The sequence below is a fragment of the Artibeus jamaicensis genome, unplaced genomic scaffold, assembly GCF_021234435.1.
Source record: "Artibeus jamaicensis isolate MK-2021 breed Jamaican fruit bat unplaced genomic scaffold, CSHL_Jam_final scaffold_847, whole genome shotgun sequence".
In the NCBI taxonomy this organism is placed as follows: domain Eukaryota; kingdom Metazoa; phylum Chordata; class Mammalia; order Chiroptera; family Phyllostomidae; genus Artibeus; species Artibeus jamaicensis.
Window position 1 is genome coordinate 11,982,793 of NW_026522057.1, and position 121,319 is coordinate 12,104,111.

Consider the following 121,319-nt stretch of genomic DNA (forward strand, 5'->3'; position numbering starts at 1 on the left):
GAGGTGGTCACCCCTGACTCCTCCGCACTTAGCGCAGAGCCTCTGCCCAGCGCATCGGGGTTGAAGGATGAATGACTGCATAAAGAAACAAAGTCACCTCGCCTCTCTGAGCCCCTTCACCGCCTGTAAGGTTAGGATACCTGCCTCGCAGGGCTGTTACAACACAGAGCAGATGCTTGACAGATGTGAGCTCCCCGTCGCTCCGGTTTCATCCTAGACCCTGGCCCTGCACACTTCCAGCTGCCCTCCCCTCCGTCCACCTGTTCAGCAAGCTCTGCTGACCCTTTGCAGCCGCGAGCCGCACGTGCGCCCCACAGCCGCCCTGTTCAGTGGCTGGTCCTCCGCAGGACGCCCAAACCCTGGCCCCCAGCTGAGAAGGTCAGAAAGGGCGAGTGGGTCACATTCCTGGCAGACCGGCCAGTCCCGAGAAACAGGCGGCAGAGACCCAGAAACGCGTGCTGTAATTAATTACTCGAGGCTCGCCCTCCAGCCCTCTCGTCCTTCGACTCCACACAAGATAATGACAGGAGAGGAAATCTGGACTCTGCACAGATGGGCCCAGGACTGGAGATCTGGGGACGCCAGGCTTAGCCATTAACTGCGCCAGGGCTCCCCTCCCCCAGTGCGTGCCCATGTGATGCCTCCTTGGGAAAGTTCTGTTCCGCCTTCTCCCCCGTCTGCCCTCTGAAGCTTTGCTCACACATCCCGCATCTTCCCGGTGAAGAAAACCACCACCATGGCCTCCAAAACCCTCTCTGGCCCCATGAGGAATGAACATTCCTCCCACTTCCCCGAGTTTCCGCAACATGAGCCTCCGTGATGGCCTCACAAGACACGCAAGTTACCGCAAAGCCTCATCACGCACCAAACTTTCACCGACAGGGTCCCACTCCGGCCCCAAGGTAGCCCTGGAAGTAGGTTCATTGCCCATCTGACTCCAGTTTACAGGTGAGGAAACCGGGGCCCCAGGAAGCGCAGCAGCACACCTGTGCGCCAGCCAAGCGCTGGGCGAACATCGCCTGCAATGCTGTCATTGTCATGTGGCCGCTGAAGGCCACACAACTCAGACGGCCAGAGCTCGAAGACGGCCGGCCTGCATCATCACACACCCGAGGCCTGTCCCCAACACCTCACTGCCTGGCTTGCAAAACGGAGGTGACAATATCCAGTCCATCTCTTTTTCTGTCCAATGACACGTGCGGCCCTTCCCTGGTCCGAGGCCCTTTGGAGACTCCGAGCTCCCCAGGATCCGTCGGGTTCACCTCTGACACTGAGGCGGTAAATGTTTGCTGAATGAATGAATGTCTGAACTTTTACCTCAAGCCCAGTTTCCTCATCCCGCCGGGACTGACCGACCCAAAAACAGCCCCTACAAGGTCTCCTTTCCCCTAGCAGTCTTCTGTGCCTGGAATGCTACCAAGCAGGCTTCTCACGGCCTCGCCCCAGAGTCAACTCCTTCTGACACTTCTGTCCTAAGGGCCGACTTTCCGTCCCTCTGCCCCTCCTTCCCCATGAGCTGGTCGAGTAGAAAGCACCCGAGACCAAAGCAGGGTAGCACCAGAGACCCCTGTTCCCCCACAGCCTCTCCCACCCTCCGGCGTCCTGGGGGCCACTTCACCGCCTTGTACCTCCACCTCCTCCCCGGCACGGGGTAGTCACCCTGCTTACCCTCGCAGAGCAGCGGTGAGCCCTGAGAAAGCGTCCTAAGAAAGAGGCAGTTCTCTGAAACGGGCAAGGGGCCGACTGCAAGTGTAGAGAAGACGGCCCTCTCTGGTTTCAGATGGAAACTTTCCAGAGCAGGGCGACGGATGCCACGGCCCTGGCCCCACCCTGCCCAGGACAAGGTGACAGAGACTCTCACCCCCCCACTTTGCGTCACCCTAGATGAAGGGGCCAGCCTGCTCTGCAGATACTCACTTTGCGGCCTTGTCCCCGCGACTCCCCCTCTTTCAGCCTCATGCTTCTCATCTGTGAAATGGAAATAATCACTGTTGCTCTGGGCATGTCGGGGGACTTTTGAGATGAAATGAGGTGCTAGGTAAAGAAGCTTCATTTCTCTGCGTTCTGACCAGGCTTTCTCCGGACTTGAACCTCCTGCCTGGGGCGGCGATGGCTGCCTCTCACAACTCCGAAGGCAAGATCGTCATCAGGAACTGTGTCCTTGGAAAGTCGCCCAACCTCTCTGAGCCTCACTGAGGGTTGAGACTCACCCCAGCTATTCCAGCCGCGCATCGCCTTGCAAACTATGTTCATTGGGAGCAACATGCAGGGGGCCCTCGGCCCATCCCCCGGTGCCTATTGTCCAGCCCAGACAGGTGCTCAGCTCTCCAGGACCCAAAGGAAGCAGGCTCTGGCTTCTTAGGCCAGTCACTCCAAGGGTTCTCTATTTAATCTGCTCGCACTGGGCCTCGGTTTTCAAATCTGAAATATGGGACAATCCCCTCCCTCTGGCCCCCAGTGACCCTCAATAGTCCCAATCCACTCTTGCCCCGTCCCTCCTCACCATCCTCCCATCCATGGGGACTCAGATGGACTCTGGCTTCGAGGCTCCTGTCCGCTGGGCTCCACTCTGAGCACTGGCCTCCACTTCCCACTTCTGACGCATTAACAGAGCAGAGCTGAAATTATCCCTTATGAATATGCATGTGGGATAATGAGGGTTTGGGATTGGGGGAGGATCTGGGAGAGGCGGTCACAGAAGCACCACCCGCCCCCACCCACTCTCTCCATACACAACCCCCACACCAAGTCTGCCCTCCCTCCGAAAGGGTGCGTGGGACTTTGGGGCAAAGATGATAAGATATCCACAGAAACCATTTTTCAGTGCATACAACGTGCCAGGCACAGGCTTCTGAGGACTCTGGATGCTTCCCTCACAGATGTCGAAGGTCTGCCATGATGCACGGGTGGGCACCGTGCGTGACCATGTGCACATGTGCATGGGTGAGCCCGCGTGGTGCTTGCATATGGCTGTGTGAGGGGAGTGGACGTGTGTGAACTGGGGGACATGGGTGAGTCATACATGGTGTGCACCTCTGGGGTTTGGCATGTAGGCGTGCATGTGAGTGTGTCAGCGGGGTTTGTCATGCAGGGGAGAAGGCTGAGGGGAGGGAGTATCACACGGCCCAAGCCTCACATCCATAAGCCTCCGAAATGCATCAAAAATGAGATGGATGGACAGAGAGACAGATGAATTGATGGATGGATGGGTTGGAGGGACCGATGGATGGAAGGAAAGAAGGACGGGTAGAGGACGGGCAGGCGATGACGTAAACCCTGTACTGCAAGGTGTTCACTGTAGGTACCAGGGGTGAGGTGTGGGTGTTCACGGGACAACTTTTCAACCTTTCTGGATTCGTGAAATTTTCCATAGTATGATGTTAAGCAACAATGTAAACTCAAGGGCGGCTAGGCGTCTAGACCCAAAATCATGCACCAGACAGGAAGAATAGAAAGGTCTTCACACAATTGTAAACATCTACCCCATCACTGACCACACAGCACTATGAATTCACGTCTTTTATCATTCCTGAAATCATCCTTTGAAGCTCTGAACTGCATTGCTTTTGTTTTCGAGTGTGTGTGTTAAAAGACATTCATTTTTAAATAAAAACATGTAAAAATACCACGATTGTGACATTTCTTCATTGTTAACCACTGGGAGCCTCTAAAGCCAGAACTGGCTGTGCCTCTCTGGGCCTATGAGAGGCCCTGCTGTGTGAGGTACGTGTGTGGGTGTGCACACACCCGTGCGGGCGGGCGAGGCTGACACCCACGTGTGAGCCACACCAGGGGCTCAGCCTCTTCCAAGCGCCCAGCAGCCATCGCTGGGATGAGAGGATGTCTTAGGGCTGAAGAAGGGTGGCCACCAGCCCCAGGGCAGCCTCGGGGACCAAGAACTCTGTTATCTGAGGCGTGGACGCGCTCAATCAGCCAAGCAGCGTCCCCGCGTCCCTGGGCCGGCAGCGGGAGTGTGGGTGGCTGACACTGAGGTGTTTCCTGGAGGGAGGGGGGCAAAGGCAGGATGTCCAGGGCCCTCCTGCCGCCCGGCGGCTCCTCCCTTCCCTCCCGCACGTGCATCACCACCTGTCTGGCCATTCCTCCCCCTCGTTGTACAGATGGGGAAACTGAAGTCTAGAGAGAATGGAGCTGCCCAAGCCACACGCAAGTCAGCAGCAGAGTCACCACTGAGACCCAGCCCAGGTTCTATTCTCCATCCCCACTGCCTGCCACGTCTGGCCCTCCCCGCTTCAGTCACTGCAGGGCAGGTGTCCACGCCCAGCAGGCTTGGAGGTGAGGCCCTGGGCTGCTCTCCTGCCCATGTGGGTTACACACCAGGCCCAGGGGGCCATGTGGGGACCAGAAACAGCCCATGGCTCTCGGGCAGGACCTGGCTTCTACTCCTGCCTCTGCCCTGGATCCTGTCCGACGGACCCTGGACAGCTCCCTACCCTGCTCAGGGCCTCGGTTTCTCCATCTATAAAACATGAGGTGCCTTTCACATCTTTTGAGGCAGAACCCTCCAAGCAACTACAAGAACTGCCGCCCTGGTCGATGTAGGAGAGGCAGGTAATCTCTGCCCACTGCCCCCCTCATCTGCTGTCCACCAAGAAGCTCCCCGAAGAGACTCGCACCCAACTGCAGAGCAGTGGGTAAGTACCAGGCTTCAGAACCAGGGCCCACATCTGGCTGCATAGTCCCAGGCAAGGCTCTCCGAGCCTCAGTTTACTCCCCTGGAAAATGGGGGTAATAATACCAACCTCACAGGGCTGCGAGAGGTTAAATGAGAGAATTCACGTTCGATGCTTGTCTATTAAAGACAAGCGATAAGTCTATTAAAACTTCAAGGAGCAGTGGCTCTTATAGCCTCAGAGAAGAACCACCCATGGGCCCGCTGGCTTCACCATGACTCACATCTGCTATCTCAGACCCCAAAGCCAAAGCGTTTCGGCAGCTGCTACCCCAGGTTCCTCGTCCGCCTCAGCAGAGGCTCTAGAACAGCCGGGTGTGTGGAGGCTGCTTCCAGGCCAGTTCGGGCAGTGAAGGGCAGGGCTCCCTGTCATCAGAGCAGGCCCCCCGCAGGCCCCCGGAGGCCATCATTAGCTCCCCACACCTGCCCCACCCCGGGCCTGGCCTGGCTGCTGAAGCCCCAGGGAGAAGGCAGCAGGTATTTAGCCAAAACCTTTCATTTCCTGGGCTGCTGGCTTTGGGGTGACATGAGAGGAGGGAAAGTCTGCGGAAGCCAGGGCCGCACCCCCACACCAGGCAGCAATCAGCCCCACAGAAGAAAGAGATGTGGGCACTGAGACTCCTACATGTTGGAGCTGAAGGAAGCCCAAAAAGCACCTAACGTGTATCCGCACAGTGGGATATTATTCAGTCTTTAAAAAGAAAGTGATTCTGGCACCTGCCGCAACATGGTCGACAGCAAGCGCATGCAGGGAAATTAGCCAGACACGAAAAAGACAAACACTTCGACAGACAGGGGGCGTGTGAGAGGCAGCCACACATCACTGTTCCCCTCCCTTCCCTTCTCTCTTAAAATGAATAAATAAAATCTTTTTTAAAAGATTTTAATGATTTACTTTTAAAAGAGGAAGAGAAACATCAATTAGTTGCCTCTTGCACACTCCCAACTGGGGACCTGGCCCACAACCCAGGCATGTGCCCTGACTGGGAATTGAACCAACAACCTTTCAGTTCACAGGCTGGCGCTCAAGCACTAAGCCACACCAGCCAGGGCAAACCCACCTATTTTAAAGGGTACCATCCAGTGGTTTCAGACACTCACAGGGCTGGGCCATCACCGCCACTAATTCCAGACCATTTTCAGCTCTCTCCAAAGAAACCTTGTACCCGTTAAGCAGTCACTCTTCATTCATCTCCCTCCACAGCCTGGCAACCACTAATCTACTTTCTGTCTCTATGAATTAGCCTGTTCTGCACATTTCATATAATGTAACTATACAGTGTGACATTTTGTGCCACCTTTCACTTAACATGTTTTTAAGGCTCATCCACATCATGGCAGGTATTGGTGTTTCATTCCTTTTTATTGTCAAGTAATATTTTATTATATTATATAAATATAGCACATTTTGCTTTTTCGTTCACCGGTTGATAGACATTCAGTTCAGGTTGGCAGTGTGTGGACATCACCTCCTCCTGGGTGCCTCCCGGGCTCACCCGCCACCACACAGGTCTGACGGAATCGCTTGTTTACAGGGACAGTGTCCTGGGCATCCGACCTCTGCAGAAGGGCCCCAGTACTAAGGAAGTGCCCTTGATTGGTATGATCCTCTGATATTGCTCTGTTGTTTTGAAATTCTTAATAATTTTTAATAGGTGTTTTGCATTTTTATTTTGCACTGGGACTCGCCAGTTATGAAGTTCATCCTGCTTGTTTACTTTCTGCCTCTCACACAGGGTCTGACCCAGGGTCTGACTGCCCCTCACCCCTCTCCTGCGCTCCCAGTGCCTGGCAGAAGCCAAATGAATGAATGACCAAAATGTATGAATGAAATGAATGCATAGGTAAAAAGGAAGAAAGGGACGGACGGAGGAAGAAAGAAAGGAAGGAAGAGAAAAAGAAAAATGAAAAGAAATCAATCTGCTCTACCTTGAAGAATACGGTAGGAGGAATTTCCAACATTAACGAAAGTTGGAAGGACAACCCAAGCCAAGGGAGCGGCGTGGGCAAAGGCATCCATCTGTGCAAATTCCTCACAGGCAAGACCAGGAAGCCCACGGGCACTGCGGCTGCACTGGCGTCCGCTGAACCCCTGGGATCTGACGGAAGGGTAGGCTGGGGGCAGGGAGAAAGCCCTGGAATCCAGAAGTGGGGGGTGCTCATTAGTGCCCTCAGAGGGGCCTTTCCCGTCAAATGTCCTGAGAGGTTAGGCCAGGAAGTTAAGGGGAGCAATGGGACAGCTTGGCTCGGAGCCAGGCCATCAAGGTTGGGTGACCTTAATGACGCCAATCAAAGTGCCTTTGCCACCGCTGGGCCAGGTCTCAGGACCTGTGAGTCAGGGGTCAGCCCTTCCGGTCTTCCACCCGGCCCACAGGTGGCCCCCTTTTTCCCTGGAAGCTGGATGGTCATTGGGGCCCCAGGCACAATGAGAGGTTGGAAGAGGCCCAGCAGTGGGCACCCCAGCTGCCCGCAGGGGCGAGAGATAATGACCACTTCGGGTTTACGGGCATAGGGCTCCGCCCTACCCAGCTCAAGGAAAGAGGCCCAGAGGTCTGCCAGCCGCCACGGAGTCTGACATTGACAGTCGGGGTCCTTTGCTCACCTCCTACCACTCCCCCTCCTTCATTTCCTGCCTCCTACCCACAGCAGCTTGCTTTCCAGTCCTGGGAGAATCGAATCCACTCTTATCTCGGGGACTTCCCATCGCTGGCCTCTGTGCCTGCTCTGCTCATCCCGCAGAACTGGGCACCGCGCCTTCTGCTCGTTGGTCATGTCTGCGCTCACTCACCGCTGCCGCCCGCTGCCTCCTCCAGGAAACGCGCTGTGCTCCTCAGCCGGACAGACGCAGGGCCTGCCCTTCTCTACCTGATGACCATGTTTAATGTTCCGACTTCCAGGGTCAGAATCCTACCCCTATTATCTACTCGCTTGGGCAAGTCGCCGCACCTCTCTATGCCTTTACTTCCTCACCTATAAAATGGAGATAATAGCAGCACTCACATCATTGTGTTGTTGGAAGACGTGAATGAAATGACCCAGGACCCGGCGCAGACTAGAGCTCCGTCGACGCCAGTGATTACAAACAGCCCATCTGCCCCTCCAGCTCCCCCCGAGAGAAGCGACTGCATCTGCTTGTTCACAGCTGCAACCCGAAGGCCCAGAGCGGTGCTTGGTACGCAAAAGGCACCCTGAGATATGTACTGATGTAACTGATCTGCTTGTGTCTCTCTGGTGTTTGGACCTTTTCCTTCTCTTCCCCCTCCCAATACAAGCAGATGGTCTGTGGGCAGACCAGAGGCCTCCCCAGGCTGGGAGGGGAAGAGGGATGGACCCAGTGGTGAGGGTCCTGTGGACAGCAGTCAGAGCCCAGAGGGGGGGCCTGTTAGAATGACTCCAAACCACAGTGGGATCCCCCCCAGTTCCACAGAAAGGTACTTGGTCCTCCAGGGTAACCCAGAACTGGAGAACAATGGCCCACGAGGGCCATTCAAAGCAAAAGGAACAGGGGAGGGGGTGGGTGGAAGTGGAAGAGGATACAGGGGATAAATGGTAATGGAAAAAATACAATAAAAAATGAACTATTAAAAAAGCAAAAGGAACAACAGTGTCACCAAGGTGACCCATATGGCCACATATGGGAAAAACACGGGCCCACCCAAGCCTCAACGCTACATAAAACCACCTGCTACCCCAACTTGCACACAGCCCTGGACTGGAGAAAAAGAAGGTTCTGCTTGTCACCCCGTGAGTTGCGACACGGCGGCACACACGGGTCCTGCTCACCTGAGTGAGACCTCTCTGAGCCTTGGGTCTGTCACCTGTTTCACCTCTCTCCCGCGAGGCTAGCTCAGGCTTCCATCCTAATAAAAAGGTCCCGGCGACTTGATTTGCTGCCTCATATAACCCTCTCAACAACCCTGAGAGAAGGTTGGCCTTACAGGTAAGGAGAGGAGGCACGAAGGGACATGAACCAGGGCTGAGGTTGAGCAGCTGACTGGAGCCCCCTCGTCTAACCCCAGGCCCACCCTCTTCTCCACACAAACAAAGCAGGTAGGCAGACAGCACCGAAATGTTCCCTAAACCTCAAAGACCTGTGATGACAGGGGGCAGCAGGGAAGGCGGGTGCTGCTCCGCACTGTTGGGTGTCCCAGGCCGAGGTGCAATGCTGCCCTAGTCAGGGTGTACGGGTCAAGTGCCAGATCTGTCTCTGGCTCGCAGGCTGATCTCGGCGAGTCCCCCTCCTCCCAGTGCCTGGCCTTCCCTGTCTGGCCCAAGTATAGCTAACCAAGGCTGGGCTGCTCAGTGAGCTGCGTGGGCTCTCCTGTGTGGGCTCTGAAGTGCCCCCTCGTGGACAAATTGGTGCATTCCTCCATCAGTTCTGAGACAGAGGACCTGTGGAGTCGCCCCTCCTGAGTCTTGACCCCTGACCCTGAGTGCAAGTCCCATTTCCAGGCCCCAAGAGGAAAGGGAAGGTCCTGAGGAGGTCCGGGTTTGCCAGGAGAATCCCCAGATGCCTCACTGGCTGAGTTTGTGCTCACCTACCTCTTCAGGCCTGCTTCCCTGTCTCTAATAATGGAGTTTATCAACTTTGGGAGTTTATTTGTATAGCTTGGTTTCCATCCTATTCATAAGCTGCTCGAGCTTAGGCAAGGCCCCGCCCTTCCCTGGGCCTCAATTTGCACCTGATGGGACCGAATGGCCTCAGACCCCCTGGCTCTGATCGTCAGGGGTCCCGGTGGGAACTGCATCTTCTGGGAGATTAAGAGGAGAAGTTAGGGGCCTTGAGGGAAGGACTGGGTCAAAAATCATCTCATGGAGTTGAACATATATTTGGGATTTTTAATCTGACATAATTATTGAGAAAATACTTGGTGCCAGGAGGTGACCTGTGAGGAGGATGAAAAAGAGTATAAAGGGTGCTGCATTTTTTAAAAATTTTATTTAGTTATTTTTCAAGTACAGTTTTCTATTTCTCCCATCCCAGCCTCCCCCGCCCCTTGCTCCCCACCTCCCTCCCATTTCCACCCCCCTTAGTTCTCGTCCCTGTGTCCTTCCTATTTGTTCCTCCAAATCCCTCCCACTTGGGTGCTGCATTTTTTAAAAACTGAGCGGTTTTTTCCTATCACACTGACTTATGCAAACATGTTGATCCTGGTGACAATGCTACCTCTCCCTGGAAAAGAGGACAAGCAAATTGTAGTGTGGATAGAAAAACTTAGCGAATGAGAAGGGCTGCTCCTTGCTTGGGTGCCTGAGGTGAACACAGGTACCTAGTGGTCGTGATGAGCGGGGTGAGTCTCGGACACAGAGGGAGGCCGAGGGCCAGGATGTGCGCTGAGTGCGTAGTAATAAAAGACAACAATCTCACACTTGATGTGGAGGAATCAACACGGCCATGCCAAAATACTGTGTGGAGGTGTCCTGACCTTGAATTTGATAGAGTCGCTGCTTCAGGTTTCTTCCTTTGCTCCCAGGCACAAACCAGCTCAAACTTTTCCAGAGCGAATGGCTCCGCCACTGTCTTTCCAGTCGAGGGGCTTCTTGCTGAAAAGGGGTTGACGAGGCGCCTCGGGGCGGGGACATGTCCAGCAGTGCACAGAGCCAGCTCACACCAGCTCACGGAAGCCCGCTGCTGAAGTTTCAGAAACGTTGCACCAGTCGTTGGATAGTCATTCTTAAAAATGAAATTGCGTTAGTTCACAATTAAACAAATTGTACTAACATAAAGATGATACTCAAAACTCCCCACTTCCTGGAGGTTTTACTACTCCCGATCCCTTCGAGGTCACGTCCGTCTATTGCGTCTGCACAGTGAAACCTGGACATGCGGCAGGTTCTGCACGTGTCCTCCCAACTTGTGTTCAGAACTTGGTTTGTGCGGTGGGCTTTGTAGACTAAAGAAAGTGGTGGATAAAAAAATACATAAAAACGAAAAAAGAAAGCGATGGACGGAATGTGAGCAGTGCAGACGGAACTGACAGGCTGAGGCTGAAAGCGGCTGCCGGTTAAGGAGCACGGGGGGAGGAAAGCGAGAAACCGTGACGGGGCCGCGCAGCGGACGGGATGCCGATGAGGGTGCCGCGTGTGCCGGGGAAGAGCCGGCAGACCAGAACGCGGCTCCTTCGCAGGCCGCTGTGGAATTACAACCAGAGGTTGACTGCAGACACAGGAATCTGGCAGGTTCTGTGCTCCACATCCTTTGACTGTGTCAGTGAAGTTTGCGGGGCACGTATGCACACCTGTAATTTGTGCATTTGGATTCTGAACAACTGGTGGTCAGACATCTGCCAGCATTACCATGGGGCAAGTGAAAGGGTTCTGGGGTTTTTTAAAGATTCTTTTTTTTTTTTTTTTTTAGAAAGAAGGGAAGGGAGGGAGAAAGAGAGGGAGAGAAACATTGATATACGAGAGATACATTGACTGGTTGCCTCTCGCAGGCCCCAGCTGGGGACCCAGCCCAAAACCCAGGCATGTACCCTGACTGGGAATCAAACCAGTGACCTTTTGGTTCAGGCCGGTGCTCAATCCACTGAGCTGCACCAGCCAGGGCTGAAAGTTTAATAAAGTCCTTATCAAAGCAAATTTTTTTCTTGGAAAAGCCTTCTTCCCTGGGTGAAGTATTTTCAGAATAAAGTGACAGATGACTTCAAGCTTCCATTGGGGACATTCCCAGGACACAGCTCTGTGCTTTGGGATACATCACTTTCGACAATGCCAATAAAACCAACACATTCAGGGGCTTCGTGGTATTTTCTTTCCTTTGACGTTTTTCAGTGTGAGTGCGTTACAGAGGCTATTGGTCTACAAGCAGTGGCAGCGTAACAGAAGCAGGACTTATCATGAAGGATATCTAGGGAAGAGCAATCATGACCTTAGCCCGGAGTGCAAGCAGCTCCCCACTCCCTCTGCTGTGCAAACAGCAATGAAAGTGAAGGCAGCTGCTTACAGTCAACAAGTCGACCTGGACCTTAGGGACCAGCCGGATCCACAATCCCAGGACAGAGGTTCTGGCTGGCCCGCTTGGATCAGGTGGGCACTCCTGGACCAAATATCGCGGTTTCCCTCATTTCTCCCTGCCCCAGCCTCCTACTCCAAGCTCTGCTAAGCACCCAGAGGCCCTGGGATCTGGAGACCTGGGGTGGGACCTCTGTGTCTTCATGGGGAGGGGCTGGTGCCCCTTCCTAGGAGTAGAAGGGCACCTGGAGAGGGACTCTGCCTGCTCCTTGCCAAAGCTGCTTGGACACCCAGGCCCCCAGCACCTTGTCCCTGCCCCCAGGCTGCAGAAAGACCAGGCAGGGGCTGGGCAGGCAGGGGCAGGGCCGGCAGGGCTGGTAGGGCAGAGCCTGGCCCAGAAAGCCAGCCACTCACGCCCCAGGACCACACAGGTAGGTTCCAGGCCTGGCTTCCATTACTACAGCTCCCTTTTATTTGTCTTATCTCCTGGACTTTCACCTAAGAATTTGTTTGAAGACAGAATTCTCTGGTGCAAAAAATAGTTCTCAAACCACAGCCTCCCACCCCCACCCCACCCCCCACACACAACACTTCAATGGGGAGGCCGCTCCGGAGGGCAGGTGGTTTGCCCCAGGTCACAGAGCAAGGCAGTGAGAGAGGCCTTCCTGGGGCCCGGTCTCCGGCAGCCCAGATGCAGTCCCTTTTCCCCAAAGCTGCCTTTCAGATCTTCCCCTAAGCAGGGCCTGGGTGGGGAGCTTCAGGAAGGCCCAGGCAGCGGGCAACCCTGGGGTTCAACCCACAAACTCCGACAGCCCACCTGGGGGCCTATGCTGTGCCCTGGGAAGGGGATGAAGGGGTGAGTGATACACAGCACCTGCCCTCAGCCAGCTCCGCACCTGTGCCTAAATATGAGAAAAATGGGTTCCTCCAAATCTAACTCTAAACACCTCCTTTCTCACTTTAACTTTTATTTTCCTTATACCTGAGCCCTCTGTCTTACAGCTCTGCCTTTTTCCTGAAGTTGCTCTATCTTCCTCCCCACTCCTCCCTCCCACTCTAGTCCTCTGGGCCCTTCCCCTCTCCTTCCCACATTAGCTCTCTTATCACACCCTGTTTCAAAGCCAGTAGGCTGGGAAAAAGCCCAACAAAGAAGATAGGACAGGGCAAGTCGCTTAGCAGGACGGAGCTGCGATGCTCCCCCTTCCCAGGAGGGGGCGCGCTATCATCTGCTGAGAACAAGCTCTCCCCTGCGCCCAGCCCAGCGCGCCCAGCCCAGCGCGCCCAGCCCAGCGCGCCCAGCCCAGCAGGCCCAACCCAATTCCGGGGCCCAGCCTGACTAACATCTAATCTTTGCAATCACGTCTCGGAAGGCAGGATAAATGATCCTCAGCTTCCAGATAGGAAGGCCCACGTTGAGAGATGGGCAGTAGTGGCTGGAGGCCTGGGGTCACACAGCAGCCAGTTTGAGCCTGGCTTCAAGTGCCTTTGACTCAAAACTGACCTCCTGACCTCCTCCTGGTCCTGGGAGACGGGTTGTCCTGTGAGAGGAGGGGCTGTGTATGGGCTGGGCTGCCTCTGAAACGCTAGGCCCAGGGATATCTTTTCTTGGGCCGATTATTTTTGAATTCCTTTCAAAATGGACCTTTCTTCTCCTAGGCCCACCCTCCCCCAGCAACCCCCTATTCCCTACACCCAGTGTCCTTTGCCTCAGCTAAACCCTTGGTTTAAGGGATGGGGCTAAAGAACCCTGGCTGCCAGAGCTGCACCCAGCCCTCACACGGACACCTCAGCTCCCCCGGGGACTCAGGTAGAAACTGTCCCCGGAACAGCCCCTTCTCTCAGGAAACACAGCCCCGAGCCTCAGTACGTGCCAGGCCCTCCCCTAGATCTTGGTGTGCTAGCTCACTGTGCGGTCAGATGAGGCACCGAGGACAGAGAGAGGAAGTGATCTGCCCACACAGCTGGTGAGTGGTGAGGCAGGACTTCAACTCGGGAAATCTGATTTCAGAGAGACTTTTAAGGACTGTGTTAGGGATTTCCATTCTCTCCTGTTTTTCTAGGCTAACAGCCAGTCCAGAATAATGACCATGTTTTCCAATCTCGCTTGTAGCTAGATGCGACCGTGCACCTAATTTCTGGCCAGGAGAAAGACCTGTGCAGCTGCCAGGTCATGCCTTTAATTAGGACAGGTGTGCCCCTCCCCGCTCGCGTCCCCGCCGGCTGCAGGCATGGGCGAGCGGACTGGGAGAGCTGCCACAGCCTCCTAACCAGCCTCCTCCTCTCAACAGCCAGAGAGCTCCTACCATAACGCGAGTCAGATCACATCGCTGCCCTGCCCCCTGCCCTCAGTGACCACACTGCCTCCAGAGACGGGCAAGCTCCTTTCCTGCCTGATCTTACACTGTCTTCCCAGTCTCATCCCTTGCCACTCTTATCCTCTGCCTTCCTCCCAGGTCAATCATCAGGAAAATCTCTTCCGCCCTGGAGGTTGTGGCTCAGTGAGTAGAGTGCTGGCCTGCGAACCCGAACGTCGCTGGTTCAATTGCTAGTCAGGCACATGCCTGGGTCAGGTCCCCAGGTCCCCAGTCTGGAGCGTGTGAAAGGCAACCGATCTACTGATATTTCCCTCTTTCTAACCCCCTCCCCCACTTCCTTAAAAATAATAAAATCTAAAAAGAAAGTTAGAAAATTTCTTCTTTCCTTAACAATGCTTTTCTCCTCTGCCTTCCCAATTTCTTTCCCAAATTGGGTCGACTGGTGCGTGTCCTTGAAGTCCCAGCCCCAAAGCGTGTCTCCTGTGTGAAGTCTTTTCTGACTCTTTTTGCAGACCCTGCAGCGCCCTCCTCTGGTCTCCCACGGTCTGTACCCCGCCCTCTGGGGTAGTGATAGACTTTCTCTGTATTGTCGTGGTCTGGAGACACACCCACCTCTCCCATCTCTGTAAGGGTGGGAACCAAGTCTGGGTCATCTGTGGGCTATCAGTCCCCTGTACGGGGCCAGGCACCAAGCCAGTGGCGTCAAGTTCAGTGAGTGATAGGAAGAGAATGTGTATGTATGTGTGTACGCGTGTGCATGTTTCCTGACTTGGCTAGAGTTTCAGGCCAAGGAGACAGAGAGGACATCTAGAAATAGCCTCATTCCGGGCCCTAGACCAGGCCTGCTGCCCAGGCAAACCGACCCTGAGCGAGGGGGTAGGAGCCCAGGATGGGCGGGTAGAGACCAAGAGGTGTGGCCAGGCGGGCTGTGACCCTGCGCCCTCCGGGGTCCGCAAGCCAGACTGTTGGCGGTCAGGCCTGGCACTCAAACCTCAGACTCAGTGACCTCAAGGACCAGCGAGTATTTCAGGCCGGGGCTGAGAGTCACCTGTTCCCTTGGCCTCACAGCTTATAGGGCAAAGGGGAGGCTGCCAGTCCACCCACTGAGGAGGGGGCAGGGCTGGGGCAGGGGCACTGGAAAGTTTGTTCTTTCTCCGTTCTGGCCCCACCTCACCCTCTTCCCCACTTGGAAGTTCTCTCCCTGAACCACCAACTGCCAAAGCTTAAAGGATTAAAGAGACTACCTATCTGGCCAACCGTCTACCAGGGAGCTGGGAACACTGAACTGAAGAGACTTGCCTAAGGTCACGAGCAGGGCAGGGTGAGGACCATCACAGGGAGAGGCGGTGTGGAAGGGTGGTAAAGCCACACAAGGTCTAGAGCCCGTCCTCCCGGGTCTAAAGCCCGGCTCTCATCTATCCACTGGGGATGGGGACAAGAGTACCTACCTCACTGCATTATTTTCACGGTTAAGTAAGGACGATGAGACGGAAAGCTGCCGAGTCCAGCCTGGCACTTGAAAAGTGCTGTACCGATGTTGGCAATCATTTCTGTACCACGCTCCTCAGCACACAAAGCTTCTCAACACCCGCCGTGTCTTTTGGTCCCTCTGGCAACCCTGAGCGGTAGACATCACTGTCCCCTTCACATAGAGGAGGAAACGGGCTCGACTGGCCAAGTTCGCACAGCTGGCATCGTGTCTCTCAACTGCCCTGCCAGTGGTCTCCCCACCCCCTCTTCTTTGGTTCATCAAACGGAGAGGAGGCCAGAGAGCACATGGAGAGCCAGCCCTTGGGTCCTGAGGCCCCGCTGATCTTCTTACCTCTGCACTGCATGACCCCATTGCCAGGAGGGTAGTTTTATCCAGCTGCTATCACCCCCTCTTGACTCTGATTCCACTCTTCAATATCTTCCACCCCTAGAAGGCCAGATCTCTCAGCGTTGGCTCCTGCCTCGGTCTGCCTCCAGCCCACCCAGTCCGTCCTGCAGACGACTCCTTCCTTTTCCTGTCTAGTGTCCGTTTACAACAGAGCCCAGGGCTGCTGTTCCCAACCAACCCCCAGGCAACCCCCAGACCCCAAGCTCTTAAAACAGATCAAGCCAGGCTAACAGCATTGGCTCTGGACCTGCTTCCTGGAACACCCCTGGCCCCAGACTCCTGAGGTCAAGATCCTGTCCCTGCCAGGCCCCCTGCCAGCGTGGCTCGCCAACTTTCCTCACCTAAGGACCCAGAGTGGTCACCTGTCCACACCAACCTGGCTTGTCAGGTCTCCTGGAAACCTGCCCAGAATCTTCAGCAGACTGTTCCTGAATGGAGTGTACTCTGGGGAGTGACCATTGAATCATTGGCTCTAATTATACTTCACTTAATCTAATATTATTTGTATTCTGGCACAGGCGAGTTTCTCGTTTGATAGAGCAGTGGTTTGGGGAATGCGCCAGAGGCAGACCCCGTCTGGGATCTGTTCTGACTACTTCCTGGGAAACAGCCGGGTCCCCAAAGGGACCTGCCCTGGAGAGCTTGTTGGGAGGTTCTAGCGGGAGAGTGTGGCCACTCATATACCTTTGACTGAAGAATAGTCCTCTCCTCTGTCCTGGAAGGTCATCCTCTTCACACACGGAGCGGAGGGAAGAAGGGGACACCCACATGGCCAGGCGGACCAGCCGAATGAACCCTGGCCATCGGTGGGGTGACAGGTGTCTCAGCCGATCGCCCTCGCACCCTGAGAGCTCCCACTGAGACTCACACTGCTCCTGTGCACCGGGGAAGCCGCTGCACCTGGCCTACTTGGGCCCCACCACACACCGGAAACGGCCCGTCCGTAACCCCCGAGAATGGAGTGAAAAGGAGGCCACGAGACAGGCTGCTCCAGCAGAAGGACAGCTGAGAGTAGGAGGTAGAATTTTCCAACAGAGAGAACACTGGAGAGGACAGGTGGCTTTCTTTGCTCCAGAGAGACTGTCTGTGCACTCCCCCGAGCCGTGCCAGGCCCTGCGGATGCAGCACGGAGCCGCAGGGAATGGGTCCCGGTGTGGTAGGACGGACAGACTCTGAAACAAAAGGACCCCGAGAGAGCAGAGTGAGCACCATGATAAGGAAGGTGGGGGTCCCCGAGGAGGGGGTAGGGGCCAGGGAGGAAGCGCATTCTAAGCAAACAGCAAGTGGGAAGTACGGGGCTCCTCCCTGGCACTTAGAGAGGCGAGCGGGGCCAGAACCGGGGGGCCTCAAGGCAAGGGATGAGGGTCTTGTGCTGAGGACCATGGGCGGCCAGGCCAGGAGGCTGAGAAGAGAAACAATTAACCGCTGTACTGCACTCCTGGGCTTATCCTGCCTTATTTTCTCAGAGTCCTTGGGCAGCTGGCTGGGTTTTTTGCAGAAAAAGAAACCGAGATCCACCCTGGCTGGTGTGGGTCAGTGGACTGAGTGCCAGCCTGCAAACCAAAAGGTCGCAGGTTCAATTCCCAGTCAGGGCACGTGGCTGGGTTGCGGGCCAAGCCCCCAGCAGGGGGCATGTGAAAAGCAACCACACTGATGTTTCTCTCCCTCTTTTTCTCCCTCCCTTACTCTCTCTCTAAAAATAAATAAATAAAATTTTTACAGGAAAAAAAAAGAAATTGAGATCCAGAGAGGTCCTGACTTGCCCCAACACACCACTGGTGTACAAGTAACAGAGGCAGGATTGGAACCAGGTGCGTCTCGTTCCAGAGGCCCTAACGCTACAGATGTGGAGAGATTCACTCATTCATTCATTCAACATTCATTCACGCCCACTATCTGCCGGGCACTCTTCTTGGAGTCAGATTCCGGTAATAAAGTAGACCGATACAACAGATAAGCCAAGGCTGAAGAGTTTGGGCTTTATTCTGTCAGCAACAGGTAGGACAGCTGGTTTCTGGAAGGCAGAAGGGACTGCCCCTCCGCTCCCAGCCGCACCCCGCCTCCGGTCTGGGGAGCGTTCTGTTCCCCCACCATCAGCAGCTTCTTGGAAGCAAAGGGGTGTTGAGTACGCCTCAGTCTTTTGCCATCTTTTGTTCTCTCAGACCCACAGTATCCTAGAACTCATGGGGAACAAGGAAGCGGTTTCCTAGTGGCAGAAAGAACACTCCATTCCATCACTGTGGCCGCAGCCTCTGGCATCGTGAGCTCAGGGGGGTTCTGACGGAAAAGGGGTTCTCTGGAAAGTCATCTCACAGGGCGATCCAGGCGTAAATTGCAAACCGGCCAAGTCACATGGGCGTTCAGGCCCCAGGCCCAAACCTTCTTCAGTAAAAGGTTTATCTGTGCCTTAAGCAAGCCTTATCCTTTGCTGCGGCATCTGGGTCAGTGAATGCCTCTTTGAAATGCCCCCTTTCAGGCCCTCGCTCGAATGCAGGACCACCCTCCAGACCCCAACTTCTACCGCAAGACAACCTTCAAAAATCACATAATCTGCCCTGGCTGGTGCAGCTCAGGGGATTGAGCGTGGGCCTGTGCAGCAGAGGGTCGCCGGTTTGGTTCCCAGCCAGGGCTCAGGCCTGCTCCCCAGTGGGGGACACATGGGAGGCAACCGCACACTGATGTTTCTCCCCCTCTTTCTCCCTCCCTTCCTCTCTCTTTGAAAATAAATAAATAAAATATTTTTTAAAAGAAGTCACATAATCTTTTAAAAAAGATTTTATTTATCTATTTTTAGAAAGAGGAGAAGGGAGGGAGAGAAGAAGAGAAACATCAGTGTGTGGTTGCCTCTCACGTGGGCCCCACTGGGAAACTTTGGGAACGAAAGGCAACCCCACATGCAACACAGGCACGCGCCCTGACTGGGAATCGAACTGGACACCCTTTGGTTCACAGCCAGCACTCAATCCACTGAGCTACACCAGCCAGGGCAGAAATCACATAATCTTAACTATTCTGCAATCCCATCCCCACCTTGGTTTCTCCCACCTTCGTGTAAATCTTCCTTTTGGTCCCTCCTTAACCTCAAACACACAGAAGAAACTGCCAACTGATTCTCGAAAGCATTTATCTCGGTCTGTCAAAATCTCGCTCCCAGGTAATAGGACGTACGCCCCTTTTGCAGGCCCTCTCCCTCAGGGCTATAAAGCATGACTGACCCTGTTTTATCCTCAGAACTAGAAAATCACTGGAAAATTCCCTGAAGGTGCAGAGGCTCTGGGAACTTCTGAAACAGGACACACCAGACCACAATGACCACTGACCACCGGACCCTGCACCCAAAGGTAACATCAATGACACTCAGCCCAACTGAAACATCCTGTTCCACGACCACCCCATTAACTCATTAAAAACCCAGCCCCGACCCCTCAGTGCCGGTGCTGCTGCACATCTCCGCACTGGGCCTTTTTTCCTTCCTTGGGAAAGTGAAAATAAAAAAAAAAACTTTGCTCTCTGCACTCTCTTCTCCTTGTGAATTCTTTCACAGCCCGTGTCACCGACCACCCTAACACCAGGCGTATCCTCTATTCGGCTCAGATAAATGTTTGTAAAAATTCTCTACTGGTTTGGGCGTTTCTCCCGTTGAGAGAGGGCGGGGCCACAGCTCTCCTGTTCATACCAGATCCCCACTGAGCCCAGTACAGTGCCTGGGCACAGGGGGCGCTCTGCTGAGACTGGCGGTGGGAGCGAAGCATGATTTACCGGCAGAGGAAGGGGGCGATGAGGACGCTTGTCTGCCGTATCTGAAGGCACTCAGTGAGGAGGGAGAACACGTGGCTCATTCTCGTGCACCTCTGGGACAAATGCCCTGGGAAGGAGACCCAAAAGGGAGAAGGAGACTCGCCATTCATGGAGCTTTAGTGTATGTTAGGCTTTCCATGTTATCGCGCTTCACCCTCATACCAGCCCGGGGAAGAAGATGGCCTTCCTCCACCTGGGAGGAGACTCAGAAGGGGGAAGGGACTTGCTCGGGTCTCTAGCTAGTAAGTGGGAGGCTCTGGATTTAGAACCAGGCCTCTTTTCGAAGATACTGCTTCTGACTACGCTATGAACCAAGGGGAGGGTTTAAATGGTGTGGAGAAAGCTGAGGATTCCATGGGAGGCAGAGACACAGAGCCCCAGCCACCATTACCAGACAAAGAGAAGAATTCCCGCTTTCAGGTACTTGGGGGTAGGGTGCAGGTGGCCAACATGCACAGACTGCGGCCCTGAAGGGGCAAAGGTGTCTCCATGTCCCTGGGTCAGAGGAGCCTCCAGCTCGGCTTCTTCGGCCTTTACCTCTGGCATCTCTCCCTGTGCCCGCAGCACCATTCACAGCGGAGGTGTCCGGACGGCAGGGAGGATCCAGGAAACAGCTGAAGATGCTGAGTAGGCCTCCCTCCCACGCCTGCTATGGCCCCATGGATCACCCGGTGCTGCCAGCCCTTCTCATTGGCTCTCTCCTGGCTACTCATCTCTCCTCTTCTCCATTTTCCCAGCCTGTGGTTGCTACGGAAACAGAGAACAGTGACATCACCATAGGGTGAGGGCCGGGGAAACGCTCCTCTTGTCAGGTATTGGTCCTGCTACCTGCCAGATGTTATATACCCGTTTGGACCTGTCAGGGCAAGAGAGAGGAGCAGGAAATGGAACAGGGCTCGTGTGTCCTCTCTTTGCCCCTCCCTCCTCAGATGCAGGGCAAGGAGGATACAGGTAATCAGAGGGATGAGTAAAAGACTGCACATACAGTCTTTTTAAAAAGGAAGATGAGAACCAAGTGGAAAGGAGAGAGGGTGCAGCTGAGGAGTCAATGACTCAGGTCTGAGCATGGTGGGGAGACGGGTGTCGGGCAGCGAGAACAGTGGGTCCCAGGTTTGTCCAGAGTTCCTCGAAGCACCGTGCCCTTCCACACAGGCAGGCCCAAAAGAGGGAGCTGAGGAACTTTCTGGCAGTATCCCCCTCAACCCCTCCCGAAGACCTCTACCGCCCCTTCCTCCCAGCTGCAGCATTTTCTAACCCTGACTCAGAAATAAGAAAATTGAGGATTAGAGAAGCAAAGCAATCTGCCTCGGGCGGTGCAGCAGGTGAGGGAAAGAGCTGTGACCAGGTCCGAGGACTCCTGTACTATCCATGAAGATAATAATAACGGCAGCAGCCCTGGCTGGCCTGGCTCAGTGGATCGAGCACCGGCCTGCGGACCAAAGGGTCTCTGGTCTGCAGCCCAGTCAGGGTGCACGCCTGCACTGCGTGCTGGCCAGATCCCCATGGGGGGCGGTGAGAGAGACAACCGCACATTGATGTTTCTCTCCCTCTTTCTCCTTCCCTTTCTCTAAAAATAAATCAATGAAATCTTTAAAAAAATAATAACAGCAGCAGCAGTAGGAGCAGCAGCAGGAGTGAACATAATTTAGGAAGCTTACCATGCCCAGCATTTGAAATGCTTTATCTCGTGTGATCCCCAAATACCTTTGTGGGGTAAATACTGTCACCACCTCCATTTTCAAGGTGAAACAAAGACTCAGAGTGGCCTAAGTGAATTGCCCGCAGCCACACGGCCAGGGCCCAGTGCAATCAGAGTTGGAACACAAATCTGCCCGCCTGCCCTAGACTGTCACCTCTGCATTAGAAAGACCTTGTAGGGAGGCAGCTCTGGGCCCCAGGCTCCAGCCACCCAGTCTTGGAAAGAGGAGGCCCTGTGTCTAAAGGCTGCGACCTTGAGTTAGAAACCATCCAACATCCCCACCCACCCACCCCAACTACTGCTCTAGCAGTTAAGTCACCAGGGCTCCACGCCCAGCCCTGAGGCCTGTTCCTGCAGTTTTGGCAGAAATGGGCCTCTCAGTCTTCTGGCAAGTGGACTTATCCAAAATAACCAAGACCTTGGGGGAGAGAGGGCTCTTCCTCCATGGCCTCCTTCCCAGACAGGGAAAAGGAGGTAAGGGCAGATGCTGTCTATTTCCACATGGAGAAATAGAGGCCCTGTGTGTGTGTTGGGGGGGGGGGGGGCGCTGCCGCACTGTAAGTGTGTGGCAGAGGGGGCAGGAGCCCAGGGCTGCTGGGCCTGCAGCTCCTGCCTGTGCCCCTGGGTGGACTTCTAGTGGCTGAAGTTCAGCTGGGCGCCACTCCCTTGCACAGGGCTGCCCATGGGGGATTTGCCTACACTCACTTCCTCTGGGAAGTCTCCCCTGAGCCCCTGGATCAGACTAGGCCTCCCCTTAAAGCCACCGCGGTAGTTTTGTGTCTGCCCACCAGAAGGTGAGCTATGTGGGTGTGTCTTATTCATAGTTTTCTCCCCAGAGCCTAGCCCAGGGCCGGGCACAAAGTGGGTGCTTTAATAATAGAAATGAATGGCTCCCCTAAGCTTTGGTTTGCAAATCTGTAAAGCAGGGTTAATGATAACTACATCATGGATTTTGTTGTAAAAGTTCAAGACAATGTAGTTAATGCCTTCACCATGCAGTAAACGTCAGTTACAAGGTGGGCGTTTTTAATGACAGTGCTTTGTGAAAATAACGAGTCAAACACTGAGCTGTCTCCTTAAAGAAGGTGACTGACCACTTGCTAGTGTGAAGAAGTAAGAGAAAGGGCAGCGGATGGGGGCTGCAGCAGCCAGGCAGGTGAGGGACAGAATTTCTGAAAGACAATGTGTGTGGGGGGGGAGGGGGTGGGGGGGGGGGGACCGCAGCAAATGCCCAGATCAGAGAAGCCTGAGCACTGGCAGGGTGTGCGGGGCGTTGGATTGCTGGGCAGACAGGCGCGCAGCAGACATTCCTCCGGGAGGGGCCAGCACGTGGGGGGAGGGTGTGCTGGGTAGGGTCACACTTTTGTGGGAGCAGACAGAGAGCACAGGGGCAGCTTAGCCACCAAGAGAGTCCCTGGTGACTCTCCCGGCCACCGGGGAGTGGCCAAAGAGCCCACTGGACCAGGTTTGCAATCTCGGTTCTGATTCACCCTCTCTCTTCGGGCGACCTTGTCAGTTCCCCCTCGTAGCTCCTCGCCTGTAAAAGGGGGATCGAGACGCCTGCTGTGCAAAGAGTCGGCCAGAGTTTTGCCGGCGTGGTCATGAGACTAAGGGCAAATTTCCCTTCTGCTCTAGTGTCTCTCATCTCTGCTCTAACCCCAAGCTAGGGAGAAACCGGGGGCTGGAAGACGTCCGTGGCGTGTGCCACAGCTCGCAGGCACAGTGCCCCCAGCTGCTTGCTTCCTCCTCGGGTTCCGAAGAAGTCCTTGAGGCCAAGGAAGGGAGCCGTTCCTGCCAGCCCGGAGCACGGGCCTCGAAGGCCAGGCACCGCGCTGACGCAGGCCAGCCTGGCACCACTTGCCGTCCCTTCCACTTTGGCGGGCTGGGGGATGGGCGGCCACCCCTTGGAGGGTGAGTGGCGGGCTTGGGGCTTCCTATTTCGGAAGCAGAAGGCGGGGAGGTGTGGGCCACGCCTCCTCACGTGATGCGTGGGCTATTTAAAGCGGCAGCGCGGGCTGGGAGCCGCGGATCGCGGAGTGTTCCCTTGCTAGCTTAGTCGGTTCTTCTTTCTTAGCTTAGCCCAGCCTCATCATGGTGGACGCCTTTGCAGGCACCTGGAAGCTAGTGGACAGCAAGAATTTCGATGACTACATGAAGTCCCTCGGTGAGCAGGGCTCGGGATGCTAGGCGGCGGAGGGGCTGGCCGCGTGCCCAGCCGGCGCCGCGCTCCCTCTCTGGCTGGTACCCTGCACGCCTGCAGCATCCCTCCGATCAAGGTTGGGGATAAGGGTTGCGGGGAAGGTGGCAGCCTGGGCTAGGCATCTGCGGTCTGTTGGGAGGGGTCTTTCATGGCCTGAATCTGCAAGAAGGATTCCCAGGTGGGGAGGCTTAAGGCGGTAGATGTGCTGATCTTGTGGGGGTTGAGAGGTTCTTTCCAGGAAGAGGGGTTTATGTTCTGGAGGTTTGGGTAAAAAGAGAGCATTGATCCAGAAGGTGGGAGGCTGGCTAAGGGAGGATGAGAGCAGCAGCATCGGCGGTTTAGGAACTGAAAATGGTGAGCACAGAAAGGGAATCGTCTGTATGGGGCGTGTACTCTGGCCTACAGAATTGGGGGATTCCCAGGAGGAGAGATGGAAGAGTGGGTAACTCCGGTAATGGGATATTCTGAGAAGGAGGTGAATTAGGAGTCCACACAGTTAGCTACAACCTCTGCTTTTCCATGTTGGATTAGGGAAGGGATTTCCCCTGGATGACACCCTTTCTCACCAGCCAGTCTCTGAGCTTTGTCCTGCAGTGGTTTGTAATGAGCCTTTAATCACAGTGGTAAGGTGGGACAAGAGGCCCCAACATCAGCTGCAGCCCAGGGCTTTGCTACTCTTTAGGGAAGGGTGCGGTGGAAATTGGGCATCCAGGATGCAACAGAGGGACCTAGAGCAAGGCCAAGACTTGTTAAGGGCAGGAAGGGTCTTTGGTCTAAGAGGGTGTGGTGTTGGGATGCAGAAGGATAAAAACTGGAAGAACCTAATAAGGCGAAGTCCTTGGAGATTCCCATACCTTGCTTAGTTCAACAGATGTGCAAACTGAGACCCAAAGAAAGTAGAAACTTGTCATAAAAATTCCACAGCAGAGCAGAAAGCCTAGATTTCTAGATCTGCAACCCAGATCAGTTTCCATACGGGCGCTGTGGGTGGGAACAGTTGGAACTGCTTATCTAATGAGCACCCTCAGCCCTTCCCCTCTCGGTAGTGTTTTGTGCTTGGATGGAGACAGCCTGGCTGGAAACCCCAGCCCCACCCAGGCTTACCCTAGATCTCCCGGCTGGGACAGGGAGAGCCTGGGACAGGGAGAGGCTGGGACAGGGAGAGCCTTCCATGCCTTCCTCCCAGGGAAGGCGGGCTGGGTTATGGCAGATATTCCAAAGGAGGTGGGGGAAGATCGACTCCAGGCACCTCTCACCTCTATTCCTAACCCTTTCCTGAAATAGGGACCACAAGTGTTGGCTCTTGAGGTCTTAGGAGGCTGGGCACTATGTCCAGCGACTTCTGGACACAGGGGTGGGCAGCTGTTGGGGAAGTTGGAGGCCCAGGGTCAGCGCCTTCTCCCAGGCCTCCCACAGCAGGCTTTCCAGCCGAAGGCCTGTTCCCTGAAGTGGGCTGCGGCGTCCTCACCAGCACTGCTTCCTTGTCTTGCCCCAACTTGGGCCAGGGGGCTGAGAGGCCACCCAACCTGCTCTTCTGGTCCTACCTACAGAAGGGATGAGGCCCATGGGGAAGAAAGCCCCTGCTCAGTAAACAGCTTCAACTTCATTTCAAAGTAGAACCCATGTCTCCCCAAGCCCCCCAAATTCCGTCAGCCCACTTTCATTCCCAGCTCCTCCTGGCTTGGTCCCTCTCTCACTCTCCAGAGGTTTGCTTCCTCAAACACCCTACCTCTCCAGGTTTCCTAAGCAAACAGAACTCCTTGTGCAGTGATAAGGCCAGATCTCTGCCTGTGGGTGGAACTGGCCGGACTCACTCTGACAGGTGAGGGGTAAGGCCAAAGTCCCTCACTGGCCAAGCAGGATGGGCCAGCTGTTTGTGCCCTTCATTTTAGGCCACAGGTCTCAGGGGGAAAGGTAGTACCAGTGATCACAGGCACACATCACAGGAGGCAGGATGGCCCAGCGGAACAGCAAACAGTTTTGGAGCCCAGGTTGAAATCTAGGTCAATCACTTACTCTCTGACTTTGGGCAAGTCGCTTTACCTTCCGAGCCTCTGTAAAATGGGGATAATAATGAAAACCACCATCGTTCATGGCTTTTATGGGCATTTCAAGTACAATAACCCGTGGAGGGCATGGGCTGGCTGCCAACAAGCACCATGGGGACTTTATGCACAACACCTCACTCAGCTGGGCTGTTCCTGCTTCACCTCTGCTCTGGAAGTAGCTCAGCATAGGCTGCTGGGGGCAGAGGGGCCAGGCAGTCTTGGCGAAGGGCAGACTACAGGGACACACCTTAGACTGTTTAAGAACTCCTTGTTCCCCACTCTTGCAGGGCACTTTGGGCTGTGCTCAGCACCCATGGCTCAGAAGCCATGTTTGGGTTGGGAGTCCCCATTGGGCCTTAGACTAGGAACCAGGAGACCTGGATTCGAGTCCTGACTGCACGACCACTTTAGGCCTCTCCTGTAGCTGTGCAATAAGGCAGGCATGCCCGTCTGCTTACCTCCTAAGTCTGTGATGAGCACCAGTGTGTCTCAGGGTAAAATTTCCAAGGGGGGAACACTCTTCTCCCAAGGCCTTGTAAGCTAAGACCCACATTTCATTGCTTAGCCTGTGTTTGGACTGCCCAGGTGTCCTGGAAGGGAGCCCTGTGCTCCAGCCGTGAGACACAATAGCTGAGCAGTTAAGTGAGCTCTGCAGTCAACCAATTAAGATTTGGGACCCTGGCTTCAACTCTTACCTCAATTTTTGCATCTGTAGAGTGGAGATAAATCAACCCTTCAGGAAGACAGGAAGGATTGAATAACACACACGACTTTTCTTATCACACAGAAAGCACTTATTCTAAAGTTCTCGTCCTCTTCTCCCCCCTTTCCCACAGCCAGCCTGGGTTGCCCATTGAGCTCCTTGTACCCTGCCTCTGCTCTGTGCTCATGACCTTCCCTCTGCCCTCAGGTGTGGGTTTTGCTACCAGGCAGGTGGCCAGTATGACCAAGCCTACCACGATCATTGAAATAAATGGGGACACCATCACCATAAAAACCCAAAGCACCTTCAAGAATACAGAGGTCAGCTTCAAGCTAGGCGTGGAGTTCGATGAGACAACAGCTGATGACAGGAAGGTCAAGGTGAGTAAAGGAAGGGGACATGGGCAATCGAGGTAAAGGAAGGGGACATGGGCAGTCGAGGATGTTGAGACCCTAAAGGGAAATCAACTGGTAGTCTTGCATCCTATTATTGCACCCCAAGGGGTAGGCAGTTATGGGGGATTGAAATAAAACAAGGGCCATTGCAGGAATAGTGCTGAAATGCCCCAGTGCTAAATGCATGTTGGTCCTGTCTTCTGGTTTTCCTCCTCCATTCTTGAGAAGCATGTAGCAGCTGCCTCTGGGAGTGGGCAGCAGAGCCAGGATGTTCTGACTTGTGTCTATGCCAGTTCTGACTGGAGGGTGACCTGTGCATGGCACACAGGAACTCTGGGTTTCTTTCCTCTACCATAGATGGGGAACTGGTAGCGGCCATGGCCATTACCTCAGGTGTTTTAGGAATGAGGCCCAGAAGTCAGGGCCCTCCACTGAGTCAGCAGGTCATCCTGGCCTCCAGCAACAAAGGATGCAACTGGGGATAAGGAGCTGAGACCCACTCAGCTGCCTCTTCTCCAGTTTCCACCTCCCACACTTAACCGGTGACCCTGAGGAAGTGTTTCCAATGCTGCCAGTCCACAGGCAGGATAAGCTGTGATCTGCACAGGACTTCGTCTTGAGTGTGTTTGTAGTCTTCCATCCAAGCCTTAGTCCACCTCTTCCGGGGATGAAGAGGGCACCTACCTCCAGGCTCAGGGCTTGTCACCCTGCAGTGGCTTTCTTGGCAACTTGCTCAGGCGTCTCTGGGCAAGGAACACGAGAACAAGGGATTTGATCTCTACAGGGTGCCCCACCAGACCCTACCATTCAGTGCTTCAGCTGTTTCCTCCTCCTCACAGCTGCCCCTGGGAAGGACAGGGGAGCGTCTGGACTCTTCTTTGTGGAGGCAACTGATGCCCAGCCCAGCACACGGGAAGCTGGCAGCAGAGCTGGGCTGGTGCCCAAAGATGGCAGGGAACCTACCTGGGAAAGAAGTGGCTGCCCCTAACACATGCCTGTGCCTCCTTGAACTAGCCCACCTTCTTGAGGGGCAAAACTCCCAACTAAACAAGTTTCCTGGGATGCCTGGCTAAAAATAATTTGCTGTGAGTGGGCAAAAACTAAGGGACTGGGAATAAGGTGCTGCTAAGGATACATCACCTCCCAGCCCCAAACACATGTACACAACCCTGTCATTCTTCCACTCAACTCTGCTCAGCCAGGGCCCCTCAGCCTGGCCCAGAGCCCCCAGATTTCTAGAGGAGAGACCTGAGACAGCTGCCAAGTGAGAACCAGCTGATACAGGCTGTTAGCACCCAGAAGACTAAGTGGGCATTTGGCCAGAGCTGTGGAACACTTCAAGGGCACCCCGACCCAGGACCTGGCAGTTGCTGCCCACTTGTCAGCTGAAGGGGTCATATGATGTGAACCAAGAAGAGGGGTAGGAATACAGGGAGGAAAGTCTGGTTTTCCAACACCCTCTCCCTCATCCGCATGGGTCTTTCAGACATTATGTGTAACTACCAGTAGGCAGGAGGGTCTCAGGACTCCCCCTCACTAGTCTTTCCAGGGATATCGGTGGGCACATGCCCCTTGTATCTTAGGGGCACTGGGGCTGTGGCATCACTCAAGAGTACAGGTTAAATGCCATCTTGAAGGTTGGTGGTGCTTCTGAGAGCCAGGCTGCCTGGCTCCACCACACTGCCTGTCTCTTCCTACTTGTCTAACACCTGAAGGTCCCTCCCCCGACAGGCAGCAGTGGAGCAGAGGCTGGAAGTCACCAGGACATCCTGCAGGGCTAGGTTGGAGGGGGGCTCATGCGCTCTGGGCCTAGCACCATCAGTGGTGTGGGCCAGAGGCCCAGGGACCAGACCCCATGCGGTCTCCATCCTGGCTCGGATCACATCTCAGGCCTCTACCCTCTTTCCACAGTCAACTGTGACGCTGGATGGAGGCAAACTTGTCCATGTGCAGAAATGGGATGGGCAAGAAACAACACTCGTACGGGAGCTCGTTGATGGGAAACTCATCTTGGTAAGATGACAGCTTTGGAGCCTCACCCAGCTGACTACTACTGCTGCCCCTTCAGCCAAGCTTGTCATAAAAAGCCAAAGTTTTCCCCTGGCGGGACTGGGAGCCGGGACAGTGGAGGACAGGTGCGGGTGGCGATAGGTGGGAATTTTCTGTGTAGGGCTTTGGACTCACATCTCAGGCCTCCTAGATTTAAATCTCAACTTCCAGGCCGTGTGACTTGGGACAAGTCACCTTCAAGTCCTTCAAGTAAAAACAGGTACCAGAAACACGGACTCTGTAGGCTGCTGGGACGTCTGAACGGCACAGTGGACGAAGAGCATATGTAAATCATCATGACATGGGAGGAAGACAGCAGGCACTCCACAGCCTTAGTTTCCTTCTGTGCTGCTGCCTTGCCTCACCCTGGGCCGGGGGGGGGGGGAACGGGGACAGGGCCAATCTGATTCCAAGTCCCTAAGAAAGCCTCCCACCAATCACAGCATTCCCCTTTCCCTCCTCCCTAGGACAGTACCACCACATGTGAAGCCTTTAGACAGTGACAGGCTGGGGCAATGACTTGACAGCACAGCCCTTTCCTCATTCCAGCCCCAGCTGTTCTGAGTGCCTTTCATGCCTGGCCTACTGCAAGTATCTGAATAGAGCTGGGTGGGAAGTGACAACCATGCTGGCAGATCTGTTTAGGGACAAACTTGGGGACTCCACTTAGAGAATGTAGACTTGACTGAACACCCCCAGACCCAGGGGGAAAGATAGCAGCCACCCATGGTCTCTACCCCCTAATTCCACAGGGCCTCAGGTTTTCACTTCAGCATCTTCAACGCATTTCTTGGGTCAGTGTAACCTGCTCACTGCACTCACAGAGCAGGTCCCTGCAGAATTAGTGATGAGGTGACGACCTTCGGTAGAAGTGAGATATGCAGGGCCAAATACTCATTGGGCAATCAGCTGTAGCAAGACCGTGGGCCTGGCTCTATGTTGCCAGGCTAGATGGTGGGGGCTCAGGGCTCTGGCCCTGGGCCTACCCCAAGTAAGGGAAGGAGAGTTGGTGGCCTAGCACAGTCCTCTTAGGAGTGTCTGGATATGTGTATTCAGCTATATGTCTACTACATGCTAGGTGCCATCTCAGGCATTAAGGGTGAAGGGAGAAGAATGGTGCAAGGGAAAGAGAAACACTCTGGGATCCTGACCAAGTTACTTCCTCTCTCAAGACTCCTTTTCCTAAATATCTAAAAGAGGGATTACATGCATAACTTAAAATGTACAGCACCTGGCACATACCCACTAACAGGATTATGAGGATGAAGGCAGAGGGCTCTTGCCATCGGGATGGAGAGCGGTCTCAGGCTTGTGCCCTCAGCCCTGCCCTAACCGAACTCTTTCCTTCCAGACACTCACCCATGGCAACGTAGTCTGTACTCGCACCTACGAGAAAGACGCGTGACCTGCCCGCTCCTTCACTGACTGCTCCTCTGCCAACTGGCCACCCCGGACTCAGCACCAGATTGCCTCACTTCCTCCTCCAGCATTTTGTATAAATTCCCCTCGATTGGGGAAATCCTTCTGGGGTCAGGTGCACCACCCTGGATCCGGTTCCAGTACCATTGTGTTTGTTTTTCTAACTGCATCCAAAGAGTGCTCTGAGGTCAATAAAGCAGGGACAAGACCGCCCAGTTGCCTGTTTGCCTTTGGTGACATGAAGCCGGGAGTCCCGGGGTCCGTGTGTCAGAGAGGGCGGACACATCTGCCTGAAGGTCACTCAGGAAAAAGCACTGCAGGAGACTGGAATGGACAGTCTTGGGGACAGTGGTAGCTATGGCACTGCACCACCTTACACGTACAGTAATGTAACAGCTGTACCTATACCTTGCCTTTACTTCCCCTCCGTGTCCAGATGAGCTGGTCCAGCCTGAAATAATCAATCAGTGGCAGGGCTTCCCCAGGCATGGCTACTGAACTACCACTCAGGCCCGGCAGTACTGAATGCCCTTGGGTCTGGACAGTCGCCCTTCTCTGTGCAGTGCTGTGGTCTCCTTCCAGAATGCAGGCTCAGGACGAAGGACCCAGGCTTGTGCCATGGTGGTGGGAAAAAATGCCCACTGGCCAAGATGACTGCTGAGCTCCCACCTGCACCCCAGGCCATTGCTCAGTTATAAATTCTCTCTGGTTCTCCAGCAGCTCTGGGAGAAGAGGTCATCTGAGCATTAAAGAAGGAGGCTTATAAGTGATCCTAGTACCTGCTAGTATGTCTGGCTCTGTACCTCAGCTGGGCCTCTCCCCACAGTCTAAGGCAACTTATTAAATGGCTTCCTGTCAAGTCATGTAGACTCAGTGACTTTTAAGTCTGTAAGTTCAGTCTGGGAAGAGGTATTTTAGTAATAAGAACTTTCAGTAAGTCTAAAACCAAACACACTTCCATTTAGTGCCAGGCATTTAAGCAGAAACCTGAAGTAGAACCAATTGACTCATACAGTGGTAAACACAAAGTAAAGCAATGATCTTGGCTTGAGCTGTCTGGTTTGGTGGTCTGGCAGAATGTCACACACAAGCTCAGTCACTGTGAACAATGGTTTTGTGGTTACAACCACTGGCTGTCACTGCTAGCACAGTAAAACTATTATGTTGGGGGGCATGGAAACAGCGAGCACCACTTCTTACCATATTCTCAGACTGCCAGTCTCCTAGCTGCCCCAGTGCTGGTTGGGTGCAGCAGAGATCACCCACCAATCAGCCCAGGGCAAACCAACAGGGAGGGGCCAATCGCTCTGTTCTCCAACTACAGCCAGAGTCACCACCACAGCAGTAACTGTGGTTCCAGCCTGGACTCCTGTACAGGAATCAGGCTCTGGCAGTGGCGGCTGGAGAGGATAATGGGGCCTCCTGCTGAATAAAAGATGTTGGGTGAATGGATGGGTAAGCTGCAGGTGTCATTTGCAAATGGACCAGGAATGACAAGGAAACAACTCATTCAGGCAGATGGTTCTGACATGTAACTCCCAAACCTGCCTGCTACTTGAGGTGAAGCCACCTCCCGCGGGAGGGAAGTCATGGGGTGGGAAGCCACATTCTCACTACTGGGTCTTTTAGGAGCCGGGGCGGCAGGGCACAGGCTCCGGTTCCTCCTCCTCTCAACCACCCCCTCTGCTCTTCGCACTCTCACTCCTTGTGCTTCTTCTTGTGTTTCTTCTTCTTTTTCTTCTTCTTTGCTGCCTTGCTGTCTTTTGATGTGCGCCTTGCCCTCTTGCCTGTATCGCTCTCAGAGTCTGAGCTGTCGGAGTTAGATGACTTCCTGTCTCTATGTTTCTTTTTCTTCTTTTCCTGGAAAGAAAAAAAACTCAACATTGTATGTGTATATTTGCTTTAAAAAATCATGACATGTAACCAACAGGTGACCACTTGATAAATTATAAAATATTAATTAAAGAGGATAAATTACACCTTCGATTATCAATAAGAAAAATGATCAAAGCAAGTAAAGGATCGAGTCATAATACAGTAGTACACACTCTAGATTCTAGTGTATTTAACATGTGCATGTATGTATACATGCATGTATACATGCCTAGCATCCAGTGTTTGCATATACCTATATGTATTTACAATACACGGAAAACAACCGAGTATACAAAGTGATGAGCAGTGTCTCGGGAATGTATTGAATAGGGAAAGAGGGGTCTTTCACTTTTTATTCCATGTAATTCTGTCCAGCCTGATTTTTTAAACAAACATTTATTACTTTCATTTTTAACAGCACAGATACTAAAGCTGCAAGGAGTCCTTAGAGATCACCTAGTCTATCCAGAGACAGTGCTTCACACACCCAAGGTCACGGAATAAGAGAGTGAGAGATTTAGGACTCCTGACACCCACGCTGGTTTCTATTAGACCCTGCTGCCAGGGTAAATGACCGCCATGAATTAATAAATTAGACTCTACTTGCTACTCCTGAATACTTATCATTTCCAACCTTCACAATGACCTTACAAGATTATATGATAAAAAAGTTCAGAAAGAATTTTCTGAAAACCACCCATGCCACCCTGCTGCCAGAGTAGCAGCACAAACTCTGGAAGGCAGACTCCCAGGCTCTGGGCAATTTTTAAGCTTTGCATAAACCTCCTTGAATTACAAATGTTTATATTGCCTTAGTGTGGTAAGGCAATAATCTAAGGAGAAACACTATGGGAAAAGAAAGAAACAGAGCAGAAGAGGGAGAAGAGGGCGAGGCTCCTGCTCCTATAGGCTTTCCACCAGCATCCCGAAAGCCGTAAGTCTGCCAGAGTGATGCGCCAGGTCTTAGAAGCTGGCCATGACAAATGGTGGACTGAACCCCGAACCAGCTACCCACAGACCAGAGCTCTGGCTTTGCCATTTACTATTCTGTAACCCTGGGCACATTATTTCACCATACTAAGTTTCCTCAAATGTAAAACAGTGACAAATAGCGAGAGAGAGAGAGAGAGACAGAGAGAGAGAAGTCACGCAGCTGTGGTTAAGATTTAATGAGACAACATCCGTGGCCAGAGAAGCTGACAGCCACTTGCCGAAGGCAGGGCTGGGATCGGCAAATGGATCACGGGACTGGGAATCCCCTGAATCCTCCTCTGGAGCACACAGCCTCTCTGGAGAGTGCTGGGAGGTCTCGTGGCATGATGACCAGAACAACAATTCTGTAGTAAGAGGGAAGTTCAAATTCCAATTTTATCACTTACTCCCTGTGGAACAAGAGACTCAACTTTTTTTGAACCTTAGTGTTCTTTCAGTAAACTGCAAATAATAACTAGCTATTTCAAAGGATGCTATGAGCATTAGACATAAGTTCTAACTATAGAGCCTGATATATGGTAGACACTCAAGGCCGGAAGTAATGTATTGTTCTCTCATTTCAGAGAATTCCACAATGTTCTGACAATCTGGCTACACACCTATCACAGATAAGTCAAAATTCTGAGAGGCGATCGAACTAGATTTTTTTTTCTTGGAGTATTCAAGGGAGTAGAGAGAGGGGAACCTTCCTAGGCCCACATTACCAAGCTACAGAGACCACGGCTGGGAGGAGCTGAGAGTTGGCAGATCATGGTCTGGCTTAAGGTACTGCAGTTTCCTGGGGGGGATGGGGGGGAGATCGTGGAAGCCCCTCACAGGCTATGGGCTTGAAGTCTCACTAGGTTCTGCCCCTTAGACAAGGCAGGCTCCTGGGGAAGGAAATACACATAAATGCAGAGTCTGGCACCCATTCCCCTTAAGCCTGGCCCAGCCTGGGAAAATGAGGAAGGAAAGTAATAACATTCCTTACATCTAAGAAGTACTCTAGTTTATCAAGTTCTCTGTATCCCTTACCTTATTATAACAATCTGGTAAAGCCAAAATTCAGGAATTATTAGTCCCATTTTACAAACAAGAAAACGGCAAGTCAGAGAAAGTGCATAAAGTCAGTCAGTGCACACTACATAGATGAAAATGTGGTACTTTCTAACCCAGAGTTTGGCATTATTTCCATTTTGCCCTCTCTCAAAGATGCAGGCTCAGGAGAAGAAAAGAAAAAAGCAAATCACCTGAGAACCCTAGCATGCCAGGACGTGTACTCTACTTAGCCAGGAGGACTCTTGGACCTCAATCTTTATGCAAAAGCTCTTTTGCAACCCAAGCAAAGAAAATCTAGTCCTCAATCAGATAACATCATTTTCCCTGTGTGTCTAACTTTTCAGCTAGAGAACATACAACAATCACTTCAGAAGTCGTAGTTCAAAAGTTGGGAGTCGGGATAGAAAAAGATGGGCAGCCAAAGGTGGAACTACCTTCTGGTCGCTCAACTGCATTCAATGGAGAAGAGAAGATAAAGGGTAAAGGAATGACCCGGGGTGTGCACCCCAGGCAGACAGGCCAGGAGGGACATAGCAAAGAAGCAATGGCCCCAAACTGCTCTCTAGGAAAAGCACGGACCTCCTGCCACATCAGCTGGCCCACCCGTTTTCTCTACAGCTCTGAAACAGGATGGCAGCAAACCAGCGTAAGAGAAAAACAAAACCAAAAACTGAGAAAGGGGAGCAACAGCAACTAACACTGAGTACATACTTTAGATGCTGAGCCAGGAACTCTTCATACATCCCTCGTCTAACCTTCACAGCAAATTTATTATGTGGGCATAACTATCCCTGTATTTTCAGAAAAGAACATTATAACTTCAGAGAGGCTGATTGAGGTAAAGTGACTTGCTTCAGTCATAGAACCTGTATTCGACTCAGGCTGGGTCCCGGGGTGGACGCTCTTTTCAGCCCCGACTAGACTACAGGTGGTATCTAATTCAGTGCTTCCCAACCAAAAGGCATTGATTTGGTCAAAAAGGAAGCAAGCAAGCACTTACTATTTTTATTTATTCTTAAGAATTATTCTTTTTTAACTAATTTTTTATTGATTGATTTTAGAGAGAAAAACACTGATTTGTTATTCTACTTATTTATACATTCATTGGTGCTTCTTGTACATGCCCGGACCAGGGACTGAACCCACAACCTTGGCCTATCTAGGTGACGTTCTAACCGACTGAGCTACACAGCCACGGCTAAAAATTATTCTTGAGAAATGATTGATTCTCAAGAGATAATTTGATTCTCTAGGGTGAAATTTTGGGAAATAGGATAGAAGGTAATTCCTGGCCAGAAATTCCTAAAGGGCACCAGTTTATCAGATAGGAAAAGGTAAGACCACCAAAAAAAAGTTTTATTTATCGACTCACAAATATTTACTGAACTTTACCACCTACAGAGTACTTTAGAGACCCACGGTTACATACAGTGTTGCTTAGGAGTGACGACACACGCATTTTTTGATAGGATTCAGACAGAGAGAGAGCAGTATCTGCACTAGCAGGAGATAACAAAGCAAACACACTCACTGAGTGGAGCCTGGCACTGTTCTTCCAAACCTAAGCCACCCTCACTGAAAAGGGAAATAATAACTCTGTACAATCACACAGTACATTTATTCAACAAATATTTGGTGAGTACCTTCTATGAGCCAGATATATCTATTAATTAATTTGTTTTGTTTTTAAGATTTTTATTTATTTACCTTTAGAGGGAAAGAGAAGCAGAGAGGGAGAGAAGTATCAATGTATGGTTGCCTCTCATGCGTCCCCTGCTGGGAGCTGGGCTGCAACCCAGGCATGTGCCCTGGCTGGGAATCGAACCGCAACCCTCTGGTTCGCAGGCCTGCACTCAATCCACTGAGCTACACCAGCCAGTGCTTAATTAATTTGTTTTTGATAATAGCTGAATGAGGTCAGAAATTAGGGACCAGCAGCACCCTAGAAGGAACAAATTATCTAAGCAAGGAAAAAGAATAATTAATTAAAAGATACTAGACAGTCCATGGAAATGATGTAAGAAAAGTACAAAACACAGGCTATGGAGACACAGGGGAAAGAAATAAATTATGGCCAAGGAGTCCGAGGACGGCTTCACGAAGGACGTGGACGTGCTGTGCTCTCAGAGGACGAGCGTGGGTCTGGCAGGTGGAGTGGCAGTGGCGGTGCTGATGGGAGAAGGGAAGCAAGGCCCTCCCCACAAAGGGAAGGCAGCATGTGACAAATGCTTGAGAGATCTTTCAAGAGTGACAAATTATCCCGTGTGGCTTAACTATGCGCGAGATCTCATCCCTTCTCTCCTACTCAACATCGGTCCAGGAATTGTCCCCTCTCCTTTACCCCAATTTTCCCCTCTTTATTGGCTCAATCCTAAACAAAAAATGAACAAACAAAAACCCTCCTGAACAATTTTAACCAGGGTGCTACCCCGCCACTCTACTGAAATAGCTCTTATCCAAGTGGCCAATGAACACCATATAGCCAGTCAGTGGTCAATCCTTGGGCCTCATTTACTTGATCAGCTGTATTCAACACAATCCATTTTCCTTACAACACATTCCTCACTTCGCTTCCACCACATTCTCTGACTTTCCTGCCGACTTTCCTGGCTGTTCCTTTTCAGTATTCTTTGCTGGTTCAATCTCTATAAGTTGGAACACTCTAAGGCTCACGTCCTCAAACCCCTCTCTTCCCTGTATTGACTCTCCAGGTGATCTCATATATGAACTGAAATACCATCTATATGTAGATGGCTCCCAAATTTATGTCTTTTTTAAGTGAAATATAATTGACTTACAATATTACATTAGTTTGAGATGTACAATACAGTGAGTGATTCAATATTTATAGACATTATGAAGTGATAACCATGATAAGCCTAGTTACCATGTTCCCAAAGTTGTTCCATTATTATTGACTATATTCTCTCTAAATCTCCCTCTTACCCGCACCTCTCCTTTAACTCGGACTACACATCCAGCTGCCTGCTCCACACTTCCATGTGCACATCTGACAGGCTCTCAACTTCTACGCCTTGCCCCCTCCCAAACCTACTCCCCTCCAGCTTTCTTGCCCATCTTCATAGATAGCAACTCAAAACTCAGCCCCACTCCCACACTTCTGCATTCCTCTCCTCTTAACTCCAATCTTCCTGTTAGTCGTTGCAAACTGTTCTTTCCCACCTCGTGCCCCACCACTCAACAATCACTGCGGCTCCACTGCAAAACAGAGCCGCACTACACCTCACTTCTCTCTGCTCCTCCCACTCTCGCTCTAGCCTAAGTCACCGCCATCTCACCTGGATTATTAACACTGGCCACTAACTGCTTCCACCCTTGCTTTCCAAACATCTAGTTTACAAATAACAGCCAAAATAACTCTCTTAAAAGGTAATTTAGAACACCTCATCCCTCTAGTCAAAACCTCTAATGACATCTATCTTGCTCTAAGTGAAAGCTGAAGTCCTCATATTCTCCTAGACAGCCCTGGGTTTCTTTGAACTTCCTTTCTTCTCATTTACTTCACTCCAGCTACACCAGCTTCCTTAACATTCCTTGAACATGACACAATCACTCCCAACATCCAGCTATTATAATTGCTGAAATGCTTTCTCTCCACTTATGAGTAGCTTGCTTTCTCACTTCCTTCAAATATTCACTCAAATGATGCTTTATGAGAAAGGCCTGCCCTTACCACCCTACCTAAAATGCCCAGTCACTTGTCCCACCTGTCTCCAAACCAGTTCTCCCTATGTCTCTACCCAAATTAATTTTCCTACATAAAACTTGCTTTGTATTTGTTTACCAATTCATTGTCTGTGACCCCATTAGAATGTAGGTACATGAAGAGAGGGATTTTACCTGTCTTTTCACTATTGTACCTGCAATGACTGGAACAGAGCTTGGCACACAGTAGATGCTTTTAATGAATCAGAGTAGAATACAGTGTGTGCGAGAAGGGACTGTGAGAGATGATGCTGGGAAATTAAAGAGATTGTGAAGAGGCTCTCTTTCTTGGGGAGAGGGGCGGGGGCTTAGATTGTGAAGAGTCTCTCAGGGACTTAGACTGTATTCCATAGAAGGGGAATTACTGAATGAAGGCTTTTGCCCAGACTATGCTGGACAACTCTCTGTGCTCCAGCACACGGGCCCAGGGCTGGCAATCTCTCTCTCTCAGACAGGCTCCAAAAGTTCTCTGGACAGCAGGACAGAGCCAGCCCTGCAGCCACGGGATGGCATTCCTATTTCTGTTCTCCTATATATAGTCCAGCAGAGAGTAATTATAGTAGCCATATCAAAAGGAGAAAATGACATTCTGGGTCAAATATAGCTAAATTTCACTGTAATCAGCGGAGAGCCTGGTCCCGAGGCACATGCTTCCTCATAATATAACAGTGACTCAGAAAGACCCATGATAGCATATGATTTAAGTAGAAGAGGCTAGCAAAGCACAGACCATGGGTTTACAGGAAAATTACCCAGGGCTTCGTGACAAAAATCTCTATTCCTGTTTGGTCAACCACTTCATATCCCATTTCCACTTGCAACACAGTTTCTTCTTGTTCTAATTATGCCCAACAAAAATGACTTACAATTTTCAGACAAAAATTGTCATGGTACCAAATGGGTATATAGAACCAAATCAGTGCACACTAGGTTTTTGGACAAGGGCACACATTTCAGTACATGCATAAAAAGACGTGGGGGGCTCAGGGCCAGAAGATCTCTTACTCCTGCCTCTGCTCCCTTTGTTATCATCTACCAGCAGCAGGAGTCAGTCTCTATTACTCTCCAAACTGGGGGCCGGTCTCACTGAGCAATGGAACCTGAGGAGCTACAGACAGCAGAGATTACAGAGTCCATCTATTCTAAGGTAGCTCATGCATACCTATTATATGCCAGGCATTATTTGGAGCAGGTAACATCTTTTTTTTTAAAAAAAAAAAAAAGGATTTCAGCCCTGGCTGGTGTGGCTTGGTGGATTGAGTGTAGGCCTGTGAACCAAGGGATCATGGTTCAATTCCCAGTCAGGACAACATGCCTGGGTTGCAGGCCAGTTCCCAGCAGGGAATGCACAGGAGGTGACCATACATTGATGTTTCTCTCCCTCTCTCCCTCTCTCCTTCCCTTCCCCTCTAAAGATAAAAAAATAAAATATATTTTTTAAAAAAAGGATTTCATTTATTTATTTTTAAAGAGAGGGGAAGGGAGAAAGACGAAAACACCAATGCGTGGTTGCCTCTCTCATGCCCCCTACTGAGGACCTGGGCCCCGGCCCAGGCATGTGCCCTGACTGGGAATCAAACTGGCAACCCTTTGGTTCACAGGCTGGCACACAATCCACTGAGCCACACCAGCCAGGGCTGGTAGCATCCTTTCTTCATCCTCAGCCATTTCTCAGTTCCCCAACATGCCTAGAACGTTCTCCTGCCTTACAGGCTTTACATTAGGCATTCCTTCCACCAGACTGCAGATCTAAGTGGGACAATGAAGCAGTCATGTGAGGAAGCAGAGATGAGACCCCTACAGTCTGTTCCTTTCTGGTTAAAGTTCTCGGTGGTGCAGCCATACTTCACTTCCTGTCACTGGATTTCTATGAGATTCAATAACCCTCTTGAAGTAAGTTTCTGTCCTTTGCTACCATCTTTGGATGCTTATTATTCCCCTTATGCCATTAGCTGCTTGAGTGCAGATGCTACACGTGACCTTTATTTCACTGTGAGTTACTCATCATATACGCTTTCTACACATTAGGCATTCCTCTACCCACAATCCTATTCAGCAACAGACTGTGGAAGGCATTTCCCTCCAGACGAACCTACTCGTTTCCATATTTGGCTCTCACAGTCACTTGATGCTAGAATGGGCAACTGAATCTGCCACTCTTATTCTAAAATATCCATCTCAGGTAGAAGTTTTTAGTATAAGGAAAGCCAATCTCCTGTTAGAATAAAAAATTTAGAGTGTAAAGGAAACAGACAGGAGGCCTAGAATCTTGATTTACGGTTGTGAACAGAAACAGATCAAAGATAACATCAGCCCTGCCTGGGTGGCTCAGTTGGTTGGAGCACCAAAAGGTTGCAGGTTCAATGCAAGGTCATGGTACACACCTAGGTTGTGGGTTTGATCCCCAGTCAGGGCAAGTACGGGAGGCAACCAATTGATTTTTCTCTCTCACATCAATGTTTCTTTCTCTTTCTCCCTCTCCCCTTCCCCCTCCATCTGAAATCAATAAACATATTCTTGGGTGAGAATTTTAAAAATAAAATAAAGATAACATCTAATGGTTGCTAAAGGTAGATGGTGACAGGGCAAAAAAAAAATTAAAAAGTGCCCTGTGAGTCCTGATACTCAAGCACCTAACACAATACACAACAGACCCGTATGAGACACTCAATACATATTTGCTGAGTAAATAAGTAATTGAAGAGCTAGATGAATTAATGGCTGAAATGTGGTATAATAAAGAGAATACTGGGGCCCCGGCTGGGTAGCTCAGTTGCTTAGAGTATTGTCTCTGATACGCAAGGTTGCAGGTTCAATCTCCAGTCAGGGCACATACAAGAAGCAACCAGTGAATGCATAAATCAGTGGTACAACAAATTAATCTTTCTCCTTCTCCTCTTCTCTCTTTAAAAATCAATTTAAAAGGAAACAAAACAAAAAAAATATTGGGTTAGTAACCTAAAGACCTGAGTTCCTAATTCGATGCTCTCTTACAGTTGTGTGACTTCTGGTGAGACATTTCTCTCTTAATCTCCATTTTCCTATATGTAAAACTGTGGGAAAATAATACCTACTCTGACTACCTCATAGATTGTGTAAGGATAAAACAAAATAAAAATAGAAAATATTTTATAAACTATAAGTGCTAAACAAATAAATATAAGACATAAAAGATAATAAAGGAATTTATACTGAGGTAAAAAGATAATGATGCTAGATTGTATCTTGGGAGAAACAGTGGACACCAAGGGGGAGGTTTTAATGGTTCCAACTCCCTAGAACACTTTTTAAACAAAGAGGATTCGTGTGCGGGGGGATTTGTGAGTTAGAAGTTCATATACACACAAGTATTTAAAAAATAACTAAGGTCTGATGATTGTTACTGCCATTGTTCATAGACCATTTCTCTACTAAGTGAACAGTGATGGGGACCAGGAGAATGAGTAAGGTAATGACCAAGCAGGTCATAAAGAGCTACATACCTAGCAAATGCTTATAATTATTTTGATAAAGTGAAGTATGTATTTCAAAGCAGCTTCAGAAACAAAGCAATAACTAATTGCAGTAAGTGTATTAAACAATGCAAAAGCAACCTTACTAAGGAAGTGAGTAGTGAGATATCCACAGAACCATTTTAGGAATCTGACAGATATCATTTAGACCCTAAAAGGTTAAAAGAAAGCTCTGGCTGGTATGGCTCAGTGGATTGAGCATCAGACTGCAAATCAAAAGGTAACAGGTTTGATTCCCAGTCAAGGCCCATGCCTGGGTTGCAGGCCAGATCCCTGGTTGGGGCGTGCAAGAGACACCAACTGATGTTATTCTCCCTCTCTTTCTCTCTCCCTTCCCCACTCTCTAAAAAATAAATAAAATCTAAAAACAACAAAAAAAAAGTTGAGAGAGGAAAAAAAATCCCTGAAACATAAACAGAATCACAGTTAAAAATCTAGCTCTACTAAAAAAGTAAAATTACCTGTGTGTAGATATGGTCTTAACTGCAGAAAATCCTAAAGATTCCACAAGAAAACCTGTTAGAACTATTAAATGAATTCAGCAAAACTACAGGACAAAAATCAGTATCCTCAAATCAGCTGTATGTCTACTCTACACTAACAATGAGCAATCAAAAAAATTTTTAAGAAAACAATTCCAGCCCTGGCTGGTGTAGCTCAATGGATTGAGTGTTGGCCTGAGAACCAAAGGATCACAGTTCGATAGTCAGGGCACATGCCTGGGTTGCAGGCCAGTTCCTGGCAGGGGACGCATGAGAGGCAACCATACATTGATATTTCTCTCCCTCTCTCCTTCCCTTCCCCTCTAAAGATAAATTTTTTAAAAATTCCATTTACATCAAAAAGAACAAAACAGTTATTAGGACTAAACTTAAACCAAGGAAGCAAAAATGCTTGTACTCTGAAAACTACAAAACGCTGATGAAAGAGATGAAAGACAATACAAATAAATGGAAAAACATCTGTATTCCTGGGTTGGTTAGTATGTCAAGAATGCACAAAGCAATCTATAGATCTGATATGACCTTATCAAAATCCCAATCACATTTTTGCAAAAATAAAAAATACACCCTAAAATTCATATGGAATTTCAAGGGACCCCAAATACCCAAAATAATCTTGAAAAAGACCACAGTTGAAGAACTCACATTTCCTGATTTCAAAACTTACTACAAAGTAAAAATAATCAAAACTGTTGTGCTAGTGAAAGACAGACATACAGACCAATTGAATAGAGTAGAGACCCAGAAATAAAGCCTCAGGTACATGGTCAAATGGTTTTCAACAAGGGTGCCAAGACCATTCAGTAGGAAAGAACAGTGTTTTCAACAAAGAGTGCTACAAAAACAGGACAGCCACATGTAAAAACAATGCAGTTGGACCCTTACTTTACTACACACACACAAAAAAAAAACAAAAATGCATCTCCTCAGCATCCACCTGATGTGATGCGGTGGTACTGTCACTGCCAATGACCAGCACTGAGACCATGTGACAAACATGGAGAGATGCTTCTGAGAAAGTAAAATAGCAGGAAACACAAAAATGTACATACATTTTCATTACACCTAGGTAAAGCATTTAAAACAGCTGGTAGAAAATATGCACCACAATAATAAAAACTTTGGTAAAGTAGTCAAATTATGGACTGCCTTTCTTTTGTTTTATATTTCAATGAGGTTATATAGTGGATTCCCTCTCTAAATCAAGTCTTCAAATCTCTATAAAGAAACACTAACATCAAGAAATAAAGGCATGACAAACAAACAAACAAACAAAAAAAAAAAAAGGAAGAAAGAAAAGGCATGAGCCCTGGCCATATGGCTCAATTGGCTGGCACGTCATTCTGTGCACTGAAAGGCTGCAGGTCTGGTCCCCAGTCTGTGTACGCACTGGAGGCAACCAGTTGATGTTCCTCTCTCATATCAGTATTTTTCTCTCTCCCTCCCCCTCTCTCTAAAATCAATGGAAACATGTTCTTGAGTGAGGATTAAAAAAAGAGAAGAAGAAATAATAAAGGTTTGTAAGGCTAAGTCCTACTTTCAGAATAAAGCAATAGCCCGGGCTGGTGTCATTCAGTGGACTGAGCACTGGCCTGCAGACCAAAAGGCTGCCAGTTCAATTTCCAATCAGGGCACATGCCTAGGCTGCAGGCCAGGTCCCCAGTTGGGGGCACGCGAGAGGCTACTAATAGAGTTTCTCTCACACATCCCGATGTTTCTCTCCCTCCTTTCCCCTCTCTGAAAATAAAAATCTTAAGAAAATAAATAAATAAAGCGCCAGTATGGCCTGCAGTTGGGTGGGTGTCATCCAGCAAAGCAAAAGGGTTATGGGTTCTGTCCCAGGGCACATGAGAGACACACTGTCATCAAAGATCAGAACAATCCCATTTTGAAAATTAACCCAATCCCATTTTGAACTTAGCCCGAAGTCACATGACTAGTAAGTAGCACAGAAGGGCCTCAAACCTAAGTCTGATGGACTCCAAGCCAAAGCGTGAGGTAGCTGTGGGATAATAGTTAGAGATGTGGAAGTCACCAAGGCAGCTACAGTCCTAGAAAGGATATGATCACCCAGGGGGAGAATACACAGATCAATAAATTGTTATTCACATACTTGGCTGATCCTTACAGTGTTAAAACAGGCCTTTTCACCCATAAAATGGAGATCATATATAATTTGCAGATAGTGCCCACTGAGGGCAAGGACTTCATCACAATTTTTGTATTGCTAGGTTTGCAGTGCCTGGGACATGCGGACTGCAACAAAGATCTGCTGAAGCTTTAAATTAAATAAAACCAAACCTCAAAATTTAACTGCCCACAATTAGAAAAATACTATACAACATGAGAACCACGATTTTCTGACCAAAGCATAGCATAATTTTTTTCCCATTTCCTCTGTGGAGTGTGTGAAAAAGAACAAATGCACTGTTTTCCTGCCCCACAGTGTATTTCCTGAATTCTTCTGCTATAAACAGTAGAAGATAGCAGAAAGAACTCAGTGAGACAAGACACTCTTATCCAAAGAAAATAATAAGATACGTGGCCAAAATTGAGGATGGAGATAATAAAAAATAACAGAAAAATTATTAAATAAAACATCATACAGCCATAGGGCACAATACCATATGCTGCTCTTAAATCAAGTTTTTGAACAACACTGAAGGATACTAGAAAATGCTTTTGATAAGGATAATGAAAAGAGTAGGATATAAACCATACCTAGTATGACCATAACTTTGTGTTTATATGTATATGTAGTATCATGCGTATATGTGTGTATATTAATTATTACCTAGAAAAAAGATTAGAATATACCAAAAATACCGTAAGAGTTTCCCTGGGTAGAAAGATTACAGGAGATCCTAATATTCTTCAGGTTTCTCAGTATTTCTAACATATCTGGAAAGAGTACATTTTCATTTTAAAACAAAAAACATCTGATAAACAAAAGCAAGACAGCACTCACTTTCTTTCTTTTTCTAGAATTCTTCGTGGGGTCAGGCTTCTCAAACTCTGCTGACTTTGCCTCTTCCTTCTCCTCATCTTCATCAGGTATCAGAGAGTATTTGGTCCCACCTGGCTGCATGAAACAATCCTTTGCAAAGTGGCCTGCAGAAGGGAAGCAGAAAAGGTAGAGAGGGAAGAATCAGTCTTTGCTCTCAGCAGGTGGATCTTCCCCAGAGGCTCCTGGAAGGGGCTAGCTGGTTCAGCAGCTGTTACTGAGTTCGTTCAGAGCAGCTTTTGGATTCAGAGTAGATTTTCTGTCACCTCAAGAAAGCACTGCTCACTCAACCACAGCCTGACTAGCAGCTGGTCCTAAAGCTGTGAGAAACACTGGTGCTGCTTTGGAAATGGCAGAGGATGTGAGGATGCAAGCTGGTGCTGCCCTCTATTAGCAATGGAGCTTAGCAATTTCTAAAGATGTATTTGGAACTTACTCCTGACAACAAAAGGCTGCTGCTCCAGAGAGCAGAATGCTTAACAGAGGGAGCCAAGTGGCAGGCCAAGGCCCTGAAGGAAGACAGCTCTGGGGCAGCTGGCAGGAAGGCAGCATCCAAGCTAGCACACAGAGAGACAGGCACAGTCACCTAGGGGCACTCACCATTCACAGACTGTCAGGTCTGGCAAGAGCCCTAGAGCTCATCAAAGCCAACATTGCATTTGCAGAGAATATGAAGGCCCAGAGTAGAGAAGTAGCTCAAGGTCACACAGTAGCAGAGCTAAAACTTACCTGGGGTCTTGTGCCTCCCTGCCCTGCGCCCTTTCTGTTGCGCCAAAACCAACCAACTTCAGCCCAGCCTTTGCTGACCGGGCTAAATTCCATCTCCCATTCCTATTCTCTGCCTCATATAACACCCAGTGGACATAAGTTAAAGGTAAGAAGACCCCACCCTCCCTGAGGTTACAGTGCTGTCAAAGGCCCCTTTAACAGATGCTACACAGCTGCTTTTGTCTGAGCTTGCTGTAGATCCTATCTCAGGGATACAGAGAACTGGATACGATCGTCAAAAATAATACACAGGCCCTGGCTGGTATAGCTCAGTAGATTGAGCGCATGCCTGAGAACCAAAGCATGGCTGGTTCAATTCCCAGTCAGGGCACATGCCTGGGTTGCAGGTCATATCCCCAGTATAAGGTGTGCTGGAGGCAACCACACATTGATGTTTCACTGCCTCTCTTTCTCCCTCCCTTCCTCATCTCTCTAAAATAAATAAATAAAATATTTTTAAAAGAATTAAGAAAAACAAAAACAATACGTAAACTACTTTGTAACTGAAACCAGAAGCTGGATGGTGCCTGGAAGAGAAATACAGCATAAAATTTTCCAAATACATGGAAAGCTCCCACAATTCTCCCGAGGAGGTATTTGTCCTCTCAATTTTACTTTCCCTTCCTCCCTCTACATTAATGGTAAGTAGGGGCTTAACTCCCGCAACCTCCGCCACGGCACAAAGGATGCTACCAGTCATTGCAGAAAAATCAACAAGGCTAGGCAGACGGAAGGCTCGGGAGAAGCGGTAACAAATTGAGGTCACTCTGAAAACGAGAAGTTGGCAATCCCTCTGAGTACAGCTCCAACAAGGAAGTCAGGCTGAAAGAGCTCTTTAATATTTGAGTAAGACTGGAGGAAACCTGAGGAAACAGAGCTAAAAGGAAATGACCAGCGAGTGTTCTTTACTACAAGGATATTGTATTAGAAACTGTGAAGTTAAAGAGATGCGCAAGAAAGGGTTTAACCTGGATCCTTAAAGAATGTATTTTTAGTTGCTTAATTCTTGCAGCAGACTACAATGGTCCTTGGAGATAAAATTTAGAGTGTTAAATAATCATAATCCAACACTCTTACATCCCTGGCATAGTGCCTGGGGCCTTGCCCGGACAGGGCATCAGCTGCAGAAGCAGGGAGAGGTGGTGATAATATATATACCAGGGCCAGCAGCAGAGTGAGCATTCAGAAAAAGAAAAAGTAGCAAGCCGTGAACTCTGACAGAAGTCTAGTTGGAATACCAGCATGAACAAATGAGGCCGTCACTTGGCTCAAAAACAGGGTGAATCAAACTCACTAGGCTGCTCATCCAGTACAAGGAGAGAAAAGACCGAAACAGCAGAGGCTTCGCCCTACCTTTACAGCCACACTTCTTGCAGGTAGTGTTCAGGACAGCCTCGAGGGTAATCTTCTGCCCAGTGTAATCCTGGAAGGACCGTCTCCGCCTCTCTTCTTGCCTGTAACGAAAAGTATACTGTGTCTCTTGGCTCTGTGAAGAGGTGTGGCCAGAGATACTACAAGGTCATGCTGTATGTTGGTTTTTTGTTTTGCGTTTGGCAAGTAGAAGGAAGAAAGAAGGCAAACCATCGGGCATAAGAAGATACGCAGTAAAAGCAATAGCATGAAATAAGAGTTTTTTTTATTCAAGACAGGCTCTGAATTAGTAAGTATGAATGAAACTAGACTTCATCCCACTGGTGCATAGAGGATGAGGACATAATTTACTCACCATGCTAAGTCTCCTACGACCCTTACAACAGGGGTATCCGAACTCATTTTCACTCAGGGCCACATCAGCCTCGCAGTTGCCTTCAAAGGGCCAAATGTAATTTCAAGTCTTTAACCGTTAAGGAGTACTTTCATTTATACAGTCCTAAAATTATTTCAGCCCTTTGAAGGCAACCATGAGGCTGATGTGGCCCCCGGTGAAAATGAGTTTGACATCCCCCGCCTTACAAGGTCACTCGTGGGTTGAAAAGACCTTCAAAGACTTTCCAGAAAATCAAGTCCAAATTCCTGATCTTGACATTCTGCCTTTAGCCTACTTTTCCAGCCTCATTTCTACCTGTACAATATGCTCTAGCCAAACCACACTATTTCACCTTCTCCAGATGGTTCGCTGCTTCTGCTTGTGCAGTTCTCTCTGAAACGCTCTGCCTCTCCTCCTTACTCCCACCTCCCTACCCCGAACCCCCGAACACTGTAAGGCTCAGCTGAATTACCACCCCTCCTACTACCAAGTGATCTTCCCTGAGCCCTTGAGCCAGAATTCATCTCTTTGTTTCCAATTCCCGCATTTAAAAGTTCTAAGCTTTTGACCAAGAAATAATATACACAAAGAAAAGTGTCCCCAGCATGCGGCTTGTGATTTTCAATGTGAACGCATCCAAGTTGCCAGTACTCAGATGGAGAGACAGAACGTTACCAGCACCTCAGAAGCCCCTCCAGTTACCATGCCTCCCCACCGGAAACCACTGCTCTGATTTCTACCAGCACAGATTAGTTTTACCTATTTTTGTAAATTATATAAATGGAATCATAGGATATGGACCCTTCTGTGTCTGGTTTTTCTTTTTCCCACTTATTTGTGAGCTCCATCCATATTGTTGCGTGTAGTCTGTTCTAATTTGCTGTTGATGTAAAGTATTTAAGTAATTTCTATTATGATCAGTGCTTCTATGGACTTTCTAGCCTGTATTCTGGTGAACATATATATACTACATGCATTTCTATGGGGAAACGCCCAGCTCCTGGCAGCAGTGGAACTGTTAGGTTGTGGGCATCCGCTCACATATGCAGACACTGCCGGCCAGTCTTCCACTGTGTACTTAACAACACACTCCCACCAGCAGAGCCCAAGCACCCCAGTTATCTTAGCTCTTACCTTTTACCTTTACTATATAACACACGATACCTGCACAGAAAAGGTACTCGGGAAATGTTTAATTAATGATTATCGCCTTAGTCACTCTCTTCCAAACTCCAACTCTATCCTGTACCCACTCAGTCTTAGCACATATCACACTTTATTGCACCATATATTTACATTTCTTCTCTAGATTATAAGCACTTTTTGTAATATTTCACTTCTTTGTTTTCTTGGCACCTTCGCCCAAGGCGAGGCAAGCAATGACTATAAATGTTGAAATTCCTTTGCGCTTTACCTAAAATATTTTTTCTTTACCTGAATCTCTTTAACTTTAAACTCTGACTTTACCTAAGATTTTTCCAACCATTCGCTGGGTCTGTATGGAGTCCAACAAAAACAGAGAAATATTCTGTTGAAAGAGTCACATTCTCCAGAGAAATGCAGGATGACAGTACCGAGGCGGAACAAAGCTTAGCCAGCATTTTCATGGGATACGAGGGCTCCATAGAGGCAATGGGGCCGGCAAAGATATCGCATATTCTTGTCCCGGTCACTCTTGAAAGTTCAGCTAAAATGTTATGTCTTCTATAAATGTTACCTTTTACCACCAGCAGAGTTTATAATTCATTTTATTTTGTTAGATTTTTCACTTTGCCTCACCTTCTATGCCGTGTACAGGACTCCAGAGTTAAAGTCTATGCCTTATTCTTCTCCACATCTAAGAAGGGAGCAAGCATACTCTCCAGCACACGGTAACCAACAGGAGGAAGCAATGGAAACAAACGCTCTATAAAGTCACGTCTGTACTACCTACTGTTTCTGTCTGCAGCCAGTAGCTGCACTTCAAATGTGGTTACTGACTGGGGAACTGGATATTGAATTTTATTTACTTTCAATTAATTTACACTTAAATAGCCACATGCAACTAGTTGCTACCTAGTCAGACAATACAGACAAGCATATGATTTAAGTTCTGAAAAAGTCTGCCCAGACCCCTAGCTTTTACCCTAGAAGAATCTTACTCAAGTGACAAGGGTCTGAGGAGTCATGTGAGAGGAGCCTTTCAAAGAGTGAGGCTTCAGCACCAAAAACGAAGGCAAGGGCAGTGGACAGAGAAACAGGAAGTCACTTATCAACAGGCATAAAGTTTAATCAAGATGAGTAAGTTCTATGGGTCTAATATACAACACTGTATCTATAGTCAGCAGTACTCTACTATACACTTAAAAAGCTGTTAAGCACATAGATCTGATGTTGGATTCTCACAACAAGATAAAATTAAAAAAATCGGGCAGGATCTTTGAAGACAGAACTTGAGCAGCCACCAATGCCATGGCTTTCACATGCCCTTATTCGTAGAGCTGCGTTTCGAGTGGCTGTGAGCTGAAGGGTAAACCAGCCCTCGTTACAATCGACTCCAGTATTCTGTGGATTCTAACATACTACCAACCCAGTCACACCTCCCACGTAACCCTCAGTTCAACAAATGTGTCACCACCTATCTCCCTTTCTGTCCCTATTGCCATCGTGCTAGTTTAGGTTTCATTACATTTCTTTTTTTTTTACATTTTAAAAATTTATTGATTTTAGAGACAGGGAAAAGAGAGCACATGCGAGCGCATGTTAGAGAGAGAGAAAGAATAGAGAAACATCGATTTGTCGTTCGTTCCACTTACTGTTGCATTCTTTGGTTGCTTCTTGTATGTACCCTGACCAGGGATCGAATTTGCAAACTTTGTGTATTGGGATGACACTCCAACCCACTGAGCTACCCGGCCAGGGCTTAGGCTTCATTATATTTCAGGTAAACAGTAATAATAACTAGCCCTGGCTGGTGTTATGGCTCAGTGGATTGAGATCGGCCTGAGAACCAAAGGGCTGCCAGTTCAATTCCCAGTCAGGGAGCATGGCTGGGTTGTGATGTAGGTCTCCAATAGGGGGCAATCGAGGGGCAACCACACACTGATATTTCTTTCTCCCTCTTTCTTTCTCCTTCCCCTCTCTCTGGGAAATATAAACAAATAAAACCTTAAAGAAAAGTAATAATACTTTCAATGGTCTGTCTCCAATTTTCCTCCTCCAATCCATCCAACACAAGTAGTTGGATTAATCTTTTTTTTTCCCAGCTCAATTAGTAAGTGGCAAGCACCAGGACTAGTACTAGCAATATGAGTAAGTATATTAAAATGATAGGACCTGGTCCCTTTCCTCAAGGAGCTGACAGTCCAGCAGCAGAGGGAGATACATAAACAGATAGTAATAGTGTGGGGAATCACAGATGGTCTTTCCGAAGACTATACTGTGCTGTCTAACCTAACTGGAAACTGACTTTAGCTCCTTTCCATTCGCAGACTCACCTGTTAGATGACCTCAGTAAGTCCTTGGGGCCTGAGGGAATAAAATCTAAGATAGCTAGATTTTGGTGGAAAATGAAAGCTAACTGACAAACTCCGCGGCTAAAGGCAACATGAAGATACTGAGCATAACAGGGCAGAGCCAGAGAATGGGAGACCTGGAGAGAACAGTCTAATCAGGAGCCTTTCCCACAAAGGCTTTAAGCTTTAAAAAAAAAATTCACACTCTTTGACTGGTATCCAAAGCTCTTCACAATCTGACCCCAACATATCTTTCAAGGTTTACACTCTAGTACTTGACCATATCCTTGCCTTTCCTTAAACAAGGCTCCTGAATGTGTCATGTGCTTTTCTGCCTCATGTCTTTCCTCAAACTATTTCTTCTGCCTGGAAATCGTACCCTTTCCTGGCTAAGGTGCCAGGAAAACAAACATAAGTAAAATACTACAAAAAGGCTCATGAGCTAGAGAAGAAACAAATACACAGAACAACAAAGTGTGATATGTGCTAAGACTGAAGTGTGTATGGGATACAGTCAGGGAAAGGAATGTAGATGGTTAGGACCTCGGTTATCACTAGGTCTTCAAGACCTAGTTCAGATGCCACTTCTCTGATCATTGGGGTCTGAAATCAACTCTTCCTATTCAAGCTAATTCCTAGAATCGCTTTAAAAATTTTTTTAAAGATTTTATTTATTTTTAGAGAAAGGGGAAGGAGAGAGGGTGAGCAACATCAATGTGTGGTTCCTCTCACACGCCCCCTTACTGGGGACCCGGCCCGCAACCCAGGCATGTGCCCTGACTGGGAATCAAACCAGCAACCTTTTGGTTTGCAGGCTGCCACCCAAAGCACTGAGTCACCAGCCAGGGCATAGAATTCTTTCTTTAAACTATTCTTTTAGCATTTATTACATGTTGCCTTATATTAAAGTGATTTGCGTAATTATTTCACTATACTAGGCAGTAAGGTCCTTACAGAAAACTTGGTATTGCCACTGTACCTCAAGTAGATTATGAACCCAATGAACAACTTGCTAAATAAAGGAATAAATGGATGCACTAACTAAATGGCTGCTACACATCAGCCACTAAAGGAAATAAGAAAAATAAGATGCAGCTCCTGTTCTCACGGCCTTATTCATTCATTCAAAAGAAAAGGTATGATAATCTTAGATATTAGAAGAAAAACAAAGAATCATAAAACAGTAACTACAAGTAGCTATTGTAAATTTAGTTCTATTATAGGTTAGACAATAAGCTGGGCTCTTTACAAACAGGATTTTATTTAAATCATTCCATCATTTCTGAGATGTAGGTGTCATCACCCCCATTTTAGAGTGAAGAAGTTAGAAATCAGAGAGACTAGGCAATCTGCTCAAGCTCATATACTACTTTGGGGCAGAATTAGGACTCTTTCTGATTCAAGTCTGACTCTGAAACTTGTCATCATTCCACCACGCCATGCTTCTTTCCTGGATGCAGCTCTAGAAATAGATACAATAAAAGTTACTGGTCAGCCCCTTGGTTATCACTAGAAACAGCATTTCTGTGGAAACACGTCCAGCGTAAACCCAAGGAGCCCCTTTCCTTTCCTACCCTTACTGTTTTGAGAAACAGAAGTAGCTCTTTTTTATCTTACTTGTTTTTACATTTTACCCTTATAAGGGCGGCTTTGAGAAATTTCAGTTTCTTAATATGAGTTAGAATTATTTAGAGAAGCAATTTATTACAAATGCAATCGGTAAAGGCAAGAATTACAGAACATTTCTGAGCTGAGTTATAAAAGAATTCTACTGCAAATGGAAAGTGTTTTGTCAATAATGGCCCTACAAACATGTCAATATTTAGAGACCAAACTATAGAAATATGAAAAACTCTGTAAGTCACATGCAACAGCTAGAAGCATTGTGTGGTGAAAAGGGCATTAGCTTTAATATCAGAGAGACTGCAATTAAAGATCCTAACCTGTGATAATTTGCTATATAATCGCAGGCAAGTAATCACCAAGCATCGAGCTAGAAACGAGAGAAAACACTCAGTCTTCGCAGGTTGTTATGTGTACCAGGGGCACTGGTAATGTACAGAAACTGACTTGCATAATACCTAGCACACAGTATAAGTATTACTTCCCTTCCTTTTAGGTAAAATTCCTTCAAATCCAAAGTGATTTCACTGAGAACAACAAACATAGGGTTTCCAAACTTTTCATCACCAAGATCCCACTCAACATTTTTTCTTGTTTTTTTAAAAATTAATCTATGCCCTGGCTGGTGTAGCTCAGTGGATTGAGCATGGGCCTGCGAACCAGACAATCGCGGTTCAATTCCCAGTCAGGGCACATACCGGGGTTGCAGGCCGGTTCCCTGCAGGCCAGTTCCCAGCAGGGGATGCATGAGAGGCAACCATACACTGATGTTTCTCTCCCTCTCTCCTTCCCTTCCCCTCTAAGGATAAATAAATAAAATCTTTAAAAAAAAATTAATCTATAACATAACTGCCACTGAGAGCACTTGATTAGCACGACATAAATAATGTGATATTTTACCATCCAAAGCAACAAAATAATGTCATGGTTAACCTGAGTATAAATGTATGAATTTGGTTGGCTTTCTCAAATACTGGAAACAGTTCATAAGCCCCAAGACTCCTTTTCAAGGGACTTTAAGGATTGAGAAACCTCTGGTTAGAAATCGCTGGCATATACTCAAGAAATAGTTTGAGACAGATGGCAACTTCCCCATATCTCCAGACATCATTCTATATCAACAGAAAACCTTCCACACCTAAATTAAAGGTCAGAAGAGCCAACAGAAGTTACTGTGCTCAGAATACTGTGCATCCTAAGGGACAGGCATCCAAGCCCCACTGGAGTGGCTCCTAGATCACCCTGCCTTCCTCTCTGGTCTCTACCTTTTTCAGTCCCAGTGCCAGGACAGAAACAAATAACAGATACTTCAGAAATGCTTGCTGGCTAACTGGTTAAAGAGCAGAAACAGAAAGAATAAGGAGAAGAAAACAAACCCAACCATGGAGCACTTCTGTGCTGGAAGCTGTGCTGGAAGATTACATGTTAGAAGTATGTTATCTATAATACTTTATACCTCTAAAAACCAAGAATCATAAAGGTTATACTACTCATCACAGTCTATAAATGGCAGGGTTCCCAATCAGCTTGATTCACTACAGCATTCTACAGTTTGAGAGGCAGAAGATTTTAGCCTTTCCAAACCTTTTACCTACTCAATGATAACGTTGTTGGGGTCAAGGTCTTTTCCAGTCCCTTGGTTGACAACTTTCATGGAGAGGGATACTTTTATCCTATCATTTTTCATCTGAAAAAAGACAAAAGCAAAGTCACCAAAAGTTCACAGTATATTATTTAGACTTCTGGTCTAGACCGATATAAGAATCAAAGTTTCTGTCATCATAACAAACACTGAACTCCTCTAATGGCCAAGGTCCTATGCTAAGAGTGTTGGTGATAATAATAGGCAGATAATAGCATCATAGGTAGATCCTGTGGTGGAAGAATTTTAGGAAACAGTTTTTATTTCATTCTTGTTCCTCTTGGGGGGGGAGACAAAAATAGCTGCTCGGAAATCCAAGGCCTGTCGAGGTAACGCAGCAGCAAAGAAAAGCTGTTTCCTGTAGGTGAGTCCAGGAAAATAACCAATGCCGAGATCCATGAACCCAGAATGGGTCTCAGAACACCCCAGTGGACCGGATCTCCTTTAGGACTTAGTCTAGAGCTTCTATAAACATGAACACAATTGTTAGCCACATTGGTCTTTTTTTTTTTTGCTTCCTCAAGCACTTGAAGCCCTTCACTTCAGGGTTTTGTGCCAGCTATTTTCTTTTCCTAGAATATTCTTATCCCAACTTTTCATGACCGCCTCCTTTTACTTTGGGTCTCAGCTCATATACCATCTGCTCATAAAGCCTGTTCCTGACCACATTATCTCAATTGACCGCTCATACTATCTGGACCCATTATAGCACTTAGCATGATTTGTAATCAGTTTTAATTTGTTTACTTTTTTTTTGTCTCCTCCAGTTATATTCTACATAAGTTCTGTAACAGCTGGGGTCACTTATGTCTGGTTCACTCTTGTATCCCTCAGACCCAACACATATTAAACACTCAAACACTGTTGAATAATCTCTCTCGGGCCTGTCTCCCCCACCCTGGTAGTTCTTCTCCCCTGGTAGAAGAGCAGGCCTCGTGCACGTTCGTATTTCTGCTGTGGTCTACCCACCCACCCATGGCCCACGTGCCCTCACATGAGCTGTTAACAGGGTCCTTCAGAGCTTTCTCACTCCCCTCCAGTGGCACGGTGCCAGGTATTAGGAAAAATGACTGTAAACTCTATGTTCTTTTTGTTTTGGTTCAAATTGAAGTGTACCTGGCAAGAATTCTTTAAAGTTTGTGATAGAGACTATTAAAGCCTAGACTAAGATTAAAGCCATAGATTAAGTTTCCTTCTTTCCTTTCAGTTCTTCACATCCACCATTTGGGGAAACTTCAGGGAGGGACGTTTTATAAACACGCACTTGTTGTACCACACTTACTGTAGTTCACACCATCCTGGCTGAGTTTGCAGTAGGTCCAGACAGAAGGTTTAAATTCAGGTCAGATTATGGTGGCAGGTCAAAATGAGCTGCTCAAAATGAGATTCTCAGCCATAGTTAACAACATATATACATGCACTATTGTGAAATACCAAGAAAATCCCAGCTTTTCTTAATCCTTTCTAACCGGATAAAAAAGTTGCATAGAAGTTTACCTCTCGGCCAATAAGCTTCACCCAGACTTTATCTCCAACATCTACTATCTCAGAAGGCTTATCCACACGGCAGGATGACATGTGAGTTCGATGGACCAGACCTGGGCACAAGAAAAAGAAATAAAATAAAGCACAAGGTACGTCTGGTACTCTATGTCTAGATACTCTGAATAACAAAGTAACGGTAAGATGGCAGCTGGGTCCCTGGCTGGTGTGGCTCAGTGGGCTGAGCACTGGCCTCCAAACAAAAAGGTCTCCAGTTCAATTCCCAGGCAGGGAACCTGCCTGGGTTGTGGACCAGGTTCCCACTTGGGGGCACACAAGAGGAAAACTATAGATGCTTTTTTTTCACACATCAATATTTCTCTCTTTCTTCCTCCCTTCACCTCTCTCTGAAAAAAATAAATAAAATCTTAAAAAAAGAGAGAGAGAGAGATGGGAGTTGGGGATTCACTAAAAAAAGTTCATTGATTTAAAATTGCAAATTAAAACAATTTGAGATCACTTTTTATACATATTCAACTAACAAATATTCTCTAAAATTATGCTCAATATTAGTAAAATGTAATACAATAACTATACTTACATAATGTGGCAAAAATACAAATTGATAAAATTCTTTAAAGCAAAAGGCATAAAGATGTTACATTTATAATGCAAAAATATCATCCTTAAAATTTTTCCAAAAGAAAAACCTCACGAAAATGTATGGGCATATAAAAATACTTGCAGTATTATTACCTACAAATGTTAAAAATAAAAAAATCCTAATTAATTTTCAATAATTGAAAATAGCCCTGGCTGGTGTAGCTCAATGGATTGAGCACAGGCCTGCAAACCAGAGTATCGCAGTTCGATTCCCAGTCAGGGCACATGTGTGGGTTGCAGACACGTTCCCAGCAGGGGACACACTGGAGACAACCATACATTGATGTTTCTCTCCCTCTCTCCTTCCCTTCCCTCTAAAGATAAATAAATATTTAAAAGAAAAAGATAAAAAGAAAATAGCTTGGTAAACTACGGTAAATCTATCAAAAGCAAGAGTTAGCAGCTATTCAAATTAGTTACAGAAGACATTTATGATAGCTGTTAAATGAAAAAGGGAAATATAAACAAAGTACAATTTTTAATCTATTAAATTAGCAAAATGCTTAGGAAATAATAATGCCTGAAGTTAATGAGAATATAATAAAACAAGAAATACTGCTAAGGCTAGCATAAATTTTTAGAAATCATTTAGCAGAGGCTATCAAGAGTGACAAAATATTTAATAAAACTAATCTTAAAATAATTAAAATATAAGTTTTTAAATAACTTAATAATGACACAATCACATATTTACTACAGATGCTCTTTTCCTCTCTGCCCAAGGTCCTTTCCTAGGAGAACACCTTCATTACATTCTAAAGTCCATGTAACTTGGTTGGAGCTGACCTGACCCCCAACTGTGGGGCCATGACTCAGGTTTAGTTAGTCAAGGTATTTCACCCCGCTGGCTACAGTAATTGACTGGTTCATGGACAGACACAAGACACTAAATCAAAACATCTTTTTCAAGACTTCTGTCAGGATTGTGAACTACACAACGTTAGTAATGCCCATCTTTGCCACCAGGTGGTGAAAGTCAGCCAGAGGAAAGCAGAGAATATTGGTAAACAAGAGACAAATCCCTGAAGATGTAAATTAATTATTGATACAGCCCTGGTGGAAGCTCGATTTATCCTGCACTCCCCAACAAAATTAACAAAACATTTCTCAACTGTGCTTCTACTTTTGCACCAAGAGTTCTGGCTAATAATTAATTTGACATATAATCACTTCGGGGACTCTATCCTAAGAAAATAATCTTAAATGTAGGAAAAGCTATATGCATCTGGGAAAACTATCTACATCAAAATGTGCAATATATTTTTAAGAGAGAAATTACAAATAACCTAATATCCAACAACAGGGTAAGGATAAATAAACTGTAATATAGCCACTTGATGGCCCATTAAAAACAATGTTAAAAAATTACATTAAAACATCAGCGCCCTGGCTGGTGTAGCTCAGTAGATTGAATGCGGGCCTGCAAACCACACGATCATGGTTCGATTCCCAGTCAGGGCACATGCCTGGGTTAAGGCCAGTTCCCAGCAAGGGACTCACAAGAGGCAACCATAACATTGATATTTCTCTCCTTCCCTTCTTCTCTAAAAATAAATAAATAAAATTTTTAAAAATATATATATTAAAAAATTACATTAAAACATCAATAATTCAGTTTTAGTAAATATTTATTGAATGACTACTATGTGCCAGGCACTATGGGCAACTAGCATTTTTCCAGGTAAATAACAAAATACAATACAAAACTGTATAATGTGATTACAAATGCTTAAAGTAGATTTTTAAAATTACGAAGAAATGATCCAAAATGCTATTACCAATCCTTAAAGTAGGGCATAAAATTACAGGTTTTCTCTTTTATTTTCAATTTTTTAAAAAATATAGCTCACTTTCCTCATTGCCTTTTTTTAAAAAATGTTTTTAGATTGTACGTATTTGTTTTTAGAAAGAGGGGAAGGGAGAGAGGAACAGAGGGGGAGAAACATCACATCGATCCACTGCCTCTCCACCACCCCCAACCCAGGCATGTGCCCTGACTGGGAATCAAACTGTGACCCCTCAGTTACCATGGTTACTGGGCCTCACACATCTACTTCAGCGGATTCTTAAAGGTTGACGGCCTATCTGAATAACTCTGGTGCCTCCAAAGTGTTTTATATACCCCACATTTTTAATTTTAGACCATCACATAATCTCCAAATCAGGTGAATTTCAAGGAGCTGGGTTCCCCCCACCCCCACCCCCTTACGCTGTGATGATGACATGAGCAGACCGGCCTAACCAGAAAGTCTGGAGAGGAAATCCAGGTGTCCCCGGGGAAAGGGAAACCTTTCACTCGGACATTTTGGGCTGCAGTAGTCCTCTAATTCTCAAATCCACTTCTTTCTCCAATTGCTAATGGAAGTTGTGAAGGAAATTAATGTTGAACCTAATATACTTCTGAAAACATTTTTTTTCTTTCCTGCAACACAAGGTCTACTACTTATTGGAGCACCAAAAACAAAGAAATAATGGTCGTTACCATATTTTGTCCTCTAACCTGATCTCAAAGCAGATTATTTTTTGGTCTGGTCACCTCTCTTGGTCAGAGACTTCTCCAAGTATCGAATAGTTTAAAATTGGAAACAAAAGACTATGTGGTACAACATGTGAATGACAGAATGCCATTGCAATGTTTGTTAAAAGTATTTTAAAAATTGGAGAAATGTGTATGGTTCAATAAATATGAAAAGCTATAAAATGAATAGAGTATAATTTAAATCTCAATGTTTATGTACATATGCAACCATAAATGTTAACAGTGCCCATCTCTGTGTGGTAGTAATATCATACAATGATCGTTTTCTTTTGTATTTTTCTATAATAAGCATGCAATCGTAAAAATATTTTAAAAGCAAAATGTAAAATGACATACACTGTAATTGAAATTATATAAAACTATGTCTCATATGGACACAAAAGGAAATATCAAAATAATTATACTAGGGTATAGAATTTTTATAGTTGAGACATAAATAGCTTATTACCAAAAGGCCTTAGGGTGAATTAAACAAGGGAAATGGTCTAGCCCCTGGTTTTGAATGCAAATGTCAGGTACGCACTCACAAATCTAAGCCCACTGCTCAGAGGAACGGAGAGATAAATGCAGGAGCCTTCAGCACGCAGACGCTTATGTACTAAAATATATTAACCAGATCGCCAATTTAGTGATCGGTTCAGGGCTAGACACAATTCACCGACTCACTAACTTGTAATAGAGCCTATTCTTTTCTTATACCTGGAGGATTCCCAGTCTTTATCTAGGTAAACTACCCACTACCCCAGTATCAAATACCTGAAAAATCAGACTTGTGATCAGAAACCACTTCAACATGAAGTCAGAACAAAAGGGTGACAAATATTTTGAGATATTTTTCCAGAAAGTTTAATGGACTATCACTTCCTCATAAAAGAATCCATCTCTCTAGCTCCTGTCATCAGATTCATTTCTCCCTAATTAAGACAGACAGTCACAACTTCAGACTCTGGGGCTTTCTTCTACTATGCTGTGGGACGGCAACCCCACACCTGTTCATACAATCTCCTCCCACACTAACCATGAGCCATCGATTAGATGCCAGTCTCCTCAATTTCAATTGCATTCCAATCCCTTTTCCCTGTATTGACATCCAGAGTGTCCTGTTGAAGTCTGGAGTGCTCCCATCTCTTCAGCCACAATTTACAGGCAATCACCTAGTATATTTATAGCTAGGGCTAATCCTACACTCTGTATAGGGGATTTATCATCATTAGTTTCATTTTTCAGAAGACAGAATTGTTACCCACACACCCCAACAGCTGCATTAAGTGCATATGGTACAGGGCACCAAATATAACATTTGAGGTTCCCTCACTGCACTTGGTACCTCACTATAAACAATGTATCAACCCATTCATGTCATCTTCGAATCAACCAATCAACCCTGTGGTTCACACCAGGAAATAGACCAGAAATTGAGTAAGCTGCCCAGGGTCACAGCTGATAAAGAAAGAACTACAATTCAAACATGAGTCTGTCAGGTCTAAATCATTCTGATATCGCTCCATTTTTTATCACTATTCTATATTATCTTTTCAATGAAAAAAGGAGAAAGATTATCTCATCTACAAACAACAGGAAGGCATCTGATTCTGTTCTAGCATGTGCTCTAAACAAAACACTTGGCTTGTCATGCCACGTGGAAGGGAGAGCTTCAAGGCAGTTTGTGTCTGGATTTCTGACATTAAACCACAAATGCCCAAAGGGCATATCAAGTCCATCATCATGTTCAAAAAACCCAACATGACACTTAAACAGAATGAGTCCCATCTGAGTGTCTGCTGGTAAAAGAAAAAAAAATTCTGACAACTTGGAAAGGGCTAGCAACTCAATCACCATGCAAGAAACACAGAGTTAGCCTATTACACTACCATAAAATCAATGTCCCAACTGTGTTAGCTTTAACAAGTTCCTTCACAGCTTCCACTGGTAATAAATGAAAGAGGTGCAAATTACAAACCATCAGAGGACAGCTGCAGCCCAAACTGTCAAAATAAAAGGACTCCCTTTACCTTTGGGGGATCTGAATTCCCTCTCCAGACTTTGCAAATGTTATTGCCCACCAATGGTATACAACAATAATGAATGCACAGAAGTTAAAGTGCTTTTACAGCCTTTATCTTGTGAGACTAAGGATTCATCCAAACATTTACTGAACACCCACCCTATTACAAGCAAAGATGAATCCAAGGATAAACAAAACATGATCCTGCCAGTTAAGAAGCTCTAAAATACACAGATCATCCCTATTACACAGATAAGGAAAATAAGGCTCAAGGACTAAGCAATTTGCTGAAGTCAAGAAGCTAGGAAATGGTGGAACCAGGACTAGAATTCATTTATTCATTTAATGAAAAATACTAAACACTCACTATACCTCAGGTACTATTTGAGGACCTTACTCATCATTTAACACTACACTACACTACAGTGTAGTGTTTTGTCACACTACACTGTAATTTGTTTACATCTCTAGATTGTGAGGAGTCTGAGAACAGCGGGCTTTGTTTTCTTATCTGTGTTTCCACCTATAGTGACTGAAAAGTGGAACTCAATAATGATTTGCTAAACTGAATTCGGTGCTAAAAATATGAGCTTCTACCATAAGCAAGACCCTTTAAAAGTGTAACACTGAACAATCTCTGCTGTCAAGATTTCACAGTTTAGTGCTGGTGGGCAAAGGATATTAGAGAAAAACAAGAACTCAATAAATGTACGGGGCTGCATTGCCCACTACTGTAGTCACAAGCCACATAACAGTTTTAAGTTTATATTTAAATTTAAATAAACAACATTTTAAAAGTCAGTAGCTACTGTACTAGACAGTACAGATGTGGTATAACATAAATACATTTGGTCTTTGCCTCCAGTCCCTGCACAGAACTCAAAATTTCCCCAGTGATAGGAGTCTTTTGTTCTCACAATGAGCTCCTTCTGATCATAGCAGAATTTAAGGTAATAGACAACTTTGGTGGGGCCCCTAGACAGTCTCTGGATGGGGCCAGTCACTGGAATGACCAAGCAATCAGAGTCGAAACTTTCAGCCCCACGGCCCTTCAGAAAAGAGGGAGAGAGGCTAGAGATTGAGCTCTACAAAAATTCTTGAATAATGACATTCGAAGAGCTCCCTTCAGCTTAGAGAACACGTCAGATTGCTGGAGGGTGGTGTGCCAGCGGGCAAGGCATGGAAGCTGAGTGTGCCCCCCTCCCATAACCTGCCCTACACATCTCTTCCACTTGACTATTCTGGTTGTATCCTTTATAATAAACCAGCAAACACAAGAAAAATGTTTTCCTGAGTTCTGTGAGCTGCTGTATCAAATTATCAAACTTGCAGAGAGGGTGGTGGGACCCCTTGATTCACAGCCAGTCAATTAGAACTACCAGTAGCTTAGAACTTGCAACTGGTGTCTGTGAGAATGGCCCCCCTTACTAGTGGGATCTGATGCTAACTCCAGGTAGAAAGGGTCAGAACTGAACTGTACTGGCAGATACCCGGTCAGTGTCTGCAGAACTAGAGAACTGGTTGGTGTCAGAACACACATCAGGACAGAAACAACATTTCCATTAATCACAGAAAGTTCTATTTGGACAATATCATGACAGGGTAAAGAAAACCTAGTTTAGATCTGAATACTGGGAAAGGAATTTCAATCCAGTAGTAAACAATTCTGAGAATAGAAGTCTGAGAAAAATAACTCAGATTAGAGTCTACCTTTCTGAACCAAAATGTTAAAATCTGGAGACCGAGTTATTTCATAGCTTAGTCCTTTCAGGGTGGGACTTAATAACATTCCCCTTTAAGAGCAGAATATCTAAAATACACTAGAGGAAGGTCAACTGCTCAACTTATCCAATAAACCTATCGGAGAGCAGGACTCGAACTCAGTTCCCACCTAATTATTTGGCTCCCTGAGCTCTCCCTCCGTGGCTGGTCCCCCTCAGCACAGCTGGCACTGACAGATCCGCTGGTAAGTCAGCAGCCACAACCGGAGGCACCATCTGACAGGGAAGGCACACGAGTGAGTTGACTGACCGCTGGAAGGTGGTAGGCCTTTAAACCCCACATAGTCCCCAAATTGTCACGTAAATGCTCAAGTAAAGATGGGACTTTCAGATTCTGGCAGCTCCGGCAAGTACACTAAGAAAATCTGTCTTCAGACCAAAAGAGGTGTGTGCCCTACAGGCACCGGGATGAGTTTCCACCTCATTAAGTCCCAGTCAACATAAAATGAGAAACTGTATTACAGATTGCTTACCGCTAGCTTGGAAGCTACTGGTAAGCTGTTCATAATGCCAAAATGCGATTTGCAGCATAGCATTCTCCAAGGCTAGAGCATGGCTTTATTACCCAAAGATCAGCTGTTGGATTTCATTTAAAATTTTTTTGTTTTAAAAATAGCAGAAAGTGTTAATCCTTCTCCCATGTACACCTCTTCCTAAGCAAGCTGAACTCCCCAGAGGTAACTACTGTTAACACTTTGTTGGACATTCTTCCAGACTCTCCTAAACACACAGGGGGTGGGCAAAAGTAGGCTTACAGTGGTGAGTGCATGAAACCGAGCCCATTCCTGTACTACGCATTTGTATTAACACCGTAAACCTACTACTGCCCATCCCTGTAGGCAACGATTTCTAAAATACACTGGCATATGTACATGCACAGTAAAAAGGGAGGGAGGTCACACTATACAGACTCTTTTGCAATATGCTTTTTCATTTATTATCTTGGACATCATTCCATTTCAATACACTGAAATCTACCTTGTCTCATGGATTCTGAGAAGCACTTCCCACTTACACACGTTAACATCTCTGAAATTAGAATGCTTCTTATAACCCATAGTGTTTTACAACTGCCATCAGCCAGGTATCAGTGTGGTAGGATTGTAGGAAAACTTTCATTGATCTTTTCTGGTAAAATGAGGACGGCATCGGCATCCAAAGATCTTAGAATACAGTTACCGATCATTTGCACTGTCCACTCCGTAGATGTATGTGATTTATTTAATGCTATATTACAAACTAAATTCTCTGAATAATTGCTAAATTAAAGGGTAAGTATATTAAAAATACAAACAGACTATGCCAAAACATGTAATAATTTATGCTCCCAATAATAAGCAACACTATTGCTGGAAATACCCATTTCCACTACTGGGTATTAACTGCAACCTTTAAAATATTCACTAATCTCAAAGACCTTAAGAGTGTTTTAAATCACTTTAAAAAATATTTTATGATAATTTCAGATTCACTTGTAGTTGAAAGAAATATTAGAGACCCTGTGTTCCCTTTATCCAGTTTTCTCCAAAGATAACATTTTGTAAAACCAGAGAACATTATCACAACCAGAACATCTGTATTAATATGTGATATAATAAGAAATAAATATTTGGGCCCTGGTTGGTGTGGCTCAGTGGATTGAGCACCAGCCCGCAAACCCAAAGGTTGCTAGTTCAATTCCCAGTCGGGACACGTGCCTGGGTTGTGGGCCAGGCCCCCAGTACGGGAAGTGCAAGTGGCAACCAATCGATGTTTCTCTCACACATTTCTCTCTCACATCGATATTTCTCTTCCTCTCTTTCTAAAAATAATCTTTTTTTTTTTTTTTTTTTTTAAAGAAAAGACATACGTATTTGGTCTTCGTTCCTGGTACAGGACTCCTAAACTCTTGGAATATCCTAAGTGATCAAAATGTCTTGTTATATGATAGGCCCTCTCAACCTTATCCAAGTTTATGCAACGCAGTGACTATTGGTGAGCCCCTGCAGAACTTCAAGATGGAGGCTGGTAAGCTTGAGAGGAACCAATCATTTGATTAGAAGGTTAGAACTTGAACAACAATTAAAATAATTTTTAAAAAAGAACATTAAAGATTGAGCACGGGCCTGTAAACCAGAGTATCGCGGTTCGATTCCCAGTCAGGGCACATGTCTGGGTTGTGGGCCAGGTTCCCCAGTGTAGGGTGTGCGAGAGGCAACCACATATTGATGTTTCTCTCCCCCTCTCTCTCTCCCTTTCCCTCTGTCTAAAAATAAATTTAAAAAAATACCTTTAACAAGAAAAGGAAAAAAAAAAAAAGAAAGCAGACTGCTGGTTGCCTAAAGCTGGTGAGGAAAGAGGGATGGTAATAGAAAATGCGGGGTGACTATTAATAGGTACAGAATATGTTTTGGGGGGATGACCAAAATGTTCTCAAATTAGACTGTAAAGATGGTTGCAAAGCTCTGTGAACACACTAAAAACCAGTGAATTATACACTGTGGGTAAAATATATGGTATGTGTTATACTTCATGAAACTGCTTTTTAAAAGAACATTATATAAACGGGACAGTGAAGTGAACGATCTTTGGGATTTTTTTTCACTTACCGTTTATTCTCTGGAGGTTGATGCAGCCTGTTGTGCATGCCAGTCCTTCATTTTTACTCCTTTCCATTTCTGAGTAACTTTGTACGGATGTACCTTTGTTTTATTTTTTACGGAGAATGAGCACTTTTCAAGATATTTACTGATCAACTGCTATTTTTCCCCCTGCGAAATCCTTTCATATCCTTGGTCTTTTCCTACTTCACCCCTTTTTTGCAAGTTCTTTGTCATAGTACTAAATTCATGTTTCAACTTCGCTTCTGATAATTTTTGCAATAAGGTTTTTGACTTTTATGCAATCAAACACTACTTTATTTTCTTCTAATAACATCCCTATGGTTTCATTTTCCCATTAAAATCTTTAAATTCTTTTAGCACAAGAAATTATGAAGTTGAGTCTTTGGATCCACTTGGAGTGTGATGCTAAAAATCAGGATGCCTGGGTTCTAGCCCTGGGCGTGCCATTCCCTACCGAAGTCCCTCTGAGCAGGCTGCCAGCCTATAAAACTTGCCTTTTCTACTCACCACAATTGTTTTGAGAAACAAACAAGATTATAGCCATGAAAGAGATTCTTCAAAAATGCTTAACAAATGCCCACCAACATATGAAGAAAATTTAAAGCATTACATATTACACATGTATTTGTGTTAGTTATAATACTAGTATTTCCTTTCCATGTGCCATAACTAAAAAAACTCACAATGTTAGCCTTGGAGAGTAAGTTGCTTCCTTCCCCCCAAATCCTAAGACCAAAGAGGTCGAGTGACTTGCCTAGGGTCACACGTGAAACTTGGGGAATAGCTGGTTCCAGAAGTAAGCCCAAGCAGCTATACCCCAAACCTCCCTCCATGTCAGAGAACACCATTCTTCTGATTTAAGACCTACTAAAAATTACCTGTCATCACTTGTCTGTATTCATATCTCTAAACAAAAACAAAACTACTGCCTAAAAACAAAGAGATCAATTAGGACGTGGTGGTGGAATGGGAAGGCTGAACTGCACATTATAGGTACCCACCTTGCTTCCGACAGCCTGGGATTTTGATAAAGGCTCCATAATCAGTCACCATAGCAACCTGTAGAGACAAAAAAGAAAAAAATATAAAAGAATGAATGTCATACACACGAGACTCTCTTTCGTAGCATTTAACCTAACCTCCCGGAATTTCTACTTGCTATTTGACTGCTTCTCTCTGCTGCCAAACTGCCTAACAGTGACGTTTTGTCAAAGTCTTTCAATTCTTTTTAAAATTGAGACCAACAGGCATGTGTGAACCGATTAAAAACATTAATGAGTGAGAGTGGACTATTGTCAGATGGTATGATAGTACCTAGGAATGCCCAAATCCAACACCTACTGAAATCTTCAAAGAAGTATATGAACAAAAGGAACAAACAGCAGAAAATCAGGTAACAAAGCTAACACTTGACCCTAGCTGGGATTGAGGCCTCCAATCCCAACACAGAGAACTTTAACAATTTGGGATAGATCATGTAGGGCATCAGGACATCCCTTTCCCCTAAATTTCAAGTCAAAGCCTGCTCTGGTTCACTTTAAACTAAAGCCTGAGTTTTATCAAGACAGAAAAAAAGCCAATACACAGACATCTCATAGAAACTGGGAAGATATAATCAGAGAGAGAAAGAGTTGCCCTCAAATCTTGTGCAGAGTTGATCTAAGATGAAGGGACAGAGGTCTGAACACTCTATATGTACCGCATAATATGTAATATAACATATGAAAGACCCAGATCCCTTGCCAAATAAATGATTACTCCAGACTCTCTCTCTCTCTTCTCCTCTTTCCTCTAGACTACTGCCTTCACCAGTGGATTGGGATTCAAGTTGTCACAACATACTGTATTGATCCTAAATACATTATTATTTTTGAAAAACACTCAATACCATCTTATACACATACATTTTACTATTTTCAGTGACTTTAACGAGTTGTTCACTGTTCACCACAAATACAAGGGGACAGAGTAAGACAATCCCTGCAGGACTGCTATGCACTAATACAAGAAGGAACCCAAAAAAGGTAATTTATTTATAAAAAGTTGTGTATTTATTCTTACATGTTTAAACTTCAGTCAACTTCAAAGTACTTTCCAAATGATGCAATACACCTACCAAGACATGTTTTCCATTACTCAAAACAGCTTTTTAAAAAAAAGATTTTATTTATTTTTAGAGAGCGGAAGGGAGAAAGAAAGAGAGAGAGAGAAACATCAGTGCATGGTTGCCTCTTGTGCACTGACCTGGGGACCTGGCCCACAACCCAGGCATGTGCCCTGACTGGGAATCGGACCAACTACCCTTCGGTTCGCAGGCTGGCATTCAATCCACTGAGCCACACCAGCAGCCAGGACATCAAAACGGCTTTTGAACTCATCAACTTTGATGCTTTTTAGTGCTTCTGCCATTTTCCTTTCACCTCTTCCACATCAGCAAAACATTTCCTTTTGAGGACTTATTTCATGTGGGTGTGAGAGAGGGCAGGTGGTCAGGGCTAGAACAGGCGAATAGGGAAAGTGGGGCCCAGGGGTCACGCCGTTTTTGGTCAAAAACTGCTGAACATTCAGCACAGTGTAGGCAGGTGTGCTGGTTAAGTCACCCATAATGAAATGGGCAAACACAATGAAAGTCTTAAAAAATTTTTTACTGAAAGCCGAACACAGCCCCTCACAACACCAGCTGGCACACTGATGCCATTGAGTTCCTAGAACACTCACCTACAGGGAAGCCTGTACTATAAGGGGCCCGCCCTCCAGACAATAATTCTGGGTTTTTTTGGTGGGGGTCCCCCACTGTATATACTGAATACTCACTATATGCAAAACACTATTCTAAGTGCTTTCCATAAGCTTCATGACACCATACGATGCTGGTACTATTCATTATATTCATCTGACAGATGACAAAACTGATGCACGGAAAGAGTAAGTAACCTGACCAACGTTCAAAGCTAATAGTAACAGTGCTGGGGTCTGAACCCAGGGAGTCTTAGCTCACTACAGCTGCTCATTGGTTAACTATAAAACTGCAGCAGCCAAAAGCAAGGTGACAGTGGCTATCGTCTCTGCTCCTGGCAACAATCTTAGGAGACGTAGATGGGAGGTTCCCATGTTGCAGATGAGGTGAAACAGTGGAGGTGTAGAAAGAGCACAGGCCTCAGAGTGAAAGATGTGGCTTCTGATCCCACCTTTCCCACTTCTCACCTGTGGGATGTTGAACACAAGTCACCCTTCAGGGCCTAGGTTCCCACTGTACTCATTTTGCTACTGCAGATAACAAATGATGTACATGAAGCACTGGCCCTGGTACCTGGCACCCAATGTACATTCAACAAATTTTAGCTTTTTAATAATTTATAGTCCAAGACAATGAAGCACAGAAAGGTGGAAAGGCACACAGCTAACTTAGATACAAGGTAGGCACAGATCCTAGGTCCCTTGAGTCCTAGTCTGGTGCCTCCTACGTCACCAAATAGCATCACTACTCACTTCAAAATTAGGATAAAAATAGATTCAAAATTTCCATTTTCCTCATTTGTTAATGGGGATATTAGGACAGAGCACTTGAAGCAAATCTCCAAAATAGAACACTTACAATGGGATAAGAACCCAAAACTTGAAACCTCTGTTTTACACTGATGAACATGCTATGCTGTGGTAGGGACCAGAGAGCTACCCCATCCACCTCCCCCCCCCAAAAAAAACAGTACAATCAGGCAGACGCTAATATACATTTACTTGCTTAATAACTTGTTTATTTATTTATTTATATTGACTTTAGAAAGGAAGGGGGAAAGAAAAAGAGAGAGAGAGTAACATTGATTTGCTGTTCCACTTATTTATGCTTTCATTGGTTGCTTCTTGTATGTGCCCTGACTGAGGACTGAACCCACAACCTTGGTGTGTCAGGACAACGTTTTAACCAAATGAGCCACCTGGCCAGGGCAAGATATTGGCATTTAAAATCAAAGCAAGGTAGAACTGTAGGAAGGACCTTAGAGATCAGTTGGTCCAATCCTGTCATTTTTCAAATGAGAAAAGTGAAGATCAGAGACATGAAGTGCTTACCCAAGTTCACAAAGCATTTGTTCTCTGTAAGATAGAACCATAGAGATTAAAAAAGGTGATTTTAATTAAAAATATTTATTTACTTTTGGAAAGAGGGGATGGAAGGGAGGAAGAAAGGGACAGAAACATAAACTGAGAGAGAAATAATGATCAGTTGCCTCTCACACGTGCCCCATCCAGGACCAAACCCATGCATGACCCAGGCACATGCCCTGACAGGAATCAAACAGGCAACCTTTTGCTTTTGTGGGATGACACCCAACCATCTGAGCCATAACAGTCAGGGCTGATTTTAATTTTTAATTACAATAAAAGCAAATCCCTTCTTTCTGAACCAACCAAAGGTGCTTTAGCTTTTGCTCCAGAGTTCTAAAAAGAGGAGTAAGATGTTTCATATTGTGTAACAACATTATCAAAGGTTATAAGTATCTAACAAACTTAAAAATAGCATCTGGAAGTAGGACCCCAGATCACCTTGCTGTTGTAAACTACGACAATCTCATTTTTGAATCCTAAAGCTCCAGTGTCACATTATGATCTTTTCAGGAAATATTATGACAGACCTTCATTTGGCTTCTCCCAAAAGGAAAGGTTAATGGGCTCCAGAACGAATGCGCTCAATGGTTCACTTTGGAAAAGTGAACCATTCTTGCCTACACCCAGCACCAGGTGTTTCCATCGCTGTGTCTCTTAAGGTGCAGACAGAGTTGAAATTAACAGAATGGCACCTGCCATAGATGATTACACAGTCTGCCCTGGTGTCCCCAGAATAATTAGCTAAATAGCTCAGGGGAAAAAATTCAGTAATTATCGCAACTAGACTCAGGGCTTGGGTAAAATGAGTTTACCATCTTCAGATTAGAGGTTGCATTGGCCTTGAAACTAGTTATCTCCATAATGTAAATGAGAAATATGCAGCTCAGAAGCATAAGTTACTTGTGCAAAGTCACAAAGTTAGAAAGTAGCATGGCTAGGCAGGGAACAGAAGTATTTTGACTTCCAGTTCAATGCATTCTCACTTTCCAACACCAATTTCCTCTCAGCATTTCTTTGGCTATGGCTAAACTAAGCCAAATCCCAATTCCCACGGCTACACTTGTGTCCCCTACCATGCCTAATGGACAGAAGAAGGATGAATAATGGCTTCTCAGCTGTTCAGTCACTGGGCCCCTCTGCCCTCCTGGGCCCGCTAAAGACAAGAACTGCTAACATCAGGGTGACACCACCAGTGTCTTCAGTGACAATGGGACCTAAGAGACTTAGGATCAATTTAAATCAAACATTTACTGCACCTATATGCAAGATACTATGCAAAGTACTTTGAAATGAAAACAACTTAAAAAAAAAAAAGAGATGCCCAGACTATTTTAACATGAATTTGAATTAGTTGCCAAGATACATGAGACAACCATGGCCTCTGCTCTCCAGTAACTCACAGGCTGGTGGAGGAGATATACACATGTACAAGTAACAATACAAGACAGACTGTAATTAATGCCATAACAGAGGTATAAACAAATGACTGTGGAACAACCAGATTTACCATCTAACTTCCTTCTATACTTCAATTCAGTCGAGAGTTCTCTTATGGGTCTTTCAGTTCTCCATGCATTTATGTACAGTTAAACAACCCCAACTACAGTATATCAGAAAACAGTTAAACAACCCCAACTACAGTGTATCAGAAAACAGTTAAACAACCCCAACTACAGTGTATCAGAAAACAGTTAAACAACCCCAACTACAGTGTATCAGAAAACAGTTAAACAACCCCAACTACAGTGTATCAGAAAGCAGACTTAGAGAACTTCAGAAACCCAGCTTTGCCACTTACTAACCATTTGGACATTACTTAACTTCTGAGAAGAGTTTCCTTATCCATTAAAAGGGGCTAACAATTTCTTAGGAGAGAGAATGACAGAATGTGTCAAAGTTCTGATTTACATTAGGCTTACAAAAAATTTTTTTGAATTTTAATGTAACCAGGTCGTCTTTGTGAATATTAGATACTCACTAAATTGTTGTTGGATGAATATTTTGAAAAGTTTATTTCCAATTTATCATGAAATTTCTCTGTCCCTAATTCCGGTAACTTCTAAACCATCATGTTTCAAAATGTGCTCCTGAAATACTAAGCTGGAACCATGAAGTTCTCTCTGAACATTAGTCTACCCCATCCATCCTGACAGTAAAATATAAAGCCCACACTAATACAAGCCCCATCTCATATAAGGAAAAGCTATAGGTCAGAAGCCACTTCACCATAAATCCCAGTCAGTCTGTGGAGGGCAGAGAACTCTCTCTTGTGCAATACCCGACAAGTCAGGCCTTTGTGATCAGAAAAACCTATTTCATCTCCAATACTACCACTTCCTTTCCTGAGCCCTGGTACCTTGACCTTTAGGGACACTATGGGCCTTAAAGGACAAAGGCTCTAAGAGCAGAGTTGTTTGCTATTTGTTAGAATTTACCACTCTTTGTATCATGACTGTTGTACTACAAATCGGGACCAACGTAACAAAAGTCAAGAGCCACAATTATCATAACCAACTGGCAGTCACAAAGTGGGTCTTCAAAAGCCTCACTCTATTAGGAGGTGAAAATTTATCAACCACAAAGCAAGAAAAAAATGCCATAAAATAATATATTTAAAATACTACAGTTACTCATAAGACACTGAAAACGATTTTTTGGCTTTAAGTTTGCTTCAAGAGAAGAGAAAGAGAGAGAGATAACGTTAATGAATTCCTACCTTGTCTCAGGCATTATGTTTTTATAGATGACAGCTTATTTAAGCTTCATGGCAATCCTTTGGAAGTGGTTCTCTAAATTTAATAAATAAGAAAGATGATGCCCAGGCTGGTGTGGCTCAGTGGACTGAGTGCTGACCTGCGAACCAAATGGTCGCCAGTTCAATTCCCAGTCTAGTGCACATGCCTGGGTTGTGGGCCAGGTCCCCAGTTGGGGGCACACAAAAACCAACCACACATCCATGTTTCTCTCCCTCTCTTTCCCCTTCCCTTTCCCTCTTTATAAATAAATAAATAAAACCAGCTCTGGCTGGTATAGCTCAGTGGATTCAGCATGGGACTATGAACCAAAGGTTGCTGGTTCAATTCCCAGTCAGGGGACATGCTGGGTTGAGGGCTTGGGTCCCCAGTAGGGGTTGAGTGAGAGGCAACCACACATAGATGTTTCTGTCTCTCTCTCCCTCCCCTTCTCTCTAAAAATAAATACATAAAATCTGAAAAGAAAAAAGAAAGCTAAGGCTCAAATGATCAAGTGACAGTGTAAAGGATCACACAGTAAATAAGAAGCTAGGACTGGAGTCTAGATTTTGTCTTATTCAAAAACCTCTACTCTTAGCCCTGGCTGATGTAGTTCAGTGGATTGAGTGTGGGCCTGCGAACCAGAGAATCACGGTTCGATTCCCAGTCAGGGCACATGTCTGGGGTTGCAGGACAGTTCCCGGCAGGGGACAAACGAGAGGCAACCATACATTGATATTTCTCTCCCTTTCTCCTTCCCTTCCCCTCTAAAGATAAATAAATAAAATCTTAAAAAAAACTTTACTCTAAAAACAAATACAATGCCTTGTCCCTCAAAGTCTGACCATTTATTCAGTCATCAAGAAATATCAAGAACCTATCAGTTTCCACCCACCTACCTGGGGTTAAGACAGACAACACTACACAAAACAGACAGGGCTCTGCCTTCATGGAGTTAGCTTAGTGTCGTGTGAGGAAAAAAGACATGTTAAACAAGTACACAAATAAACACAGAATAAATCTATTTACTTGGGTAAAAAAAAATCTCTTGAGATGCCATTACATCTAAGACCTAAGAGAGAAGCTAATGGGAAGTAGGGTTGGAAGCAACAGTACGTGCAAGTCCTGAGAAGGACGCAGGCCTAGAATGTTCAGAGCTGTAAGGAGGACAGAGCAGCCAGCAACAAGTACGGCAGGACAGAGCAACACTGTCAGATTAGGTAGAGGCTAAGTTATTCAGGGTCGTAAAAACAAGTCTAGATGTAATCGAGGGAAATCAGAAGCCTAGAAAAGCTATGAGATAGTAGCACTGTCCAAATCTGGTTTTAAAGTGTTATTCTGGCTATGATGTAAAGAACAGATTGAAGAAGGCCTATGATAAAAGCAGAGTTCCCGGCAGTGGTCGGGGAAAGATGGAGAACCTGAACGGTGTGCCACGACAAAGAAATACATAGGCCAGATATACATCCAGGAGGTAGAAATGACAGGACTTGTTAATGGGCTACAGAGGGAGGGAAAATCAACATCAAATCAAGAGAAAAAAATGAAGAATGATGTCCAGATTTCTAGTGTGGGCACCTGAATAGTTCAAAACATAAATCAGAGATGCTGTGAGGTATCCGAATGAAGATGTCAAGTCTGCACCTAGAAGCCTGGAGCTTAAAAGGGGCACAGGTGATAGCCGGATGCTCCACTAGCCCTGCCCATTTAAACTGTAATGCTCACGATATTCTCAAATGGACAGGAGCTCCGAACCCAGCGCCTTTTCACCCTCAATCTATGCTTAACGAAAAAAGGTAAGTTTTCAAAGACAAAAGAATATACCTCTCCTTGGAAGATAGTGTAGAGAGCAGGCAAGTTCTCCATGGTCTCGGGTCTTCCTGAATTCATCCTTAATGTTCTATGGCTCCTCCATATCTCTTCTGCTAAAGCTAATTCAAGTGTTCTGTCACAAAGAAAGAAGCCAGACAACAATCTGAGAGACATCTGCACTGAGGAAGAAAACTGTAGACAATCTAGTCTACAGAATAATTAATATAGGTTTAACACCATGTGCTTTCATCTAAATCTCTTTTGTCTATTCCATTTGTGGGGAGCTATGGAAACCTTGATCTTATTTCTTTTCAATTTGATACTTACCCAGGGGCATCAATTTACTGTTGTCTTCTTGTGTTTTAATTCCTATTGTTGGTATTCTTTTGCCATGGGAAGGTTTGTGGGGGAGGGCCGTATAAATGGATCTTTAAAAAAGGAAAACAGCCCTGGCTGGTGTAGCTCAGTGGCGAACCAAAGGGTGGTTGGTTCAATTCCCAGTCAGGACATATGCCTGGGTTGTGGGCCTGGTCCCCAGTGAGGGCCATGTGAGAGGCAACCACACACTGATGTTTCTCTCCCTCTCTTTCTCCTTCCCTTCCCCTCTAAAAAAATTAAAATTAAAAAAAAAAAGGAAAACAGTAGTAATAAAAGCTAACATTTATCAAGCACTTACTATGTCCAGGCACTCATTTAATTCTCAAAAGCAGCAAGACAGAGGTTCTATTATTATCATGTTATGTAGATGAGAAAATCAAGGCTTCCAGAGGTCAAATTACTATGCCTATGTCAAAAAGCCAGAAAATGGTAGAGTCAAACTCTGGCTGACACCAGAGACCACACTTTTAACCACTATGCTAGGTTTAAATCTGAAGTGACTTCAAAAGAAAAAGAATAGCTTACTTTTTTTCCTGATAAAATTAAAAACACACATGCTCATTTTATAAGGTCAGACAGTATATTAATAATGAAGAAAAAATTTATAATTCAATTTTGTTTATATCCTTTTACACTTTTTTGTATATAGTGTTTTTTAATAGAATCATGAAATCAATCATTAATTAACAGCCATTTTCTTAACATATTTTAGCAATTCTTACATACATACAAATATACACACACATATTTTTTAATGCCTACATAATAACCCGTTGTTAGAGATACCAAATTCATATAACAGTTTATGGATCAGGTTAAAATACAGATTACAATTCTGAGGTGGTACCTGAGACTGTACATTTCTAACAAGCTCCTCCTAAGTGACAGTCTGCCTTGGGAACAAGTCTTACTGCTTTGGAGTTGAATGGGCCTTCCTTAGAGGTGCTCTTGACCAGCCTCCTGGTTTTAAACAGAGGGGAAATTAGCAAGGTAGTGGCTCTCAGCCATGTCCCTTTACTCTGCTGGATAGATCACTGCCACATAAAGATAAATCTAACAATACTGTCCTTAGTTCTCTTTTTTCCTCCCAATTACACTTGGCACCATTAAGACTTGAGACTATTTTTCCTTAAGTTTTCATAAGGAAAACTTTCTTCTCTCCTCAACCCTAACTGCCACCCCTTACTTTCAGTTCATGACTTAAGGCCCTATTTTTTTTTAACAATTCCTGATTTATAATCACCATCCATTAACTAAACTGCCTTGGAAACAGAAATGAAAGGAAATCCTGTCAACCTTCCAAATCCTGGTTCCAGTATTACCCAACGCCCAGGAACATCCCTGTCCTTGAGTTCCATAAGACAACCTTGTAGCCTGATCATAAACTTGCTCTTTCTGGGTTAGGTCAGCCAGAGGGGTGTATTATTACTCTGCTAATAGTGCACAGATAGAAGGCAAGCAGATTTGTCAGTTCTTAAGAAACAGCTGATAAGCAGGTTAAATCCAGGTACCATGGCTTGGTTGAATCCTTCCTTCCATTTCCCACTTACACGGTCTCGACTCTCCTCCTTCCCTTCCCTCTGCCCAGCATCTCTCACATCACATCCTAGAATAGAAGTCACCAATCTGAGGTCAAGAATTCTATCCAAAAACCTTCTGTCCTGGCTGCTGTAGCTCAGTGGACTGAGTGCAGGCTGCAAACCAAAGAGTCTCCGGTTTGATTCCCAGTCAGGGCGCATGCCTGAGTTGCAGGCCAGGTCCCCAGTGGGGGCCATGTGAGAGGCAACCACCCAATGATGTTTCTCTCTCTCTCTCTTTCTCCCTCCCTTCCCCTCTCTCTAGAAATAAATAAAACCTTTTTTAATTTTTCAAAATAAAAATATAGTATTTTTTTTAAAAAACCATCATCCCTCCAACTCTCAGAGCATTAGTGAGGTACAAGATGCATAAAGACAGCAGCAGGTGGGATATCTAAATGAGCTCAAATGCACGTCTTAGTCTCACCTGTTCCTCCGACAGAAAGGTTGTGGAAAGAACAATGACAGTGGAAACAGCCAGAAGCTGTTTCTGGCTTATTTCTGCTGGGATAAGAATACGAGCAGTTAAGATTAAAGCTCTCTTGTTTGCTCCTTCTGTAGAAGAGTAGCCTGAGAAATCCTATGCAATTCTTTAAGAAGGAAACCAGCAGCATTTTTGAGGGATGCCCTGAAATGTAACAATATATGTTTACAATTCAGGAAAGTAGAGAGAGGGTTGCCATTTTTTTAATGAGATTAAAAAAATTTTGTCATACTGTGTTCTGTAGTATTAGGATTCTATGATGGTTATTCAGAAGCTCCTTAGGGAATTCAAGTTTATTTTTTAAAAGTCAATTCTGAAATATCTAGGGGCCAAGGGGCTCAAGAAAGCCAAAGAAGTAGGGCTCTAGGCCTACCAACCAGAAGAGAGCCTCTACATCAAAGGTGCAAGGAGCAGAATCTCACAGAAACCAGAATTGGGGGAGGTCCCACTCAAAGCATTTGGAAAGCCGGTTAGCTCAGTTGATAAGAGTATCATCTTGATACACCAAGGTTGTGGGTTCAATCCCTACTCAGGGCACATACAAGTATCAACCAATGAATGCATAAATAAGTGGAACAACATGAATCGATGTTTTTCTCTCAAATCAATCAATCAATAAGTAAGTAAATAAATAGAATTTAAAGGGGGAAAATAAAAAAAATTAGGCAGAGGTCGATTATTGCTGATTAACACTTGCCCTCCCAGCACTGGGTGGGCTATGGTAGCAAGTACAGGTTCCAGGAGGAGGAATTATTTTTAACAGTGTATTCTGCTTTGATCCAGCTTACCTATTAAGCTCCTGCGTAAGATTTTATTTGGGGGAAATAAAGTTATTCTGCTTTAAAAAAGGTTTATAATAGTCCTGACCAGTGTGGCTCAGTTGGTTGGGAAACATTCCATGAAGTGAAAGATCGCTGGTTCAATTCCTGGTCAGGGCACACGTCTGGGATGTGGGTTTGGTTCCTGGCTGGGGCATGTGTGCGAGGCAACTGACTGATGTTTCTCTCCCTTTTCCCCTGGCTTCCCCTCTCTCTAAAAATAAATTTTAAAAATCTTAAAAAAAAAAGGTTTATAAAACACTGAAATATTGTCCAGTCAGATCCGATCATATCTATAGACTTAAAAAAGCAAGTAAATTGACGAGGATTAAGATACACCATTTGGTGTTGCCTTGGGATAGTTCCAGGAACAGAAAATCTTCTTTAAGCACTTCATTTTACGTTAATGTTTTAAACTACACTATGTAGGAAAGCAATAAGGACCCAATTACTGGGCATTCCCTTCCCAAAGCAAGGGGCAGAGCAAGGAAAGAATGAATAGGAGGCATAGCAGGGAAATGGTGGCAGAGAGAAAAGCCAAAGCCTACGCTGAGTGAGGAAGAAATCTGCAAAGAGCAACCCAGTGTGGGGAGGAATGGGGTGATGAGGTCATCCATACATCCGGCAGTCTGGAACAGGGAATCAGTGACCAAGCAGTGACCAATCAGTGACCACTGCCTTACTCAGGCCCGGAGAAGCCGGGCCTGAGTAAAGCAATGTTAAATTTCTGATTTTAGTAGTTACACTGTGGTTATACAGACGAATGTCCTAGTTTGTAGGAAAACTAAAGTATTCAGGGGTGATAAGGCATTAGGTCAACAACTGAACTCTCAAATGATTTATTAAAAATGTTATTTGTACTGTGCTTCCATAATGTGATTGTTTCAGTTTTTTGTAATGTGCATGCAAATGGGAGAAAACTACATCCTGTCCCCCCTCTTCTCAAGCAAAGAGAAGTTCATAGAACAATGTTAAGTTGATGATACTTCACAGCTCCTTTGAAACATCATTTCAGGTGCACATTTAACTGATCTGGCCAAGATTTTTGTTGTTTTTAAGATTGTTTGGATTTAGATTTGTTATTGTTACTTAACGGTACTAACTGGATAGAACCCTGAGCATTAAAAGGGATTTTAATCCATCTTTAACCTACATACATGAATTGAGAAAAGTTGGTAAGTAAAAACACTGGGATATGAGCAGAGACAGAATGACTACAGAGCCTGCCATTATTCTCTACCATTATTCTCCACGGCCTCAAAAAGAATTCACACTCCACACCTAAACTTTGTAGCGTACAGCTCTAACACTAATTGGGTCCCAATGAGGAGCAATCAAGAGGGCATCATTCATGGAGAAGACAACAATGAGCCAGGTGTGCATTCATTCATCCAAACATGTATCCAGGACCATTTCTCATTTGGTTTTGTATTCCCAATGACTGGTAAACAGTAGGTACCCCAAGTTTTCTTGAACGAGTAAGCAGAACCTTACAGTGTGCCAAACCAAGGTAGAGAAAGAAGAAACCATTCTGGTCTAAAGAATGCAGAAGAAGCCACTGAATTTCATACAATATGCTGGATAGATCAGAAGATGGGAGACTTTCAAAAGCCAAACTAGTGGTCCAAACTTCCTCCTTCCCACCCAATTTCTAGAGCGATTATCTTAGAGTGATGCTACTTCTTTCCTGAACTCTAGTCATGAATCTTTTAGAAAATGGTCAAAATTGCAGGAAAGAGAAGGAGTAGAAAAGAGTTTTAAAAAAAACATGCACACACACACACACACACACACACACACACACACACAAATGGACTCAAACAATGAAAGCTGAAAGGAATTAGGGAGCTCATTCAGCCCATGACTATTTAACTGCAAATCAACTAACAGAGATCCAGTGACTTGATGAAGGCTGCTCACGGTGAGACCCACTGGTGCCGCACCCCAAGACCGATACTTAACTCGACTACCCACACTGCTCTTTTCACCAATAATCCTGAAAGTCCCTTCCAAGTCCCTAATAATAGTTACTAATTTTTGAGTACTTCCTATTTGCCATGTATTAACCTAAAAGCTTTACCTGTCTTGACTAACTTAATTCCCTTTTTGACCTACGAAACAGGCAATTTTTCTTGCCATTTTACAGATGAAAAAACCAAGACAGGTTAAGTAACTTGCTCAAAATCACGAAAACTATGAATGACACAGATGAAATTCAAATCCCATTTACAAATATTTTTCCCTTTTTAAAGATTTTATTTATTTACTTTTCAAGAGAGGGGAGGGGAGGGAGAAAGAGACGGAGAGAAACAGAACATGCGAGAGACACATCGATCTGTTGCCTGTAGCAAAGCCCCCAAATGGGGACCTGGCCCCCAACCCAGGCATGTGCCCTGACGGGGAACCGAACCAGAGACCTTTCAGGCCTGCGCTCAATCCACGGAGCCATACCTACCAGGGCTTTCCCTTTTTAGATTATGAAAATCTTCTGAGCACGCCCCTATCTTGCACATCAGCATATCCTTCAAATCTCCAGTGCCTAGCACAGTGTAAAGTACATATAAATTTAAAACTGTCTGCTCAAATACTGAAGTACTTAACTTTACCCTATTTTAAATTGTAAGTTTAAATTCATCACTTCAGCACATTTACTGATGTTTATAAATCAGGCCCTGTGCTAGCACTTCATAAACCTCCTTTCAATCCTTAAAACAAGTCTGCAGAGTAGATGTCCCTGTATTACAAGAATGAATTTACGGGTCCAAAATCATAGCTAGAAAGAGACAAATCTTAGGTCATTCCAAGGGCCATTTACACTGACCACTAAACCACCCTTTTCAACATAGTCCCTTGTCCTCAAAGACCTCCAATCTGGTAGGGATAATGGTGACCAATTACAATGCAGTATGATCACAGCTAAAATAGTGACTAGGTTCAAAATACTAAGAAAATAAAAAAGAGAAGAAGGGCCTGGGAGAAGCAGGGAGGTTTGAAAGGTGACAACTTTTTATTAAGACTAAATGAAAGGCCCTGACTGGCCCTACCTGGAACTGCAGGTTCAGTCCCTGGTAGGGCACGTACAGGACAATGGATGGATAGTTCTTTCTTACAGAGATGTTTCTCTCCCTCTCCTTCTCCTTCCTTCTCTCTCTCTCTCTAAAAGTAAGTAAGTAAAATCTCAGGAAAAAAAAAAAGAAAAACAAAAATCCCGTAGCAGAGAACACTGTTCTTTGACCTTATCAGAATACTTATCTGGCCCCAGTTGGTGTGGCTCAGTGGATTGCACACAGGCCTGCGACCCAAAGGATCCTGGTTTGATTCCCAGTCAGGGCACATACCTGGGTTGCAGGCCAGTTCCCGGCAGGAAAACGTGAGAGACAACCATACATTGATATTTCTCTCCCTCTCTCTTTCCCCTCCCCTCTAAAGATAAATAAATTAAAAATCTTAAAAAAAAAGAATACTTATCTGTTATCTATTTTCTTCCAATCTATTTTCTATTTTCCTCTCCTTTTTCTTCACTTTCCTCACTTTCCAGATTAGATTCCACAGTCTATTATTCAAACAATAGTGACCTTGACCTCCCTTTAATTCTGTCTCTACAGTTCACCTATACACCACAACCCTTATACTGGTGCAGACATTAGAATCTCTTCTAGCTAGGTAAAGCAGAAAAGGACTGCCAGTTACTATGTAGATTACTGAAATTACTACAAGAGCTATAGAAACAGGCCATGGTAGTAGGACTCTCAGGACAATGCCTAGCCCCACCCCCCCAACACACACACACACAGTCTGCCACAATCAAGAAAGTCACGTCTATCATTGCAGAAGGTCACTAAACTAGAACGCCTTTGACTAAAGAAACTCACTGCTTCTGCTATAGTACCTGCCAGAGAACTGGATGCCTCTCGCCCTTCTCTGCACATTTCACTCAGTTCCACGTTCAATTCCCATCTTAGGCGTAAAGGAGTCCCAGAGATCATTTTTAGTGTCCCAGAATTTTCAGTAAGAGAAGGCACATTAGAGATGGGATGTGTGTTAAGCAAACCAAATCCACAGTCCTTGCCATACATGGATACACTTTCTCCAAGACTTCACAAAATAGCCTGATATTGCTGGTGGAAAAATCATGATCTCCAACTCCAAATGGGCTCTTAATTCTGCAATATCTACATTTCTCTGGTAAACTACTCCCCCATACTCTATGATGATCTGCAATCTTCTCACATCTCTGACCTCCTCTTACTCTAAGTTTTCTCATCTTATACTTTATAGAGAAAATAAGAGTCATGAGAAAAGAACTCATTTTACCAACACCAAACATACAAACAACCTATATCTATTGCCTTCATTTCCTTATTCCCTTCTGTTAAATGGGGAAGTTGTTCATCTTCCCCAGGCTGCTCCCTGAGTACTGATGTACTCAGTTTCTCCATCACCCTCTCAACTGGATCCATGGTGACCCCTTGTCTTCTTTACCTTCCACACCCTCTCCTCTCCTTTACAAATTCCAGGCCTATTTCCTGGCTTCTGAGACAGCATTCCTCTGATCCTGCTCTCCAGCTCTTTCTTCTCTTGCCCGTAGGCTCACACTCCTGTTCTTGACCATTACTTGTTAGAACTAATCAAGGTCCTGACTTAAGTGATCTTATTCACATTTATGGCTCAATTACCACCAAATTACTCCCAAATTTATATTTCATAAAATATATTTTTTTCTAAGTTTCAATGCCATATTTTAAGCTGCCTTCTGGATGTCAAGATGACCTGCCCCTTCTCATGCACCCCCCAAAACGACCCCATTGCCATAAGCCAGAAACCTAGAAGTTACATTGAAGTCCTCTCTCTTCACTACTTAACTCCAATCCATCCCCAACTGCTATTGATTTTACCTCCTATAAATCTCTGGAATCTGTCCAACTCTCTGCAGTTCCACCAATACCTCGGTCCTCACTGCCAACAGCTGTCACCTAAATGCATCTGTCTCCCCTCCATCTACTCACACCACTGAGTTCCCGAGGGATCAAGCCCTCTCCCCCTCCACACCACCCACTCTCCATCAAAAAATAAATCAAAACCACACCAACAAAAAGAAAAAAGCAAAACAAACAAACAAAAAAACCACCTCATCAGTCTTCCAGTAAAAGCCACAAAGTCCTGCAAGGTCTGAGCTCAGCCCACCTTCGGCTTCATCTTGTACCATACTCCCCTTCATTCTCTGCGTACAGGTCCCACTGGCCTCCGGGCTTTTTAGCCATTTTCCTCCCACTGTCACGGCGCCTCTGCACACGTTGTTCTTTCCAGAATGGTCGGCCTCTCTCCATCTACATAATTGGAATTCTCCCTGCAGGTATCACTTCAGGCGTCTTTCCTCAGGTAAGTCTTGCTGCTTATTTCAGGCACTCAGAACATCAGGGCCTCTCTTAGGTCGCACTTTTTGTACATTTCTTAGTCAGATACTTTGTTTAACATCTGCTTTCTCCACCAGACTCAACCCCCTGAGGTCAGGGACCATGTTTGGCTCACAATGTATCTCCCAAGCTTTGCACAGTAAGTATTAGTTGGACCACTAAGAAGGCCTAGTGCACAGGTATGAGTCCAAATTTCTCAGCAAGACTGCTTTGGAGAGGTAGGAGTCAGACATTTCCTTCATCTCTCTCTCTCACGGGGGCACAGAGCAGGCCCAGTAAAAGGCTTGCAGAAACAAGTCGGCCCCCTCAGACAGGACCCTAGTGAAGGCTGGGACACCGGCCTTTTCTCCCTGGGGGCGCCTGGCACAGGGCTGGACACGGTAGGCGCTCCATGAAGTCAGCCGTCGAGGGCCCCAGGAAACCACAGAGACCCCCAAAGCTCTGCTCCAGCCTAGAAAGGAACCCAAGCTACCGCATACCCGAGCTGGGCCATCTGGGCCCACCTCCAGCCCTTGCAGTCAAAACTGCAGCTGAGAAGGGCCAGGCTCACCCCACACAACCGATGGACCGCCCCCAGATTCCGCAGGCGCCCGCCCTCGACCTCTCCGATACCTACCAGGCGTCAGGTTCTGGTCTCCCAGCCGCAGCATTGCGCGAAACGCCAAAACCCAGTCAGCCCGCTTCCACCCACAAGACACAGCGTGCTCGGGCGGGACTCCAGGTCGATCGACCAATCCTGGAACCGAACTCTCGTGACATCGGCAAGAGCGGACCAGTAGTAGGAGACTATCCAGGAGGGCGTTGCAAGGGGGAGTATTGGAAGCTGATTGGCTTCTCCAAGCCGGAAGTCCTAGGGGAAGAACTAAGTCGGAACCAATCGTGCGGTGCCTGAGAGCGTCAGCGCGGTTCGTGGCGGCGCTGAGGAGAGGGCTGCCGCCATGATAGAACAACAGAAGCGTAAGGGTCCAGAGTTGCCGCTGGTTCCAGTCAAGAGGCCGCGGCATGAGTTGCTGTTGGGAGCGGCGGGGTCTGGACCCGGAGCGGGACAGCAGCAGGCGGCGCCGGGAGCCTTGCTGCAAGCGGTGAGTGAAGTAGCAGGCGGCCTTCGGCCCTCAGCCCATCTTCCTCTCTTCCCTAAGCGCTGCACCGGGTGATCCCGCAGCGGCCCTTTCCCTGCATTGCAGGGCGAAACGGGAGTCTCTACCTGGAGTTAAAGCAGAAAAACACTGTAAAATCGGCTAGCACCCTGCGGATACTCCATACGTCTCCCTGTTTGACGGTCGTTCTCAGCGTCTTGACCTCCCTGTGAGGTGGCGTTTGAATTAAAGTTAAGGGCGTTGAGCCCAAAATCGAGACCACGGTTTGCGCATCCTAAATCTTCCGGGGATTCGGCATAGAATAAACATTCAGAAAAGAGTGTAGAGCGGGTGGATGGATAATGAATGAGTGAGTGAGGAAGATTGAATGAATGAAGGAAGGAAGGAAATTAGTGATGCTAGCTCGCTTTGGGACTGGGCAAGTTGCTTTTCTCTATTTCCTGCACTATTAACAACGGAATAATAGCATTCATTGAGCCCTTGTAGTAAGTGCCTTTTTCAAATGAAAATTCCACTAATCTTAAAGAGTTAGGAACTGTTATCCATCTTGTACATGGAAAAACAAACGATCTAGTAGCGACAGAAACAGATTTTAAACTTAGAACCTGTGTTCTTTACCGCAGTTCTTGTAAGAAGTATTGATCAACCTGTCTTGTGCTGTTAGGCTCAGCTAAAGAAATACGTGTCCTCTCTCTCAACTCCTCAAGGAAATCCGGCATGCACCGTTTTCAATATATCTCTACAGTTGCTGCCACTTCTACCTCCTCTTCCAAGCTCTTACTACCTCCCCTGGCACTTTTGCAGTAAGGTCCTCTGGCATTCCTGTCTGTGCTCTAGCGTGGTCAGTCTGTTCTCACTCCAGCCAGAGGAACCCTAAACTCCAGATTATGTTACCCTCTGCTGAAAACTTTTGATGACCCTCCAATTCACTCACTGTCAAACCCAAATCCTTACAACCTTTTGTCCTCTTTGCCTTTACCTCTCTTGTCTGTCATTTTCCCATTGCTCAGGCTTCTTCTGGTCACACTGGTTTCCATGCTCCTGCCTGAAATCCTTTGCATTTGCTGCTCCCTTTGCTAGAATATTCTTCCAAATGTTCAGGTGGTTTGCACACTTAGCTCCTCTAAACCTTTGTTCAAATATCACTTTTAATTAGGGCTTTCCTGACCCCCTTTAAATTGCAATACCCCATGCTCACTAACTCACATTTCTGCTTTGTTTTTCTTCATAGCATCTACCACCATCTATATGTTTTACTTGCTTTCTTTCCTTCTCTCTGCTTCCCACTAGAACACAAACTTTATTTTCCCAGTGTCTGGCACATACTATTTTTAAGTAAATGAATAAATTGGAAACTACTAAAGAGATTTGGGAATTACTGATAATGCACTTACTTGTTCATCTATCTGACAAGTACAAATATCAGCCCAGGTTCCAACGTATTACCCAAGCCAAGACTTAATGTCAAGACCATAGTGAAAAGGACTGTGGTCTGTTTTCCCAATAACCTGTAACCTGCAATGCTTTTGGGAAGCTCAGTTCACTTGTGCATTTGTTAAATGAGCTGGAGATTGGGGAAATGGTGTTGAGCACCACAGGCAGGATCCCTGCAGTTGCAGAGCTTTTCTAGTGAGGAACAAGATGAAATATGTAAACAGGCACAGAAGGCGGGTAACTTCAGCTGATGTAAGTGCTGTGAGGAGGAATACGGTAGGGTTGCAGGATACAGAGGGGAGGTTGGTGCAACCTTCATTGCAGTGGCGGAGGAAAGACTTTGAAATGTTTGAGGAAATCTTTCCTGAACAGGAAACATTTGAAAGGGGCCAAACACAGGGAAATGTAGGGGAGGGGGATTACTGTGAGGGGCAGCCAGTGTGAAGATCCTGAGGCAGAAATGAGTTTAACATGTTCAAGCAGTTAAAGGTTGGCTACAGGACAGAAGCTGAGTGAGGGAAGAGGAAAGTTAGTACAAGAGGCCAGCACTGGAAACTTGAGCAGGAGAGCATCAGAATGAAGGCACACTTCATGTGAGAAAAGTTGCAGTTCTCACTGTTCCCCTTGTCTTTTCCCTACCGCCTCCCACCCTACCCACCCCCCACCCCCAACTTTTCAGCTTCCTTTGCTGCTATGCAGTAACTACTCTGTATGTCTCTTTGTTTAGGGGCCTCCAAGGTGTTCCTCCCTTCAAGCACCAATCATGCTTCTCTCGGGACATGAAGGGGAAGTGTACTGCTGCAAATTTCACCCCAGTGGGTCCACCTTAGCATCTGCAGGATTTGACCGACTGATATGTAAGGAGTAGTTTTTTATTTGGAGTAATTACTTTCAGTCGAATAATGATTATTTTTTAAAGCCTTTGGTGCCACAATAGGTATCAGTCTGATCACATAACAAACTTCATGGCTAACATGTTAAAATAGGGTCATGAAAATGCTGAACGGTCTTGGTCATAGAACTCTTGGGTCCAACTGGTAAATACAGAAGCAATTCTCTTAGTAGTTGGAAAGTGAATTGCTCTAGTTTGAGAACATCTTTCTCATGGAGACAGGTCTTGAGTTGATTTAGCAAGATAAGAATTCTAGGTCTTAACAAGTTAGTGGGAATAGTGAAGAGAGAGATAACTTTTCCCCAAAGGTGAAAGGTCCTTCTCTTGATTCACTCTCAGAATCTTAGCATATGGGATTAAAAGTGGCAGCCCACATGGTTAGTCTACCGGTACAACATTAGGATCTGCTACCAGATTCTCAGCTTCTAGTTAGGAACACCCATTTTTGAAAAATAATTAGAAAGAAATCACTTTAGGGGAGTTGTGAGAAAAAGTGACGAAGAAGGTAACAGAAGCCTCTGGTTTTATTCTGGCATCATTTGCTGCATTGTGAGATGAAATGAGTCCTTTGGCTCTTTGCACCTCAGGGTGGATGATAACTATTTAAGTATTGTAGTTTAGGTTCAGTGTTTTGATTCAGGTGTTCTGGTTCTATGATCCTTAAACTTTCCGGTGGGCAAGCATCTGGAAGGCTTAGGCATCTTTGCAGAATATCCATGAATTATTGATATGCTTCATTTTATCCAACAAACTAGAAAACATTTTATTAGCAAAAAGAAAAACTATATATGTACCTTATTATGTATAGGAGTGCTCCTTAATAATTCTCATTAAACTTACTCCTTGCTAGAGCAAGCTGTCTGAGGATAGTAACTGTCTCTTCATTTACCTCATTTTACCCCAGCACTTGGTATGTTAGAAGTACTTCTACATGTGGATTGAGTAATTGTAGTATAGTCATTGCCATATGACCTTCAAGTCATTTGCAGCTTCCTAGGTTTTTCGTAAGTGCCACTATAAGAGACAAGCCATAGTGAGTATCAACTCTATAAATATCATAGTAAAATAACTGAAGGTTTAAAAAAATTACATCCACTAAGTAACTTTTTACCTTATGAAATGTCAAAATAAAATACCCTTTCCATGGCCAGTACTAAATTTCTTTTTGCCTAGTAATGCTCACAGAACCCCTGTCTCCCTAACAGTATTGTGGAATGTCTATGGTGACTGTGATAACTATGCAACATTGAAGGGACACAGTGGAGCGGTGATGGAGCTGCATTATAACACAGATGGCAGGTGAGTGTTCTCCTTGGTGGAATGACACCTGCTGCTTCTGCTAACTCTTCTCAGCATCCTTTCACCTTTCGTCCATGAGTTTTCTTTCTCAGGAGACCATGCTATCAAAAAGTGCTGCATTTGGGCAGTTGCTTTATTTTGTCACTGTCACTCCAAGTAAGGTGTATACTGTTGCATGTAGGCATTTATCAACATGTCACCTCTGTCTTCTAACATATCAGCATCTCAAACAAACTTTTCTTTTTTCTCTCTCTTTTTTAAGATTTTTATATATTTACTTTTAGACAGAGGGGAAGGGAGGGAGAAAAAGAGAAAGAAATATCAATGTGTGGTTGCTTCTCATGTTCCCTGAACGGGGGACCTGGCCCAAAGCCCAGGCATGTGTCCTGACTGTGAATCAAACCAACGACCCTTTGGTTCATAGGCCAGCACTCAGTCCACTGAGTCACACCAGCCAGGGCTGTTTTCTTAAGATATAAAATGATTTTCTGTAAAAATAAGCTATTTTATTATAAAAGTAATAAAGTACTATTTTGAGAAACTCAAAAAAAAACCCCAGAAAAATGCAAAAATAACCCATGTTTCTATGGTCCAAAGATAATCACTGTTAGAATTATGATACATTTTTCTCAATCCTTTTTCCTACTCAAAATTATATGGTTTTTATGAGCTATGTTTACAGTCTTGCTGCTGATTTTTTTTCCTTAACTTTATTCACCTAACATATCTGACGTAACGTACTATTTATTGCAAACACTTTAATGATTGCATAATTTTAGAATAACCATAGATAACATAGGAATGTGTTTATACAAAGGTAATTAATCCCATTAGGTATTTCAGTAAACGTTCATTGTTTACACCTTTGGCCTTTAAAACCTTCGGGTTCCCTGAATCAATTGGTGCACAGCCTTGTGTACACTTTTCCTGTTAATGCTTAAGTAAAGGAAGCCTTATAAGATAATTATAACTTAGGAATGATCCTTAAACAAAATTAAAACTTTGATTTTTAGAGAAAGGGTAGGAGTGGCTGAGCCATTGGGTTAGGAATTTCTAGTCTCTCTTTTGCAGCACGGAGTGATCAAACGTTTCCAAGTGGGAGGTCGTCTTCTGTATAAAGTGTTGTCTATCACAAAGGAGGAAAAATTGAGAAAACTGCTCTGTTAAATGTGCACTGTATCAGTGGGGACTGATAGAAGACAGTATTTTTACGCAGGGAGACCTCATAACTGGGATCTAAAGCACCAGTGTGAGGTGAGGCAGGTATTCCAGCTTCATGTGCCTGTTGGGAGGACAACATGGCCATGATCTTAAGAACTTGGGAGGAACAAATAGGAAGGACACAGGGACGAGAACTAAGGGGGGGGAGGAAATGGGAGGGGGGTGGGGAGCAAGGGGCAGGGGAGGCTGGGATGGGAAAAATAGACAAAAAACTGTACTTGAAAAATAACTAAATAAAATTTTAAAAAAAAATGTACTTGAAAAGTAACCAAATAAAATTTTTAAATAAATAAATAAATAAATAAATAAATAAATAAATAAAAAGAACTTGGTACATTTTGGTAAGTGGGAAAGATAGATTAATGGTGTATCTATTTACTTACTTTCTTTTTTCTTCTTCCTTACCTTCTAGTATGCTCTTCTCAGCATCCACAGATAAAACTGTGGCAGTGTGGGATAGTGAAACAGGCGAGAGAGTTAAAAGGCTGAAGGGACACACTTCATTTGTGAATTCATGTTACCCGGCCAGGAGGGGCCCCCAGCTCGTCTGCACTGGCAGTGATGATGGCACAGTTAAGGTGGGTGCAGTTGTCTGAGTGTTGCTGTTTCTGAGGTAATACAATGTGAACCTTGTCTTGCCTTACCCTCTGTGCTGCATACTCACCACCACAGCTTTGTTTTAGCACTTGTTTCTCGAAATGACACCTTAAGTCTCCTACAGAATAATATTTGAACATATCAGACCATGTGACTTGGACTAAAACAGACTGCCTGAATTGGATTCTTGGCCAGGCTGTTTATTTAACTGTGTGATCTTAGGCAGTTCGCTTTTCTTGTCTTCAGTCTCTCCGTCTTTCTAACGGTGACAGTAGTATAAGTGTCTTACCAGGCTGTTGTGAAATTAGTCAGTATATAAAAATGTCAGCGCATGATTTAGTAACCCAGGATGGGATCTTAAAGGTCATGTAGTCCAATGATTTCTACCCTCTGTGCATATCAGAATTAGCCAAAGAACCTGTTAAAAATACCCAGATTCTGATTTAGTAGGTCTGAAAGAGATTTTTTAAAAGTTAGACTTTTATTTTTAGAGCAGTTTTAGTTTTATAGCAAAATAGGAGGGAAGGTACAGAGATGTCCCCTGTACCCACTGGCCACATTTGCACAGCCCCGCGCACCAGAGTGGTATGTTTGTTGTAGTTGATTAACCTACACTGGCACATCATATTTACCCAAAGTCCATGGTTTACAATAGGGTTCACTTTTAGTGTTGTACACTTGGTGGGTTTGGACAAATGTATAACGACATGTATTCATCAGTATGGCGTTGTACAGAGTGTTTTCACTGCATTAAAAATTCTCTGTGCTCTGCTTATTCATCCCTTCCAAGCCACGGCAACCACTGATCATTTTACTGTCTCCATAATTGTGTCTTTTCCAGAGTGTCATACAGTTAAAATCATATAGTATACAGCTTTTTCAGATTCGCTTCTTTCTCTTAGTAATACGTATTTAAGATTCCTCTATGTCTTTTCATGGCTTGATAGCTCATTTCTTTTTAGTGCTGAATAATATTCTGTTATTTATGTATTCCCTACTGAAGACCATCTTGATTGCTTCTAAGAGTTGGCAATTATGAATAAAGCTGTTGTAAACATTCATGTGCAGGTTGTGTGGATGTACATTTTCGGTTCTTGTGTGTAAGTGTCAAGGAGTGCAATTGCTGGAATATATAAGAGTATGTGTAGTTTGTGAGAAGCTGCCAATCTGTCTTCCACAGTGATTGTCTCATTTTGCAAATGAGCGTGAGTTCTTGTTGTTCCACATCCTCATCAGCATTTGGTATCCAGTTTCAGGTTTTGGCTTTTCTAATATATGTGTGGTGGTATCTCATCATTTTAATCTGACATGCTGTGGAACATCTTTTCATATGCTTATTATCTGTATATCTTTTTTGGTGAAGTGTCTGTTAAGATCTTTAACTTGTTTTTTAAATGAGGTTTTCTTATAGTTGAGCTTTAAGAGTTTTTTGTATGTTTTGTTCTGTTTTTAATTTAATTTATTTATTTTTAGAGGGGGAAGGGAGGGAGAAAGAAAGGCAGAGGAACATTAATGTGTGGTTGCCTCTGCACGCCACCTACTGGGGACCCTGTCCCCGACCCAGGCATGTGCCCTGACTGGTAATTGAACCAGCACCCTTTGGTTCGAAGGCCAGCGCTGGATCCAGTGAGCTACACCAGCTCGGGCTCTTTGTATGTTTTGGATAACAGTCCTTTATTAGATGTGTCTTTTGCAAATATTTCTCTCAGTCTGTGCTTGATTTCTCATTCTTTTGATACCATCTTAAATAGAGCAGAAGTTTTTAGTTTTAATGTGAAGTCCAGCTTATCAATTATTTCTTTCATGGATTGTGCTTTCAGTATAGTATCTAAAAAGGCATTGCTGTACCCACAGTCATCTAGGCTTTCTCCTATGGTAAATTCTAGGAGTTTCGTATTTTATTTTTTACGTTTAGCTCTGTGATCCATCCTGAGTTAATTTTTGTGAAGGGCTTCGGGGCTATGTTTAGATCCACTTTTTTGACAGTTGGATATCCAGTTGTTAAAGCACCGCTTGTGGAAGGAACTGTCTTTGCTCCATTGTATTGCCTTTGCTCCTTTGTCAAAAATCAGTTGACTATTAATGGGTGTCTATTTCTGGGCTGTTCTCTTAATTGACTTTTTTCTGGGTGGTTTTTTTTTTTTTTTCTTCCCGCTAGTGCCACACTGTCTTGATTATGTAGCTTTATAGTAAGTCTAGAAGTCAGGTAGTCTTGGTCCTTCAGTTTTGTTGCTCTCCTTCCATATTGTGTTGGCAATTTGAGGTCTTTTGTCCCCATATAAACTTTAGAATCGGTTGGTTCACTTCCACAAAATAACCTGCTGAAATTTTGGTTTGAATTGCATTTAATCTACGGATCAAATTGGAAAGAACTGACATCTTGACAATATTGAGTCTTTCTGTCCATGAATGTGGAATATCCTGCCATTTATTTAGTTCATTGGTTTCATTCATGAGAGTTTTAAAGTTTTCCTTTATAGATTTTGTACATATTTTGTTAAATTTATACTTATTTCTCTTTTAATGGATGCTAATGTAAATGGTGTTGTGCTTTTAAGAATCAGAATTTAAATGTGCCCTTAAAATGATTTGGTGTAGTAGGTCTCTGACATTGTGGAAGCCATTGATCTTGTCCAGAATTCTCATTTTACAAGTGACAAGAATGAGACCTAGAATTAGTAGCTTTTTTCAAAGGCACAGGAAGATCCACTGCTTTATGGTACCAAACATTTTATTCTTTCTTTGGCACTAATTTTCAACTCTTGATATATAAATGATTAAGTAGGGGGGAACTTCAAAGGAATACCTCAGAGAGATCACACTAAACTTGTGATTGTTTCTTTTTAAAATGAATTTGCTTTTTTCCCATAATTAAAGGTGATAAGTAACATTGATTTCTGCTTTGAGATGTTTTTCTACTAAACAGTATTCAAAATAAATCTAATTGCTTGGGGTGCCTTGATGCTTGGCTAGGAGGGGAGTCTGGCTTAGGAATGGCTTCAAAAGCCAGAGCTCTTAACCTAGGTGTATTACAGTTGGAAAGTTTCGATAGTAGTAGATTGGATAATTGGCATTTCAAAGGGCAGTTAGAGATGAGAGTGCCCTGATGAATTTTGTTCACAAACGTTTATTGAGGCCCTGATATAATAAACATCTAGGAACCTGTTTTTATTTCTTTCCACCTTTCCTTCCTTTGCTTTTCTCACTTTTTTAAAAAAGATTTAAAAATTTTTTATTTTTAGAGGAGAAGGGAAGGAGAAAGAGGAGGAGAGGGAGAGAAACATCAGTGTGCAGTTACCTTTCGCACAGCCCTCACTGGGGACCTGGCCCGCAACCCAGGCATGTGCCCTGACTGGGAATCAAACCAGTGGCCCTTTGGTTCCCAGGCGGGCACTCAATCCACTGAGCCACACCAACCAGAAATCTCTCAGTTTCTTTCATTTTATCTTTATCTCTGTCTTCATGTTTATCTTTCTTAGCTTTTTTGTTTTCTGTGACTCTTCATTGTAAATATATGTCTGTCTTTTCTCCCGTAATTAAACATGATTTAGCTCTGGCTGGTGTAGCTCAGTGGATTGAGCACGGGCCTGCGAACCACGTGATCGCGGTTCGATTCCCAGCCAGGGCACATGCTTGGGTTGCAGGCCAGTTCCCACAGGGGCTCGTGAGAGGCAACCATACATTGATATTTCTGTCCTTCCCTCCTTCCCTTCCCCTCTAAAGATAAATAAATAAAAATAGTAAAATTAAAAATTAAAAAATTTTAAAAATAAAAAACATGATTTGAAGTAATTACTTTAACTTTATTGCTCAAGATAGTATTTTTTTAATGTGTAATATGTCACATTACCTAAAGATGGCTGCTTTTTAACCAGTTCCTTATTTTAAATTTTCATATATTTATAATTAATGCTTCATCAAACAATCTTTTACATAGACTTTTTAGTCGTCACGTTGGAATGCTTTAGTGTTACTATTTTCTGTTACTAGGTTTAAAAGTACAGGAATTTAATAACTTCTGCTTATCTAAGGAGAAAACCATCATGTGGCCTTTTACTTGTGAGAGTGCTCAGTAGGAAGCCAAGGTTTCAGTAACTCCTGCATTTTCAGTCTAGTAGTAATATCCTGGTTATTATCCATACCAGGAGTTTTTAAGTTGTTTTTAGTAATTCACTCTTTCTTCTAATAAAGCAATCAGATGACATCGTGTGTGTATGTAAGTAAGTTGTTCTCTTTCCCAAACAGCTCGGTTCTAGCTTTATTAGGTAGACCAAAGCAGAGAACATGTTTGGGTAAAAGGTGGGGGTGGGCCACAGTGGCCCAGAGTAGTGTGTCAGAGCACAGTGAGCTAAGGAGGGGCATCTGCCAAGGACGGGGGCATCTGCCAAGGATGGGGCCGTCCGGTGTAGGGCGATGGAGACTGAGTGGGGTAAGGAGGCATCCACACAACACACGATAGGTATCTCAGGTTGGGGACTCGGGGAGAAAGTGGGCACTGCCCAGGCTAGAGAGTCAGTGTCCTACTGGGGTAAAAGGATCATCTACACGTTGAGTAGCTTATCAGTTAAAGGTTGAGACAATACGGGTTTCAGAGCTGAGATAAGAGTGCCCACAAAGGGTGGGAACAGTTCAGGTAGGGAGTCAGGGGCTAAGCAGGGTGAAGATGACATCCCCAGGAAAGGGGGGCTTCAAGAAGGGTATTAGAGCCTGAGCAGAGTGAAGAGAACGTTCATTCACACAGAAGGATGACCTGAATGGGGTTCACAGAGTCAGTTGAGAACAGGAATCACAGTTCAAACAGGAAAGGGGGAAATCCATGCAGGGGAAGGGTGGAAAAAATTATGGGAGGTTGGTTACGTACAGGAAGTTTGATCAAATAAGTGAATATAAGTATAATGGGAGATAGATTTCTTGCTGCTAGAGAAAGGAGTTGCCAATACTGAGAGAGAAAACTAAAATATGTCTTGTGTTGTTGGTGTCACATTGGAAGCATCAATGTGAACTCAGGACATTTAATATATAAACAGGTGGGTGTAGAAAAAAATAGCTGTAGATGTGTATGTGTGTACCTATGTATACCTATATTTTCTAACTGTCCACTGAGGGGTTTAGGAATCATAACACCTTGGGTTCAAATACCATTTTGCTACTAAAAGGAACCAGGGCTCATTATTTCAGGACCTGGCAGGAAAGCACTAGATCAAGGGTGTCAAACTCATTTTCACCAGGGGCCACATCAGCCTTGTGGTTGGCTTCAGAGGGCCAAAATAATTTTAGGACTGTATAAATGTAACTACCCCTTAACTGTTAAGGAGTTGAAATTACATTTGGCCCTTTGAAGGCACCTCGAGGCTGACGTGCCCTTGGTGAAAATGAGTTTGACACCTCTGCACCTTGAACATCTTATGTAAGAAAGCTTGTTAAAAGAATATCTTAATCAAATGACCAAATTGAACTTTATTAGCAATGGAACAAATCAATTTTGAGTCACTCAGTAGGATAAAATGAAAGTGCAGCATCATTTAGCAATATTTCTGCCAAAGATGCGTAACTTAAATCTAAGCATAAGTAAATATCAGACAAACCCAAACTGAAGGACATTCTAAATGATCTGCTTTTATAGAGGGACACTCTTTTAGTGTTTCCTACTCTAGTTTTTGCCGATATAATTTGCTCTCTCTATATATTTTTAATATGTTTTATTGATTATGCCACTACAGTTGTCCCATTCCCCCCTTCATTCTCCTCCACTCTGTACACTCCCTCCTACCCACCTTCCCCCCCATTAGTTCATGTCCATGTGTCATAAGTTCTTTAGCTTCTACATTTCCTACATTACTCTTGCCCTCCCCCTATTTTCTCCTCATCGTCTATGCTGCTTATTCTCTGTACCTTCTCCCCCTCTCCTCCTCCCACTCCCCTGTTGCTAACCTTTCATGTGATCACCATTTCTGTGGCTCCGCTCCTGTTTTAAGTGTCCACTTAGTTTGCTTTTGTTTTAGCTGTGGTTGTTAATAACTGAGTTTGCTGTCCATTCACTGTTCATCTTTTTTATCTTTTTTTCCTTAGGTAAGTCCCTTTAACATTTCATATAATAGGGGCTTGGTGATTATGAACTCCTTGAATTTGATCTTATCTGAGAAGCACTTTATCTGCCCTTCCATTCTAAATGAAAGCTTTGCTGGATAGAGCAATCTCAGATGTAGGTCCTTGCATTTCATGACTTGGAATACTTCTTTCCAGCCCCTTCTTGCCTGTAAGGTTCCTTTTGAGAAATCAGCTTACAGTCTGATGAGGACTCCTTTGTAGGTGACTGTCCCCTTATCTCTTGCTGCTTCTAGGATTCTTTCCTTCGTTTTAATCTTGGCTAATGTAATTCTGATGTGCCTTGGTGTGTTCCTTCTTGGGTCCCACTTCTTTGGGACTCTGAGCTTCCTGGATTTCCTGGAAGTCTATTTCCTTTGGCAGATTGGGGAAGTTCTCCTTTATTACTTGTTAAAAAAGTTTTCCACTTGTGGCTGTTTCTCTTCCCCTTCTGGCACCCCTATAATTCGGATGTTGGAACGTTTAAAGATGTCCTGGAGGTTCCTAAGTCTCTCCTCATTGTTTTGAATTCTTGTTTCTTCATTCTTTTCTGTTTGGTCGGTTTTTTTTCTTCCTTCTAGTCTACTCCATTGATTTGAGTCCCAGTTTTCTTTCCATCACTATTGGATCCCTGTGCATTTTTTCTTTATTTCACTTAGTGTAGCCTTCACTTTTTTTTTCATCTAATTTGCGACCAAATTCAACCAGTTCTGTGAGCATTCTGATCACCAGTGTTTCAAACTCTGCATCTGATGGGTTGGCTATTTCTTGGTCACTTAAAATTATTGGCTCTGGGGCTTTCCTTTGTTCTTCTGATTGAGCCGTTTTTGGGGCTGTTCACTCCCGTTCTGGATGAGGAGGGGAGCCTTAGGTGTTCACCAGGGCGGGGCAACCCAGGTCGCTGGGTTGTGACACTGTATGTGGGGGTGGGGTCAGAGAGGAAGCTAGAGTGCTTGTTCAGAGCTCGGATTTTGGACCCCTCTGCCGCTGCCCACAAGCCAGCACTGCTTCATTCAGTGCTTTTATGCTTTATTTCCTGTTGCTGGGACCCTGGGTTGCGCGGTCTGTCTTGCTGCCTGTTTTTGCCTAGTTTATCTGGACGTGAATGTGTGACCACATTCAGCCCCGTACCGCCTGCCCTCCCAGGTCTAGCTGCCACTGCCTTTTCCTGTGGTGATCCCTCTCCACCCCTCTTAACAGTCTGGTTAAATCGTTGTCGAACTTTTGCACAGTTCAATTTTCTGTCTGTTCTGGTTGTGTTTTTGTTTGTAAATCTCTGTTGTCCTTAATTTTGGTTGTGGGAGGAAGCACAGTGTTTCCACGTACCCCTCCATCTTGGCCGGAAGTCTCTCTATATATTTTTAAATGTAAGTTGCAGCCCACTAATAAGGTAGAATCTACTGTTTGAAAACACTGGTCTGAGGTTCTTGCTGTGCTAAGGATATATGAATATGCAGGTGTTCATTAACTACATTTATTTAAATTTTAACAAAGGACTCTGAAAATATAACCAAAGTGATTTGTTTCACCAACCTTTCGATAGATACACTGGCAAAATTGTGGTCACTTCTCACCATGTTACTAGAATACCCAGAGAAGTTTCTGAATTGGATGCTAATAGAAATGGGTTGAGCCCTGGCTGGTGTGGCTCAGTGGATTGAGCGCGGGCCTGTGAACTGGAGGATCATGGTTCGGTTCCCAGTCAAGGCATGTGCCTGGGTTGTAGGCCAGTTCCCAGCAGGGGACGCATTGAGAGGCAACCATACATTGATATTTCTCTCCTTCTCTCCTTCCCTTCCGCTCTAAAGATGAATAAAATCTTTAAAAAAATAAAAGAAATGGGTTGATCTCTGTAAAGTCCTTGGACCAAGGAGTATATTATGCAATTACTTGGTGGCATGTTGTTAACATAGACTCTCCTCCTCTTTTGCTTCAGCTTTGGGACATCCGGAAGAAAGCAGCCATTCAAACATTTCAGAATACCTACCAGGTATTAGCTGTGACCTTCAATGACACAAGTGACCAGATTATTTCTGGTGGAATAGACAATGATATCAAGGTATGTTTGGTGTTTGTGTTACATTTCTCGTTCACCGTCTTTACTCACAGGAGTGAATCTTCAAACTTCTGAGATTGTGGTAGCTTGCACTTAATACCAATGAAAAGGAAGATAGATCTTGTTTTCTTTCTGTCCTATCCTGATTGACTTTCTAAGACAAAGGTTGCTCAAATAAGTACTCTCAGGGACCAGGCAGTTAATGGGAAGTGTGGGGTCCCTGTGGGGGCACTCTGAAAATGAAGAGTGCATTTCCTGCCTAAAGACATGCAAAACCTCTTTTATTTTTTTTAAACTGTGCTGGCCTAATAAAATAGCAGTGAGTCAGTTAGGGTGATTCTCTGCCCTAATCTCTCAGTGTGTCTTGTCTTGTCTTGTCTTGTCTTGTCTTGTTTTGTTTTGCTTTCCTTTCCTTTCCTTTCCTTTCCTTTCCTTTCCTTTCCTTTCCTTTCCTTTCCTTTCCTTTCCTTTCCTTTCCTTTCCTTTCCTTTCCTTTCCTTTCCTTTCCTTCCCTTTCCTTTCCCTTTCCTTTCCCTTTCCTTTCCCTTTCCTTTCCCTTTCCTTTCCCTTTCCTTTCCCTTTCCTTTCCCTTTCCTTTTTCTTCTTTCCTTTCTTCTTTCCTTTCTTTTTTAGACTATGGAAAGGAATTCATGGAGAGTCTATAAGTAAGAATGAGAGAAACTAATGATGTTGGAGGAAGGGGCAGTAGATCGTGTGGCAGTACAATGTAGCCCAAGCTTTTAAGACTTGGGTTCTTCTAAGTGTCAGTTTTTCTCTTATGTGTATCAAAGGTAATAATGACAAATCTACCTCAAGGTTATTGTGAGGAATCTTCTCTCAACTCTGCATTCTCTGGTTATTGTTCTGTCCACCTTCGCCTTCACGGCCCTTTTGAAAGATAATATGATGGTGATGATGACGATAATGTCATCACCTAGCACTCCCACAGTGCTTACTTTCTGTCAAGTGTTCATAGAGCTTCACATTATTCATTCATTTAATGAATAATTCACAACAACACTATAAGTACCTTAATCTCATTTTATAGGTGAAGATACTGAGCCAAGAGAGATACAGCAGCTTAACCCAAAGTTGTATGGCTAATAGCAGTGGAACCTCAGAGTTCAGTTCCAGGGTCCTGCTCTTAATTCCTGTGGGAACCCCCCTGAAGATTTCCCTACACTCGCCGTCTGAAATTCCCACCTCTCTTTCATCCCTCAGTTCTGTATCTCCTGATCACTCCTCAGCATTTTGGCTTCTGTCTCCATTATTTTATTGATGCTGTTCTTCTCAAGGTCACCAATGATCTCTTAAGTCCAGTAAACCTGCCCTTTGCCAGTGGTTGGAGCATTGTCCCCACACACCAAAGATTGTGGGTTTGATCCTCCATCAGGGCACGTACCTGGGTTGCAGGATCAATCCCTGTTTGGGGCACGTACAGGAGGCAGCAGATCCATGTTTCTCTCAGCTCAGTGTTTCTCTCTCTCTTCTTTCCCCTCTCTAAAATCAATAAACATCAAAAAATGATTTTTTTTTATTTTAAGCTCTAAAAAATCTAGTAAATTCTTTTAGTCTTTTTTTTTTTTAATTCAACTGATTGTAACAATGTAATCTCCTGCCCCTCTGACATATTCTTCCCAAATACCTCTGTGAGCTGGTCTCGCTGTGCATTCTTTAAATACCACTCATCGCAGTGATTGCCTGGGTGCTCTTTGACTCCACACCTTCTTCCTGCAAAGTTCTCATCTACTTCCGTGACCTTGTCACCTCTAGGCTGATGACTCTATATTCCCAGAGCAGATCCTCAGCTTCAGACCCCTGCATACAACCAGCTGCTGGGTGTCCCCCACTTGGATGTCTCATAGGTACTTCAGAATTCACCATTTCAAAAATTCAACCTTTCCACTGTGTAACTATATGGGAAGTGTGGAATTAGAGCATGGGAATTTAATTAGACCATCTTAATAGCTAATGCAGGATTTCCCGGAGTGAAGTTTGGGAGCCCACTAGCATTAAAATTGCTAGAAGCCGCCTTATACACATGAAAGTAGGTTAATGTCATTAAGTTACAATAATTTTTGTACTTTTAAAATTATTACTAGTATTACTGTTGGTATTTAAATTCGCGTACAGTGAAATTAACTTTTTTTAGTGTACAGGTCTATGAATTTTAATGCTGCATAGATTTGTGCAACTACCATAAACAGGGTATAGAGCAACTTTTGTCAACCCCCCCCCCCCAGAATTTCACAGTGCTCCTCTCTGTCAAACCCTCTCCATACTTCTAACCCCTACCAACCATTGACCTGTTCTCTCTGTCCTATAGTTTTTCTACAGTGTCATATAAATGGAATCATATCAAATGTAACCTTTGGTACCAGTCTTCGGGAATTGTTTGACAAATCATTGTACTCCTCGCAACATTCAGAGATGATCCTGAAAGAATCAGGATCATAGTTTTTGTTTGCTTCTGAGTTTCTTGGACAGTACCACCTATTCTAAGAAAGGGGGAACAAGTAGGGAACAGGAGCCCCTTTTAAAATCTGAGGGGAACAAGTTCTGTGTGTGCTTGTGAACAAATATGTGTCTTCCAGCCTCCTAGGATGGCCTTTCTGGGAATAGGATTGGAGAATCAGGAAAATGAGTTAAAAAATACAATGTGCCTGTTCTCAGTGGCCTAAAGGACTAAGCTGGCAATTCTTTGGCATTGCTTATAATCCTGAGCTCCAGAATGGGAGTTTAGTTTATGAGTTTGTTGTTGTTGTTGTTAATGTAGTTGGAAAGGGATTAGAATAGATTTTCATTGATTTCCCAGTCTTTGCTCTCATCTTTTTCATTATCTGGGTCAGAAGCATTTTTCTGGAGTGTAAATCTAACCAACTCATTCCACTACTTTGAATCCTTCTCTGTTTTCCTCAATGAGGAAGATCAAGTTCAAGCCAGACATTCAGAACCTTTCATGATCTAGCTTCTGCCTGCCTATTTCTCAAGCACTGTCTGTTGCTTTTCTTTGTCAAATTCCCTACAGCCCAGCAATTTCTTCATGCTTCTCTGCTTTCACACATTTTGCCTGACAATACCTTTCTGCTTCGTCTAAGTAAAAGCTCTCTCTTTCTTCTTTCCTAACCTGCCCAAGTGCTTCATTCTCTGTGAAACCTTCCATTTCTCACTCCCAGCCCTGTGCCACAGGAGAGTTAACCCCTCTGCCCTCTTTGCTATTGCACCTTGTACAGACCTCTCACTGCTTATATTTCTATGAAAGTTCCTGGAGAACAGGAATTGTGCCCTTTTTTTTTTTTTTTTTTTTTTTTTTTTTAATCTCCAAGTGCCTTTCACTAAGAGATGCCAAGATCTTCACTGAATAGTTGATTAGGATAGGACATTTATAAAATATTTTGCTTGCCCTGGCCAGTTTGGCTCAGTGGATTGAGTACCAGCTTAAGAATCAAGGGGTCACCTGTTTGATTCCCAGTCCAGGGTGCACGCCTGGGTTCCTGGCTGGGTCCCTGGGTGGGGGGGCGTGCAAAAGGAAGACACATATTGAAGTTTCTCTTCCTTTCCTTCCCTTCCCCTCTCTAAAAATAAATAAATAAAATCTTAAAAATTAAAAAAATATTTTGCTGCCCTGGATGGTGTGGCTCAGTGGATTGAGTATGGGCCTGCGAACCAGAGTATTGCAGTTCAATGCCTGGTCGGGTCACATGCCTGGGTTGCAGGCCAGTTTCTGGCAGGGGACGCATGAGAGGCAGCCATACATTGATACTTCTCTCCTTTCTCCTTCCCTTCCCCTCTAAAGATAAATAAATAAAATCTTTAAAAAATATATTTTGCTTAAATATGTGCCCTACTCACTTTTTGTGTGGCGAATCCCAAATACATTTTGGTTCTGCACAAACACTATGTGTAGACCTTAGTAGTGAGTGTCTGGAGATAGCACCCAAGTGCTGTAAGAGATGATGAATTTCATTCTTAGTTGTTACAAAGCTAAAGATTTCAACAGTGCCTGCTCTGAAAAAGAGGAACAACAGCTTGAACTAAAATTTTTTTTTAAGTCAGCCATTTAAAATTTTCCTGATTATTGATCCAGTACACATCTTGATAGGAAAAAAATGACTATGTAAAGTATGTTGGATCCCACATATTAATGAACTGTTAATGGGGAAATGGAGTTGTCTGCCTTGTGTGTTGCTTTGACATATAACATGAAATTCATTTCTGTATGAGGAAGGTGTCTTGCCTAAAGGGACAGCATTTTTTTTTTTTTTTTACTTAGAAAAACTAATAGTAAATGGTAATTTTAATTGAATCTGGAGGAAATTATGTGTGATACCAGTGACCCTAATGAAATTGCTGTTCTTTTTTGTGTGTGTGGGGGGGGGACATCAGTGCGTAGTTGCCTCTCATGCATCCCCTGCCGGAAACTGGCCTGCAACCCAGGCATGTGACCCGACCAGGCATCGAACTGCAATCCTCTGATTCGCAGGCCCGTACTCAGTCCACTGAGCCGCACCAGTCAGGGTGCTACTATTTTTCTATATGACATTTCAGACCCTTTCTATTGGCTTTAATATATTTTTTACATAGTTATAGTCTGTGTAAATATACATACTTTTTTTGTGTTTCCCATATTTGCTTAATAGCTTCAGAGTTATCTTTAGGAGTTGCTTAATGAAAGCTACCAATCATTGAGAGCCTTCTGTGTGCCAGGCACATGTTGCTGAGCATTCTGTTATCCTCACACCACCACAAGGAGTAAATGTTGCTGGTCCCATTTCACAGACCGGAAACAGGGTCAGAAAGGGTTAGTGGCCAAAACACATAACTCTTTAAGTAGCAAAAACCGGCTAAGTCTGGCCCTAAACTTCTGCTCTTTCCACTCTGCTATCCTACCTCTAGCCGGAGAGCTCATAGTGTTGCAGTATGTTTGTGAGCCATAACTTAAACAGTATTTTTTTTGTTTGACAGTATGTTATTTTCAGCTGGTGTGTGTGTGTTAGATACATATTATGACGTTAAATGAAAACTGTTTAGCCCTGGCTGGCGTAGCTCAGTGGATTGAGCGCGGGCCTGCAAACCAGAGTATCGCGGTTCGATTCCCAGTCAGGGCACATGCCTGGGTTGCAGGCCAGTTCCCAGCAGGGGACTCACGAGAGGCAACCACACATTGATGTTTCTCTCCCACTCTTTCTCCTTCCCTTCCCCTCTCTCTAAAAGTAAATAAATAAAATATAAAAAAAGTATTTAAAAAAAAAGAAAACTGTTTAGCTTCTGTGTTTTTGCATGTTATCTGTTAAATGCAATGTACTTGCAGTCATAATGTCTTTTTACATAACATGTCTTGCTTATTTTTATATAGTTATAATAGTGTGGGGGTTTTTGCTAAGAATCATAGTTTAAGCAATTTAAATGCTACTTAGTTTTTTAAGTTCTGATATGTTTTGTTATGATTAGAAAATAACCTCTGTAAATTTCATTATTTTTTTGTTAAACTTTATCTTAATATTTGACATTGACTTGTTTGTATCTATCTAGTCAAATATATTTAGTAACTTTGACTCCCTTTTCAGAAAGAGGAAAGTTTCTCCTCTTTGACAGAAATCCTATATTTTATTATTAAGTAATTCTTGGTCCAGGGCCAGATTAAGAAGGGATACCACTTTCTCCAGGCAACTGACTCTCTGGTAATTTTATTCCTTTGCTGTTCACAGCTTGATTTCTGAGAGCACCTTTTTGTTTTGCAGGTCTGGGACCTGCGCCAGAACAAGCTGACCTACACCATGAGAGGCCATGCAGATTCCGTGACTGGCCTGAGTTTAAGTTCCGAAGGCTCTTATCTCCTATCCAATGCAATGGACAATACAGGTGACTTTGTAAAGGAAAGCACTTCAAATACTCAGTCACTGTGGAACCTAAAGAAAAGTGGTCATTGGGTGCTAGAAATGTGTGCTGGGATAAATAGAGTCCAAGAGGACAGCTCCCAGGTTTTCACCAGGGCACTTAGGAGGACATGTAATTGAAAGCATTTGGAAGAGGTGGTCCAGAAGCCAGGATTCCAGTCCCAGATCCGCCACCTAATCCCTGAGCAACTTTGCTCATAACATTTCTCCTCTCTGGGCATTGGTTTCTATATTGATTTTTTTTTTTTTAAGAGGACTGGTATTTTATTTTGAAGGCCTATTTTAGGTCTGGTGTGCTGTGAATCCAAGGCTGTGGATTCAGGCAGGACACAAGAAATTCTTGATGATTTCTTTATTGAGAAATAGGAGAGTCTGGAGATCCATCCAAGGCGGTTCTCAGGCATTTTCGAAGAGCACCAAACTCAGATGATCGATAGACCTGTTGAGGCTCAGTTGTGCTGTATTTGCCATTGTGTCTTCCTTTCCCACTCCAAGGCATTGGTGTGACAAGAGGTCCCCGTTAAAACATCTTAACTGTGAATTTACACAAACACACACTCTTTTCTTTGCCTGTTTTTAAGTTGTTGGGAAGAGGATGGGTGTAGCAGAAAAGGAGGATGACTTGTTGGATTATATGCGTAATATCTTTGGAAACGTCCCTCTGGTATACGAGTTCATAGGCTTGTCAGGAGCTGAAGAGTTTTCACTGATGTTTTGTGATAAAAACATTGTCTAAGCACTCAGTGGGCGCTCAGTAAATACTTGCTGAATGAATGAGCATTCTTTGCATTCTGTCCGTATCGTCAGCTTTGTAGCAAACCTTTATGCATAGTTTTTGCCTTTTTATACCTATGACTTTGAGGACTGTGATTTGTGCTTTTGTTATTGTTTTATTTTGACATTTAACATGACAGCAGTAGCCACTGCTCACTGCACGTTTGTGTTCACCCACACTGCTCACATATGTTCTGATTTCAGTGGATTCACCATTGACTAATTCTAGCATTGTTCACAGGAAGGAAAGATGAGCTTCCTGAAATGGTTATTAAAATAAGGAGAAAAAGAATTTCTTATCATGGCTATATAATAAAATTACAAATTCTTTATTTTTGTTAATTACCTCCAATCTTTTAGAGCCCTTTCACATATTTCATCTTACCTGATTTTTAAATACTCTCGCTAGAAAAAGGAACAAGTGGTATTATTCTCCTTTTACAGAGGAGACCAAAACACAAAGGACCTCACCATTTATCTGATACCACTATATATATATGAGCTAAAATTAGAATCAAAGTTCACTTTTTTATTCTTGATACAGTGCTCTTTTGATATATATGTATACATGACCTTGTTCAAGTTTAGACTGTCAGGTGCCCCTCTGAGCAAAATTGGAAAAGCTTATTCCCAAGTTTGATTTTTATAGATTGAATGTCTCAGCAGTCAGTGATGGTTAGATTGCCATATCAAAGCTTTGCTGGATGTGACTCTTTGGGTTGGCAGAGGAATCATTTGCAAAACATTTTGTTGAAATTAATGTTAAACTCAACTACTCTTTGTTGCAGGTCCCCAGCATTGTGTTTGACATTTTTCCTCCCTTTCCCCTCAGGTTTCCTCTGTGCCCTTAGGCCCAGTTAGTGAGGCTTGAATGCATTTTTTATTTCTCTTAAAAGAGCCTGAATTCACAGGTTACAGTGTACCATGTTGACCTTTTCCGCACTCTCCCCCCAGGAAATAGCATCTGTTGTTGTCAGAATACTGATTTCAACTGGGTTCTCAGGAGGCCTCTGGCTGATAACTGTTTTGCTTTGTTTATTTGAATTCACAGTGCGGGTCTGGGATGTCCGACCATTTGCTCCCAAAGAGAGGTGTGTAAAGATATTTCAAGGAAATGTGCACAACTTTGAAAAGGTGAGTTCTACACAGCAGAGGAGTTCTACTGTCCATTTGATTCAAGGAAATACTGAAAAGAATACTGAGGTGCAATATCCACATATATCAAATTATCATGCTGTACTCCTAAAACTGGTAGAATATTCTGTCACTTTTATCTCAGTTTAAATTTAAAAAGAGAGGTGGTGCTAAGGATAAAGATCAGTAGCTCCACTAAGAAGAACTGCATTCCAGTAACACTGTTCTCCATCAAAACTGTTCTTGCTAGAAACAAAACTAATAGAAGGATAGGTAGAGGGCAGTCACATAGGTAAACAGTGATGGGGCCAACCTGCCGGTTTAGGACCTCCAACTTCAACAAGACAGTCACTCCTGTCCTTTTAATTCTTTGGGAATTGGACCCTCTTAGATTAGTGTTCCCAATGGGACCCAGGCTCCCATGGCTGTTACCCAGACAGCCTCTCTCCCCCTCCCAGTGACCAGTCACTAGAGCCCGGAGAATACTGTATCTTACTGTGTAGAATGTGCACTTTTTTGCCCAAATTTTTGAGGGAAAAATGAGGATGTGTTATACATAGGTGGTGCCTGAAATACCTTGTATCTGTTCTTGTGTTTTCTTGTTACACAAAATTTCTCGTACCATAATTTGTTCAAAAATAAATGCTAAACTCCTTTAAAGACAAAAAAAAAGTATCTAAATATGGATAAATAAAAACGAGTTAAAAAATTAAAATGAAAGGGTTTTTCCTGATAATTTGGGCCAAACACGTGGGTGTGCATTATACACGGGAGCACATTATACAAGGCAGAATACGGTACCTCTCTCTCCTCAGCAAGCACCGTAGCCCAGATTCTGAGAGACAGAAATTTTTTCTAAATTCTCAAACCCCAGGTTAGCTTTTTTTTCTTTTTTTCTTTTTTTTTTTTAAGTAAGTTGTTTAAGATTGTATTTATTTTTAGAGAGGAAGGGAAAGATTGAAAAAGGGAGAGAAACATCAATGTGTGGTTACCTCTCACACTCCCCCTACTGGGGACCCGGCCCTCAACCCAGGCATGTGCCCTGACTGGGAATCGAACCGGCAGCCCTTTGGTTCAGAGTCCACGCTCAGTCCACTGAGCTACAGCAGCCAGGGCATCCCAGGTCAGGGAAAGCAGCTTTCCCCCAGGTAATTTGATAAACAGAGACAAATGGTTTTCTTTTTAGATCCCATTGAGATTATTACATTTTATAAATCAAGTCTTTTGTTGTTGAATTTGGTTTTTCTTTTTCTTCAAGATAATCAAAATTTTTAATGAGGATCGGGGTAAATGGAGCCAAGGGAGCCTCCATTTGTAGGTAGAACAAAATTTTGTTGCCAGGTCCACTCTACTGTAAATTAAGCATTTTCCGCAGTTGGTTTTTATATTGTGCACTTATAAAGTATGCTGTATTGGGTCACAAAATATGAAATAATTGCTGATCATCTTTCTGGGGGGGATTAAAACTCTGCTTAAGAAATTTAAAATCATTGATTCTGTAGTCTAATAAAGAGGAGTTTGGTACATTAGTGTCTTCATTGAATTCTTGCTTATTCATCATTTTAGAATCTTCTGAGATGTTCTTGGTCACCTGATGGAAGCAAGATAGCAGCCGGCTCAGCCGACAGGTAAGGGCTCCTGGGTGAGTGGTAAAGAGTGGTCGAGCTGTGCAGGTATCTTCTCGTGTTTAATACATTAGGTGTGGACTCTAAGCTAGAGTACGTGGAGAATTCTAGCTGTAGTCAGAGACGAAGCTGTGTGCACTATGTGGAGTTTAAAGATCATATCAGACAAACACCAGTTCTGCCCTCTTTGGATACATTGTTCACACGGAGGGTAAACAGTTTCTTTGATTCTGTTGTATTCCCTTTGCCATCACAATAAACTTCAGACTCATAATCTGACTCCAGGTTGTTTTTTTTATCACATTCTTCTGCCATGCTCCGGTTTATTTAAACATCACCCACCACCGCAGTGCTCACTCACGTGGAACGTCCCCTGTTCCACATCCTCTGTGCCTCCAGGCTGCTCTCTCCTACCTCCCCTTCTCCGTTATTCAGACTCCTCTCTCTAGTGATCACCTCTCATATCTGTAAACTTTTCCTGTCCGTCCCTCTCCCTTACCTCTCAGGCATAACTAATTTCTCTGTTTCATGCTGTAGTCACACTTTGTACACCTAACCTTTGTTAGCATTTATTACATCTTATTGTCAGACAGACAGTGGGGTACCCCCAGTATAGTATTTGCTCATAGAGGTCAGAGAATGAGGCTTAGCCCTATTCTGAGCACTTAGTGAATGAATTCCTAGTTCAAGGATGGCAGTCACACTTTACCCTGAATATGGTGACCTATACTTGGGAGGGAGTCAGAGGTTGGTCAGGGGTGTCCAAGTGCCCAGGCTGTTGGGCCATAGATGTGGAATGGTAAAGAATGAGGAAGCTCTCTGGTGACAAACTTTGGGTTTGGCTCCCATCTTCCTTCCCCTGTGGAGATTTTTTGCTGTCCCGCTGAAACAAGCACCATCCCACAGGCATGAAGCCTTTCCTAGGCTCTCACAATTAATGCAGTGTGAGATAGATGCAGTGTGTTCCAGCGTCTCCTCTCATTTGGGTCCCTAGTTGGGCCACAGAGAAGCCTCATTGGGTCTGTACCGCATCTTTCTGTTTGTGAGCATACCTGAAATTCCAAATGGGCTTTTGTTTCCTGGCAAGGTTAATGCAGGAACAATGAACAAGTGTTTCGCTATTTTGTGGGGGGAAAGAGGTCCAGGTGAAAGTATCACGTTGATGGTTTGAGGCCCGTGGTTTAGAGAGCTTCCTTAAAGCGGAATCTTGGAGTTGTTCTGTTCTCAGGTTGCTAAAGATCTTAAACAGGTGCACAGCAGAAGGTGGCTTGCATTCTGACAGAATAAGAACCATTCTAAAGTATTTTTACATTATTTTCAGTAGCTTTGTATGAGAAAGCTTAATACACATTATTAAGCTTAAATACATTATTTTTAGTAGCTTAATCACATAGGAGAGATACTGTATCTTTCCTATGTGATTAAGTTTTTAAGTGATGTTCACCTAAGCTCTTTTTTGAGCAGTTTGTTTCTGACATTGGCACAGACTTTCAGTGTCCTCTCTTTCCTCTTCTCTTTTTCTTTAAACCTTACATGTAGAACCATGGCTCTGGCCTGGGGGAAGTCTGCTTGTCTACCTGCTGGGAGTTGGCCAGATATCACAAGCCTCCTCTCCAATTAGCCCGAAGTCAGCATGCAGCTCTGTTACATAAAAAGCCAGTTCCTGCCGAATGTTGCCATGCCAAAGTAACGATAGGACATGGAACCTCTCTAAATTTAGTATCTAATTGGCAGCCATGGAGAGCGAGGCCTTGAAGTAAACCTTTGGAGATCGGGGGTTCTGCTGGCCTTCATGTGCCTGGGAAATGTAATCTTCTTTCTCAGAAAACTGCTTTTCAGCTTGGCCTGGATTTGGCCAGTTTTTTCTCTGTACTTGCAAATCGCCTACCTCCTCATCTTCAGACTTGAGACCTTTCAAAAGTGCTGTTGTAACGAGGGGGGTGGGTAGGTTGTTGGGCATGGAAGAGGTTATAAGGGTGATAAATGGTAATTGGAAAAATATAATAAAAAATAAACTATTTGTTAAGTCAGTATCATAGACTACAGGAAGACTGGCCAGTCTTCTACTGTGAATGATTTATTCAACCTCTTGATTTTATATGATTCTGTTTGATAATGAATGTATTTGTCATGGCAATAGCTATTGTTAATTGTGTGTGCCAGGTGCTTAGCATATATTATCTTATTATTTCTTCCAGCCAAACTGTGAGATCAGCATTGTTTCCATCCTTAATAACTAAGGAAAGAGCAACCCAGAGAAGTTATATAAATGATTGTCTAAGATTACTTAGGTATTAAATAGTTGCTTTGAGACTTAAATCCAGGTCTTTCTGACACCAGAACTCAAACACTTTTCACCATTTTAGACTGAAAGTGTTTATTGGGTTGGCCAAAAAGTTTGTTTCATTTTTTTTTTCCTATGATGGCTCTAGTAGCCCTTAGTTGTCTTTAACTTCATTTGAAACAATTCTGTTACATTGTATTGTGACAGCTGTCATATCAGTGTGAACTAAAAAAATAAACAACCAAAATTGGTGAATTTTTGTGCAGCCATTTTTATATTGAAGGCGGAAGAAAATAAGCAATATTTTCAACATATTGTGCTTTATTATTTCAAGAAAGGTAAAAATACAACTGAAACACAAAAAATGGTTTGTGCAGTGTAAGGAGAAAGTGCTGTGCCTGGTCGACTGTGTCTTAAGTGGTTTGCAAAGTTTTTTGGTACTATTGATGTACTAGCCAAGTAATTCTTTGCTGTGGGGCTGTCTTATGCATTAGAAGGTGTTGAGCATCACTCCTGGCCTCTACCCACTAGAAGCCGATAGTGGGAGATATCCGACATACTTAAAGTACCAAATCAATAAAGTTATTGGCGAAAATGAAAACTGTCTTTTGTTTTATGGAAAAAGCTAAATGGACTTTTTGGCCAACTCAGTACTGCCACATCAGAACTAGGCGTTTTAGGACTTCCACCAAGATGAAGGCATAGGTGGAGACGCTGTGCTTTCTCACACAACCAAGTTTAGAGACAACAAAATACTAGCAACAGAAAACACAGCCAGAACACAGAAAATTGAACTTTTTGGAAGTAACGAATTCTTCAGCCTGACCAGTAAGAGGGGCGAAACCAGTAGCTGGCGGAGCGGGGTTGCACAGGAAAACTCAGTCAGACGGACTCAGGCGTACAGATCCCAGGCGTGGGGTTGCAAAGGGCTGACCCAGTGAGCAACCCAGTGAGCGACCGGTGGATCTGGTGAGGGCACAGGGCGGCGGGTTGACTGTGGTGGCGCATTCCTGCGCAGATAGACCAGCGAGGGAGTGGGCAGTGAGACAGGACCAAGCGGGCCCCAGCAACGAGAGGCAGCAGAGAGGGCCGCCATTTCCCCGCTGTGACCCCGCCCCCACATACAGCGACATAACCCAGCCACCTCCCCTAAGTCTCCGCTCCTCATACTAAATGGGTGGGAACAGACCAAAAATGGCTCAAGAAGATCTCAAAGCCCCAGAGCCCATAACTCTAAGCAATGAAGAAATAGCAAAACTTTCAGATGCACAGTTCAAAACACTGGTGATCAGGGTGCTCACAGAACTGGTTGATTTTAGTCACAAATTAGAGGAACACATGAAGGCTAAAATAATTGAAATGAAGGGCATTGCACAGGAAACCAATAGTGATGGAAAGGAAACTGGGACTCAGATCAAGGGAGTGAACCAGAAGGAAGGAAAAAATGACCAAACAGGAAAATAATTGAAGAAACAAAAATTCAAAAAAATGAGGAAAGACTTAGGAACCTCCAGGACATCTTTAAACGCTCCAACATCCAAATTATAGGGGTACCAGAAGAGGGAAAGGAACAGCCACGAGTGGAAAACTTATTTGAACAAATAATTAAGGAGAATTTCCCCAATCTGGCAAAGGAAATAGACTTCCAGGAAATCCAGGAAGCTCAGAGAGTCCCAAAGAACTTGGACCCAAGAAGGAACACACCAAGGTACATCATCATTACATTAGCCAAGATTAAAATGAAGGAGAGAATCCTAGAAGCAGCAAGAGGTAAAAGGACAGTCACCTACAAAGGAGTTCCCATCAGACTGATTTCTCAAAAGAGACTTTACAGGCCAGAAGGGGCTGGAAAGAAATATTCCAAGTCATGAAATCCAAAGACCTACAACCAAGATTACTCTATCCAGCAAAACTTTCATTTAGAATGAAAGGACAGATAAAGTGCTTCTCAGATAAGATCAAATTCAAGGAGTTCATCATCACCAAGCTCTTATTATATGAAATGTTAAAGGGACTTATCTAAGAAAAAGAAGATAAAAAACATGAACAGTGAAAGGACAGTAAACTCACAGTTATTAACAACCACACCTAAAACAAAAGCAAACTAAGAGGATAGCTAGATCAGGAGCAGAACCATAGAAATGAAGATCTCATGGAGGGTTAGCAACAGGAGTGGGAGGAGGAGAAGGGGGGAGAAGGTATAGAAAATAAGTAGCATAGACGGTAGGTAGAAAATAGATAGGGGGAGGGCAAGAATAGTATGGGAAATATAGAATCTAAAGAACTTGAGGCCCTGGCTGGCATAGCTCAGTGGATTGAGTGCAGGCCCGCGAAGCAGAGTAACACAGTTCGATTCCCAGTCAGGGCACATGCATGGGTAGCAGGCCAGTTCCCAGCAGGGGACACATGAGAGGCAACCATACATTGCTATTTCTCACTCTTTCTCTTTCCCTTCCCCCTCTCAAAAAATAAATAAATTTAAAATATTTTTTAAAAAAAGAACTAGGCATTTTATAATCAGGTGTTGATGACTGTACCCTTTTAGCTGTTGCCCCAACAAAACTAATGTGTAAATAAATAATGTATGCAACCTGTTTGAAAACCGTGAGCCCTTTAAATTTACCAACAGATAATTTTTGCGTGGTCATATGAAGATAATATCTCTTTATTTACCTTCAGCTTAAAATCAAGCGAGATTGAGGGTCAAAGGAACTTCGTATGGGGGAGGTGGGGGACAAGGTGTTTGAGGGCAGTAAGACAAAGGAGAGTATTGGGATATAGTAAGAGTTCTGATTTTAGTTCTGCCACTGATGAATTGTGTCACCTTGGAAAAGTCACTGCACCATAGTTTTCTTACTGTAAAATGAGTTCAGACTACCTGATGGCGCTTGGACCCTTCCCATGCTAGAATTCAGTATTCTTTCACTGCAAGATTTGGGTCAAATGTATATTTGGGTTGTGTTTATATAGCACAGACTTCCTGTTCCTTCTTTGGCTCTGTGATTTGAATACTATATTAGAAGTTTAGGTGCCTCTACAACCTAGGTTCCCAACCTACCATGAATTAATTGGGTTACCTTCAAGACAGTCCTGGATGTATATGATGTTAACTACAGCCTAATTATATGGGGTGCTCTTTGAGGAAGATTTCTGTATGGGGTCTGTAGGAGAAACTCTTTCTCCATGTTTTTTCCTATTTCATAAGCTTGTGTTCAAAAATACCAATCATGCTGATATTTTTGGCTCTTTCTATTTCTCCATTCAGTTGCTCAAGGGCAGGTCCATGCCTTATTCAAAGTCTTTATTTCTTTTTTTTTTTTTAAGATTTTATTTATTTATCTTTAGAGAGGAAGGGAATGAGAGGAGAGAAACATCAATGTGTGGTTGCCTCTCATGAGTCCCTTGCTGGGAACTGGCCTGCAACCCAGGCATGTGCCCTGACTGGGAATCGAACTGCGATCGTGTAGTTCGCAGGCCCACGCTCAATCCACTGAGCTATGCCAGCCAGGGCTATTTCTAATTTTTAAAAGTCAATACAATTCAATAAATATGGATGGAATAAATAGTTGTTACATCCATTTCCCTTAAAAGGCCACACTTCTACCCTGTCCTCATCTCTGAAAGGCCTTAATTTTTTTCTTCACGATCCCTTGCAGGTTTGTGTACGTGTGGGATACCACAAGCAGGAGGATTTTGTATAAGTTGCCCGGCCACGCTGGCTCCATCAATGAAGTTGCTTTCCACCCCGACGAGCCCATCAGTGAGTCTGTCCCGACTGTGGGAAGGGAAACTGTGGGAGTCCCCCAGAGGGAGCCCTGAGAATACAGAGGCAGGCGTGGCTGTCTGTTTCCTGTGTGTCCACGCACACTCTTTATGGCTGTCGTTACAGTCTCACCGTTGTCCTACGTGGTGGGGTAGGAGCATCGTTTCATTTTCTTCTCAGTCTCAGAGTGATCTTGGTTGATCTCATTTTTTTTAGCTTATTGGCTTCAAGTCTGTTTCAGTTAAGTGTTTGTATTAAAAATGACATTTCTTGATATTCAAATTTAAATCGTAACAACTCACATTTTATTGGCTAGCCAGTCATTTTGTAAACTAAATAATGGGCCTTGAAATTAAGGAGAAAAATGTGACTCTGTTTAGGCCTAAGCACACTTAGAAAATGCCTAACATCGACACTGATTCTTCTTCTCCAGAGGGACTGAGATGATCTTTTTCCCATGATGTGACTGATGGGACACATCAGGATTTGGAGCCTGATAATGTTATTTCCTACAGCACATTCACCGTGTTGTCCTGTGAGGACGTGGATTGAAAAGCCAGGCTACAATTACCCGTGAATGGTGTTTAGGAGGAGGGGGATTTAAGCTAAATCCAATGGCTCTTTTATACCAAAATTGGCTCTTGAAATAAGAGCCCTTGAACACCAAGTCTCTTTGAGCCTTCATTATGACCAGTCACTCTTCTCTGTTCTTGCACCTCAGTTCTCTCAGCGTCCAGTGACAAGAGACTGTATATGGGGGAGATTCAGTGAGGACGAGGAGTGGACAACTCCAGGGCTGCTTGACCTCGGGCTGCATCAGCGGCACCCGGTGGTGCCCCGGCCAGCGCCCTCCCTTCGGATGAAGACCAGGAAACTAGAAGGAGGCGGCCATATTCCAACAAACACATGTATCTCATTTCACCAGGATGAATACGGCTAGCGTACAGTGGCCTGTTAAAAACCACCTGCCAGATTTCAGGGACTGTTTGGTTTGGGGTTTTGTTTTTTCTCTCTCTCTACTTTTTTTTCTTTTTAATATTCCTTCAAAGGAACAGCCATTGGTTGGTGTGCAGCTTCCTGTTTTCTAATACAGACTGAAGACAGAATGTGACTGAAACTTGTTTAGGCATTTTTTTTTTATTCAATAACTGCCTTGTATATTTTCTTTCTGTATTTCTCTGAGTCATTTTGTATTAAAAGCCAAATAGATGCCTTTTTACAAGAGCTGTGTAGACTGGACTTATTGCTGTCCTTTGTTTGCTTGATCACTGCCAGTCTGAGCGGGGCGGGGTGTGGACAGGTGGGGTAATTCTGTTAAACTTCCAAGAAGCTGTTTGTTGGGATGCTTTGGGCTTCTCCCCCTTTACGTGTTTGTAGGTTTACTCACTCTTGTGAAAATGACAGAATAAGTGTCAGTAACAAACACTGCTCCCCTATTAGAACCATAGCAGTAAAGAGGTGATAAATAAAGTCTGAAACAACCTTGTTTACTTTTACATGACCTTTAATGAAAGTTCTGTCCCTTTTCCCTCCTTCCTGCCCCCCCAAAAAACCAAACAAAAAAAAAACAGCACTTTTCTGATTAGTGTTCTCTAGACGAGAGTTTGCATCAAATCAGCTCAAAAGGAATATGAGAGTTTTGGTATAACTGGGCCATGACTTTGAGACTTATTTATGATTCTGCTTATTTGTCTCTCTTTCCTAAATTGACGGTGGTATTAAGCAATGCTGTTTATTGCCTTCTATCCCCAAGACAGGTTACTGTCTCCCTGGTCACTGGGTGACCGTGCTGAGCACACAGACCAGCACTCATGGATTCGTGACGCTGAGAAGCAGGGTGTGTCTTTTCCGAAATCTCATATCTCAACACAGAGGTCTTCACACCTCCAGCCTGTTCTAATTACATTTGGTTTTATACTTCAGCTCACAAACCTGAATCATCCATGTATCTTGAATCATATGAGAGAGGATGGTTTTAAGTGAGCACATGCCCAATATTTAACTTACTGAAGAAGGAACTAACAGGACAGCTAAACCTGTCAAACCAATTACTTTTAATATAGTGAATAAAATTTTAGTAAAGACCAATGGAAACAGCAGTTTATTGTAGAGTTGAGGAACTTTCCCAGATTATGGGATTGTGCTCAGATCTGGACTTAAAAAGTGAGGGGGCTTTGCCAGGCGGACGAGGAACATGGCGCTTTGAACTTCACTGTTGACACAGGTGGGGAGCCGCAGGTAGTAAAGTTGCAGACTTCAGTAGGAGCTAAATCCTGGGTTTCCTAAAGTGTACTCCACAGAACACTGTCCCAGGTACATTAGCAACACTGGGGCATAAAGATTTCAGCTCATAAATCTGAAAAAGCCTGGGTTAAGTTTGGTGAAACATGTTACTACAGAACTGTTTAGAGCCTTTAATATACAAAGTATAGTGGAATCTTCTAAGAGAATGGTGTCTTAGATCTCAGGCCCGAGCAGTAATTATGAATATATGATTATGCCTTTAACAAGGAGAGGTTTGGCCAGAGATGTTCTGCAAGCTGCTCTTCACAGCTCTCACACTGTCACAGATTACTTCCTAATCCCTGTGAAGGCCCACGTACCTCACAGTTAGTCCAATCCCCTCTGCTCAGCCGTCTTTCTTGGCATGGCATACAATAAGTTTGAACCTTGACATTGCACTTTTAAAAGCCTAATTAATAATACCTTGAGAAGTTGGCAGTGATTGGGTAGAACAAAGGCCCTGGAGATGGCAAGGGCTTCCCTCCAACCTTAGCCTCTTCACTCCTGCCAAGTGCCCGCAGAGGCCGGGTAGGGGCCATTAGCAGGAAATAGCACCACTTAGAATGGGGAGGAGAGAGAGGCCCTGGCCTGGGGAATAAAGATTCGAGTATAAAATATCCCCAGAGGGTGCAAATTGAATTCTCACTTTGGGAGAGATGGATTGCTCCCGAATGAGTAATGGCATCTCTGGTTTTCAGTTAATTTCCCTTTATGACTCTACCGTCTCTAGCACTTAATACTGTTGGCACTTAAAAGAGCCGAGGTTTTTTTCCCCCATTGGCTGGTTGAGTGTTGTGGACTGACGTGAGGTGGATTTGGACGGGTCAGGGCCTTTGTCAGAGCTGCTTCACGGCGCAGCCGCGAGGTACTTGTTTCTCACAGGCGGACCTAGAGTCTGCTGCCTGTCGATACCTCAGCGTGTGTGCTGGGCAACAGGTGGGAAGGAGCGCCAGGCGACTGGGCTGCAGGCCATTCGAGTTAGGACAAGATTGCTCCTTCCAAGAGACTTCAGAGTTTGACAGCTGTGTCCTGGGATGGAAGGAGGAGTTAGACTTAAAGGACAGCCCCCATTCCTGTGGGACCAACTGGAGCCAAGTCTGAGTTCCGGGCCCACCCTCTGCTCAGTTGTCTCTACCCCAGACCTGAGCGGTCTCTCTCCGGAAACACTCTGGTGGGCACCCACCCTCTCTGCAGCCAGCCCTGAGCCATCCCAGACTCTGCCCTCCTGTCAGGCTTCGACTTCTCTTCCTCACTTGCTTCTGAAACCCCCTAGACTCCTAGAGTCTTCTTTAACTTTTGTCCTCCAGACCAGTAGTTCTTAAAAGCAGGTAATTTTGCCACTCAAGGGACATGTGGCAGCATCTGGAGACACACAACTGGCAAGATGCTGTGCACCTCGAGCGGGTCGAGGCCACAGGTGCTCTGAAGTGCCGTTGGTGGGGCTGTTGAGACACCCTGCTCTAGAACGGTGGTTCTCTAGGGGTGGTCTCTGGAACAGCAGCAGCAGCATCACCGAGACCTTGATAGAAATGCAAATTTTAAACCCCACCTGAGACCCACTGAACCAGAAACTTTGGGAAAAGGAGCTATTTGACCATCTGGTTGCACAAATCCTCCAGGTGATTCTGATACAAGTTTGAGGACCACTGCCCTCTGGGCTCAGAAAGTTTCCCTCCTTCCGGGAAGAGCCACAGAGGCGCCTCCTGTGGGCTCATGAATAGCCGTCCTTACCTATTTCGCTGTTCATTTTGGATCAGTGTTGTGGGCGTGATCTCACTGGATTGTCGTCACATACAGGTGCACAGGTCCAAAGAAGTGACACGCAAGATCCAGCAACTGAGAATAGCAATGCCAAGTGCACACCCAGCTCGAGCTCTTACCCCGTCACCAGGATGCAGGCCTTCGTGGCTGTGGGCCCTAGAATGCACATGGAATCACCTTGGGAGCATTTAAAAACCCAGATGTTTGGCTCATACCCCAGACCAATTAAATCAGAATCCCTAGGGTGAAAAAATCAGTATTTTTCAAAGCTTCCTTAAGTAATTGCAATGTGTAATCAAGGTGGAGGACACTGGTTTAGCCATGGCTATGACTATAGCCAAGAGGGCAGTAGAAAGCTAAGTTGACTTCCCTGGCCACCCCTTGGCTCTCAAGGAAACCGCTGCTCAATCACATGTTCTGATTCAGCCAAGAACACTTCTCCCAAAGGCCATGGCTGAGCTAAACCTTAGGAGCTCAGAGCAGAGGCTGATTCACTGATCATCTCTGCCTGGTGGGGCTCTGGGTTTTGTGTGGAAAAAAGATGGCTGACCTTGCCTGAAAGCCCCAACCGCAGCACCCAAAGGTGCCAGGGTGGGGAAGGACAGGTGATGTAGTCCGACCTCCTACAGAAGGGGAGACGGTGTAGATACAGTTTTGCCAAGGTCACATGGATGTAAGTTAGTGGTTTTGCTTATTCAGGGAGCATTTATTTGACATCCCTCTACAGCAGACCCTGTACTGGGCTCCGAGGTTACAGACGGGGTCCTAGCCTCCCCCGGGCCTCGCAGACAGAGTGCTGCAGAGAAGAACAGAACCGAGGGCTCCTCACGCTTCTCTGTCAAGTATCCTTAACTGGCAGAGGAGAACTGGAGCAGAGGAAGGGGCTCCTGAAATTAGTAACTGTGAAAGTTTACCACGAATGTGTAAAATGTATGATCCTCCTGCCCTACGGCTTTTTTTGGAAAATTTTCGATCATAATTATCTATATACATACAGCCTCTGCCATATGATGGGTCGACTTTACAATGGTACAGATGCAATACATATTCAGCAGAAAGCCCACAGCAGATTTCCAATTTCGATCTCTTCCTGCACTAGCAATAAGTGGTAAGATACTCTCAGGATGCTGGGCAGGGGCAGCGGCCACCGCTCCCAGACCAGCCTCGCAATCGCGAGGGCAGACAACTGATGCTCCACAGGGCAACATGAAATACACTTTGGACTCAGCGATACTTTCAACTTGCAGCAGGTTTTCAACTTGCGGCTGGTGCGGCGGGTTAAAGCCCAATGTCCATTCCACCTGGACTCCAATCTCTGCGTCTCTCACACACACATCATTTTCAGTGACTGTTGAAAGTAAGGTGGTGACAGAATTCTTTACTCCAAATATTCCTGCACGCTGCAGCAGGTCTCCCCTCAGCACAGGCCCTTTTAAAACCACGAGGCCATCACCACACCTAAGACGACTAACGTCGATTCCGTAACACCCCTCATGATCCCGTTAGAACTTCCTCCGTATCAAAATGTCTACATTTTTCAACCTGGAATCTGCCCAGTTTCACGCATTTGGTATTGGGTCTCTCCGATGTCTCTTCATCTAAAACAGGCCCCCCACCTCTTTTCCCAGTGAAATCGGCTATTTAAATATATGTGTTTTGTGTGCTGCTTCATAAAAAATAGCTGTGCTTGTTTTACAGTAATAAGTGTTTTAAATCACCGAGCACCGCACAGAAGTGACACTCCAGAAGGATGTGCCACGTCCCTCTGTGCTTTGTGTCTTCTCACGCACACGTCTTTGTGACACACAGATAAGCAATTCCAACCCGATCCAGCACCAGCTGACTGTCAGAGGTGTGCCGCTGGGCGCGGAGGTGGTACTGGAGGGGCCATTAGAGAAAACTTTAGTACGGAAATGACACTTCAAGTGAATTCTAAAGGAGGACTGGAAATTGGGAGGGAGGGAGGGAGGTGGGAGCGGGGGGAATACAGACTTGGAGTGGGAAAAACAGGGATGAGAAAGGAGGATGAGCAGAGACCAAATCGTGTGCCTTCACACACGACACAGTGCGCAGCGGTGACGGCGTCCTGGGGGAACGACAGATGAGTGGGAACCTTGAAGAACGTGGCAGCCTGATTGCAAAGGGTCTTCACGGCCAGGCTGCTGGCTCTGCGTTTTGTCCTGTGGAAAGGGAGCCGGCAGAGCTTTCCGGGTTGTGGTCAGAGGGCCACATGGGGCGGGGGGTGCTTTGGTTCCGAGTGCCCACGGAGAAGATCACGGTGGGGAATGAGGGAAAGAGATGCGATGGCTATCTTTAAACATCGAAAGGTTATCCAGGAAAAGAGACAACATTCATTCTGGGAGGCCTCGAAATGCAGAGCCAAGACAAAGTGTTAGAAGGCGGAGTTACACTCAGCGAGCGCGGCCGAATCAGAAGTGTCCGCAGGATGGCACCGCGTTCCTCCCCTCTGGAGGGACAGAGGACAAGCCGGGTGGCCATTTGACAGGAACGCCTGTGCTGTATTGACGTCAGGGTTAGAGCTGCTCGTCGGAATCTCCGAGGAGCATGTTTTTTAAATACCTGTGACCAGGCCCCACCTCCAGAGATTTTGCCTGAGTCTGAGTCGAGCTGGTGCGGGGTCCTGGTTCCGGTGCAGTCTGACCCTGACACTGGGGAGCCGCTCCAGTAAAGGGACCTCTGTGGTCTTTTCCTCAGACTCTGCGGTGGAGATTTTAGGATTAAGTGGATTGGTTGGCTGTGAGAGGACGCCTGGGTGAGGACCTGGGGAAAATAAAAAGCAGGGAGCCAGCAGGGGACTGAGAATCCTGTGAGGGCACTTGGGACCTGCTAGTGCTGGTCTGAGCCACCTTCCTGTCCCCAGTGGGCCCTTGGACCAGCCCAGTGCAGCACAGTAAGAGCCCGATGAGGTATGGGAGCAATTGGAGGGGACCACTTGCCACCTCTCCAGTCCCCAGCTGAGCTGGCCTGAGGGCAGAATTTAACCGAAAGCCTGTGTGGCCTCCAAGAACTGGTGCAAAGGGAGATAGGTCTTGGCTGTCAGAAGATTCTGTGCTAGGGAATCTGGACCCCGGGGGCCCAGAGGATGAGAGGAAACTTTCCACAAGTGTTACTGCCATCAGAGCTGGTTAGGCCCTGGCTGATGTGTGGCTCAGTGGACTGAGTGGCGTCCTGCAAACCGAAAGGCTGCCAGTTCGATTCCCAGTCAGGGCACATGCCTGGGTTTCAGACCAGGTCCCCAGCTGGGGGCGGCATGTGGGAGGCAACCGGATCAGTATATTCCTTGAGCATCCATGTTTCTCTCCCTCTCTATCTCCCTTTCTTCCCCTCTCTCTAAAAATAAATAAATAAAATCTTTAAAAAAGAAAGAAAAAAAAACACTCCAGAAACTGTAATTAGTGAGCACATTCAGTCCTCTAACTTGGAAGAGGGAGAAATAGGTTGAACATTTTGACTATCTTATGAGCAAACTTTCTCAAAAGCCTTGAGTGTTTTAGCTCCCAGAGGGACAAGGGCTCAAACACTGCCCCACCTTCGTTCAGGTCCAGGAAGGAACTTCTGCACAGCCCACGAATCTTATCACTTCAGCAGTTCCTACTGTGCCTTTCTAGGGCTGACCGTGATTCTGCCTCCTCACTCAGGGGGCGTGGGCATGTTCTGAATCATCTCTGTCCTGTGTTACTAAAACCCACTTCATTTTCCCTACAACCTTTCCCTGGATGAGGGATGACTCATTCTTTATGGGGACTCACAAGCACCTCCCTCCCCCCACCCCGCCCTGGATGTCATCCCCAGCTCCTAAACCCCTCCAACTTCTTGCCAAGACAATTCCATCCGTTCCTGTAATTAGATCACCCTCCCACTTTGATCTCCAGACTTCCAGGGAGAAGAGGATGCAAGACACACTGAGGCTGGGAAGATCATTCATTCACCACATGTTTGCTGACTCCGGACAGGATCCCAGCCCTGTAGGATGTAGAGGTAATTTACAACACAGTCACTGTCCTCATAGAGCTCACAGTCTATCGGGGGAAATAAACAAATCAGACTAGTACAGTCAGTCTCGGTACAACCTATGATAAAGGTATCACAAACCACGCAGGAGCCCAAAGAGAGGGCGCTTCCCCCGATCACAGTAATAAGGAAGCCTCAGGGAGGAAGTGGCAGTTGCACTGACATTTGAAATTTCAATAGGAACTCTTGTCTGAAGAATTTCTGTTTCAGAAAGACTTGTTATAGGCGGAATGACGCAGAACCAGAGGCTAGTTCTGCTGAGGTCAGACAGGCCGCCCCTGGGACCACGGGACAGACTGAAGAGCGAGTCAGCCGGGCCTTCGAACAGGTGTCACAGGCACACGGTACAGCCGCAAACCTGCGGACGCAGCCCCAGCGGAATCCACTGCAATGATAAGGATTAAATGAGACAAAGTATGTGAAGCGCCTAGTTTAGAGAGAGTGCTCAGGAAATGGTAGCCGTTGTTGTTGCTATTGAATTGCATCGATAGCATCACAGAGGCAATTGGCAGAAGCTCCTTCTGGGAGAGGCTGTATAGAGGGTCTGGTGGAGGACTGTTATGTCCCAGCTGACCCTCTGCTGACTGGTGTTTATTCTTTTGTGGAAATGGACTCTTTGG

At 45.1% G+C, this 121,319-nt stretch overlaps 3 protein-coding genes across 4 annotated transcripts; 2 read left to right on the forward strand and 1 right to left on the reverse strand.

Annotated features, from left to right (window-relative positions):
• Positions 1-23,349: 23,349 nt before the first annotated feature.
• On the forward strand, positions 23,350-30,364 carry FABP3 (fatty acid binding protein 3). The gene is made up of 4 exons (XM_053660527.1): positions 23,350-23,499; positions 26,494-26,666; positions 28,593-28,694; positions 30,082-30,364. The coding sequence occupies exons 1-4, from the start codon at positions 23,427-23,429 to the stop codon at positions 30,133-30,135; spliced, it is 402 nt and encodes a 133-aa protein (XP_053516502.1). The 5' UTR covers positions 23,350-23,426; the 3' UTR covers positions 30,136-30,364.
• A 719-nt stretch (positions 30,365-31,083) lies between these two features.
• Positions 31,084-83,168, reverse strand: ZCCHC17 (zinc finger CCHC-type containing 17). Of its 2 annotated transcripts, none has more exons than XM_037149592.2 (8): positions 83,083-83,168; positions 73,808-73,928; positions 66,149-66,206; positions 55,572-55,672; positions 54,028-54,119; positions 46,922-47,022; positions 44,765-44,907; positions 31,084-32,009 (listed from the first exon to the last, which is right to left on the reverse strand). In XM_037149592.2, exons 2-8 carry the CDS (start codon positions 73,871-73,873, stop codon positions 31,848-31,850), a joined length of 723 nt encoding a protein of 240 aa, XP_037005487.1. In that variant the 5' UTR covers positions 73,874-73,928; positions 83,083-83,168; the 3' UTR covers positions 31,084-31,847. The 2 variants fall into 2 exon arrangements, with proteins under 2 accessions (XP_037005487.1, XP_053516501.1); XM_053660526.1 differs by lacking the exon at positions 83,083-83,168 and adding an exon at positions 74,472-74,566.
• A 189-nt stretch (positions 83,169-83,357) lies between these two features.
• Positions 83,358-113,847, forward strand: SNRNP40 (small nuclear ribonucleoprotein U5 subunit 40). The gene is made up of 10 exons (XM_037149678.2): positions 83,358-83,548; positions 85,725-85,854; positions 87,095-87,188; positions 88,822-88,987; positions 97,027-97,149; positions 102,888-103,008; positions 104,869-104,951; positions 106,518-106,579; positions 112,517-112,620; positions 113,345-113,847. Exons 1-10 carry the CDS (start codon positions 83,405-83,407, stop codon positions 113,392-113,394), a joined length of 1,077 nt encoding a protein of 358 aa, XP_037005573.1. The 5' UTR covers positions 83,358-83,404; the 3' UTR covers positions 113,395-113,847.
• Positions 113,848-121,319: the final 7,472 nt, after the last annotated feature.

What these genes read in the sequence shown, in the direction of transcription:
- FABP3 (XM_053660527.1), top strand. Translation starts at nt 23,427, where the DNA reads ATGGTGGACGCCTTTGCAGGCACCTGGAAGCTAGTGGACAGCAAGAAT. An exon ending in TGACTACATGAAGTCCCTCG is followed by an intron (nt 23,500 to 26,493) that starts GTGAGCAGGGCT and finishes CTCTGCCCTCAG; the next exon opens with GTGTGGGTTTTGCTACCAGG. An exon ending in TTGATGGGAAACTCATCTTG is followed by an intron (nt 28,695 to 30,081) that starts GTAAGATGACAG and finishes CTTTCCTTCCAG; the next exon opens with ACACTCACCCATGGCAACGT.
- ZCCHC17 (XM_037149592.2), bottom strand. Translation starts at nt 73,873, where the DNA reads ATGAATTCAGGAAGACCCGAGACCATGGAGAACTTGCCTGCTCTCTAC. An exon ending in ACACTATCTTCCAAGGAGAG is followed by an intron (nt 66,207 to 73,807) that starts GTATATTCTTTT and finishes TTGTCTCTACAG; the next exon opens with GTTGCTATGGTGACTGATTA. An exon ending in CCCAACAACGTTATCATTGA is followed by an intron (nt 47,023 to 54,027) that starts GTAGGTAAAAGG and finishes TTTTCGTTACAG; the next exon opens with GCAAGAAGAGAGGCGGAGAC.
- SNRNP40 (XM_037149678.2), top strand. Translation starts at nt 83,405, where the DNA reads ATGATAGAACAACAGAAGCGTAAGGGTCCAGAGTTGCCGCTGGTTCCA. An exon ending in CGGGAGCCTTGCTGCAAGCG is followed by an intron (nt 83,549 to 85,724) that starts GTGAGTGAAGTA and finishes CTCTTTGTTTAG; the next exon opens with GGGCCTCCAAGGTGTTCCTC. An exon ending in CAATGCAATGGACAATACAG is followed by an intron (nt 103,009 to 104,868) that starts GTGACTTTGTAA and finishes TTGAATTCACAG; the next exon opens with TGCGGGTCTGGGATGTCCGA.